Source organism: Thunnus maccoyii, chromosome 11, assembly GCF_910596095.1.
Source record: "Thunnus maccoyii chromosome 11, fThuMac1.1, whole genome shotgun sequence".
Classification (NCBI taxonomy): domain Eukaryota; kingdom Metazoa; phylum Chordata; class Actinopteri; order Scombriformes; family Scombridae; genus Thunnus; species Thunnus maccoyii.
This window is the reverse complement of record NC_056543.1, coordinates 21,788,708-21,915,933: the sequence shown is the minus strand read 5'-3', so window position 1 is coordinate 21,915,933 and position 127,226 is coordinate 21,788,708. Positions and strand designations below refer to the sequence as shown.

Genomic DNA, 127,226 nt, shown 5'->3' with positions numbered 1-127,226 from the left:
ACTTCTCCAGGAAGGATGCAGGAACAACCTACCTGCCAGGTAACTCGAAAAACTGTGTGCAAGTGTACCGAGGGGAACTGCTGCTGTTTTAAAGGCAAAGCGTGGTCACAGCAAATATTGATTTAATTTAGTTTTCTTCTGTTTACTGTTAACTTACTGTTAAATAAAAAAATATTCATGGCATTGTTTTTGAAAGCATCCTCACTTTACTTTAAGTGCCTAAAAGTTTTGCACAGGACAGTATATGAACCTGATGTATATTCTGAGGGGAAAAGTACAATAAAACTTACTTGTGTCACACAGTTGTGATAAGGCAGTCTTGTACACAGGGGAAATTGTGACCATGAGGGGAGAGATCCGCAGTAAAAATATGTTCCCAATTACAAATATGTAGACAAATCAACAGATCCTGTCAAATTCCTTTGAGAAACATAGCCTATAGGTCATTTTTGACCCATGTTGTGCATTAATGGGGAAGTGATACATACAAAATGTTTTTTATGTGAAAATATAACAACATTAAAATACGTGTTTGTGATATTAAAAATTACTTAGTTGAGGAATTCATTAAATATTGAGTAAAAAATGCATAGCATGCAAAAAAAAATATCATTTGCTTGGGTCACTTTTAACCCATGTTGTGCATCAGAGGGTTAAAGTGTTGCTGAGATTGTAAGTTGGTAAAGCATGCCTGCTGTTGACTTCGAATAGTTTCAGGTGTCTCCTCAGACGTGTAGCTACAAAACTGATCACACAGACAGCCACAACCTGCAGATCTCTGTTATGATACAACAGCCGTGTACTCCAGATGAGGCAATCTGTTCTCAAACACTGTCGATGAGAAGACGCTGTATCATAGGATGCACTACATAAGAGCTCCCCAGGGATTCCTTGGGCTAATATATGCAACTAAAACACTCAAGACCCGGATACTCTACTGTGTTTTACATCTGTGTTCTTTAACCTTGATAAAAACAGTAGAGGTCTATGGGGATTCAGAGACTATAGCTGCTGAGAGGAGTTCAGTCACATGAAAGAGCAGCTGGATGAAAAGAACGTTCCCTCAAGGCCTGGCTGCTGCTTCTGATACTCCTACAGACGCACCACAGGGAGAAGACTGAATAAGCATTATAGCATGGTGAAAAACATGAACCCAAGGTCAAGCTCATCTGCAGCAGTGACCCCACCCAACCACAAGCCTCATCACTGCCTCTGTGTGTGTGTGTGTGTGTGTGTGTATGTATGTTAACGCTGAACCATTTCCTTTTGGTCACTCTCCCCCCGGATGTGTTTTTCTCCCTTAGCATGTAAGCATGTACTTTTTTTACAGCCCATTTACAAGATAATCCATCTTGAGTATCCCCCTGTGGTATCTCTTGCTGTCAATCTGAGAGCATAAGAATGTTTTTCATAACAAAAGATATGAAACTTCCTGTTCAGATAGGACACTGATCAGCAGAAAGTTTGCATACCTCACCAAAAACTGCTGTGTGTGAGAGAGATATAATGTGAAAAAAGATACTGTGTGGACCTCAGCTTTCCTCAGCTTTTCAAATTGCAGCAAAGTAGTAGTAGTAGTAGTATTAGTGCCACCATGACAGAAAATGATTTGCTCAGTTTCCCAGAGATTCTAATTTAAACAAGATATTTTTTAATGTTATAATGATATGTTATATCATGATCATGTTATATTTTTCTCATCACTACATACCAAATTATTATGTTTTAACAAGAAACTTTTCTTGGTATAACAACATATCAGCTTTTATATACAGAAACTTTCTCTTTCTGACACAAAATCTCATTAAAACAGTAAACGTTTCCTGTTGTAACATGATACGTTAGGGTGTTGTTGTAACAAGAAACAATTTGTTGTTAAAACAAGTAAAAGATCCAGTCAGTGCCTAAAGAGACAGCCCAATCATATAACTTGATTAATCTAGACTTGTGCCGTGGTGTTTTTATGTATTATGGCTGAGGGCTGTATTGTATTGTTTTGTGCTCATATGTATAATTATTGTGTGTTGATTCAGTATAATTAGAAGTTTGTTATAACAAGAGAAAATCTTGTTAAGACAATTTACTTTAGTATGCAGTAATAAGCAAAATATTTCATTATAACATGAAGAATGTTATATAATGTAACATTAAAAACAATTATCATTGAATCAAGAATTTTTTTTGTCATAACTATAAACTGGGGACTTTTTTCTATTTATTTTTTTGTTATGGTGGATGGCACACGCTAGGATTATTGAGACATGAAACTGTTTATATAGGTTCGTATGTGGTATATCTGACAACCCAAACATTTCTTTCCTCTTCGCGTTTTCCTGTTTGAAGCATCTGTTAATATACTTCCTGTGTGACTTCCTGGCTCAATGGAAAGACACTGAGAAGGGTAACAAATCTGTTCCTAACTGAAAACCCTGAAAGTGTGGGGATGGGGGGTGGGCTGACAGCAGGGGAATAGAAAGTGGCAAACAGCCAGGGGTGGCCGAGTTGTGATGTATGGCCGAGTAAAACAACCGAGTGCCAGAGGTCTGAATGGGTAAGGGAGTGATGGGTCAGAGGAGCGGGGGTGGAGCAGAGTCAAAAGGAGATGAGGAGAAAGGGAGAGAGGGGGTGTCAGAGTCCTAAAGGAAAAGGCAACAAAAGAGTGGTGTGTGTGTGTATGTGTGTGTGTGAAGCGGAGGGGGGTATTGCTGTTGGCAGGGAGGTCATAACTCACACTCCTCTTTTGATATAACAAAACCAGCAACTTTGAGTTTTGTGCTTTTGGACAGACAAAACTAGTAATTCAAAGACACTATTTTGGACTCTGAGAAATTTGGCATTTTTAGCTAGCAATAGGAATTGTTCTATGAATGGTCATTTGGTCCACCACTGAATTATCTAAAATTGTTGGATGGATTTCCATGAAATTTGGTATGAATATTCATAGTTCCCAGAGGATGAAGCCTAACGATTTAAGTGATCCCTTGACTTTTCATCTAAAACCACCATGATGTTGAGATATTTCACTTAATATCTCAACATCTTCAAGATGGATTGACTAATTTTTGTTTTTTCGCAGACATTCATGGTTCCAAGATGAGGTATTGTAATTTGTGATCCCCTGACTTTTTCTCTAGCGCCACCATGAGGTTGGCATTTGTTGTTCTAAATTAAATTAAATTGCCATCTCACTTAAAACAGCAAATGGATGGAGTTGATGGATTGTCCTGAAGTGACAATTGTATAGAGTAAAGCACTGATTGATGAATCAAAAGAATAACTGACAGATGAATCAAATATGAAAATAACCGTTGCGGCTCAGCTTGCATCGTTTGAGCTCTGGGAGGAGGGGTGCATTTATTCATAAACATTCAGTGTCGAGCCATCAGTGTATTTCCAAAGAACAAGAAAATAACACTGAATACGCTGATAATAACAATACAGAGAGACTGTAGAAAGAGCTCACACTAAAGTGCGGAGGAAAAGTGTCTCAACAGATACATGTGGAGTCAGAGGCGGGCAGTGACAGTGAATGATAGATGCAGCGAGACGGATGTGACAGATGGAGAGAGGAGAAAAAGTAGAGTGTTTGATAACTTATACCCATCTGCAATGAAAGGATGATAAATGCCTTCCATTTACAGTAAAAGCAATACTTCCCTTTGAATGGCTTCCCTGTGGGTCTGACCCTCCGTGGCCGTCTCTTCTGTCTCCCCATGATCTCCAGCCGTCCCTCTGTCAATCCTTTTTATTCTGTCTTTGGCTTTTTTCCCAATGTTTTAAAGGACAATACCAGTGATTTTATTTAACCCAGTAACAATAAATCTTATTACTGCCAAGCATTTTCCAAAACAGATGTACCCTCTGGACAGCCATTGTTTTTTATTCATTTGAGTTTGCTATAAAAATAACCTTGCAGAGACGTGAAGCATGTGTGAGATATGTAAACCATCACAGTGAACATTTTGCTGTCTTTATTTTCTTGTCAGTAATGTTATACTTTCTTGTGATGCAACTGCGAGCAAAGACTGTTTTGAAAAATCTTTTCTTGAGGGCTACAACATTAGAGATATGAGAGCTGGTTGATGTAATCAAGCCTTTTAAAAGGGATGGTTTAACATTTTGGGAAATACGCTTATTCGCTTTGTTGCCCAGAGTTTACGAGGGATTATGTGCTGGACTGAAAAGCAGTAACTTCCTGTAGTTGTGTTATTGTGAGATTGCCAGGCAACCTGGAAAGACTCCAGGAAGTAAATGCACCCAGCCAAGAACTAGGTCCGCATATCACCCTCTGCAAAACCACAAATTGTGTTTTTTGTAAGGATTAAACAAATGAGATACAACATGTTGATTTGTGAGCTCTAGATGTGTTGGTAGGCAAATTTTGTCACCTACAGACAGAGCCAGGCTAGCTGCTTCCAGTCTTTATGCTAACCATCTGCTGGTTGTAGCTTCATACTGAATGGCCAAATATGAGAGCAGTATATCGATCTTCTCATCTACCTCTTGGCAAGAGATCAAAAAATGAAGCCTATTTCCCAAAATGTCAACTGAAACCTTAAAATATGGAGTCCCCCAATAAATCAGTATATAATAAATCTAGCAGTCCTACATTAATAAATCCTTGAAAAACTAGTCAATTGTCTTAAATTAGGGGGTCCACCCCCCATATAGCAAGTGGTTTGTTTAAGGGTCAACAGATCAATGTTTTTCTTTTCACTGCACTCACATTCCATTTTTAGCCATGGCTTAACATAGGGGAGGCAATCTTGGTCGCTTGGTCCATTGTTTTGGTAGAGACTGAAACATCTTAACAACTATTGGATGGATTGTCATTTATGTTCCCCAGAGGAGGAATCCTACCGACTCTGACGATCCCCTGACTTTACCTCTAGTGCCACCATTTATGGTTTTGAGTGAAATGTCTCAATAACTATTAAATGGATTGCCATTACCACTCCAGATGAATATATCCTCTGACTTTTCAACTAGCATCATCATCAGGTACTTTGGTTTGCTTTGTGACCAAAACCAATGACAGTCCCTTCAGCCTCAGCTGTATTTTGTGATATTTAGCAAATATTAGCATGCTAACACACTAAATTAAAATTGTGATCATGCTAAGCATTAACTTTGTCAGTATCTTAGCAGGCTAATGTTAGCATTTAGCTCAAAGCACCGCTATGCCTAGATACAGCCTCACAGAGCCACTAGCATGGCTGCAGTCTCTTAGTCTTGTTGAAATCCGAAACTCTTTGAAGAGTTTATGGTTTCTGAAAAGCTATATTGTTGAAAAAGATGGAAATCATATTTGATTTCCATCTTTTTCAGCCTGCTTTGCTCTAACCTGCAGAGTGCACCTGCACACTGAGCCACAATAGAAGCTTTATTTTCTGGAGGCACACTGTACAGCTTAGAAAACCCACACTGCCTCTTATTCTCTGTATCACGTCCTGCTATATTTCTGTAATATATTCACTCACACATTGTTATTGGTTGTGGTGGTTTTTGAATGAAATGTGCAGTCCGTCAGAAGCTTGCAGATTTTGCACCGTGCAACTGATAACATCAAACATGCAGTGATTCAGTGCCATATTCATTACTGTTTTTTCTTCTTGGATGAATTGCCGGTACAGTGAAGGAAAGGGGGAGAATGCAATTCCCCTGGGCAAACATTAATTTTCTCACTCACCTACCCCCCTGTAACACAGTCTGTAGACATAACACACAGTTCTGATATTGTCCTTGGTTCGATGGATTTCTTCATGCGCTGCAGAGGAATCATAAGCCTGGAAGTGCAATCAGCAGAAGAGGCAGGAGAGACGGGGAAAGAGAGGCACCAAATCTCACTGATATTCTTGAAGACGGTGCCAAATGCTCTGCTCAAGGGCTAGCTATCTATTCTCTAACCATATGCTCATATATTATGAAGGGGGTTTATGTTTATGTCAACCATTCACAACAAGCTGAAAAAAAATATCAAAAGCCTTAAATATCCCATGAAACCCATACTCTACTTACACAAAAAGTCTGTTGTCAGAATAAAGATTGATAGGTCTCATGTTTTTCTGTATAGTCAAGTAAAAATCACTGTTTGACTTATTGGAAATAAAAGTAATAATCATAATTACATACATTGTTTTTCCCATCAGTATTACATTTTGATGTTTCTGCTGTTTTCATGTGCAACCAGATATGACTTTATTGAATGTTTCACTATCACTGCCTCTGTTATTCTGCCAAGGTCACTCCGGCTGATGGAGAGGGAGAGCACCAGGAAGACAACACCACTCACAGAGACAAGAGGTTGTAATCAGACAGAGCGAAGCTATAATCAAACATAGACCTTTGGCTGGAAACAGACAAAGCGTGACAAAAGAAAGGAAAAACAACATAATCATAGCGAGAGATTGAGGAATTCGATAAAAATACATCTTTAAACATCCAAGGAGAAGGGGACAAAGGAAAGCTATGTGGATAAGAAACTAAAAGAAAAAAAAAAAGCAGTGTACAGACGGAGTGGTTAGGTGGACAGAAAGAGGAGACAGAAGGCAGGCTGGAGAAGATAATCAGGGCCAGTGCATCAAACATAGCCTGTTGCGAAAAACACCCTCTCAGCTAATCAGAGAAGAAATACAGAGAAAAGTTGGTTGATGCCAAAACAACACTGCGGAAATCCAGACTCGAATATGTGGTGTAAAGAAAAGGATTTGGTGTGTACAGCATACGGAAATGAGGACCGAATTGAGAAAATTCTCCTCCTTACGTAAATCTTCTCTGCATGAGAGAGTCTTCCTGTAGAGTCGGGGGTTTAATAAGATGGGGGGTGGGGGGTTGTTTTCCCCCCAATCCTGTCTTCAGCCAGCTCACTGGGCTGAGAAGGGCTGAGCAAGAAAAGAGGGAGGAGATGAGTTGTGTCTGAAGGCAGGGCGAGGATGGATTTGGGGAGGATGAAATCAGACTGACTCCCTCGTGTTTGCTTGTATTTTGGGAACATTCTGCTCTTCTTCACCTAATAATCTCGGTGGCTGGGACTGTTGTGACTCCACCTATCAGACCATTTTAATGAATCCTAGCAGATTAGCGGACACAATTATTGTAATCCTGGGGACACTCGACTAAACCAGCTCTTTTTCATTCACCAATTAGCTGCAGCATATGGTAAAAGTGTCCTACGAGGGAATGTACAAACAACTCCTGTTGTATAATGTGTATTGGCTGCTACAAGGCTCCTATTAGAGAGCACAAAGTCACCAGGTGGAGTGCAACTCCTTTACTTCATTGTAAAACAGAAACATAATTACAGGCAGTGCATATTGATAGTAGTTTCTGAGATAAAACACAAAGAAATGGTACATAAATATCACAGCTATTAAATATCTACAATCTCTTATCAAGGAGTAAACTTTTAATCACTAATTATCAATTACTGAAATAAAATATACAATTCCCATTCTGTGCAAATGAAAATAAGCATCCTTTGCTTATGCATGGACAGGTTAGGAAGTTAGCTAGCAAGCTAAATACCAATGAATTAGCAGCTTCACTCTTAAGTTGAGTAATAACGTCCATCTTAGCCAAAAGAACAACAACTCAAGAAGAGCTTAATCTGCTGCAACAATAGCTATATATAGTCAAAATTTATATCATCTCCGACTTCTGTACAGGCAACCATCATAATGAAAGGAAACACAAGACTCTTCGAGAATGTCTCAGAGATTTACAATATGTAATTTGTGTAATTGATGTACATAATTGGCGTAGCTGGTAAGTAAACACAATATAATCTGCACAGTCTCCGTAATGTGAGTTTTGGCCTTCACCTGTTTTCTATGACAAATAAATAGTTTCCTGTGCCTTTTTATGGCTTTGATAAGTATTCATCTTGCTGATGCCTGCGTCCTGCTGCAGTGCAGTGTGTTACAGAGCTAAGCTGTGAGGTATATTGATGAGCTGTGGGTCTGAGGATGCTCAAATCACAGAGCAATCAGGCCTCATCTTGGCTCTTGTAGCCAGATGATCAGTGCAGACGGGCACAATTTGCCTCCTTTCTTTGGCATGGCATGACTTAACCCTTCTAAATGGTTAGGTAGCGTCATGCTCAAAGTGTTGGCTTTTTTTTTTAGTGTTTCACATACCAATGGGACGCATTGTGATGTTTTCTAAGCTGTGCTCAAGGGACGGAAAGTAATCCGATACAGAGGCGTTTGGTAGCATCCAGCGAGTGGCAGGACAGTGCAGAGGCTTGAATGCAGTAACACATTTCCAGCCAGTCAAATCAGATGGGAGTGGGATTGTGCAAGCCTTTAAATGTGTCTTGGGGGCTGGATAGCGGAGGTTATTATCCAAAGAATCATGACAGGAATTCAATAATGGGCTTTTGTCCTGTGAAATTTCACTCTTCCCATAAGGATCCTTCTGTTTCTGGCTCCCTACTCTTTCTCTCTATCCCTCTGCTCCTCTGGGGGGAATGAGTTAAAAGCATAATACTGGGAGTACTTGAGTGCTGAGGATTCCTCTTGAATGCTAAACAGTTTTATCAAATAGCACACTGCAGCACAAGACTGTAGGTGCTGATGGGCAGTGAGAAGCTGAATAGATATCTGACAAGTGTGTATACTTTATGGTGTACACGATCAATGTAAACACAAGCTACAGAAGACTAACACATTCAGTAGAAAATTAAGTCTGTTCTCTGCGTTTGAGCCCACGCTGCAAATAATAGATATTTGTTTTTAAATTCTTATATCTTGTAAATGTAAACCTGCATTATGGAAATGTTTGAGATTAACACTGAATCAAGTGACGAGTAATGAGAAAATGTTGCCCGTGTAGCTTAAATCACTGAAAATCTGCAGCTCCACACTCTAAACAAGTTTATAGAAAAACTAAGTGTAAGTCACCTGCCTGTCATGAAATAGCAAAAGGTAAACAAGTGAAAACAGAGCATCTAGCAAGCAAAAGATCCAGATATTATTTCTCACAGTGCCTGATAATCAGGCCGAACTGCCATTTCATTTCACTTCATTCATTCATTCATTCATTCATAATATTTGAATCGCCGAACAGATCGTAGATGTGAGCAGAAACTCTGTCTGGAAACAGTCCAGTGCAGCAGAATCGTCCAGTATAAAGATAATTCCTTGCAGAATAAATTAAAGTAAAAATATATTAGGTCTCAGTTTTGTGTGTTTGCTTTAAAGTCTTTCTGTGAACTTTGGTTAACAATTGCCTTATACAGCTTTGAATAAATGATAAGTGACGTTTGTGTATTTGAGTGCTTAAAATGGAAAACATTCTTTGCACTTTTGATGAGAAAACAGCAACATAAATTGCAAAATAGCTCTATTCAATATATAAATGCTAAAGAGCAAATTATTGGAAATATGAGTGATCATATTTATACTCATTGTGAATGACTTAAAAGATAAACTGGTTTGATGTCTCTAATCTGGTGTTTTCTTTGCTCTATATTTTTGTTCAGGACTGTTCCTGTGTGCTGTAATGGGCTTTACACCACTAGTTTCTCTCTATTTAGCTTTTTTCTTTTATTAACAGATCTGCCCCCATACTGACTGCACCATGTACCAGTGCAGAGAGACTGTTTGATTGGTACAGAGCAAACCTAAAACAAGACGTCAAAAGCTAAAAAGGCTGGAAACCACTGGTATAACCACTTGAGTGAATTTGCTTAGTTACTTTCCTTCACTGGTAGGAACTAAGAAAAAGACCAGTGCATGGGCACAGATAACCTTACTCTGTACTGCTGAAATATCTACTCTAAACCTCCGAACTCCAAACTCTTCCTTTTGTCCTTGAAATATGCTCAAGCTGTTTTTTATTTGGATCTCTGATAAAAATCTGATTTGTTGATAAGATTCGTTAACTAATTTGTTAATTATACAATATATTATGAATACATCTTCTATTAACAAACCTACTTGGCATTCAGGACTCAGATATCGTGTAATGCTTTCAAATAACAGACTCACACTGATCGCACACGCACACACACAAACAAAACATTTCATCTGTACAACACTCTGCCTACACTGTTCCTATTTGAGCTCAAATAAGAAGCACAGTGCTGCTGTGGGAGTTAAGGTCCTGACTTATTGCTTGTGCAAGAGGACAGGATGCTATGTGTGTGTGTGTGTGTGTGTGTGTGTGTGTGTGTGTGTGTGTGTGTGTGTGTGTGTGTGTGTGTGTGTGTGCGTGCGTGGTGGCAAAAGCATTTCCATCCTTCAATTTTGTTGTAATTCCACATAACAGTCTTGTCTGTGAACAATGCTAATTAATAGCAGATAGCAGAAAGTACAACTAGCAAACTTTCTTCTCTGCTCCCCCTCACACACACACACACACACACACACACACACACACACACACTCACAGCAGGACTCTTGGCATTGTAAGAGAACCTCAGTATAAAGATTTAATGGGACTGTAGGGGGATGTCGTCTGGTAGGGTTTAAATGTTTAAATGTTGCTATTTCTTCCTGCTGCAGCGGGAAGAGAGAGTTTCCTGTGGTAATCCCTCCCTGCATCAGTGGTCTTCTTCCTGCTGCCTTTGCCACAACAATTTCCCTGAGGCATAAATGCATCGATGTCTGTATGATGTAAGCATTGCAAAACCCAAGAGCCACTAATGTGGAGAGCTGTAAATGCACTACAAACTGGGAGGCAGAGAGCGATGTAGGAACAAAGAACCAGAAACAAAGAAACAAAACTTGCAAATAAGCGCTGGAAGAAACTAATTTTTTTTAACGGAAAATTGTTGAAAATGAAAAAAGCAACTTAATCATTCATGCATTTGTGCCACCTGTTCATAGATGAGTAGTGCTCTAGGAGGGTTTCAGGGGAGCTCATCTCACAGGGAGCATTGTGGGTAAGACTCCAGTGCAGCCAATTTGGTACCAGGCAGCAGAGGAAGGAGATGTCTTGGAGGAAACCTGGGCTTGAGGCTTAATTTAACATCTAAGAAAACAGTGGTACTGACATAGATTTCGTTTGACAGCCGCCGCCCACTCGCACTCTCTCTCTCTTCCCTCTCTCACTTATTTTCACACTCTCTCTCCTCTGTCCCTATCTGACAGATACACGCGCATTTACAAAATGTGATGTAACAGCCCCCTTGAGCTGTAATCCAGGGCGAGCATCCATAAAGAAGACTTGTTAAGATGTTCAAAGGAAACCGCAAAAATAAATGAATGTAGCGGGCAGTGGAGCGCTGCCATTAACTAGCCACCAGATCTGGTTGTAACATGATGTGAGAGAGTGTTTGTGTGTGTGTGTGTGTGTGTGTGTGTGTGTTGTTGGGGTTATCAGCAACAGTAAGATCTGCTGACTAAAGCCTTCCATGGATCAATGTATGTCAGCAGTTGCAATGAAAAATCAGTTGAGTGATATGCATGTGTGATGAATTTGTGTCCTCCAATGTGTTATAGGGGCAGCTCCAGAACAAAATACACAAGGAGATAAAAGGTGTTTACAATACAAAACTATAAAACCCACAATATTTTCAGTTAACAGCAGGTACACAAGTGTTAAGAAGGGATGCACCAATCCAGTATGCACAGAAATCAGATTGAGCACAGATACTGACCTTATTCAATGGATCAGGTATCAGTCATGATAGGACTGATCCACATTAAATACAGTTTCTTTGGTATAATATCATTATAACATTCTGTCGTTCCATTATCAGTTGCATACAGTCAATCATGATGGACCACTGATTCATTTGTAGCACAACAGCAGACCCTGACTTCATGTTTCCTTATGTAAGAAGGATTCCACACTGTGAGGTAAACTGATTTAAAATTTGGGGAAAAGACATCTCTGGTTTTGGATCAGTCTGCTCTGTGTTGGCAAATAACCTGACTTTAGGTATTGGAATCTGTATCGAGAGAGAGAAAAAGTTGGATCAGTGCATCCAGGAAACAGGATGTTATCCAAATCCAAATACACAACACTAGATTGATAACTTCAGGTATAACAGGTTCACTGAGTACAAAGAAAACAGATTTTAGGAAGCATCACAACATCATAATCACAGTACACTGCCGTACTATCATATTATTGTATTAACGTCATTTTTTTATGTTTCTTTTTTTCATTCAACAGTATCTTATAGATCCTCTCCAGACAGGTATTAAGACATAAAAAATACTCAAACTCTGCATATACATCATTCTGCACAGTGAAGCTCAAACATCCAGCTGAAGGAACAAGAAGAAAAATACATTCTTGAGTGGAGGAGGGACTTTAAAATATACAATTAAATATATTTTTCATAGTCAATGGAAAGATGCTGTCCAAACGTCTAGTGGGAATTATTACGCTCTAAGGTGGACTCACATATCCCATAATGCATCATAAAATGTGGTGTTCAATTAATGGCTACTAACTGAGAACAAGCTGCAGTAATGGGCTGTGCACAAACAGGGAGAAAAACTGTCTGCACAGTGCATGCTGGGAGAAAGAAATGACCTGAGTAGAGTCTGAAACATTTTTTATTATTATTATGTCTACATAGACGTCTAAATATATAGTGAGTAGTGAATGAGTTAATGTTTTTAAATCCAGACTTCCTTTGCTTATGAATCCCTCCCAGGAAAAAAAACAACAACAACAAAAACATGCAAATTCAAAATGCATTGTCATTAAGCCCACAGCAAAGCAGCTCCCATTGAGGACACAGTTTCACACACACTTGACAGACTGAGGAACAACATTTGCATATTTTAGAGCTTGGCTGATGTCCTTCCTTTGCAGCCAGAGTGGCTGGTGAGGAGGATTTGAGCTACCAAACAGCCATATTAGCAGATCGATAGGATCCATTTAATGTGATCGTTAGAAAAGGTTATGAGAGTGTAAGAGAACACGTCTCTGTTACTGGGCCCTGACACGTTCTGCATTGTAGCAGCTAAATGCTACAGAGCATGCACAGGCCACATGTAAATAAACCAAAAATGTGCATTTGCATAAATGAACATGAATCAAATCTACAAAATGCAAATACATGCACAGATACATAAACACACAATGCACTTTGGAAGTGAAGTCGCAGGAAATGTGTGCATTTCAATACATTTAATTTATGGGCACCACAATAAGGAGAACAACGAGTACAAAAAGAGGAAAACAATAGCACTACTGTTCATAGGCAAATAATGGATAAAGGCTGACATCGTGTAGTTGTTGGCCTATAGTCTGTGCTGGTGTGGACAGATACAGTCAGTGCTGTGATGCCATCTAGTGGCTAAAGAAAAATGTTCATCACAGCCAACTGAAGGAGTCTGTGTGCAAATACAAAATAGTGAAACAATAAAAGAAGGACTTCAATTTAAACTCTGGGATTGTTTGTTGTTTTTACTGGTTTTAAGATCCATAGGAGCTGATCAGTGATGTCATCATCGTCTAATAAAGTATCTCTTCTCCAACATGGCTGGTTGTAACCACTGCAAACAGTCAAAAGAAAACATCCATCTGAAAAGCAGGATAATACTGTTCCACTGTGGCTTATTACTTTCTTTGGACAGTATATTTACTGTATATAAACACAGCAAACCAACAGTTAACCCTTTTCTAATATGAAGAATAAAACGGGCCTGTGTACATTCATATGGATTAAAACAACTGATATTACAACCCCAAATTATGAATATAATAAGAATACAATAAGTGATAATTAAGACTACAAGTACAGCCACACTTGCAGCAGTTTTGAGCTCAGCTTGCTAACATTTGATAATTAACACTAAACACAAAGTACAGCTGAGGTGTTGGGAATTATCTGATAATTGATCTTAAACCAAAGGGGAAAATACAAATTTTGAATGTCACAGTGGCACTAGAGGAAGAGTTAGAGATCACTAGACTAAAAAAACAAAATCACCCTCATGGAAGCATGAATGTTGGTACAGAATTTCATGGCAACCAATTTAATGTGTCAATATTTATTTATTTATTTATTTGAATATGTACACATACTGTTTATCCGAATGATGTATTCTTCATGTCAGGGATGGTCACATACGGATGCTTTTAACACGTCATTGATCAAATCTCTGTTATATCTTCCGTTACCTCCCCGGCTGTGTGCCAATAAGCCAATAAACCATGCAGCTTGAATTCCACAGTGCTGATTATTTTTCATCTTTCTTTATTGATCAGGAAGAGAAAAAACTCTTGAAAACACTTGAATTAAAAGTACTTGATTTCAACAGCTTCCAAAGCACCGTTCAGTGTGTGCAGACACCTGTTCATTTATCGCTGAGTTCACATTGTTTTACGTTATACAACCAAATAAACAATTATAACATGATATTAACACACAAACAGGTTTATAAAAATACATAAGAGAGAAAAATAAGCTTATATAAAACAACATCTATATCTAAATATAAATGAGAGGCAATAAGAGGGATAAAATCTATACAGTCTTCGCCTAAATCAGTGTGGATAGTAACAGTTACTGACCTATAGATGGCATAAGAAAGCTAAAGGTTAACTTTAGCGCTGAATACTGGCCCTAAAGTCTGAGAAGAGGTTTTAAAAAAAATAAGCCAGCAAGGTTTTAAACATGTCTTAACACACTCTAGAAAAAGAGGATAATGAAACACATCATACAGCATTTAAAGGAGATTAGTTGAACCCTGAATACTTACAGTACTGTAAGTCTCTAATAGAAGTAGGAAGATTTTTCCAAACTGGCAACACATACAGTTAATGTTTCATGTTGAGGAAGCAGCAAGAAGTTTGCAAAATCTTGTTTTAATCTCTTGTCTTTGCTTTCTTTTTTTAAGACATATCTGTCAGTGTGTCCGTCCAAGACATCGGTGAGCAGCTCCAAAAGGAAAGCGACAGTTGAGGAAGTGCGCTGAACAATGAATGTACATTTTTCATTTCAGATGATTTGACGGAGCATTTGATGGGAGCAGAGCGAGACTGGTTTGTACTCAGATCATGAACGACTGAGTTTGTTTGTACTTCTTGAGCTGCGGAGAGCAGAGAGACATACAATGAATCCTTTCCTTCAATTAGCTACAGACCTGTGTTATCAGCAACTTATCACCAACACTTAATTTCAACCTAGATTCATGGCAGCAAGCAAAACAAGCCCTGGCATGATAACAAACTGCTTTGATCACTCACATTGCGGGTGGGAGGAGGAGGAGGAGGGTTGTAGGACTTTGCGCTGAAAGACAAAGAGCGCCAGTTCAGTCTAAGGTCAGTACCAGTCGATAACACATGACTGCAGACAAAACAAGAGTGAGCACTCACTTTTTCGTTTTCTTTCCTTCTGGATGAAGACATAAAAAAGGGGCAAAAGATCAAGAGCAGCAGGTTAATATTTTTCATTATCACAACCATGCAAGGTAGTTGTGGATGAAACTTAAGTTCTCAATTTAAAGCAATTTTTGTGCCATTTGGAGGCAGTTCAATGATCTGTGAACACAATACTGACATATTATCACCTAAAAAGTTGCTGTGGTGAAAATGTTAGAAAGTATATGCACATCCAACACAAAGAATGCCTCTAACCAGCCGACAAATGTAAACCCTGTTTTTGTTCTGTGACCATGTCAGTAATAAAAACAGTTAATATAACATTTAATAAAAACATTCAGGGGCCATTCAAGATAACGAGTACTTTTACATTTAACACTTTAAGTACTGTTGCTACATTTTGCAGATGATACTTTCATTTTTACATTGTGGTATTCATACACATACTTAAAGTTACCCTGTGGAGTTTTCTTGTAAACAAACAAAAGTTATATTTCTGTGTTTCTGTGTTTATCAACAGAAACACATTGGGCCTCATGCAAGAAACACCCGAACAAACAGATTCATTCTCAAGAGGAACGTATGAGTGATTTAAGAACATTTGTGGCATTCATCATTTTTCTTGTACTTGAAGATTTCTCTTCGATACAAACAAAATTTACAAGTGATCCAGATCTGTCATACAAGTCCTGAACAGGTAGGGTCTGCCTCTCTTCACAAGGGGAGAAAAACTTGATTGATTTACAATTATAATGTCTTAATCTGAATGAATTTGGAGTTTAAATATGATACCAAAGTCAACTAAAATAAAATATATAACTAAAACAAAATGAATGCAAAATTAATATTCTGTTCACCATATCATTATCGTCATGGCTGACAATTTACCAAGAGGGTTTTTAGACTTTATGACTTTTATTGGAAAAATTCTACATTTCAGTAGTTGTTGGAAACTTCTCTCACTCCGACAGCTGTCTCTGTGTCTCTCTGCAGGTTTCTGTCCAGTGTTTTCTTATGATGCTGCAGGTGACAGTGTAACATCATCTACTGTCATATTCTCTCTCTGTGACTGTCACATGACTGCCTCTCATATTAGTCAGCGCTTTGCTTTAGAAAAATGTTTTTTAGCATCTAACCTACAACAAAGCATTCCCTCTGTGCCGTTGTATTCATATTTTCTAATTGTTTCAGATTCCCTATTACTGACACTCCTAACCTTACCTTGAAGCTCTGCAGTGTGAAATTCTTGTTTTACTCTTGTTTTACTCTTGTTTTAACACCTAGAGACGTTATTACATTATTAAAGAAATGTTCTTAATTCCCAACACCAATTCTATCTTATGTTTCACAAGATGCATCTTCAATCCTTGACAAACAAAAGATGGTAATCGTAAATCAAAACTGCTTACACATCTGGTTGTCATATTCATCATGGTCACATAATAGAAACGCACATTGAGAAACAGCTCAAAATTTCGATTCAGGCAATGTTTTTTGTATCAGCAGGGTAAGTTAGAGGCTGAGATTTACGGATACGACTTCACAAACTACTCACTCTTGCAGCAGCCTCGACGTCGGCAGACACACACACAGGTGCAGCAGAAGATGATGAGCGTCAGAAAACCTACAGCACCTGCTATCAGAATCGTCATATTCAAAGGATCTGGAAGAAGGGAGAGAGAGTTTTTGCTCAGTGTTCGGTGAGAAGAGCGCGACATGTAAGCACCAATGAGCTGTTTTACCAAAAACACTTACAATCAATGACTTTAAGTTGTTGTGCCACACAGCTCTTGGGTGCCCCGACACTGTTGGAGGACTCGCAGCGGTACATCCCTGTATCCGCTTTGGACACGCTTTTAAAATTCTGCTCCAGACAAAAACAAAGTGTGAGAGGAGGTGTGGAGAGCAACAGCTGTGTTTCTGCACATGTTTATTACTGTGTCCATATATGAGTTAGTGTGTCTTCTTGTGTGTGCACCTGTTGTACATGAGTATTTACATACGCTACATGCGAGTATTAGTGTGTACTCACCAGTGTGCCTTTGTGTGTGTCGATGCTGTATGGACTGTCTGCTGTTGCCGTCAGGGCCTTGTTGTCTTTGTACCACTGGTAGGTGGCAGGCGGCACGCTGAGCTTGTCTTTACAGAGGAGGTCCAGGCCCAAGCCAACAAACACTGAGCTCGGGACCTCACAGGACGGGACATGAGGCGGCACTAAGGCAGCAGAGAGGAAAGACAGAAATATGTAAGAATACTGCATTTGTAATTTTTTGGACAAATCTTCCTAAAACAATGAAAAAAGTACTTTTCTTGATGTATTTTACTGTTTGGTAGTTGTGAAGGACAGATTATCCATATGCCAAATCAATGAGTTGATCTGACAAAAGTAATAATCTTATTGAATCTCTCTGTCTTCAGCGATAATCAATACATCACAGTTGAATTGGATTGAAACTACTCCCACACCTCCCAGGATTAAAAAACTAAAACTGGTACTGTCACTGCTATTTGACTGTTTAATTGAAGTCTACACTTTTCATATCACATCATGCAGTGAAATAATGAAAACAAATAAGAAAGAATTGAGACGGAAAAATAATTGTCGCTCTTGAACAGAATCGCAATCTTGAAGTAGAAGTGGAAAATATGGATAAAATTCTCTATCTCTGTATACATAATTTAATATTGCAATATATATATTAACATTTTCTGAAAAAACAATTACTAGATCAGATGGGAATGCCTGCTTTGGCTAATCAAGCAAATTACATACCCACACTGCTTAATTACACTGATTCAGAAATCATTTGAAAAAAACAATATTGCTATAAAATAGTCCTGCTCATTGATTTGCAACATGGCCAAATACAAATTGATGGTTACCACAAATGGTACGTCAAAATCTCTGACAGTAGTGAAATTCACATTCACACCTACAAACAATCTCCAATCAAGTCTCCAGTCAACCTAATCTCCATATATTTGGACTGTGGGAAGAAACTGGAGCAGCCACAGGAAACCTTCACACTGGATTCACACACGGGAACATTTTGAGGAAACGATGCTGAACACTGAGCCGACATGTTGACAATATCAGATACCTTTCTAGCTAATAACCTTTATTGTTTATCTCTTCCCTCAGTCCCAAGCATGACAATTAAATGCAGAAAACTCAATTACTGGTTTTGAAAAGGCAACAGGGTAACATGCTTTTTTTTGTTGTCAGTTGCCTAGCAACGGGGATGTCACAAGTGAAACCACTTAAATAGATTCAGCGCATGTCTCACAAAGACACAAACTCATATGCATATTTACACATTCACACAATCACATACCGAGCACATTGAGGGTTACAGTCGCCTCTCCCAGGTTGACGTGGTCCTCGCTGGCCGTCACCTCACAGCGATACTCCCCCGAGTCTTTCTGTGTGACAGAGTGTATCGTCAGTGTCGCTCCCTCTATCTTGGCCCGTCCAGTGTAAGACCCTACAGTGGAGGGAACAAGGTCATGAAAAGACGATAAGGGATGGAGGGTTCTTAACCAAAGGCTAAAAGGGAGTGAATTGAAGGCAGTAAGGATGAAAGAATGATGGCAGGAGAGGCGGCAAAATAGCAGCTTTTTTAGTTTAGAGAAGCTGAAGGATTGAACGCCTGTGACTCACCGGTAAATTTGTGATCAAAGTACACAAATGTCACCCCCTTCCCTTTCTTCTTCCACTCGATTCGAGGGTTCTGATCTTTCTCTGTCTTGAACTCACAGGACAGCACAGCGTCTGGAGGACAGAAAACAAAGCAGCAGAGCAGCTTTTGTTAAAAAGGGAAGATATTACAACAAGATATCAATCAGTAGAATATATAGTGTAAACTTGTTTTCATTGCAGGTACTCTGTCCCATCATTTCTTGTTAAATGTGTTGTTGTTTTTTGTCACAAGTGTGTACTGTTAAAACTGATCAGCACTAAGTAATGTTGCTGATATACTAGTTTAATGTACCGTCTACTGTGGTGTGACTCCTGTTATTATGTATTATTTTTCACGTTTGTATCACATGATGAGATATCTGCTGTTCTTCCTTTGTCTATATACATATTTTTAAAGAATAGTTTTGCATTAATTTTTGTGTTGATTTAACTGATTTTACAGGTTTCATTTTGGGACAGAAAGACACAGAAACAGAAGAGCAGATATCAAGTATAAGATCCCACTTCCTGTCTCAACTTGGCTGTCAAGGTGTTCCTGATTGTGCATATTAATATAATTTTTGTAAGTAATAATGACTGGGAGTAAGTGAAGTACCGAATATGTCTGTCTGATGTTTTTCTTTTCTTTTTTTTTCTTTCAGTCATATTTTACCCAAATATATTTAATTCATTTCCTCTTTTCCTCTCATTTGTAACTGGATGACAAAATTAATTTGAAATATCTTTAATCAGAATGAGTCTTTGGATCACTGAAGGAAGATAAAAATGTTAAAAAAGAGCAAAAACTCACATCACATAAAAAGACCCCGTTCTCTAAAAAGTTGTTGTCATTTTAAAGAAAGGTAAATAATTAAAAGGTGAAAAATATGACAGGTATGTACAGAATATAACAGCTCACCTGTGTGCTCGTGGACCTCCACTTTGGGTTTACTGCTGCTCACTGTCACTGACAGACAGGCAGGACCTGCAGGGGTCAAATGATTCATCAACTATTATAAATTGTTGGAATGTTTTTACTGTCAGGTCATCAGGTAAAGCAACCTTAAAACCTTTTTCTGGTCATATATATCTGTAATTTTCAAAGAGGAGAAAGCTGTCGATGTTCAGATTAAGCATGCTGGGGTTTTTATTTTAATTATGATCAGAGAGACCAGAAACACAACAGACATAAAAACAGAATAGAAAAGTACACAAGATTGATCACAGCCTACACATACGATTCATGCATTCACAAGAAATTGCAAACACACCCTCACTGTGGAAAAGTCAGTTTTCCACAACATAATATGTAGGCTACCAGTGCATTTTAGCTTTCATTTTTTGTGGTTGCACACACACACACACACACACACACACACACACACACACACACACACAGCATACAGAGTGTGTAGCTACATCCTGGTGGTGCCAGGAGCGGTGGTGCGAAGGAATGCAGGTGATGGATGGCTTTCGGACAAGCTTTATCCCAACCTGATAACCTCCCTTGGTGATCTTTCTATTCAGGAGGCGCACACACACACACACACACACACACACACACACACACACACACACACACACACACACACACACACACACACACACTCTCAGAGCAGACACTGTCACAAAGACACAACATTTACATTACAGTATCCTCACATGGAAGTAGCATAGAAGTATTTAAAAATGCTGTATGTACAATGTAAAAAAAAAAACCATTAATAGTGATTAACCGTTCAAAATGTATCTTTTGAGTATAAAAACAAGGTTAAAGGGTGGTAGTAGGAAGTGAGTGGCTAGAAGTGTCCTACACAGAAAACAATAGCTGCAGTCAGCTTAAATTCATGTCAATTATAATGGAATCCAAAGGCAACAAGTTTTTCAAAGCAGTTTAAATCAAAAGTTTTACCAAAATATGGTGGAATACATTACTTTCAGCAGAGGGAGTTTCAAGGAGGGTGAAAAGGCTTTGATTGCACACAGATTGTTAGCAGAGATGTGGATTATGTTGCTGGAGTGAATTAGGAAGGTTTTTAGAGATGTTACTCAACTTTCTTCTGCTGTGAAAACATGAATCTGCCATAAATCCATTGTCACTGACTTTTATTCAAGCTGACCACAGTTGTCGGTGTGTGTCGTGTGTGTGTGCTGCACACATGCACGGAAAGCATGCGTTTCTTATGCAGACAAAGCTGCTCTTTATGACAGTAACCTTACTCCGCTCAGCTGGCACAACACACACACACACACACACGTACACACAGACTTATATATTACACACTTGTGAGGATCTACACTGATTGAACCTTTAACACCGAGCCCTCTGCACAGTGTGCTTGACGTTGACCCTCAACCTTAACCTAAACATGATTCTGACTTTAACACTTAACTTCAGTTCTTGCCATGAACTAATATTAACCTACATAAACATGAAATATTTCAGACTATATCCAATGTATTTCAACATAAATTTTATACAAAATGGCTAATTCATGTGTGATATCTGATATTATCCATAACATTTGTTATTTATATTTTAAATGCAAGTCCACAATGCATTTTTAGTGTTTTTAAGTATTTTTGGAATGCATTTTGCCCGAAGTACTCCAAACACATGTACTTTAGCTTTTTCTGTAGCTTAGTAGGGTGAGGATATCAATCTTTTCATCTCTGTGAGGACATTTGGTCCTCATGAGTAAATAAGAGAGAGATCAAAAGATACACACACACACACACACACACACACACACACACACACACACACACACACACACACACACACACACACACACACACACGATCATGAACATAGAGCATGTTGTTTAGAGACCAAGCCTCTGGTCCTTTAAAATTCCCACAACAACTTCAAATGCATTCTCCCAGATAGCAAGTGTGCGTTTTCATCTCAGTCCAATTAGCAGCAGGGTCAGTCGGAGGCTATCTTCAAACTGAAACGGTGCGATCTCAAACTTCTCCGTGATGTGTCCCATCAGTCAGTGGATCTCGGGTTCAAACGGCATCACAGCGGGTTAGAAATGTAAACATGAAGCCCAACCACTCCCTCCCTGCACAATATCAGCCCCCGCAGTCCCTGAACACATCACACCTCCTCTCCTTAGCGTGCACGAGCCAATGATCAATGAAACTTTATAACAAGGCCGGTAATCCTCTTCATATTGAAAGAATAAGGAGTTAGAAGTTAGTCGGGCTAAATCTCGCACTAGGCCTCTTAAAAACCACCAAGTCGTTTAAAACATAAACCTCTTTCATCGAAAAACAATTAACTGGGTAATTAGACTTATCCTGCGTTTCTATCCATCTCCTTTGATAGTTTGGTTATTTATCTGTTTCTTCTCACTCAAAAGTTCCTACTTTTCTGAAACGAAGATACTCAAATAAACAAAACAGAACCAAATTTGTTTCAAGTAAAATTAAAAAACAATAGGCTAGAATCCCTTGTGGGAAAGTAGGTTTATCTAGCCTATTAAAACATCACACCACACTGTGAAAATATAACATAAGCTCCGCATATGTAACAAAACTACAAATCTTAAATTGGCATATAGGCCTAAAAACTTGCACGCGCTATTGAATAACATGTAGCCTACTTCTTCCTCAGAAAAGTTCCAGCAATAGGTTTATTATGATGTGTAACACTACACTTTATATTCCGTCATTAAACCGTTAGAAAATTGCTTCATAAAGTCTCTAAAACCGGGAAAAACAAACTCACTGTGCAACAATGTGATGAGAAGAAGCAGCGCCAGCATCTTCATGGTCTTCATGTTCAGTTCAGATCCGTCCTGAGCTCTGTGGGTGTCCGTTGAGTGTGGATGAAATCAGTTTTACTCCAAAACTCTCTGCAGCCCCCTCAACTTTCATCTGCTGCATGCGCGCGGTCTCGTGAACAAATGACGGGGAGCGCGTGCAGGAGGCGTTCAGAGGCTGGAGACCCCCTGTCCTGTCAGCAGGCAGAGCAAACTGGGAAATATGCTCTCCTATTTTGACGTGGTTGTGTTCTTTGATCTGCCCTGTTTGTACTGATAGTAGGTCTGTCTCATATGATATAAGTATGGTCAAACCTTTTAATTTTTTTTCTCTGATATGATGAGGAAGAAGACACTGCAGCTAAAATATGCCAGGGATGACACAGAAAAGGCAAAATTTCAATTGTGGTCCTTGGTGCAAAGAAAGCAAAGATGGAAGAGTCCAGCTGTAAAGGAAGTATCACACTACCATCAAACCTGCGGTGAAACCAAACTAAACTTCATTTACTACAAATATTATTTAAAGATTTCCTCCAGACATGTACAATAAAAAAAAACTTTGCTTGGAATTATATTGTGTGTCTAAACAGGTTTTCCACAAAAAAGCACTAGCCCCTTAAAATCCTTTAAATTATATCTCCTCCTTCTCCCTCATTGAAAAACCCAGAATCTATGAATATGCAAATATATTTCAAGATGTCTTCTACTTCGCTGTCAAGTCCATTCTCAGTATTTATGCACTGGAGGCTTCAAGTTTCCACATCAGTCTTGTGTAAATTGTATACTGGACCATGATCAGCCTCCAAACTAGTTGTGATGTCACAAATCATGCTTGTAGGCTGACCCCTTGGCAGATTTTCAATGAGCACATACAAACTTTCTACTTTCAACAGATGAAAGTAAAAACAGCCTTCTAGTGTCAAACTTTGCACATACATCATTCTGCACAGTGAAGCTAAAACATCACAGTGAGATAATAAGAAAAACATTAGTGGAGGGGAACTGAAAGTTCAGCTTCGAGGTTCTTGTGCTTTACTTCAGTATTTGCATTAAATGCTACTTTATAATTAAACTCTGCTACACTTCAGAGGCAAAGTAATTTGTAGATTAAAATTTACCAACAGAAATATATGTTTTTAAAATATGACATCCTACTCTCAAATTACTAGTGGGAGAATATATAAATTAGGCAAAACAAGCTCTATCTGGACCAGCTGCAATGTTAAAATGCTAAAATATTAATGCATCAATAATAGTATGTAATATGTAATAATATATTACAGAAGCAGTCATTCTGTATATGAGTACTTTTACTTTTTATATTAAGTACATTTTGCTATTAAAACTAAAATTGTGAATGCAGGACTTTTATTTGTATTAGCGTATATTACAGTGTGGTATTGGCAGTATTGATACTTTCACTTAAATACTTACCACTGCATCAAACCAACACAAAAACCTATGACACCATCAATAAAATCATATTACAAACAATATACTCAAAATTAAATAAAAATGTACATACAAATTATAACTGGGTGGTAAGATTACACCTCCAAGTTTGACCTGTTTCTTAAAATTGCAATGGTTAGTTTTTTAATGTCAAGAACGGGCACCACAGAACATAAAGATGCAAGCAGTCATATAAGTATGAGTAGGAAAATTAAACAGCTGAATGTTGCAATATAAACTCTAAAACTGTCAAATGTGGAAGGTGTTACTGTACAACAGCAGCAGCTTTACACTATACAGGCTTCCTCCTCATGATAGTCAGCGAGACGTCTGTGGAGAAAACTAAGTCAACTTTTTAGAAACAAATAAATACATTTTCAGATTAATCTTAGCTGCCTCACACTTTTGCATGTTTTCAGGGATTTCTGAGATTATCTCATAAAAGCATGTAATCCTCCATCTGAATATAAAATATGAACCCGAGCTTAAAGTTGTTTGGATTCCACATGTCAATGGTGATGTGTTGTAATAGGAGGTGCAGAGATGAGACAGCTGCTGGCTGAGCTACTGTGCCCTTGGATATTAAGTTTCTCACCACCAGAGCCCACACAACAGCACATTGTCACTCACTCTGGTTAATGTGCACACATGCTTACATTTGCGACCATATGCACACACAAAGACACACACACAGAGGCCATACATGCAGACACGTGTGCATAAACACACACAGGGAGAGAATCTCACAAAGTCTTTGCTGCAGCACCTGTTGACAGTCAACAATCTGCAGCTGCTCTGCTGTGAGTAGGACCCACTGATGTCATGTAACACACACACACATCTAAAACAACACTACTTACACTCACCGGCCACTTTATTAGGAACACCTGTGGAATCTACTGCAATCCAATACAACAGCTCTGCCATAAATTCTGCATTTACATTTTCAGTTTTTGTTGTCACTGTCAAAAAGGTGATAATTCTACTTTATGTTTATCATAGAGGTCGCAGTGGGTGGTGGTGGTGTACTGGAGTGCATTATATTGAATGGTGTTCCTAATATTTTGCGGCTCTCATTTATGTTAATGGAGTGGACAAAATGAATGAAGTGGCCGGTGAGTCAAGAGCTCACTTTACACAAACGTTTTTTGCACTAACTTCCCCAGATAATGAGTCCTATATGAACAAAACATACAGGAAGAGCCAACTTTGAGTGCACTGAGTGATCTTCAGTGACAGGCGTGCCAGTATAAACAGCTGTCCTCCTGACTGTTTACCTCACAACGATAACCAAAAAGCTGTGGTTGGTTTGTGCAGCATAAAGCTGCACTGATAAATATCATATTAACAATGTATCAAATGATTACTTGAAATGTGTCGCTTGTGGTGATAAAGAGTGCTTAAGTGTCTCTTAGCTCATCCTCAGTCAGCTGCTTTGAGCAAAAGAGCTACAAAAACCTGTTGAACGCTTCCTGCCCAGCACTAAACCACAAACAGTCAAAGTTAGATGCATTTTAAAACCAAGTGCAAACAGGGTTGCTGTTTGGTGCAGCTAATGATTCACAGCTTTTGTCACTATCACTGATTAAGCAAACGAGCTGACTCACCATCACAAAACACTCAAAGAAGAAACACATCACAGCAGGCCTGAAGCCCTTCAACAAAACATAACGTTGTGAAACACAAACTCAATTGAAACCCATATTTCATTATCTGTGTAACATGACTGATAAATTAAAAGATTAACAGAAACATCGCACTGACGTTAGTAATTTAACACACAAAAACACTAGTAATGTTTGGAACCAGGGTCTCGTGAAAAGGGAGGGGAGCAACCTTTTCACACTGGTGAGTGTAGAGAGCCAGATATTTGGAGATCAAAACAGAGCTAAAAGGAGAGACTCCAAATGAATGGTAATAGTGCTCCATATCTTCTGGGTATGTATTTAGCCTTTTGCTAAATAACCACATGCACGTTGTCTTCCCAGTATGACCTGAGTTTTCCTGGCCCTCCACATTCTGACAGATTTCTAATCAGGATTCTGTCTCCAGGATGCAACTTGTGACCATGTACTTTTCGGTCATAGTGTACTTTCCCTCTGGCAGCCTCTTTGTTGGCACTTTTGGTGGCAATGGAATATGCCTCTCTCATCCTGCTCTGCCACTTGGCCACATAGTCCTCATGCTTCTCTTGTCCTCCACTGACATCCAGGTTAAAGAGGAGGTCAATGGGGAGTCTGGGGGACCTTCCAAAAAGAAGGAAGTAGGGTGAGTATTATGCAGTTATATGCATGGACCACCTTGGGCACAGAACAGAGGTTTTTCAGTCCAGTTTATCTTCCTCTGTCAGAGTTCTCAACATACTGAGAAGAGTTCCGTTGAACCTCTCAATCTGGCCATTACCCTCTGGATGGTAGGGACTTGTGTGAGATCCACACACTCCACTGAGCTCCTTTAACCTCCCCAAGAGTTGGTTGTTGAACTCCCTCCCCATGTCATGGTGTAGCTTGCTGGGGAAACCAAACTGGAGGATGAAGCCATTGAACAGTTTATCAGCTACAGTCTTTGCTACTTTGTTTTTGGTGGGGTAGGCCTGTGCACAGTGTGTATAGTGGTCCATCACCACTAGGATGTACTCAAAACCCTGTTTGCAGGTTTCCAGATGGAGGAAATCAATGGACACCAGCTCAAATGGGTAGGTTGTCTTGATGTTCTCGAATGGAGCTCTGGTTTGCTTTTGAGGTCTTTTCTTTTTCAGGCACTCACACTCTTTTGTGACAAACCGTTCCACATTGACATGCATTCTTGGCCAAAAGAACCTGTCTCTGATCAGGCCTAGCGTCCTTTCCACAGCCAAGTGTCCCATTTTTTATGCAGTTCTCTGAAGACAATTGGGTGGAATTCTTGAGGCAGGACGAGCTGATGTTTGTCTGCTGTTACCCTATACAACACTCCTTCACTGCTGATGTGGAGCTTAGGCCACTGCTTTAGAAGAACACACACATCTGTATCCTTGCTGCTCAGGTTTTTTCTGATAGGCCACTGGTTGCGAGAGATGTATATGAGATCTCGACTGATGACAGGGTCTCTCTCCTGAGCTTGTCTGAGCTGCTGGGGTGTGAGAGGAGGACCAAGGGCATGAGAGGGGGCATCCTGGACAAGACCGATTGCCTGAATACACACATTCTCCCAGGTAGGTGTTTCCCTTCCCACAGTAATTCCAGTCACTGCTGCACTGATGACTGCTGGGTGAACCTCATCGCTGCACTGGCTCATGTACCTGTCAATGTCTAGGGGCATACGTGACAGGCCATCTGCATCAGCGTTTGACTTTCCTGGTTGATATTTGATTTTAAAGTTAAAGTCTGCCAGCTCTGCAACCCAACGATGACCTGTGGCATTCAGTTTGGCTGTGGTGAGGACATAGGTGAGAGGATTGTTGTCTGTGTAGACTACAAAGGATGGGGCATAGTACAAGTAGTCTCTGAACTGCTCACAGATGGCCCACTTCATAGCCAGGAACTCCAGTTTGCCAGAGTGCATGTGGTAATTTTTCTCTGCTGGTGTGAGAGTTCTAGATCCAGATGAAATGACTGCCATCTTCCCGCCTTGCCTCTGGTGGAGTACAGCTCCTAGTCCATCCTGTGAGGTGTCACAGTGGAGAACGAAGGGTTGTGTCATATCTGGGTAGCCAAGTACGGGAGGTGAAGAGAGGCAGTCTACCAGGTGATTCAAGACAGCCTGGTGGTACTCTGTCCAGCTGATTGGAGTGCGGGAGGCCTTCTGTCCTCTGCTTTTGTTCTCTCTCTTCCTCTTCTCTTTTGCCAGTGCTGTTGATCGTGGTTCTGTGGCTGGCATGTTAGAGAGAAGGGCATATAGAGGCTTTGCTACCTTGGAGAGGTCCCTGATGTATGGACGCTAATACGAGATGAAACCCAACAACTTTCTCAGTTCTCCAACAGTGGCTGGTCTCTTCTCCTTCAAGGCCAGAACACGGGCTATTTCCTTGGGGTCCACGGTATAGCCATCACCACTGACCATCTTTCCCAGGAATCGGACCTGTCTCTTGAAGAGCTCACATTTCCGTGGGGTGAGCTTCACACCATGCTGCTGATACCTCTGCAACACTGTCCTGACATGCTCCAGGTGGTCCTCAAAACTGGAACTGTGCACCAAATTGTCATCAAGATAAGGCTGACAGATAGTATCTCATAGGCCTGCCAGACATTTCTCCATACTCCTCTGGAACTCGGCAGGTGCAGAGCTGAGTCCGAACGGGATCCTAACGCACTGGTAGAGGCCCCACGGTGTAATGAAGGCAGTCAGTGGGGGGCTGTCTGGATCCAAAAACCCTTGATGGTACGCCTTCCCCTGGTCAAGGACTGAAAACCGGGAACTGCCACTCAGTGAGTCCAACATGTCTTGAATGCGTGGAATGGGATGACGGTCAGGCAAACTTCCACTGCAGAGCAGGTTTCTTGGTGGCTGGTAGTAAAGGGGGTTGTGTGGGAACTATTGGCAGACAAGTTGGCAGGATACACAGTTTTGACTGCCTGTAGGTGGCCCACCACAGTATGTTGGTGGAGAGTGATGGAGTGGTTGGTGATGTTGGCTATGGGTATAGTGATGATGATTTTCCCTCCATCCTCTGCCTTCACCAGGCCCTCTGTCACTTCCAAGCCCTCTTGGAGTGGATGCAGGTCGCTGACTGTGAAAAGAACCTCCTGGCCTTTGTATTTAGCTCCTAGGTGGACGAGCACTCGTATAGCTGTCACCTCATTGGCTCCAAGGATGACTCTCTTCCTCCCAGTTCTCAATACACCCACATTCTCATCACGGTCAGGCGTCTGCATGAGCTTGATGACCATTTTCGCTATCCTAGCGGTGACAGAGAAGGCAATACTCACAGTATGGATGGTCTCGAGGTCAACTCTGGATCCAGGGTTTTGTGTCTTAACCATCTCCTCGATAACATTGAAGCCGATGATGGGTCTCTCTGCCACACCTGGATCACTAGACACAAGTATGGGGACAGTGAGAGCTTTCGTTTCCTTCTCCCTGTTGTAGAGCTTAAATTCTACCTCCACCCATCCATTGAAGGGGATTTCTGTCCGATTGGCAGCTAAGCCAGTCAATGGCTCAGGTCCCAGGAGTTCTTCAATGGACCTCAGTATGGTGTGAGGGAGATGTTCAGCTCTCCAGGCCTCATTAATGACAGTTGCTTGAGCTCCACTGTCCCACAAAGCTTCCACTGCCACACCATCCAGCTTGCAGTTCACCAAGCACTGCTTCCCTACTAGACTCACCAGCTTTTTCCTGCATGGTGACTTGATGTAGTTGATGTGGGGGTTAAGTGTAGCCATCGAGGGGTCTTTACTGGCAGACTGTTGTTGTTTGTGCTTGGCTTTGTTTACATGTATCTCCCTCCCAAGTGTCTCTCTCTCTGTCTCTGGTCAATAGTAGGACACGTGGACAGGAGCTACTGATTGTCCCCTCTCAGCAGCCCATTCCCGTTTCCCATCATTCTCAGTTTCCTGCAGCCTCTGGAGATATGGCCGGGCTCACCACAATGGAAGCAGTGGTTGCACTCCTCTCCTCTCCATGCCTCTTGACATATTTCACAGCCTCTGGGTCTCTGCCTATTCATGGGTCTGTCTTTCCTTGTAGGCTGGTAGGTGGAGGGCTGGTGGACAGGTGAATGGTAAACAGAGGACTGGTGGATGGAAGGATGGTAGGTATATGGACGGTAGGTGGACTCACCCCTTGCTGCATGGTTTGCTGTTGTTTCCATGGCTCTAAGGAACATCTGTCTCACCTCCTGGATACCAGCTTTGAGCTCCTCCATCAGCCCCTGGGTCTTTGGAGGCCTCTCACTGCTAGGTTGCTGAGGTTGAAGCTCCTTCACCTTTGCTGTCACAGGGATGGGGTCCTTCACAACAGGTGTAGGTAGGGTAGAGCTGATGAGTTCAGCCTGGACCTCACAGACTCGGGCTCCCTTCATAGCAGCATTCTTCCTCTGTTTCTGTTGCCTCTCTCCTTCCAGACTTGCAGCTTCACTGAGCTTTTCTATGAGGATTTCATCATTCACATGGATGTCATTTAGGTAGGGCCTCATTTGGAACTTGATTGCATCACCGAGGAACCCTGTATCAATGGCATGGAGGAACTTACGCTGTACCAGGTCTGGGCTGTAGTACTCCTCAGCCTCTCCCTCACTGGACTTCCACAGCATTCTCTCCTTTATCTCGATGGCCCTGAATAGGAACTGCTGTGGAGACTCTCTGGGTTCCTGGGTAATATTGGTAAGCCTGTGACATAAGTCAGTAGTGCTTTCCTCCTTGTAGTGCCCTTTTAAGATGGTTTTCAGCACTGACAGGGTTAAACCACTTTTTATTTCCAACATGTTTCATAGGTGGAGACCAGGGGTTACTGCTCTGATTACTGCCTCGACAATCTCAGCTTCAGAATATCCTTTCCAGAGACCTGAATCAATCTGATGGATGAGACTGGTGTAGGAAAGCTTATCCTTCTGACCTCCCTCTCCTATTTGTCCATTTATCTTAAACTCTCTCCAGAGAGTGACCTCTGGTATGGGTAGGTAGTGTGGTGTGCTGTGCCTGACCTCTGACTGTTGATGACTGAGAGAGGCTAACTTGTCACTCAGACTGTTGATTTTCTCCTCCAGGGTCCTGTGTGCCCGATCCTGGGGGTGCTCAAACTGGAATGGCTGTTCGGCAGAGTGGTCTAAGTGACTCTGTTCAGGGGAGATGTTAGTGTCCTTCCTGTTTCTTTCTCTCACCTCATGCACATATAAGAGAAGATGTCTAAGGTACTGACAAATCTTTTAATCGTCACTCTCCCTTTCCTCCATTTCTTCCAGTTTCCTCTCGACAATCTTAATGAGAGTTCTCTTTGTCTTACCCCCCTCAGCAGGAACAGAACACTTCACATAATCACATATGTTCATTAGCTGCGGTGGCTCCAACTGCCACATCTGAGCACAAATCTCGTCCATTAAATTATCCATGTTTGCTCTGTGTTCTTCTTACAGGTGTTACCCTTACAGCACTGATGGTAAGGATGATGGTGTGAAGATCTGGTTTGTCTCACTAAAAGTGGCTCTTGGTGATCTTGAACTGAAGAACTCACTCCGGGGCTGACTCGCCAAAATATGTTGCACCCACGAATCACACTGGACTCAGGATGAACATATTTGTTTTAAAAAAAAGATGGATGGTCTTATTCTGAAAGAATAAATGAAAACAAACAGTGACTTTGCTGGTCTTCAGTAGCTTCACTCTTTACTAAGTGTAACTGCCAACTGAAGAACACAGCGCCAACCAACCGTTTACACACCCAGATTTGTTCTCGTGCCTTTTCTCAAATCGGTTATGCTTTAAATTGTAAAGATACAAAATCAATATCATATGCATAAAATAACACACAATTGAGTGGGCAAATACACATAAATATCCTATATGTCACAAAGACAACTTTGACACAAGAGGCCCGAGATATACACTGAGAGGTATGGCACGTGTTTGCAAATCACAGCTCAAAACAACACGATTATCAGAGGGACATCTATAGAAAGCAACTGGTTAAATCTAAAGGCAGGTGGATGACAGTATCAAAGGATCAAGGTGAAACAAACCTGATTTAAACCTGTTAAATCCATGTTTCTTCTGAGACACGTTGCTGTGAGCAAATAACCTTGACACACACTAAAACCCTTGATATTGATACTCGTGGTTTGATTGTCACAGTGAACATATTACTTTTTGCTGAGCAGATGCATCCTCTCCTGGCCACAGACAGAAAATATAAAGTAATTTCAGGAGTTCACCAGTCTGGCCTATAGACTGAATACATCAATACACTTCAAAATGTTTAATGAGTGGGACATTTCACTGAAAATTACATGTCAGCTATTTCAGTGGTGATAATTTGACCTTTGTCCATTTCTATTCAAGAAACATCATCTCAGTATTTTGCACACGTGTCTAGCATCTGAAACTGCTAAACATTAAAATGGTATACTGATTAACTTTTATTTGTCTCTATAGTGTAAGTGTAAGATAGTTTATTGTTTTGGATATGAATAGTGAATAGTTCTTTATCTGACTTTTCTCTTTTAGTGTTTACCTCTTTGGAAATTTGTACTTTCTACCCACTAAATCATTGCAGGGTGCTTGCCAAGAGGAAGCATAAGAGAAAAAACTTTGACAAGATAAGGTAACGGTAAGGCCTCCTGCTTTATGACTTACTGAAAAAGAAAATGAATATAATGGGAGGGACTAATGCTGTTCATAAAGATTAAGAGAACCATAAGAAAAGACAGATAAACAGCAGTCACGGAGAGGAGGACGCACATGAACAGGCGATAATAACTTACAGGTATAAGAAACATTTGACAGTAAATCACTGTCTGCAGTCTCAGGTTGCTTTAAATGACCATTCTGATAATTCACCTCTTTTTCATGCAGACCAAAATGAAGACACTGGTGATTCTCTCACTGGGCCTAGCAGGTAAGGGAAATGTTTTTGAATAGTGTGTTCCATAAAAGACTTTTTTTCAGTTTTAAATGTGTCTTGCAAATTGGTTCCGTTATAATTGGACACTTCTCCATTGCTGTGGATTTTGATCTCAGCAAAATTTAAGACTGATGTCATCTCATTGCAATTTGGGCTATGAGCTTGTCACAACCATGAAGAGACCTTCTTTAGGAAAATGAAAAAACTAAAAATCTCAAGCAAATCAATAAAAAATATAAGGTAGTCATGTTTTTGTTCTTTCAAGTTCACAACATCTTCAAAGGTAAAGTTCAGCACGTAGAGATTCAGGTTAAATATGAGTTCACGGACCGAACACAATTTATAAATTAATCAAAATAGATACAATTAAAATGAGATACTTTCTTCCAACAGAAAGAAGTTAATGATTGATAAAACGTTGATTCTTGCAAAGATTCACAAAGGTCTTATCTCATATTCATGATCCTCTCCATATCAACATGATCCCAGTTGTTGCTGCATCATGAAATGATAGGTGCAGGTAAGATAATCTGCCCGATTTTGACAACAAATATTTTTATTTTCTCTTTGCAGTGGCTCTAGGACTGCCCGTGTTAGTTCCTGATGTAGTACAAAAACCTGTTTTGACTGAGGAAGAAAAGAGCCCTTTGCTGGGAGATTCGGTTCCCGTGCAGGGTCATGTCGTGGTGGAGGATCCTGCACCACAGGTCAGACTAGGCTCCATAGAGCAGCAGGAAAAAGTAGCACCAGACACAGACCAAAGTCCTCTGAATGTCCAGGTCAAAAAAGATAGCATTTTGGAACAAGAGGTTGAAGTAAAGCCAGAAGACAAGGTGGATTCAGAGCTCAAAACAGAGGAAGAAGTTAAGGTGGAGGGAGACGTTAAGGTAGATCCAAAAGCTAAAGCAGATACAGAAGTACACCTGAATCCAGAAGTTATGGCAGAGCTAGAGGTTAAAGTAAAGCCAGAAGACAAGGTGGATTCAGAGCTCAAAACAGAGGAAGAAGTTAAGATGGAGGGAGACGTTAAGGTAGATCCAAAGGCTAAAGCAGATACAGAAGTACACATGAATCCAGAGGACATGGCAGAGCTAGAGGTTAAACTAAAGCCAGAAGACAAGATGGATCCAGAGCTCAACGTAGACCAAGATTTAAAGGTGGAATCAGAGGTTAAGGTGGAACCAGATGTTCAGTGGGAGCCTGAAGTAAAGCCGCAAGAGGTTCAAGAGGAGATTCAGATGGAGATGAACCATGACGAGGAGACTGAAACCGGTCTGGAGATTGAAGAAAGGCACATTGACATGGAGGGAAGAAACGAAATGGATGACGACAACATGTTTGAAGAGCAGCTGAGCGATACAGAGCAAGGGCTTATGGGTAGGAGCAATAATGTTTTAGATGAAAAACCAATCATGGAACTCGAACCCGAGATGAGAGAAGAGCACTTTCTGGATCAACAGGTCATGCCAGGTTCTGCTATAATGGATGAAGGGCCAGCGTTGGACATAATGGGGCAGCAGATTCAACCTTTAGGGCACTATTTCCCAAATGAAGAGGCTGTGATGGGGATGGAGCTTGCAAAACAGCGTAACTCGGACTATCTGATGATGGAGGGAGCAGGGAATGAGTTTGTCAGGGAGGAGGAGTCTCCAATGGATGGCATGCCACTGTTTGAGGAGCCAGCAATGGAAGACAGTCCTCTGTTTGACGAAGGTGTTCAGAATGGTGTGGTGCCTGAAAGAGAAAATAGGACTTTGCTGCGGCAGGAAATTGGAAACCCTGTAGAGAGAAGATCAGCAAAAGGTAACGTAAATAAATTATTATGCATGCATACACACACTGGCTTCACTTATTACAACACTCACATACCCATATGTACAGTGAAATAGTGTTCCTCTTCTCCATACTGGCTGTGGAGAGATCCCTTCCTAATGCACTTCCAATGTAAAAATAAGGTATAAAGTTTGTTGAAGCTAATATGAGGCTTGAGCAGTCTGAGTTAGACAAACTAAGTGGATATCTTCCAAAGTTAAAAAATTCCCTCTTAATATTTCCCCAAAAAAGTGTTTCTGTGCTGAGTTGCAGCTGATGAAGAGTAATACAAAGATGGACTTTGGTACTAAAAAGACTGTGGAAGGTACCGACTTGGTTCAACTAACTCACACTGCTGAAGTCTCATATTAGCTTCAACTGAACTTAAGAAGTAAGTAAAAAAAAAAAAAAAAAAAAGCATTTTTACACCAAACAAGGATTGTGGATTTTGTCCCCCATTGATTGCATTGGAATCACTTTAGGAAGGGATCTCTGGACAACAGGAATGATTACAGGACCAAAAACGGTGTCAGTTTTCATATTGGCCTGTGAGTTTTGTTTTAAGATAGACTTGGAAAAAATGTGAGCCTGTCCTTTAAAGAGCAACAATAAGATGTTGTAATTTCCCTTTTTAGCCACAAGGCAGTGCTCTTGTCCTGGTGTGGTACTGGAGAGGAAGTGTTACCAGTTCTTCAGAGGACCAAAGAGGGCTTCAGATGCTGAGGTATTCACGCCTTCTCCACCATTCTGAGGATGCACCATGAAATCTTTATAAACTTAGACATCTTTAGGAATACACTAATCACTAATCCCACTATCACTGTGCTTTCTGTCCCCTTGCAGTACTTCTGCCAGACACTTTCCCCTGGTGGCCACCTGGCCTCCATCACAAGTCAATACATCCACAGAGAGGTGATGAACCTGATGTGGCGGCAAAACGGAGCATACACACGCTCCTGGATTGGAGGACTACGATATTTGGAGGTGTGTGTGGTATCAGGAAACGGTTGGGTCACACAGTAAATCTGTTGTTGAAAATTAATCATTATACACCCTAGCTTGACTGGTTTACATTAAATAACTGCAATAAAGGTAATAAATTACTCCTCCATCTGATTGCACCTCATTAATCTCCTGTTATCTGTCAGACTGGTCGCTTTATCTGGTTGGATGGATCCCCCTGGAGCTATGCTGATTGGCTGTCAGGGGAGCCCAATGACACAGCAAACGTGGAGGATTGTCTGGAAGTGCTGTCATTTGGTATGAGTCAGTTTGTTGTTTAAAGCTGAGCTGAAGGCACACACATATTTTTATTTATTTCTACGACATTGAATCAAATATGAATATTGAACACATATGGGGCCACTGGATTCCTAAATGGCTGTCTGTTTGTCTTTCAGGAAATGGGAAGTTCAATGACTTCACATGCTGGGAACCTCAAGCATTCATCTGCTCCTTCCCTTATTAGTGAATATACAGTGTGCTCCTTTCCAATCTGCTTCTTTGTCTGATTTGATGTTGGATGCAGAGTTTGTTGCTTTTTTCTTTTGTTGTACGGTAAATAATATCTTGAAAAGCAAATGGAACGACACCACACAATGTCTTAAAAATCAGAACTCCTAAGCATATTGTACATCATATTTAGTTATGGTGTTCTTTGTTTTATATAATAAGATAATATTTTGTAAATAAAAACAGTGCCATATTTTGTTCTTGAGGTTGTTGTGATTATTTTGTGGAAACAAGTATACTAAATTGTTCTTAATTTAAGTATTGTCAGTATACTTAGAGTTTGCCATTTTTTATTTACTAATATTGTATTAATTATATATAATTAGTGCAATTTTAAATAATTGAAATACACTTTAGTGCACTTGACTGTGCTATACCATTAAGATGCAATCAAGTGTGCATAATTACAACTTTTTGTCAAACTCTGTACATACATCATTCTGAACATTGAAGCTCAAACATCCAACTGAAGGAACAAGAAGAAAAACACATTTTTGAGTGATGGGATACTTTATAATAAGCAGTAATTGTAGGTGTGTTTTTGGACCTCACTTCCTAGAGATACAAACAGTGTCGCCTGTGTGACATCAACAGAGACAAAAAAACACAGTATGCCACTTCACACAAGACCTACCTCACCTGCTAGGCCTAGTGAGTTGAAGAGTGAGTCTGTTGCATTAGCTCCGCCTACCGTCTCAGGCGGATCAACCACGGCTGGATAAAGGAAAACGCATCACGTGTCACACATTGTGCGCCATTTGTGATTTTCCCTGGGAATGTTGCCACCAACACTCAGTTCGTAATACTCATACTACTGCAAATGCGAGGGCTTTCATCAGTGGGCCATAGGCTCAGTCACCATTGTGTTACCACATTTGGTCATAGATAGTGACTTAAAAGACATTTATTTAATTGAAATTATAGCAGACTTTTGAGTACAATTAAATAACTGAAAATGTGGTAAGATTTAAACTTTACATTCTCTCTCAGTTAGAGCTACACTGTTGGCCGGCAGCATGAGGCCCTGCTGGGCTTTAAACGATGAGTGTTTACTAGTCAACAGTGATACAACCATCAGTCTGTGACTGACCCCCTGCCCATCCAGGACCCATACATGGCAAGCTCACCTCACTCAACCCCCAGAGTCCAGGCATTCTGGCTTATTTTGCAGGATCAGGGAACAGTCTCTCTGTCCAAGAGAGTGATCTACTTGGGTGCCAAAAATCTTTCATGAGAGCCCAGATTTTAGATTTCATGTTCACCTTCTGCTGCATTGTTGGCTGAATGCTTGATAATGCTCTTCTGTCAGTGTGGCATCTAGACCCATTGAATTCCAATCATCACCTGCCCTTTGAATTACAGCAGATTAGCGCCCATTAAGTGATGTATTCACACTCGGCACACTGCACATGCGACTACTGTAAAGCCTCCTGGGTCTCACATGTTGCTGTGTGTGACTGTGACTCATTTTCCACTGGCCTACACAACCTTTGCTGACCTTTGGACATGTAGGTTAGGATTACCAACTCTAAGGTGATGACTGGCAGCTCTTTATCCTTCTATTATAATTGCTGACTGCTCCACACATACATACATCCACCACCATCATATACTCACTGCTATGAATATTCAACTTTTAGGAACACAATCTTTGATGTGTGAGCCTTGCAGACTCTACATTGTTCCCCTACCAGGAAATGTGACTTTTGCTGGATTTAGAAGATCACAGTTGCATGTGGATCTCCAGTCTATTCCTGGAGAGATCTCCAATAGCTTTGCTGCACATTGCAGGGGTACAAAACAAAATCATATTTTTAGACTCAGTACATAATCAGATCTTGTTAGTCATCATCTCTAAGAGCGTATAATTATGAAAAACCGATCGTCTGCCAAACCTTTCATACAAGAATTGAATAAAACCAAAGTGATTTTGGAAAAACAAGACAATCGGTGCACTATATCTTTATCATGTAGTGACTGAGAATTGAAATGGAGCAGGCAGGATTGCCAGAGTCCTGCTGCTCTGTTGTGATGAAAATCCTCTAATACTTTGACTGGCTATTAGAGTTGCTGTTTTGATGAGAGTGACTCAGTGGTTCTGCTTGTCATCTGTCAGTTCAAGTCATTTTCTTGCTTCATGCAGCATAACCAGCTGTTTACTGGCTTCTCTGTGTGTGTGTGTGTGTGTGTGTCCATGCACAGAGGCTTTGAATCCTCCCGACTGAGCCCCGCACAGCCAGGCTTACCAGCACTTAGTACAGTGGATACCTCTGTTTCCATGGTCAGCCATAACCTTTGCATTACAGGCCTGTGGGACAAAAACAGACTGTAAACAATGTTTACACCACAGCCTTTTATCGTGCAGATACATACCAGCACTAATCTGTGAGCATCATTCATACAGTATATGTTCTTCACACCGCTGTGATGACAAATAACAGAAAAAGAAGAATATATCGATATTTGGAAAGAGGGAAGAGAGCAACATTTGCAACATATTTCAAGAAGAAATACCTCCAGGTCATGACAAAGGTAGGATTGAACTTGGAACACAAGTTTTAGCTAGTTAACTAAAAGTTATTTATACTTTAAGTTGTAATCCTTAAGAGTCAGTTCTCGTTGATTTGACAACACTCACCACTACCAATAAAAACTTTATCATATATTATCAAAAGAATTATATTGAGAAGTAATTGCTGAATGTGTTGAATGGCTATAGCAGAAATAATGTTGATCATAAATAGTATCAAAATTTCATGACACTCTTAAGGATTATAAATTTAATATTTTTGCAAATCATTTTCCGTTACTGTTCTATTTGGTTCTGTATTTTATGAATATCATTAAACAAACTCCTGCTTGAGTTGTATTCTTCTGCCCCCACTCTGCGTGTCAATGCACAGCTATGCAGCGAGCTTAACACATTTCCGCTTAAGGTTGAAGACAACGGGTTGCCTTTGAGGTTTTCACTGGAAGCAATTATGAAACTGTGAAAACACTATCGGACAACAAATTAAATGATGACAGTTACACAAATCAGAAAAAGACTGTTACCGTAATCAACAGTCAGGCCAAAGTTATTATAAAATACAAATTAGTACAGTAAAAAGGAAACTGGATTCACAAAAGCATAGATTAAGTTAGCTGTCAAATTAAATACATCGCTCATGCCAGAAAGAAACAAAGTTAGCAGTATGTCTTGAAGTACAGGAGCTGTTTTTCACTTGCAACTCTTAAATAGTTTTGCAGTTCACATTTACAAGATATCATACCTCCTCTCAAGGTGACACAGCTACTAACTGGTTTTTAAACTAAACTAAACTACTGTCACTCACTGTGAAGCTGTGTTTTTTAAAGTATTATTCAGTTACCTGAAATAAAAGCTTTGGCTGGCTGAATACCAAACTTGAGTCCAGAGTGTTTATGTACAACCCAGTCAGTAAGAGGTAGAGCATGCAGGGTAAGAGATGAAAGATGGCACATGTCAGGGGGATGAAGAGGGGATGGATAAGTGCTTTGTAAAGGTATTAAAGTCGGAGGTGTCAGTTCCAGGTCAGACCTGGGTAAACAGTTTCCTCTCTCTCCCGCTGATTGCATCAGAAATTAACACTATTCTCCATGGAGCATGCCAAGTGGCACACATTTATAACAGACATCATACAGATATGCAAATATGTTGGCACACTGCACAGTGTGGATACATTTTGTCCTCAAATGTCTGCTACAGTCCTACATGGTGTCTGGTTCATTGAGGATGAGAAGGGGGATAATGTAAAGCTTACGGCAGATGTCTGACAGAGGAAACACATTTTATCATTCTTAAAGGAAAAACCGGTACAGGCCTGAATGCCGGACCCCTATAGTGAGAGGATCTGGTGGCTCTGTTATGCTGTGGGGGGCATTTTGCTGGCATGGTTTGGGTCCACTTGTCCCGCCAGAGGGAAGGGTCACTGGTCATAATACAAAGTTGTTCTGAGTCATCACCTTTATCCTATGATGAAACATTTATCCTGATGGGAGTGGTCTCTCCCAGGATGACAATGCCCCCATCCATAGGGCACGAGGGGTCACTGAATGGTTTGATGATGGTGGTGGAGAGCGATGTCTAACATGTCCCATAGGTGCTCAAGTGGGTTGAGATCTGGTGACTGTGAAGGTCATAGCATAAGATTCACATCATTCTCATACTCATCAAACCATTCAGTGACTCCTCGTGCACTATGGATGGGGGCATTGTCATTCTGGAGGAGACCACTCCCATGAGGATAGAAATGTTTCATCATAGGATAAAGGTGATCACTCAGAACAACTTTGTATTACTTGCAGTGACCCTACCCTCTAAGGGGACAAGTGGACCCAAACCATGCCAGCAAAATGCCCCCCACAGCATAACAGAGCCACTAGATCCCCTCACTGTAGGGGTCAAGCATTCAGACCTGTACCAGTTTTTCCTTTAATTTGTCACTCATCTGTATATATATATATATATATATATATATATGTGTGTGTGTGTGTGTGTGTGTATATATACATACATACATATATATATATATATATATATATATATATATATATATATATATATATATATATATATATACACATTGACAACAAGGCTGGGAGAGGTTAGGGTCACGTATCTCTCTGTCAGACATCATAAAGCTATTTCTCTACCTCTGTCGCTGAACTCTGACTGCCAGAGACCTAGAGACCCCTGCCTCACTCAGGGGTGTGTCACAGACGATGCTGCTTCTATAAACACAAGAACACAGCAGAGAGAGGGACAGTTACAAACAAGAAAGAGGGATAAGAGGCCACTTCTTCATCCAGGTATGTTGAACACATTCTGTGGGGCAACATGCTAAAAGCATATGGGATAAATACATTTGCTGTTATTTAAAAAAAAAATCAGTGAAATCAGTGTATCATTACTTTGATACTACACGTGATTTTTTTTTAAATAACTACTTTTAAATGACATCAAATAGTGTCATGCATGTTTGTATAGAAATCCATCAAAATATGATGTTCATGTTAGCTAAATAGTATGTAGAAACTGGATGTGTCCTCTGTATGTAGCTTGTTGACCTGGGGAGGTTTAACCAATTCAATTGGCTTTATTGGCATGAAAGTTTCGAGAACAATGTTGCCAAAGCATCAAAATATAATTTGTCCAAACATTTGTTCCTTCTTTCACTGAATGTTTTACATTGTAGGAGGAAGTGCATCTCTGTCTCAGTCTCACCTGTCAAACAGTGACCACATATTCTGTTTTCTTTTGGTTGCCATGATATTTTGTGTCATCCTTTTTCGCCAGTTTGTGGTCACTGAGCCTGTATTTGGTTAGGATTTGTCTCTGCTTTCTATCTCAGTAGAGACAGTACAGAGATATTCTGCTTATTCATAATCTCTTTTTAGGGCCAAATAACATTCTAATCTACTTTGGCTTTTAGTTTCTTCTTTCCAGTGTTCCAGATAGGTTTCTTTACATGGCATTATAATTTGGTTTACTCTGATTGGTGTTTGGAAAGCAGTGGTGTGTTGTGATGATGAGTGTTTCTGGGCTCCAAACTGGAGTCCAGTGTAAGCCAGAGGGACTGGTGAGACCAAATCTAGTTTATTCTGAATCCACTCCAACTTTTACTGATCTTAAAATAAGTCACAAATACACCAGTCATTTAACAAGCACACTAAAAATAAACACAACTTTAAGCCAGCGAATCAAGAACGATGCAAATGTTTGTGACAATCCAAATTCTGGAAAAAAATGTGTCATCAACACTAACTGAGCAAAAACTGTAGTGAATGCAATTTGTGGGACATTTTTTTTGACACAGACATTATCATACTTGTCAAAATATAGTAAGGGCAGAGTTTTTATATATTTAATATATTTGCAATTTGGTAGGTTTATTTGTTAATTTTTAGAGGTACAGTAGATAAACTAAGTTTTGTATATACATGTCTTAACTTTTTTTCATGTTGAACTGTTATTTTAAACGTCTTAAAACATGATCAGAAGCAAGAACTGCAGCTACACTGCAATGGTACTCATGTCACAACAAACATTTACTTTACTTTCAACAGTACTTAGTTCTCATGGAGCGACTGTCCTTAATCAGCAAACCTGTTCGACAGAATCATCCTGAAAAGGAGAGCAAGGAGAATGGTGAGATTCAGGATGGGAAACTACAGGTGGAGCAGAGAACCACAAAAGAGGGTAAATTTGGACTAAATAGTTGTGTCATTTCAAAGTCCAAACTGCATCTACTGCATTCTGTTCTTCCTTCAATAATCTAGTTTTTGAGTTGCAGAGGCTGAACATGATTCAGATTTTTTCTCAGTAGACTCTCAGTAGATTTGTTACATGAATCTGTGCTGTAAGTCTGCAGAATTCTAATGTGACTCCTCGTCTACGGTGTTAACAGACCACAAAGTGATGGCAGGCGAAGCTTTGGACAAGAGGAACATCTGGGAGCCAAGTCTTTACTACGCATTGGGAAAGGAGTCCTTTTTTTTCGCTGGTCATGACATCAGCATCCGGGAGTCTATGGATACTTATGGCGCTCTGATCTGGCCTGGGGTATGCCTTGCCATGATGGTGTGGAAACTAACTCAGTGAATGAACCGATTGTTACAGATATGATAATGACAATTTGTTTTGTAGGCCATAGCTTTGTGCCAGTTCTTGGAGAACAACCAGCAGCAAGTGAACCTGATGGATAAGGCCGTGCTGGAGATTGGAGCAGGGACTGGCTTGCTCTCAATAGTGGCAAGTCTACTTGGTAAGTTTATTATGATAATGAATTCATTTGTACTTCACATAATATGTTTTCTATGTCCTCTGTAATCACAGGTGTGTTGGACCAAGTCATTGTTTCATAAGTCACCAGTAAGTCTGGTTGGTGAACGTAAGTCATAATACACTCTTCACCAAATATAATGCCACTGGATGCAAAAACCAGCAACAAAAGATAGTTACATATCAAGAGAAATATCAAATTAGAATTGTAGAATTAGCTTTTTTACTTAGAGATACTTAATCTTGTGGACAACATTGACATTTTAGCCTGGTACTGAACTCAAGGAAATATCAGGAAGTCACTACAAAACACTGGGATGTATTGTTTAGGGACCATGACTATCCACACATACCAAATTTCTTGCATTGCAAACAGGTCACCAGACCTACATTATTCATACAGTAGAAATATATATGTTCATTTATTCCCCATGACATAAAACATCTTTTCATGCAAAAGAAATCAATGCAAGATCTCTTCCTACAGTAACTCATCCTTCTCTTTCCTCCTTATCCCTCTGTCTCTTTCAATAGATCACTTAAAGAAATCCATATTTATAGTCACTCATTCACTGACCTTCCAAATAGACCTAGAGTTTAAACACTGGCCTGAATGTTTCTCTGTCTGTAAATATACTGCCTACATTCTTCAGTTTTTTTGGCTTAGTGAGGTGACCATGGTCCAAGTGAAGTCACGAATCAGTGGTGATCAAGTGAAGTTGCAAGTTTTATCACCAAATTCCTGACTTGAGTCCACATCTCCTGATAGCATTTTATAAACTTTATAGTAAGTACGTTTTTTTCATTCTGTGGCCTGTAGGATTTGAGACTTCTGAAAAGACAAACTTAGGGTACACACTTGTAATCATCTAAAATACCACGTGTATTTAATTACACATTTAGAGAATAAGGCTGGTGCTATTATATTTTCTTCTCATTGTCAACAAATCCCATGAAAAGTCCAATACCAACAATGTCTCAATCCTTTAAAAACTCTCTGACTTCCCTTCTTCTGTGGCCATCAGCCCTGAAAACATTGGTTCCTACTGAAGATGTAAATCTTTAAAAACAAGTGTAAAAAACAAATGTATAGTTTCATTTTTAAAAAGGCTCTAACTTCCTGAAATAGCTAGGCATTGTAGTTTTTCACAAATGTCACTAAAACAGTTGTAAATTGAGTATTTGTTGGGGACTATTTTCAGTTGCAGATTAATACACATTAGGTGCATTCTTTGCGGCAGCAGGAGGGTTTATGTGGGATTGATTCAAAATAAACTACAGTGCCCACGTTCTTTGTAATGAAGCAACTAGCTAGCCAGTGCAACTGTGTGGCTCATTGATGTGTTTTTAATAGTTTTTGAGCTTTATGGCACAGTGATATACGCTAACCAGGCTTCTTCTACCCTGGCAATACTTGTTAGTGTGATATGTTGGTTTTAGCCTTCTTATGTCTCAACTACATGAGTTGTAGTGTTAGCATGTGCATCAGATGGAGCTATCTCAAGCTCACAGAGATGATTTTAGTGCCAGATCTCATTATATAACCCACAGCACTGAGTGAGATAACAGAGGGGCCAGTCACCAGAAAACGTTGGTGTTCTCCTTTCAAAGTTTCTGTCTATGGGTCTATCATTCACTCTCTGCTCTTTTCCAGGTGCCCAGGTGACAGCTACTGACCTGCCAGACATCTTGTCTAATCTGACCTTTAACCTTCTGCGAAACACCAAGGGCCGTGCCCGCCACACCCCTCAAGTGGCTGCCCTCACCTGGGGTCAGGACCTGGAACAAGACTTCCCCTACCCGTCCTACCAGTATGACTATGTGTTTGCAGCAGATGTGGTCTATCACCACAACTGCCTTGAGGAACTGCTGAAAACTATGTGCTACTTTTGCCGACCAGGAAGTCGAACAACGCTGCTGTGGGCCAACAAAGTTCGGTTCCAGTCCGACCTGAACTTCACAGAGTGCTTCAAGAGCAGCTTTAATGCCACACTGCTCTTTGAGCTCCCACAGCAGGAGGTGAGGATATACAGCGGCACAGCAAAGGAATGACACAGGAGTTTCAGGAGGGGGAGCTTCCTAAGAAGTTGATGGTTTTGTGATGATCTTTATCACTAAAAAAATCTATTTTTAAATCAATACAGAAAAAAGTCTGGTTTTGTTCTGTGTTTACATGACATTCCTGGACATTGCTATAACCCTTGTTGAGCAGAAAGCAGAAATGAAGTTCCTGACTCAAATTTCCATTTCAATAAGCTATTTTATTTGCCAGTACTTTTCCATACATTTGATATTTCTGACTTAACCTTTGATCAACAATTTGTTTTTAAAAATAAATCGATTTGCTGTTAACACTTCTCTTACATTCAAATTCGTCTCTAACATACATAAACCTCTATCAAAAGTGCTCTGCTCTTGGCTATTCGTGCAAAGAGTCAATTATTAACAATGAAATAAACACAAAATGTTTTCCAAAAGCATGAAACTGTATTTCTGGTCTCTCTGCTTTTGGTAATCCAACAGCAGCGTTTAATTTAGCTGAATATAGTAAAAACTAAGACAAAGGAAACTATAGAATTTTCCATCAAATGGAAGACATACACGCTATAGGACCACATATAGGATAGAGGAAAATAAACAGTTTAAATCAAAAAGCATTACAATAATTCAGCACATGCACATACAAAGAGAGAGGGGGACAAAGAAGGAGAAGATGAAGAGAGTGTGAGGGAGGGACAGTGGTTTTAGAGCATAAAATGTCAAGAAATTTCTTTAACACCTACAGTACATCTATGCTTAAGTCCATTCAAGGTTGAACATCCACCTCTGTTCTATCCTTGTTGTTTCCTGTGCCCACCAAGAAATGTTTAGCGTCTCAAACTGTTGTAATTCTGCGATCAGAAAGTTCAGAAGAGACTGTCTGTCTGTCCTGAGTATTTGAGTCTTCATGCCACATGTTCTTGAGAACCGAGAGTCTTTACACCGCATGGTTGATTTGTTTTCAAGGTGTCTCAATGACTCTACGATGTGCAGCAGGTTGATGACTTGTTTGGTGGCTGCTCTAGTATAGACTCCCTGCGGAGGTCGTTAGGGACGCTGCCTTCAGGACCCCAAATGTTGAGCTCTCCATAAATGCCCATATCAATCATCTCCTCTTGCCAGGGGATGGGGATATTGCCTGAGGAAAACTCATCAAAAAAGGTCTTGTCTGGATCCTCCAGGTTCACTCCTTTCACCGAGGAGAAAGCTCCGACATCATCCAGACTTTTAGCATACACCACTTTAGGGTCAGGTACAAAAGGAGGAGGTAGGATTCCTGGAGAGGTGAGATATGGAAACTAAAAATCACTTCAAAGTGTTGGAGGATTGAGGCAATTTTCAGGGTTTGATTGAATCAGAGACAAAGTGCTAAATTATGACAATATATATTTAAAGTTATAGATGTGATACACAGCTCTAAACAGGATAAGTATGGAAAAGAGATTGTACCTGCATTCAGTTTCCTCCAGTTGATGTCACTGAAAAAGGGGTGCGCTCTGATCTCATCACAGCTTCCATTCTTAAAGCCCATCCTCTTATCAACCTCTTTAGCGAGCAGCCCATCACAGAGGGACTTTGCATGCTCGCTGAAATTCTCTGAATAGGTCACCACTCGGTTCAGGATACGCTCTTTCATTTCCTCACGATCAACCTGACCAGAAGACAAAAAACCTTGTGTTTATTTCACAAAGTTAGCCTTTTGTGCACTGGGTAAATAAAAGGCATCAATAAAATACAACTAACCTTCTCCCCCCTCTCTCTGAACGGGTTCTTAGCAGCCATGAACTCAAACAATGTCACCCCCAGAGTGAAGTAGTCAACTGATGTGTCATACTTCTCCCCTTTCAGCATCTCTGGAGACATGTACCCTGCAAGAACCAAAGGGAAACAATAGTGAAAGAAAGTTCTGATTTAGTTTGAAAACAGTAGAGTAAATATGAAATCGCTTATTCACTACTAGGCAGAAACAGATGAGACGCACCCGGTGTTCCAGCGTAGCCTTTGGTCATCGTTTTGCCTTCTTTTAGCTCCACAGCAAGACCCAGGTCAGATATACGCACATTGCCTGATCAATGACATGAAGATATCTTAATCAGCTATTTTTGGCTGGACTGCAGGGACCTGTCCTATAAACATGAATATCTGTCCCTGTCTGACTGACTGAGTGATGAAGATACACCAGTGTAAGGGTCAGAGCCAATCAGAGGCAGAGTAGGGGCAGGTCTTCATGGAATGTGGGTGGGGGAGAAAATAACGCGGCTGAGTAGATCCATCTGCAGATGCACAGTATTACACAACACACCCACTTTACTACATGACACACCCACTTCGCAGAGCTGCCATCTTACGTTGGTTAGGTTGGTTAGATTTAGGCATGAGGAGTGCAATGGTTAGGGCTAGAACAGTGGTCACCAACCCTGCTCCTGCAGAGCTACTGGCCTGCATGTTTTGGGTATCTCCCTACTCTAACACACCTTATTCTAATAATTAACTCGTTATCAAACCCTTGAAAAGCTTCAGCGGTTCGATAACAAGTTAATAATTACAATCGTCTGATTCTAATTATTAACTCGTTATCAAACCCTTGAAAAGCTTCAGCGGTTCGATAACAAGTTAATAATTACAATCGTCTGATTCTAATTATTAACTCGTTATCAAACCCTTGAAAAGCTTCAGCTGTTTGATAACAAGTTAATAATTAGAATCAGGTGTGTTAGAGGAGAAACATGCAGGGCAGTAGCTCTCCAGGAGCAGGGTTGGTGACCATTGGGTTAAAATATCAGGGGGGTATGTCGAGAAGTAAAGTGGATGTGTCGTGTAGTCTGCAAGACTGCAGATAGACCCTTCTCAACACCGTATCTGTCATTTCAAATGGAAAGCCCTCTAGTATTTCATACATGGTCCAGCCATACACTAGGTTTTGACCTAGTGTTTTGACTTTACATGTACACAAAGACATTTTTTTGTAGCAGTGACTAATGATTATTACCGTCATTATCTAGTAGCACATTTTCTGGTTTGAGATCTCTGTAGATGATTCTTTTCTGGTGGAGATGCTCCAGGCCTTGGATGATCTGAGCGATGTAAAAACAGGCTCTGGGTTCATTAAACCCTGGGTTGTTCTCGTCCACCAGGTAGACATGGTACCTTCCAGGAAGAGAGAGCAGGTGTGTCATGTATTAAAAGGTTTGTGATCTGTGTACATGTACAATATTATACATGTCTTGCATGCTCATTTGCTTGCTAGAATAATGGTATTAACTGTGAATATGACCAAAATTATGTGCACACATTAAAATCAGATTATTAGGAAACAGGGTTTTTTGGGGGGACCAATATGACTTAAAGGATAAAGTATTTTTGTTAATCTGTAGTCTAATTGTGATTAATGCTTTTAATGAGTCATACAGAGCTTGAGCTTATTATCTAAATTCACTTCTAGCCCTCTGTATGCAAACAACTGTGTGACAATGGTTGTTGAGAATAACAATTTAAATGTTTGTGAAAGCCAAATTTGCCTATCAAACTACATATGATCCATCCCATTGCAATCCCACTGAAATTAGGAACTAACATTCTGGGATGAATCGTGGCACATTGGTGTGATTATCAAATATATCTCCCGCTGATATCACAACTGACTTTTGCTGAAATTACAACATTGCTATCACATCAATTTTTGGGTCAACAGCACTTTTTCTGTTGACAATGGAGATGTGGAAAAGGTATTTCAGAAAAGTAAGTTGTGTTTGCCAGTTATGTCTGTAAATAAAGTAACTATATAGTAAAAAGTGCATGGGGAGCATGTGAAACAATGAGTACATCTGTTCGTGTTTGTGCTTTGAAACAAGAATTTTTCAGAATGTGAAGTTACTTGAGATCTCCTCCATTCATGATGGTCATGACCAGACAAAGCTCGTCCTTTGTCTGGAAAGCGTACGCCAATGACACAATGAAGCGACTGTGAACCTTCTCAAGAATCCTCTTCTCCACCATTGCCCCCTACAGGAAAAATTAAGAAAGACAATTTTGAAAAATAATGCTTTGAAGGGGGGAAAAAGGACTTTCCCTGCATGTAGGTGAAGAAAAATGTGGTGTGTGTGTTAGAAAACAGGTTGAAGCATTTTAAAAGAATGACCTAAAGACAAGTCAAGGGCAAGATGTAACTGTGCCAAGGATATCCATTCAGAAGAGCTTTTCACTAAAGCTCCCAGTAATCACTCTATCCCTGTCTCAGTGTTTAATACTGCAGGCTAAAGCCAAACGAGACAGAGGCAGGGACAAATATGATTAGCACCACTGCAGTCTGCTCACTGCTGGCTTTTCTTTCCCTGGAACATAAAGCCGGCAAAAACACCTTTTTTAATCACATCACTGCATGAATCTTAGTTAAAAGATCATGGTGTTTCCCTGAAATCTTATTATAGGAAACACAATATTGCACTCCAAGTCAAAATCAAAGCTTTTTTATGAAAAGTGAGGACAAAGTTTTTCATTTCTGATCATCCAAACAATTCAACTGAAATAAAATACTTATCTACTTACTGCAATAATGCCAGACACTGAAAAAAGTAGTCTGTATTTCCTTTAGACAATTATTCTCTCACCTCATAGCCTTTCCTCTTCTTCAGCCTCTTCTTGTTGAGTTTCTTACAGGCATAAAGTTTTCCGGTGGCCTTCATCTGGCAGGCAGACACCTCCCCAAACCCACCTTTCCCGAGCACACGGAAGTCTAGGAACCAGTCGTCATCCATGGGCTGCATCTCGAGCCACTTCCATTGTAGGAACCTCTTCAAGTACATGCTCTCAAGGAAGAAAGTGTAGGGGGCCTCTCGCAGATAGTCCAGCGTTGTGGCCAAAGCTGCAGAGAACAAGTCATCCCCTGCAGCCTCCTGGTTTTCTTTCACTTTGGCTATGATGTCCTCAGACAGGAATGGGCAATAGTGTTTGGCAGAGGAGTCCATATAACGCTGGACAATCTTTGAGGCCTTGTTTACCCTTTCAGAATCCTCTGCCAGGTCATAGGCCTCGACGTCTTTCCACAAACGGCAAGCCGGGACATAATCTTTATTTGCATTCAGGAACTCCCTAAAGAGGCGTTTGCCAATCGGCTGGTCCACACAGACTGTGTCAAAGGTCAAATCCAGGGTATCCTTCAAGTCCTCGCACACGGTGATGTGGGGCAGTTTGAGGCGAGAATGGTACTTCTTATCCCGAGCTGCTGCATTAGAGCCATCAATGCTTCCACGAGCATTGATGTACGCAGAATTTGCAACCACAGTGGTCAATCCTCCGATATCCATGTTGAGGGCAGATGACTGTTAGGCAACGCAGAGGGGACACATTGCAAAGAGTGAAGAGAGTGAGAGGATAAAAGCTGCAAACTACTGTGCAGGAGTGAGGCGGATGAAGGGAGAAGCAAGGGTGAGAGAACAGGAGACAGAGAGGGTGATAGATCACAGAGTGGTGACAGAGGGAGCATGAGAGAGAAATGAGGACTTGAGGCTGGTGTCTGAGCACACTTTGAGGACTGTACCACCCTCATTCACATGGGTGCACATTACCCCCACCCCTCCTCACACACACACACACACCTGACTCAACACCTTTCGGTAATCCATTAACACCCTAATGCCCCAGACAAAGTGTGCGAGCACATACTAGAACAGAACAACACAGGCAATGTACGCAGCTGGAGTTTCACCAGTCAATAAACTGAAAAATCACAATTAGAAGTTACTGAAAATTAAAGATAAGTAAAGGTTTGTTAAAGCTGTGTCGTTTATGACTCATTGGGAGACTTTCAGGTAATCACAACACATCAGACTGATTCAATTACTATAAACCAGATGTCTTTATATTCATATAATACATATTCAAGCCTTGTTTTAGATACTCTGTCTAGTGGCTGTTGTTAAAATATGTTAGATATCCCTTTAGAAAAAAAAGAGGCTAATGGACATGTATTAACTTGTTACGTTGCCATATGGTTTACTTACTTAGTAAAGGCCACAATAATGTCAGACACTGGAAAAACTAATTAGTGCCCACTGCCTGCAGCGCATGTTTTCTTTTGGTCCTTATTGGCTCTCCATGTCAAAAACATTTGGGCACACCTGATAAACAATGCCAGTTTCAATGTCAGGAAGAGCCCTTGAAAATCCATGTCTATATTAAAATGAAATGCTAATAGGAATAAAACTACCACAGTATAATGTGAGGCCCAATGGCACTGAGCGTGAAAGAGCATATAAGTAGTGACAGTTATTGACATTTTGTTCCCTCACCTCATGGTTATCCTCGTCTAAAGTCTTCTTGAGTTTCTTACAAGCATCTAGTTTTTCTCCGGCTTTCCTCTGACACGCAGTCACCTCCCAAAACCCACCCTCACACCGAAGTTTAGGAACCAATCTGCATCCACAGACTCTCAAATCAGCGGGGCCTCTTAAAGGGGCACTCCACCCATTTTAAGCAGTTTGCTTGTCACAGTACTGCTCAGCCTGTGAAAACAGTTGTAAAATGTCTTCTCTGGAGGAGCTTTGTCAAGTCTGAGAAAATTAGTTTGAGCTTGGAGACTACAAATGTATAACAAACTGCATTGCAAACTGGGGTCATCAAGTTTAAAAGATGTGCACACATACATCAAGGGAGGTCTAATTATTTCTCCGCCCTCCCAGATGCATACTAATTATGCTTACTTATACCTGTGAATATGCTCATTATTACAGTTGGTCTAATATTTATTTTACATGTGTTTGTTCATGAAAAATCAATGTGGTCTAAAAAAAAGTGAGTTGCATTGTGGGAAATGTGGGATCAAGTGTTTTTAGAGTTTTAAGCCATACTAGAGACCAAAAATCAGGATATCTCCACCTCTGCTGCTCTAATATTAAATTGCTGTAATATCCCTTTAAAGACACTGATCCCTTCACCAGTGGATGGATTGAGGGATACAGCAAGAGCTGCAATAATTAGATTAGTTGATTAATCGATCGACAGAAAATGAATCAACTATTTTGATAACGTAATAATTGTTTCAGTAATTTTTTAGGCAAAAATACTAAAAGTTTGCCGGTTGCAGCTTCTTGAATAAGGATTTGAAGCTTTTCTGCGTCATATGATAGTAAACTCAGTAATTTTAGATTGTTCATTGGAAGACATTTGACAAACATCTTTCACTATTTTCTGACATTTTATAGACAAAATGATTAAGAAACTAATCAGCAGATTAATCAATAATAAAATTAAATTAGTTGCAGCTGTTGTGAAATTTTAGAAAAAGCCTGACATGGTGTTCTTGACATGAATCTGAGAGATGATCTGTACCTGCCAGCTCCTCAGATTTGAAATATGTGAACTATTGATTGTGTTTGATAGGTGACCCTCTTGTTTCAGCAACAAACTCACATAAACTATAGATCCAAACTTTTAAAACAATCTATATTTAATTTGAAAACTTATATTAGATTACAGAAAAGGTATTTGGAAGAGTCAGTACATGTGTTGCTCAGTTTTAAAAGGGAGATCTTTGAAGGGAATACACAAAGACCTATACAACCACACATTTGTTACATCAATTTTTGAAGGTCTAGTATCTTTACCACTGGCCTCTAAAGGATACTATAAGCTACAATCGTCAATAGGAGTCATATACGTAATTAACAAAGCTTATTTACCTATCAGGAGCCTGGGTTATGAAAGTCTTTACCTTGCTGGTGCCATTTTTTTTTTTTGTAAACACTACCAAGGCGTTACAGGGCGGTGATCAAGAATTCCTCAACTCCAGAATACAAAAAAAACAAAAAAAAAACCTAGCAAACAAGATCAGGAAAGCAGCTGCCTACAGAACAGAAGGAAGCCAGCCCAACATAATGAGGGATAAACTATTTAAAATTATTGCCCAGAACACAAAACAAAAAGTATCAACACATGTGATGGAGCCCCATCCTAGGATGCCATGGCAACTGTATTAAGCCATTCAGAATTCATGGTGGTGTACAAACACAGCATGTTCAAGCAGACACTTTGGCCACCTTGGAACATTTGATCATCATCATCATCATCATCATGTCTGCCATATGTAATTGCAAAATAATAGGAATAACTATTCAAACAAGTACATTATACATTCTCCAACAGCAGTAGGTTTTATAGAGTTTTTTTTAGTGGGATGGCTTATTGAAAAGTGAATTAGACATACAAAGACTTCAGCTTTGAGGTCAGGCCACAGACTACAGTTCCCTTGGACGACACCTCCCCCAGAGCTGCGGTGCAGGTGCACGTGATTCAGGAGCAGAAAAAAAAAAAAAAACTGGGGATAACACCCCAATTCTCTCAATATTCATCTACACCCCTGAGAAAAGCCAGACAGAAATACAGGCATGGGAAACAGGGGAAAAAGGTTGAAGTAGCACACACAGAAGGGGGACTAAATTCCCACGGTGAAAGGTGGTTTGAAGGACTGTGCTTGTTGGAGTGGCGAGGCGTAGACAGGCTAATCTTCATCGTCGTTCTCGTCGTACTCGTCCTCATCATCCTCATCCCCCATGTAAGACACTGGAGTCTCCACGCGAGACCCACTGTAGTGAGAGTCATTAGAGCTGGAGGCCATGGTGCCGTCGGTGCAACCATCACTGCAGGAGGAGAGGAAGGGTGAATTTTATCATTCAGAAAAGAAGTTGTGGACGACGACATGATGATGATGGTAGATAGATAGAAGGGAAGGCTTCTCACCTGCTTGCAGGGTAACGGGCTCCATTAGCAGAGGATCCTCCAGTGATGTAGACATTACTGATGGGACCCTTTGCCATCTCTAGAAAAAGAGAAATTCTGGCCTGTGATTTCTGCATTTGTCGCTCTCCTATGCAGTCACACTGCTGTTATGGTGAAAACTCACTGGTAGCCAACAAATTACGCAGCATCACCTGCAGCACTTCTAGCTCATCAGCGTGGGTGTGTGAAGCTAGTGAGTAACTTGCTCATTGGCAAACAATGTGTTAATAAACAACCTATGACATTCTTCAACTATTTGTGACTCCGTGCCAAAAAGCACTTTGTTTTTGTTTGTCTATAATCGTTGAGGCATGGCACATTCAAATGAGGAATCCAAAAAATGCAAAAAAACAACTTCCACAGACATCCACAGCAGGTAATGACTCAACTTCCTGACCCATCACTGCATCATTTCTTATATTTGAGCCAGTCTTCTGAGCTATTGTAAACAGCACCGGTCTAGAGTTTGGACACACTTTCTCATTCAAGTGAATGGGAAGTGAACTTTTTGTATAGTTTAACCATTAATTGTATTTGTATTGAAGTCACACCACTGATGACTTTATTGTCTTTATGATATCTGTGAAGTAGCTTCTGTAACACTGTAATATCCTTTTGGGATTAATAAAGTACTCTCGCTCTCTATCATTTTTTGGCAAATCACTGTACTGTAGAACAGCAGAAGGAGCCTACTTTGTTTGCATGAAGTTTAAGTTTTTGAATTTTCAATCCCCCTTTTTTCACGTCCCTGGTGAGTCCTGTATCGTCTGAGATCCCAAAATGCCAAGCAATTTGCTCGTGTCCCATAGAAAAAGACTCAGGGCTTTGTGTTGTGCCCAGTGGGTAATCACAAAGCAGTTGACCATCATGTTACAGACTGTGCGGAGCTACCAGTGTTATGCAAGTCAGCCAGAGACAGTTGAAATTAAATCTAAACAGCCAGCACTCTACTTAAAAGATTGTACATTCTTAAAAACGTGCTATATGTAAGAATAGGCCCGACCCATCCTGTCTCATAATACCACTTTGTACCTCGAAAAGCGATAGAGAGTCACTGTAGCATCCAGTCTGCCCTCAGTCTAACATGAGAGGGTGAAGACGTAGCTCTGCCCTGAGCAACCGGCAGCAATGGTAGAGATTTTGAAGGCTAACTGTTGTAATCTAGGACCATTATTATGTCACTTCATTAAGTTTTAATATTTTTTTCAGGTGAGAAAGCAACTGTTTAGATTCAGACTGACATATTTATGTAAATGTCTGAATATGAGCTCCAAGTAAACTAAGGGCTGCGACACTCACCTATAACGTAGGGCTCCAGGGCTTTGGGCACCAGGCTACGTGCAACCTTCAGATCCTCTGGAGAACACTTTCCCACCTCCAAACCACAAGCCATGCCCATACGTTTCAGGACCTCGATGTCATCGTGGATCTCAAACATGCTGTCAAAATTGAACAAATACTCGAACCTGCGAATGACAGAAAGAACAGGAAATATAAAAAGGGTGAATTATCAGTAATCTAACAGAAAACAATCTGAATTTCCCAATCTCACTTTTAAGTGGTTCAAGCTGTTCTGAATGAGTTTACGCTGCAAATACTAAAGAACCAAATGTTGGATTCTGTCGAATGCAGTGAATACATTCAACGTGTTTTAATGGAAAGCACTTAACAACAGAGTTATAATCTCACAGCCCTCCTGTAAGCATCATCAGTGCTTACAATGGAGGACTGCTGCCATCAATCTTGAGTACTAACACCGAGACATGTGAAGTACTGCAAAGTCTATTACAAACCACCGGAAGACACCAAGAAAGATTAGGAGAAGAATGAAAGAATAATTGTATTTGACCCCAAATGCTCCATTTTGAAATCAATAGACTTTGAGGGATGTGATCCCTCTTCAGTTGGCTGAGAAGGAAATGAACTACAAACTTTATGAGTTACTCTGAAACCACTCAAAATATCACAAGAACAGCATCTTTTTAAATAATCAAGTTTCAGAGGAAACAATGGATTCTTTAACTTCTCACTAATCATAGTGCATTAGAGCCTGACTGATACTAAATGTTTATGCTTTCATTTCTTGCTGCAATAATTAATGTTCAGCAAGGCTACTATGTTTTTGTTGTATATTACTCTATAACAGTTTAAATGTTCTCACTCATGCTAATGGGACTGCTCCTGGTTTTAATCCATGTCTGTGTATACAATCAAAGTCATGCAATAATAATAGCAAACTAAATGGTTGCACAGAATCTAATACAGCTGAGACTGCAACTTTGAGTACCAATATAGCAGATGACTAAGTGTCTGAAGTCTCAGACATCCCTTCCACATCCACAGTGTATCACTGTAGCAAAACTTTACTTCCTTCAGGACTGATTGCTTCCACAAGATGCATTCAAGTCATGCACCACAATCCCATGAGTAGCACACAATGCTTCTTAATACCCTTCTCTTAACATCTGTTTTCATAAATGGAACATGTGCTAGGAGAAGGAAATGGCATGTCAGTGGGCTGTTCATGTTTTTTTTAATTAAAAGTGCCAGGTGACCAGCTCAATTATGAGCATGTCATAATAAAAATCACCAAAGATGTATAAATTTCTTTTTTTTCTAGTGTTTTTTAATATGTATGATTTTAAACTTTCATTACCAACAGAGGTTAACTTTGTATGAGAACATGACATATTTTTAACCTGTTCACAAGGTCTGGGTCTTCAAAGTCAGCTGCTAAACAGCTACATACTGAACATCTTGTCAAAAAACTGCATCTCTATCTTTAACCCGTTCACCCTTACTAACTTAGTCTGCAAGATTTCCAAATTACTTTTTGATTACTTGCTAAAGGACTGGAAAATTTTACCAGCAAATAATGCAATATTCTAAACAAATTTAATTTAGTCCATACAACTTTGTCATATGCCTGTGGCTGCTAACCCAAATGGCTAATGTGCCTGTAATCCTTGAATTCACACCTAGCTGTGGAGGTGAATAGTCAGTGAGATTATTGTACCTACAACATAGAAAGATAACATTGTTCGGTCATTTCACAAGTGCTCACGGCAGCATTCTTTCTCTCTTAATTTTTTCTAATTATCTCTCTTAAGACCAACAAAATACTTGACGGTAGTTTTACAACTTTTTGCTTAAAGAGCTGAAACTGAAGGCTAGGCCAATCACATACTTGTCATTGGAGATACTGCAGTCGATGACAGTTTTCTTGCTGGTGTTGACAATAATGAAGGGAAGGTGGATGATGGAGTTGGGAGGTGGAGGTCTGTTTGCCTGCTGCTCTGTCTGTCTGTTCCGCTGAACAAGGTTCTTAAAAGCTATTTGCTGTAAGATAAAATCAAAAGAAAGATGAAAACTTTGATCAAAGTACATAAATGTTCATTTTGGATTGATAACACACTCAATATTGCAAAATTATTTCAGCTACTCTCTGCGACATTCATTAGTAACACTTAAGCTGGATTTATGCTTCTGTCAGGTGTTACTGCAGTACCACTATAGATAAGTCCAGTGTGGGAATTGGTTTATAGTTGAAGGTAGAATTTCATCTGTTGGATGATGTAGCACCAGCATGACAATAACCGGATGTGTTGTGCATTATCCAACTGTATTGTGCAATTATATAATATAACTAAGCAATGTTTGCATTACTCCATTTTCTTTGTGATATGGATTACAACAGGAGGGTCACCTTGTCTTGCTGAAGAATTGTCATGCAGTCATTAGTAGTAATGGTGTTTACATTCTTTGACTCACTATGATAAAAAGTGACAACTACTCTTGGCATGTATGCACTTTTTAGAGGCGGTGCACATCAAATCCAGCAGAACTTACAACATATTTAGGGAGGCTACATGCATAGACTCCACAGCTGCACTATAACCCCCCTAAAACACAAATATAAAATCACTCAACTCATTCCCACCTGTAGTATGAGTTCCTGAAGCTGTGACTGTTTCTGCTTAATCCTCTCCAGCCGCCTTTGTCTCTCCACCTACAAATGATATAAAGGAATAATGATTAACAGTGATAACAAAGGCAATGCAAACGAATGTTTCAACAATCTTCACTGTGTTTGTACCTCTAGGTTTTGGCACTCCTGTGCTGAGTTGGTGGGCAGGCCGATCCACTTGATTTCTTTCTTCTCTTTAGAGATAATGTTCATGGCCATGAGCACATTAAGTGCATCGTACACACGCCGCCGAATGTTCTTCTGGTCATACACGTGCTGAAATTGAAAATTGAAAATATTGTCAAAAACGTCTAGGTTGTTAAAAGATAATTGTAAAATCTAGCATTATATATGCAACTTTTTCAAACATTTCCGTTAGGTGTTGTTTAGGTTTGCATCATTCTGAGAAAATGTCATGTAGCTGCAGCACTCACTGAGTCATTGGGTGACATGTGGTTGTCTGTAGAGCTGAATTCTGCGACCAGTTCATCTGCCACTTCATTGTAGGTGGTTACGCCTTTCTTCTGCACTTTCTCACACACTTTCATGGAGAAATGCCTCAAGCCCTTCCCATTCTTTTCTCCTTTCTTACCACGCTTTCTACAAACAGAGCACACCTCCTTAACATCACTCAAGTTTTCATATCAACTACAATGGTATAACTACTCAATCATCAACATTCATCTATTACTTGTTTTACATGAAATTACATCAATTATGACATATGACAGAAACACTCCACAATAATATTCCAAGCATGTAAATTTTGGAGCTTTTTGCGGACTTACCCTGATGACCAAGGAGAGGCATCGGATGGTTGACTCTGAGTGAGGAACTGGGAACTGGGTGTATGTGGACTGTTTACCAATATGGTATTGGATACCGTAGGCCTCTGAGGTGTTCCAATCACCTTTAAAAGACAGAGCATGAGAGGAGAAAGAAAATAATATTCTGCACTGGCACTCATTTTGAGAGACTGTCGACATTACAAAATGATGAAGGTTTACTTTTTCTAAAAAATACATTAGGTTTTACTTTAAAAAATAAGGTGACATCTACATGGAAAGTAAGGACTGGGGCTAGCTCGCTTTAGTCTTCTCAGGAAGTGCATCCTCTGCTGAGCTCTGGTGGTGTTAAGAGACCAGGGAAGGTCATTGATGATGTGCACACCAAAGAATTTGTGTTTTTGACCCTCTCCGCTGCAAAACCTATTAATGTAAGGTTGTGTGCTGTTGCCTCTTGTCTTCCTGAAGCCCAGAACAGACAGACAAGTTGTTCCCTTTGACACCAAACTTTTTTGTTGTAAGCTAAAGCCTATTTTGTTGTTACACACAGGTAGAATTACTGTTTAGTCTTTTGAATTTGTTTGACCATTTGTTGAATAATGACAGGAGGAGCTGAGGAAGCAAAGTTTAGAGACACAATTATGTCATTTAATTTATGATTCAACTAATTTGCTTTTAATTCTAATGATTAATTTCTCAAATACTGGCCAACATATTTGGATTGTGCTGCAAAAATAGCCAATGACAATTGTTTAAAAAAAGTTTTCATGGAGGAAGAACCTGTATTGCATGTTAGAAATTTTTATTGAATAATCAGTTTTTGGTCATTGACGTAGACGATTATCAATGAAGGAAAAAGCTTGAAATTTGCATCTGTAGTGATAATGTGATGCATCTAGGAGATACATAATCAATTGCTTCACTAAGGTGATATCTAAGCTGATTCCCGTTATGTATACATTCCATGTATATAATGGGATGATGGGTGTAATCCTGCTGACTGTAGAGTTGATAAGCTTAGGATCAACTGCCTCCACCTACCCTCCGCCCGGTCACCTCACAATGATAATGGAGGGGCTTACACAACAGTAAGACACAGCAGAGAAACCCAGCAAGCACAAATGCATCTGCGGGTCACTGACAATTAAGGGAGCTGATTTTTTATATTTGAGAGGTTCTAAGCTCTCAGACAAGTGTGGTTGAAAAAGCACAAAAGTCAGACAATATAAGACGATACAATGTGGCAGTTGCGTGGACCATCACTCACCATGTGTGGCACATGCATGTGTGCAGCAACGTTCACATTGGATGGCCCAAGGGTTTTGGGTAGTAGCTGTTTGGCCACAGGGGCAGCTGTAGGCTGGACAGTAACCAAAGACAGGACACCTGATAGAAGACATGAGACCAGTAATGAGTAGAGCTCTTGATTGAATCTCCATTGCCCCCTATTGTCCACCTTCCAGCATATAGGCCTACACCTGAACAAACATTCCTCTGTGTGACTAGATATCAATTAAAGTAGCCTGTATGTAAAATAAACAAAATACTATGCAGTATAAAAGGTATTTACTAATAAGTTATACCTTTACTGGGGCTCAGATTCTGATCGATGAAAACCTTCAGCTCTCCATTTGTTTCAATCAGACCAGCCTGTGGAGGACAAGAACAAAATGACAGCATTAAAGACATTACCTGAGGCCATTTAAACTTAAACAATAAGAGTACAGAAGAAAAAAAATGAAGCTACAAAGAAGATTTAAAACACACTTTGACAATTTAAGAGACATGCCATCATCTAATGTCAGCTACGTGCCAGCAAGGTGGCACACAAACTACACTATCATTTTCCAGTAAAAGTCCTGTATATAGTTACTTACATCTTTAGCCATGATCCCAAAGGACCGGGGAAGTTGAGCTTCAGTTTAAAAAGAAAATTTTCTTCTATTTGTCACTATTCAGACCCTGAAACACAGAAAGGTGGCAAATGATTAAACAGTGACAGTAGCAAGTTCAGTTTGAACTAAAACCTTTTTTTCCACATTATTTCCTGAGCTTAAGTATCTTTGACACAGTTTCTGGTGTGAAATTGATCTAAACTTATGTCTTAAGTGAGGCCCATCTAAACTGATGACAAGCACACTGTACAAAGCTGCATCACAAACGTTAGCTTGACTTGCCGGGTACTCTTCTTACAGGTCAAAATTGACGCAAAATGTATCTAGAACGATCAATCTTCTACTTGTGAGCCTTTGAGGGGCATCTCTCAATACACTGTGGATGCAGAAAACCATATTAACGCATCCCTTGGTGCACACAACTTTTACTACGCTAAGTGTGCACAAGGCCTACTTCAGGTACCGAGCACGTCCGGAGGAGAGGCATTGTCGAACTTCTGCTACAGGTCACGCAAACATGCTAACTTTATCAAACCCACGCAAAACTATTAATGTGACAAAGTAATAGTACCGTATGGTTACCGATATACATGCTGCATTCGACAGTAACAGCATCCATTTCATACGACGATAGCAATGAACAATCTTTTGTTGAATGCAGCTAGCTAACTGTTAGCACCAACAGTTAGATTCAGGCTTACTGAGCGTTAGCAAGCTAGTTCGCTAATGCACGTTTTGAAAAGGATTCAAGAGAAAAATTAAGCGATTATTGGTTCCGTATTGTAGATTTCCAGCCAAAGTTGACTGAGAATTTACATTTGAGAGACTTGTGTGCATTTCGCACGGTAGGATAAGTTAATATAGAGATTATGTGCACTTACGAGTGCACTGTGCTGCTTCTTCGACGGCTGTTGTTGTTGGCATTTGAGAATGGAGGAAGAGGAGGTCTAAATCCATACCAAACAGGAAACAAACTAAGCAATGTCGAACTACTTTTCAACTATTTTGTAGTTAATTTCAGCGATAAATAATTTACTGATGTTGAGTATTGAACTATTGAGTTTGTTTTCCTTTCAGTTTCTGTCTGTTGGCGTTTTACAGTAAGATATGGGAGGATTGTGCCTGTTGGTCGAGTACGGAGGCTGTGTACAAAATGCTCATTTTCGATTCAAAAAACGAACACATAGTGACTGACTTATTTTAAAAAAATAAAGCAAATAAGTTAATCAATTAGTAACAAGAGAATGAATTCATTAAGACTGAAAGGGCAGCGATATATTTAAAATTCACAGCCCCAAATAATTCGCCACAACTTCTGAGTTTACTCGTTGTTGTTGATTCATTGTGGTTTATTGACTTCGTTGTCAAACACTTGTCACCTCCGCACCAACCAACAGCACACATAACAGTGTTTTTGTTTTGTTGCAAAAGTTACATTCAGGGACTCATAAAACCTTATTTATTATAACGTATTACAGTACTTAACTAGCTAACTAGCCTAACGCTAATCTCTTTTTGTATAAAATATATCGCGTAGGACTAATTTAGGCCATTTAACGTTGCGTTTCAGGTGTGGTTGTTCACCTTTGCACATAACGTACGTTGGTTTTTACGACGTTTCAGGACACGGACGTTGATGTAACGTTACGCTCTGAAAAACATACCGTTACATTCCAATCAAGCTGATAACCGTTAATGTCAGCCGCTAACCGCTGAGTTAGACTAACCAATATTTTGCAACACAAGGGTAAGTTAACGACTTGTCTGAAGCTAATGTAACCTTAACATAGTGCACAGTGAAGACTAGTACTAGTGTTAGCACTAATAGTTTAGCAATGCGTAACGTTACTGGTTATTTTAGCAACGAGCTAACTCGCGGTTACGGTTGAAAAGCCGGGACCACCGGCGCTTTGTTAGCCAAGTGGCGTCACGCTAGCTCGTAGCTAGCGGACAAGCTAAATCCACAGCTGTCACCGACAACACTGTCAGAGTTAACCTAGCTGCAGTTTTAACGTGGTTAGCGCTGTGTCTATTTACTAGTTAAATAATTTTCAAGCCCTCCTTTTAACACGGTAATGTGTAAAAACTCATATCCAACGTCAATAACTGTTTTGAGGCTGCAAATATAAGCGAATCACGACTTGATAAATGCAGCTTACCGGTGCACTTCACAAGTTAGCAAGTTGTGTGTTAGCCTTTTCTATCCACTCTCTGCTAGCCTCTCTGCAGCAGCGCGTCTCACAATCTGATCTTGGCGGTGTCTCGCTTTAGCGGCATCTGATTGGACAGCATCGTCTTCTTCTTCCTCTTCTTCTTGTGTTACAGCGATTAGCATCCATTTTATTGGCGCATTACCGCAACCCTCTGCTCCGGAGTGTGGATCAGATAATAGGCTTGCAACCTAAATCTAAATCTTAAAAAAAACGCTTCACACACACACAGTCGTGTTTCCATCACTTCAGAGGACATCACATTGACTTACATTAATTTCCTTGAGACTTATCCTAACCCTAACCATAACCACCACATGCCTAACCCTAACCCTTACCCTGACCTTAACATAACCCTAAACTAACCTTAACTTAAAACCAATTCTTCATCCTAAAATGATTTATTTTACTTTAAGGAGACTTGCTTTTCGTCCCCTTAAGGGAGGCAAGTCAAGTCAAGTAAACAGATTTACGTTCCCACAACGTGAGGAATACCTGGACCACACACACACACACACACACACACACACACCCTAAACTACATTTTATCCCTCATGTTTTACAACCTAGTCCTACTATAAAAATCTCTATCAATGTCAACCACCCTAGCACCCTATCCCTGCTTATCCATCATAAAAAACTGTATCCATTAAGAAAGCTAACAGTACCCTGACCTGTGTTCTTTTTTCCTGCACCCTATCCCTCAGATTATTCCTCATCATCTCTCTCTGTGTTCCATACCCCCTATAACTCAGAACTACATGCTCGCCGGACTCCTCTTGTTGATATCCCTCACACAAGCCTGTCTGGTGTTTCTCTACTATTTTCAGTGTTTTGTTTAATGCACAGTGCCCCAACCTTAACCTTGTCGACACAGTTTCCTCTCTCCTGTGTCCTCTACCTAACCCTAGTGATTGGACAGCATCGATGAGATAAAAGCAAAGCAGTCAAAGTAGTTTATGCCCACAACCCAATTCAACGCAATTCAAGACAGTTCTGACTGCAGGTAAGTGTTGGTTATATTAGAATCTAATCACTTCAGCACTCAGCTACATTTGGGAGGTGGTCAGGGATATATGTGAACGCTGCCTGACTGCATTAAAGCACTGCTTTGTTAGTTTTGGAATGTGAGTGTAACATGACAAAACCAGCTCTGCCAGATAATGAGGAGGATAAAAGTACTAAAAGGCCACCATTATTATACAGTATTGTTCTGGGAATAATAAGTGTAATGGCCTCAAGAGTTTACCTACTATAACTACACCCTTTTTTTTTTGGGTTTTGAAGGATGATTGTAGTTCTCCTTAAACCATCGAGTTGGATGATAACATTTACAGAAAACATAAATCAGTTGAATGAATAAATAATTAATAAAAAGAAAAAGAAGAGCATAAACTTGCACACTTCAATTGTTGCCTGTAGTCAAACATTTCTTAGGGGTGTTGGGGTTGCGCTGAAGAAAATTAGGACTCATAACCTTAAATTTTCTAAAATGTGCAGCCAAGTGTGAATGTGTAATTTTTCTCTGTCACAGTTTACTACAGATTAAATCTAATGGATTGCAAACTTCAAACACATGCAGATAGTTCAGATGCATTTGAGACACTTCTAATGTCGTGTGTGAACTGCAGTCCATCTCAGCTGGATCTAGATACAGAACAGATACATAGCAGTCGGTCTGAAGGGTCAGGGTCAAAGGTGAAGAGAGCACAAAGCAATACCCTCTTACCCCTGATATGTACAATAGCATGTGTGAAGCTTTCTACACCAAACACTCATCACCTAACAATGTCTCAGATCCCTAAATCAAGCTAAATGATGCATTTAAGCCTCCATGTTCAAATGCTGCTCCACACCACTTCTCTCCTAAATCTCCAATGTCCAACTCCAAGTCACACTGATGAGTCAAAGCAGAAGACCTGCATCTTCAGCTGAGCTTAAATCAGTAACCACCAAATTATCTGATATCGTTTATGTATTTTAATACAGAATCGTGTGACACAGGTGGGGGCATTTGTGACTATCCATGTAAACAAGTGTCACTTTTTATCACATCAAATTCACTGTCCCTATCAGTTCAGATGTTGACACCCACGTCTTCCACTGATCTTCTCTGGTCCTCAGTCATACCCAAAGCTTCAAGAAAAACTATGGAGGAACATTCCCACAAACATACCAATCAAAAATCAACCTCCTTCTATCATGATAATGTATTGAATACCCAGTTTTAGTAGTTGTATACACACTCAGTTGCCAGTTTACTGGGTACACTTAGCTAAACTAATGGAGTCTAACACAACTATCTGCAATAAATTCTACTATAATTATGGGTTTTCATGTAATCATGTAAAAAAAAAAGGGAAGCTGTAGTTTGTGGCGCTGATGAATGGTATTGTGTTATGGGGGGTGTTTCTAATATTCAGTCTACCATCATTGATATAAAGACTCAGTTCAACCCAATGCAATCCAACAACACAGCATATTGTTACATTCAAAGTAGAGCCCATGAATGTGTTTCACAACTGACATGAATGACAGTTTCTACTCTACAGCATTATAAAGATCACTTACCTGCTGCATCCTGTGAGTGAGCGAGCCTAAAGTGAGTCTATTCAACTCAGGCTGCCATTCAGACCTTTTTCACTGTAAAACAAAAAAAAAAGGAAGGCTGACATGCACAGATACTCTATCAGCAACAGTGCTGTGTGTGCTATTCACACTTGTTGAAGGGTGGATTCATTTTTACACAAGATAAAACTCAGCTGACCCTCACCCTCCTGTCAGTCCAGCTAACTCTGATACTTTATTTTTTACTGTAAGATGAGCTCCTATGTTGTTTCTCATGTTGCATAATATGAGGACTCAGATTCTTAATTATCAACCAAAGTTCACAAAATAGTAGAGACAGAATGTGATTAAAGACTTCTTTGATTTAATACATTTAAAGGCTAAAAAGCCATCTAGTACAACACAAAATACATAATACTATACTACACAATACATAACTATATCTCATAGCATATATTTATTAATATACTCTTTTATATAGTTTATAAGGAAAAGAATTGTCTTGAACAAATTGATAAAAAAAAATAAATAAATAAACAATAAATAAACACTGTAATGGCAAAGGTAAGAACCAGAATTTTGTTTTGGTCTGACAGTTTCAAATTCTTGGTATTTGAGATATATTTTAGTAAAGAACTTGGTGCTCATGTCTTTATACAGGCTGCAGTGTAGCAAAAAGTATTGCTCTTGTTGATAGAACTGAAAAAGTTCCTTTTCTCTGCAGATTTGTCTGTGTCGACCAATCTCAATGGCCGAGTTGTGATCACTCCGTTGCTGCTCATGGTGCCCAGATGATCTGCCACTCAAACAAATTTCAATGTGTAGAGTTTCAATCAGGATGTCAGATGCCCCCCACTTTGCTACCATTTAGTAAAATTGCTTCAATTATAGATGTATATATTTCTAGTCAGTTTTGAGTTATACAGTATAGTATGAATGTCATGTAAATTTTTATGGCATAGAAAGTCTTTCCTCTTTGTCTTATGTGAAAGGGAAAGCAGAGAGTATCTGTTTGTCTAGACTTTTTTATCTTCCACATGGCTATTCGGTCTGTGACGAGCCTGAGTGCGTGTATTGTGTATTTATTGACTGTCACTGTTTTTATATCCCCTTGCTTGGCTGTCTGGTATGTGTGGGAGGATGGGAGTGGGTTTCTCTGTGAGGGAAAAATTGCCCACATGGCTCACAGGCATAAGAGACTGCAGAGTGATAAGCTGGTGCACCCATAGTTATTGTGTAAGTGCTTAGTCTCTGTGCATGTCAGAGCTGAATGTGAATACAGTTTTTACAGTACATTCTGGCGTCACACCAGCTGAGTCACAGCCCATCAACCACTGCAGGCTGAAACCCCACATTTTCAGACTTCACCTTAACACCCCATGCTAGCATTTATTTGCCACTCATTTCTAAAAGAGAAAAAAGACCTCTAAGTACTTGCAATATATTGCTTAACATGCTTTTAGCATGGCCAGATTAACCTGCCTCGGGCCCCAAGCTGCTAGGCCCCTATTAACCCCCTGTTCTTGCCACTCTTTCTGCAATGTGTGCACTCTATGCTCGAATACTGCCTAGCCTGGGTTTCCTGTGTGGTAATTTGATTGAACGCATTATTCAATCATAACAGAAACAAGATTTGACACAGGGACTCACTTCAAGGCAGGATCTCAAGATTAGGTACTTAAAAGACAAGTTCACAGTTTTTCAAGTTTGTCTTAAAACAACAGTCAGGTGCCCAAATGAAATAAGTTTTTCATGCCATAATCATTCCTGATGTTCATACCAGCCATCGTAACACACTTACAATGCAAGTGATGGGGGACAAAATCCACAAGCCTCCTTCTGCAAAGATGTATTTAAAAGTTTATCTGAAGCTAATGTGAAGCTTCAGCTGTTCGAATGAGTCAAATCAAGTAGATATATTTCAACATTACAGTCTTTTTAGTGCCAAAGTCCTTCTTTTTGTTACTTTACTTCCACCGCAGCTCAACAGGGAAACACTGTCCGAGGAAACACAAAGAGGCAATTTTATGCTAAAAAGACTGTAAATGTGGCAGATATCTACTTGATAAGACTAACTCAGACTGCTGAGGTCTCATATAAGATTCAGATAAACTTTTAAATGCATTTTTACCTAAAGTGACTGTGTGGACACACTGTGGATTTTGGCCTCCTTCACTTACATTGAAAGCACATTTGAAGGGGATCTTTTAATAGCCAGTATGAACAGGAGGAATGATTCAGTGTTTATATGGACACCTGACTGTTGTTTGAAGACACACTTGAAAAACTGTGAACCTTTCCTTTAATTCTTCAAGTCTTTATTGTGTAATATTGTGCTGTTGTGGTTCACATTCCCAAACAAATTGCATTAGCGAAATGAATGAAATGTAATGTCAACCTTCATATTATTATTATTATTATTATTATTATTATTATTATTATTATTATTATTATTATTACTATTATTATTATGACAATGTGTGACGTGTAGTGGGGGAGTGACGAATTACAACAGATGCACTGTTTTATGGTTTGTGCGAGCGCGCGCGTGTGTGTGTGTGTGTGTGTGTGTCTGTGTATTGTGTTGGCAATAGTATGTGAGTGTTTATCAGACTGTGTGTTTAGAGGTGAAGGTTGCAGTTCTGTTCATTAACAGCTATTTTCTGTGGTTTACATGTCATAACAAAGTCATGTAAGACTTCGTTGCTGTCGCTTTCTCTCACACACATACACAATGACTAATTTTAGGACATAAAAGTGGGGGGAAAAGTAGTAGCGACTGCAAATTGCAAACCTTTATCTTTCTGGCCGACTACTTCCGCGCAGGCGCACAATGAGCGGCAGTCGGGCTACCAAACTGGTCAAACAGCGGGTGTGAAAATGGTAGGTAACCAAAATAAACACAAACCCAGGCACTGGTTTTGGTGCCGTGGCGGCTTACATTTATGCCTATTGTCGCATTATTAAAAGTTAGTGCTGTGTCGCGTTTTGGCAAGCTTGCAGCGATCAGTTACTGGTGTTCGCTGCTGTTTCAGGGAAGGTCAGTTGATATTTTGAGAGCAGCTAGCTAGCTAGTTACATGTCCCTTTTTGGCAGTATGGTAACTTCGGCTGTGAGTAGGTCAGCCGTTGAACCTCAAAGACAGACACTGAGTGAAATCCTGACACACTTATACCCATACTGACAGTCTGTTCCCGTGATATTATCCCCTTTGTTAATGTCAGTGAGACATTCTGGCTAATTTAGCTATCGTTAGCCAGCAGAAGTTACTAGCGTTAGCTGGTGGTATGTAGACAATGCTAACCTAACGTTACCCATCTGGACGCACAATAATCTGCTCTGTGTGGACCGTAGCCAGTGCACACGTTTGACTTCGTGTGGTTGTAATCGCACCGGTTTTTGAAGTCTCTTGCAGGTTGGTGAACTCACAGAGTTAATAGTCTCCTGTTTCAGGAAATGCTGCTGCTCAGTGAAGTGCAAGTGCTCAGATAGCTGGTGTGAGGAGATGGCATGGTGGTTTCTCTGCAGGGGCAGTCAGAGCAGAGGGTTATTTCAGAATAATAATAACTAACGGTTAGTTTAATTCTCATTAATCTACTGGTTATTCACTTGATTCATCTTTGATCAAAATATATCAGAAGTTTCCCAGAGCTAAAGACGACGTCTTCTAATTGTTTGTCTGTCCAACCAACAGTCAAAAAGTCAAAGATATTCAGTTTACCATCATAGAAGACCATGAAAATCACCATTTGAGCAGCTGGAGTCAGTCAGTGGAGACAGTTTGCATGTTTGCTTTAAAAATGACTTGGACAGTCAGTTGATTATCAGACTTCTCTGGCAAACGACCAACTGGGTTATCGAGTAATCATTTCAGCTCTAATATCAATAATAGTGTTAAGAGACCAGATACTATAGTAAAGCCAATTTAATGATACAGTATTCAGAGCATACTTGTTTGGTTCTAGCTGAGTGAAATGTACACTGCTTCTGCTTCAAACTGATTTTTTTTTTTTAAAAAAGGTTTGTGTTAACTAATCTTATGAAAGTATTAATTTCCATTCCCTATAATATAAAACATTACTACTGAGGTATTCAATATTGTATCAGTCAATTTTTTATTTTTTAAAAAAAATATTGCCAACTATTCCTGACAGGGTGCTTGTGTTACACTCCAGACTTGCTGCACCTCTAGGTCCTGGTGCTGGCATCCCATTTCCCTACTCATGTTACATCTATGACTGTAGTTATCTGAGGGGCCCTCCGGGGTACATCATGTGCTTTGAGAATCCACAACATCCCCCTTCAGAAAAGCCCATGTTGCCTTTGGACAGGACATAATCACCACGCCAGCTTCTTGGCTCACCTCCTATGATGTGTGTTTGTCGGTGTGACAGACTAACCTTTTGAAACATGTGTCTGAGTGTCTCTGGGTGTCTCCCAGTCTTTCTCGTCCTCTTCTCCGTTGCCTGAATGCCTGTAGATGTGTGTATCTCGCTGTGTGTGCTTCTCTGTGTCTCGCTTTGTGTTTGCGTGTTGTTGTCTGTACTCTCTGGTCTGGTCACACCCGTGCCTGACTCCCCCTGTCCTGTACTTGCGCAGCATAAGCTGAAGTCTTCGCAGAGGGATAAGGTACGGCAGTTCATGTCCTTCACACAGGCTGGGGAGAAGACAGCTGTGTACTGCCTCACACAGAATGACTGGAAACTAGAAGTGGCCACCGACAACTACTTTCAGAACCCAGAACTCTACTGTAAGGAATCCATGAAAACTTCAGTTGACCGGAAAAAGCTAGAGCAGCTCTACAATCGCTATAAAGGTAAGTGTTTTACTCTGTAACTTAAATATGTACTGGGGTAGATTTGTTCCAAAAAGGACTGTATTCCTAAAAACTTATAGACACCACTTGTTTGCAGAAAGTGTGTTTTTTTTCCCTTCTGATAGATCCTCAGGATGAGAATAAGATCGGTATTGATGGGATCCAGCAGTTTTGTGATGACCTCTCGCTGGATCCAGCCAGCATCACCGTGCTGGTCGTTGCGTGGAAGTTTCGTGCCGCCACTCAGTGCGAGTTCACCAAGAAGGAGTTTCTGGATGGAATGACAGAGCTGGGGTGAGTGTCGACATCAACAGACACACTCAGAAGTGGGACATAAACACTGTGCCTGAAGTATCTTCGCATGGTGGTTCTCTTAGTGCAGCCCCGGGGAGGGAAGGTTTTCTATTTATAGACCCTCTCAACCACAGCTTGAGTATTCTGTGTCTTCGTGGAATGTCTCAATGGAGGAGCCGCAGTGTGTTTTGAGGGTTATTTATCATCAGCATCAACACTATCATGTACTAACTGTCCGAGGTGTCTGTGTGTGATCATTTACAGTTTGTTTGTTTACATTTTTGCTGAAATTGTCTCTCTTTGTAGGTGCGACAGCCCAGAGAAACTGAAGGCCCTTTTGCCAAGACTAGAGCAGGAGCTCAAAGATAGCGGGAAGTTCAAGGACTTCTACCAGTTCACCTTTAACTTTGCCAAAAATCCTGGACAGAAGGGTTTAGGTAAGAAGAGTGACAGTCAGATGAATTTGCAGAATGATATCACTAAATTGCAAACAGTTGAACGCAAAGCACTTTTCAGACATGGAATACGTTACATTTCTGGCTTCATCAAGTTGGTAAAGTGATGTCTTTATGTCATTCAGACATTGGTGACTTTTAGTTAATGTTCATTAAGGCTTCACTGAGCCGTGACAGGATATTTACGGAGAGAGAAAATGCTCGTAAGATATTTGGCACCTGGTGCACGAGAGGGTGCAGAGAGAAAGAGAGCACAGTGAGTTAAAAATGTAGTTACAAAGCAAGGTATCACTGATAGATTTAAAACTTCTTTTGCTGTTGAAGCCTTAATTGACGACCATCGTGAGCGTGAGGAACTCGGCACTGCTCCTCACAGTGAATCCACTAACACCACTACTGTCAATGTCATCATTAAATGTTATTGGAGAGCAAATTCTGCTGCCTGTTTTATAAGTCCGTCATGCACAATCATTGGATGACAGGACGTTTCCACTCTCCTATTGATCAGATATGAGAAGATTGATCTCCTTAACACCTTAAAATTGCCTTTCACAGTGTTTCCTAGTTTATTAAACCAATTCATTTATTACAGTGATGTTAGGAGGCGAAAGGACGTGACGTGTGCACTCCTCTCACTGTGCACGTGTCACCTTGTGCTGCGGCACATGTCTGACCTAGTAAGATTGCTGTCCTGACTGTTTTGTAAAAGTGACCAGGGTGCTTATTCCGACATGAGACCAACATGTTAAAGTGCAGTGAGATTAAAGTAAAGGGGGACATTTCTGAAAGGGGTTTATGTGTTGTGTTTTTTTTGTCTTTGCAGACTTGGAGATGGCTGTAGCCTACTGGAACCTGGTTCTGTCAGGACGATTTAAGTTCCTTGATCTTTGGAATAGATTCCTTTTGGTGAGTCAAAAAAGTGAAATTAGGGAAGCGCCGATCAAATATGTCAGATTGGTATCACACCAACACTGTCTGGGAATCCACCATGACGCGACCGATCCACATTAAGCACAAAGTTTCTTTGTCAATGTCAGTATGAAAATTTCTGTGTTTTTGCTTTTATATTCACTGACTCGCTGGGTTTTTTGGGCAGATCCATAAAATGACACCAATGAGTTCCACACAGTAAGCTGTACAGGTTTTAAATTTGGGGGAAAAAAGAAAGCACTGATATCGGATCGGTACTCCATAATCCCAGATATCATGAGTTGAGGTATTAGAATCTATATCAGAAGACAAAACGTTGTAATGGTGCATCCCTCATTGAAATCCATGTGGCCCGGAGATGTGGAACTTGTGCCAAGGATGGAAAAAGGTGTGCTGGCTTTCATAACACCTCTCTGGGGGGGCAGTGAGTGAAACCAGGTGGCGTTTGTTTGGAATGAAAACCTGCACATTCTCAGACCTCCAGAACACATGCTGGCATCATCAGTGATTAACTGTCGTGTTATGGCAAAAACTGTCAACACATCTCGGTTATAGATATGAGTAAATTTGAAACCAAGATGTGTGAAATCATGTATATACTGTACTTTTATGTTCACCAGCACTTGTCTATTTCAGGAACACCATAAACGATCCATCCCAAAAGACACGTGGAACCTATTGTTGGACTTTGGTAACATGATTGCAGACGACATGTCAAACTACGATGAGGAAGGTGAGTTGTAAAATTCCTTCTGATTTAGCATTGATCCATTTGCTTTCAGGTTAATGCAGTGAATATGGAATTTAAATCACCGTGATACTAATGATTTCTTGGTGTTTATTTCTCAGGAGCATGGCCAGTCCTTATAGATGATTTTGTGGAATTCGCTCGACCGATTGTAACAGGATCAAAACGTAAAACTCTCTAAATCAAACCCCAACTCTGGAAAACCAGAACGTTGTTTCTTTTACAGTGACTTCATAGTTTTTTTTAAGACTTGTACAAAAAAAAAAGTGAAAATCGTAGACTTCAGAGAGAAAACAGAAGCACTCGAAACTGTCAGGAAACCACCTTTCAGGGAGCTGAGTACAAACTACGAGAAGAAGAACTGGCCACATTTCTGTCCTCATGAGACTGAGGCGTTATATGGACATTGCCAGATCCACCTCTGTCTCTCCTGTTGGATTCTCAGCATCCTGGACGCCCCTCTGGTCTGCCCCAGGAGCGCTGCCTGTGGAGACGGACACAGCACTGAGAGGAGGTTCACTGGCTGTGTGTACTCTAAAGAGACTGGAGAGGGAAAGCTGTGTGTTTTTAAGATTCTTCCTAGTTGGCTTTGTTTTGTTATATGAAGCTCTGAGTGACTGTGCAAAGTTCCCATGTCTTACTCTAACTTTGGGACAGAGTGCTCACTACACCAGCACCAACAGAACTGTTGCAGTTTTACTGTACATACTGTATCTATTGGGACAGTTTACAAAGAGAGCTATATGAAGAATAATATAAATATGTTCAATTTATAAATGCAAAAGATGATTCTTTTATGTACAGTCAATGCTAAGATCTCTAACGGGATGCCTCAATATCGTGGATGATATGCTGTTGGTATAATTGTTAGGTGGATCTGTCAAGTAATGGAGTTGTGAGCTTCTCATCGAAAGCATGTTTAACACATTTTATTTCACCTCGGGCTGGTTTCAAAAATTAATTTTCACTAAAGTAAAGGCGATGTTTTAATTTAGTTCTTGGTACCTGTCAGGATAAATCTCAGTCGACAGCGTGTCTTGAATCCTAAATGTCCACAGTACCACAATTTTGCTTTCAAAGGATAATTTCCTTTTAAGTGTCAAGGAAAGAGTTTTGTTTTTTATCAGTCGATCCCTCTGAGACATTAGTGAGGCTAAAGTGACTTTTCAGCAGCATTTAAGAGTTAAAGTTAAGAAATTACAGGCCCTTAGGATTGCATGGCACATATCTGTATGTTACATCAGCGCGAAGCCCCTTAGTTCAGAAGCCAGGACACTAAAGAGGGCAACGACAAGACGACAACGTAAGCCTTAAGAATAAATACCTGTCTGTTCAATATTTATGTTTCTGTTCAAGCCCATCTGTTCAGTGTTACTGAAGGTAGTGAAAATTAGAATATATTGTTGATACATCATGTAAGTAGCCTAAGTATATTGTTCATTTAAGAAAGATGAATAAAGCATGAGTTTTTCCATAATCATACATGTATTTAGCTCTTTTGTTATTGATAAGATAGACAATGGGCATATTTTATATCACATGCATACAGTACATACATGCAGCTGCTTAGACAAGAGTGTGTTTCTTTTAGCAGAATTATAATGATAGCCAGACAAGTTAATGTGACTCTGTGAAACAAAGCTTTAATGTTACGTTTTTCTGAATATGATCCAGTCCTCCATGTTGTTGGTTGTTAATAATAAATAAGATTTAACAAGGTTTTTTTTTTTTTTATAGGACTTGGGAATGGTAACTGGGCCCATTTGATAATGATGCTTTGTGGGGAAAAAACATTATGGGTTAGCTACACATTGTTCATTGTGTCTTCATTATTTCTCTGTTTGCAATTTTACGGTGTAACACATCAGCAGTATTAGATCAGGATTTCCGTAGCACTCAGAATGATGGTACAGTCATAAAGTTTGTCATTGCTGTTTTTTATTCCATGAGAAACTCAAAGCCAAATGACTTTGTTATATCGGTGCAACTTAACTGTCCGTTGTTGTTGTGCCATCTTTTGTGAAAGGCCCCTAATTTGTCTCCATCAAAAAAGTTTTCTTTTTTTATAAACAAATTTCTAACAGTTAATTTTGGTCTCTAGTATACCATAGAGAATGACAAGAAAAGTGGCAGAAGGTAGTGGGTTATTAAAGCCCTCCTCCACTCCAACAAATGTGTTTTGTTAATTATTCTGTCAGTTGGATGTTTGAGTTTCACTGTGCAGAATGATGAAGGCGACGTGCAGAGTATTTGCATCACAGCTGGTCTGGAGTCAGTCGAGGGCCAGCATACAACTTGGATAAGTGTGACGTGGAAACTTGAAACCGCCAGTGCACAAATACTGGAAATGACACATATTTGCGTATTCATAGGATCTGGATTTTTAATGAGGCAGAAAGAGAAGATGCCATTTTACAGATCTCCTCCAGATATGAATTAAAGACATAAAATACTCTGCTTGGAACAATAATGTGTTCCTAATATGTTTTTTCCAAAAAAAAGTAAAATTACCTCGTAAATATCCCTAAAATGACATCAACTCCAGAATCTGTGAATATGCAAATATATTTCATCTCAGAAGTTTAACTGTTGGACACAAGATGTGTCTTCTACTTCACTGTAAAGTCCATTTTCAGTGTTTGTGCACTGGAGGCTCCAAGTTTCCACATAACATATGTGAAACATATCAATAAGTTTAATATTAGACCACGATTAGCCTCCAAACTAGTTGTGATGTCACAAATCATGTTCATTGGCTCGCCCCTAAAAATCAGATTTTCAATGAGCACTGAGAGACTTTCCACTTCCAGCAGATGAATATGAAAACAGTCTTCTAGTGTCAAACTCTGCATATACATCATTCTGCACAGTGAAGCTCAAACATCCAACTATAGGAACAAGAGGAAAAACCCATTTTTGAGGGGGAACTTAAAGGACATGTCAGACAAAATGTATTACTCCAAACAGAAGATTTTTAATCTTCAACCACCAAGAAGACAAGCCAAGAACAGGGCCGTAGCCACAATTGAGGACACTGTGGTCATATTTTCTGTATTGTCTCTGGATTTTAGATTTTTGCAGTGGGAGAATTCGGATTCATGACCTCAGTATTTCTAAGATGGATTTAAAAATGTATGAAATTACCATTGCTAATACTATTATCACCATTACTACAACTATTGCTGCCACAGTCAGCCCCACCACAACTTCATCATCACATACAGTGTATACAAGTAAACATTACTGTCCCTCTTCCTCCAACTGTTTTTCAAGCAAATAAAGCTCATACCCGTGGATGCACCTGGGTGCTTCTTAACCTAGCCCCTCCCCTTAGTAAATGCTCTCATGTAAGGTGAGACGTTTGAAACTCTGACCGCTTTGTTATTTACCTTGACAGCAGCCAGCTCTTTTACAAGGAATAAAAATGAAATAACTTCAGCAGTACAGGGTTTTTATAGCGGTGGTGGACTACTGTACCTGCAGTACTTTGTGCGCAATGGAGGGGGAAATAAAAGGAAATGCTTCATGTAATAACAGCAGTGACAGGTAAGCCTCGTGTTGATATGTGTTCTCTCAGACTGCATTTTCATCAAGTTTGTATTAGATTTCACAGCATCAAGTTGTTTTTTTTAAGACTATAATGTTTACAAAACGAGAGCTGTTACATGGTTAGATGTATTGTCATTTTCCTACCTGCTAGTTGTTATTTACATCAGCTTCTTTCCTCATCAAGTCCTTAATCTCTTATTTACCGGGCTCAGTGAAATATCATAGCAAAGTGTTGTTTGTCGAAGGAGTTTGAATTTTGCTCCTTGCCTCTAGTCCCTCTTGAAAGTAATTTAAAATTTACTAGTCACCCAGCCAGGGCATTTGATCTCCCAGCTACAGAAACCCTACCCAGTGGAGGCTGTTGTAGTGTCTGTCATCAGGGAATAGGAAAGAGAAAGAAGGGTTTCCACCCTTTCACCCTGCTGTCAGTCCTTTCATCACAGTGTTCAGTGTCATTGAGTTGTACATGGCATTGGATTCACCCCCAGCAGGATTGACCCCTATGGCTTCACGAGACATGACGATTTTGAATCCTACAAGGAAATGATGAATGAGTACGTAGCTGTCCTCAACAGAAGATCCATGAGATGGTCCAAACTTCTTCAAGGGAAACCCCATGTTGAGAAGAACTTGACAGGTACAAGAAACAACAAACACACACTGTTTTGCTTTCATGTCTTCAAGTGCTCTGCAGTTGAATTGACGTAATTTTATAAAAATCTGTTTTGGAAGTGAAGAGGTATGTGCGTAAAGGTGTGCCCAATGAGCACCGCGCCAGAGTCTGGATGGCAGCAAGTGGTGCCCAGGAACACCTGGAGAGCAACCCGGGATACTACGAGTCCCTGCTGGCCATGGAGCATGACACCAAGCTGAAGGAAACCATCCACACAGGTTTCCTTTTCATTAAAGCACACAACTTGTATCAACACATAGGTCCATACCATACTACAATTCTTCTAATTCTTTTGACAGACATGCATAGGACCTTTCCTGACAACATCCTCTTCCAGAGCAAGGCAGAGCCGGGCCTGCAGAGAGCTCTGTTCAATGTGCTGCTGGCCTACGGACACCATAATAAGGCAGTGGGGTATTGTCAGGTGAAGAAAAAGACGTCAGACTCTCCTCACACTCAACAGAACATCTGTTTACCTAAAGAACAGGATCAGCTACTTCCTTCTTATTCAAATACATGTGTGGGGTTTTCCACAAAACACATTTTTTTACTTTCTGTACTGCATTTACTAATAAATGAAAGCTACCAGGTAACAGTGAATTTAATTAATTTAGTTATATTGTATAGTCACACAGTCTTTGGCTGGAGATGCAACCTGAGAAATCACACTTTATACCAAATAACAGCTGAGGAGACAGGTATATACAGGTATAATTGACAGGTACATAAGTAGCTGTATTCATCAGACATTCAAGTATATATTTATCACAATATATTAATGACAAAATCAATATTTACCACCTGGAAATATGTTCTTGTGTCGAGCAGAAATTCATAGTCATATATTTGGCTGCATGTGCTTTCGTCTGTAAAGTCAGTGACCCATGCCAGTGGACTCACACACAGTTAGATCATCGCTGTCTCTGTTTATTTCAGGGCATGAACTTTATCGCAGGCTACCTCATCATCATCACTAAAGATGAAGAGAAATCCTTCTGGCTCATGGATGCACTGTTGGACAGGATACTCCCAGGTAGACCTTTTTAATATTAAGACACAATGCACGTACACACAATTATTGTAGCACAGTTCATGCAATGTGCTTTACATTAAGTGAATGTTTACCAGTAAAAATACAAGAGAGGGAATATAAAGAATGAATCAAACACATGATATTAAAAAGCATAAACATACTAAAATAAGTAATATACTCAGTTGATGTAGCTAGAGCTGAAACGATTAACAGTTTTGTCGATCCACAGAACATTAGCCTCAAACTATTTTGATAATCGATTCATCACTTTTTAAAGAAAATTTTACAAAATTACCTGGTTCCAGTTTCTCAGATATGGATATTTTCTGGTTACTTTTAGTCCTCTATGATAATAAATTTAATATTTTTGGGTTGTGGACTGTTGGTTGGGACAAAACAAGACATTTGAGGATGTCATATTGGGCTTTAGAATAGAGAAAATAATCTGCAGATTAATCAATAATGAAAATAATTGTTAGTTGTGGCCCTATATGTAGCAGTCCTCATAGAGATGTTATAGACAAGAAGCAGAAAGTCTGTGGATGTGTTGGCTCTACCAGGGACATAATTTGGCAGCCTTATAATTTGAAAAATTAATTACATTGAATTAAATTAGTTGGAAGAAGTGTAGGTACCTTAAAACAGTGAGCTCTTTGCTTAGCTGCAGTTAAAGCAGCAGCAGCATCAGCATCTTACACAAGTACAGACTTTTAGACTAGTATAAATGTTTGGACAGAACTAAGAGCAATACAGTACCGAAATTATGCCTATCTGCAACAAAGACCTGCACATTTTCTTGTTTATATGTGAAAGAAAGACAAGATGATGCAACTATTTCCCATATATGTAGCTAAAAAGTCACATTCGTAATAATATTCAAATTAATTTGCATGTTGTGGAGTATCCTGTTTGTCTCTTTGCTTCCTTAATCTGCCTCTGTTTTATCATGGCTCACTAGGAGCATCCTAACCCTGATGTCATTGACTGATATGTAAAGTAATGAGCAAAGCTAAAATATTTCTGAAGTAATCACTATATAAAGTTGTGTGTCAACAGCATAGCAGTGCATCCCATTAGTGCCGTTGTAATATAAAAGGCTGAGTAGTAGTGGACCAAGGTTGGAGCCTTGTGGCACTCCACATGAACCAATAATTCACACAAGAAATTCAAGACTGATTAAAAAAGATAAAAAATCTGAGACTTTGATCTGATCTGAGACAAAAGAGTTTAGACTGACAAACATGAACTCCTCTACTATAAATGCACGTTATTGTAGACTATTACAGCCCGGCCATGATGGGGCTGAAGACCGACCAGGAGGTTCTTGGGGACTTGGTGAAGACTAAAGCACCTGCAGTAGGCCAGCTCATGAACCAGTATCCCGGCATATGGACCCTTTTGGTGTCACGCTGGTTTATCTGCCTCTTCATTGACATTCTCCCAATTGAGGTGAAAATTTGCATTATAGACAAATCAGGAATTCATGGAGATGTCGAAGTGCGTTATTTTACAGACCTCTGTCCTGCTTCCTGTACTTGCAGACGGTTCTGCGGGTCTGGGACTGTCTTTTCTATGAAGGCTCCAAGGTGCTTTTCCGTGTGGCGCTGACTCTCATCCTTCACCACCAGCCTGAGATCCTGAGAGCTCGTTCTTTGCCCGATGTGTGTGAGTGTTTCAAACAGATCACCTGTGGAGCTTTCACTCTGGACTGCCACACCTTCATGCAGGTACATAATTGTATTATTGGTTTACACTACTCTGTGTTTTTATACTAAAGCAACATTATTATCAGAACATTCTAGTACTAAGTACTAATTTATCTAACACTACCAAACATCACATTTTTCAAGATGAGGAAAGATTCACTACTATTAAAACTGGTAGAAAATGCAAACTAACAAGGGAGAGAGTGGTGCATCTTTCCTGAGAAACATCTTTGACTTAGCTCATCTGGGTAAGCTCACACAGAGAATAGATGTACTACTCAGAAAAGGTGGTGTCATGACTCATCTTCATCCTTTTCATGGATTATGACACATTTAACCACTCCCTGGAATGTCTTTCAAGGTGCGTTAATCGTTAATCATTAATCGATCAATTGATCATTAATTATGGTTTGTGGAGTATGAATGGAATAAATGGCTCCATGTAAACACAGCTTTTATGTGCATGCCTCTTTAAAAGAATAATCATAAACTTTGGTCAGTTCATGATGTTTACTTTAATTCTGTTTTTGCAGAAAATCTTTGCAGAACCTGGCAGTCTGTCTATGGCAACTATTGATAAACTGAGAGACAAATTCAGACAACGAATCCAGGAGGAGGAATCTAGACAGCCGTGAAGTTTTGGATCCACCGTTTCTCCACTGGACTGTAACGGCTTTCAGTCATTAACACTACTATCAGCAACCGTATATTCCTGTGTAGGGCTGGGCAATATATTGATATTATATCTATATCGTGGTATGAGACTAGATATCGTCTTAAATTTTGGATATCATTTTATTGTGATATGACATAAAGGTTGTCTTTTCCTGGTTTTAAAGGCTGCATTTTAGTAAAATGATGTAATTTTGTGCATTTTCCAGACTGTTCTAGTTGTTCTATTATTTGCCTTTACACACTTAGTCATTACGTCCACATTACTGATGATTATCAAAAATCTCATTGTGTAAATATTTTGTGAAAGCACCAATAGTCATCCCTACAATACTGTTGCACTATCTATATCGAGGTATTTGGTCAAAAATATTGGTATTTCATTTTTTTGTCCTTATTGCCCAGCCCTACTCCTATGATAAACAAGCTATTTTACACTGAATGTCTGAAATACATGCTGAAGCTTCTCAATTGATGCCAGTGTTTTTAAACCTTGTCTTTTTCTGAGGGTCTTTTTCGTTCCTCAGAATATTTTTGCTGCTATAGATACTTCAAGATCATCACACCTGTCGCCTTGTATTTTAAATCTGTCATGTTTATTATCCTCAGCATTTGCTTTGTCACAGTGGAAAACAATAGTTGTGAGAATCTTACTTCTGTGAAAACTGTCAAGTGTCCAGTGGAAAAGGGGAGTTAATCTCTCGTGCACTAACTGTCCATTTCTCTTGATGAATTAAAAATAAGATGTTTTAAATTTGGTGTGGCAACTGCTGTCTTAATTTACAGATCCTGGTGTTGAACTCTTTCTTGTTAACATTAAGCCAAAGAAAGGTAAGAAGAAGTCATTTCAGTGTTACATGATAGTCTTCAACAACAGTTAATTCAGTATGCTGAGGCCAGAAACTTCCTGTTGCTGTGGATTCAGAGACATGGACTGTATGTGTGTTAATAATGTTTCAGTCACAAGAAAATCAAACTCTTTCAGACAAAATGCTCATTCAGATCCCAGTTGCAAAAAAGCAATGAAGAATCAGGGGTGTGTTCCAGAGGCAGGTATTTGCTTTCCTTTGCTGAGTAAAACCTAGAATCGCCTCAAATTCAAAACCTAAACTAAAGTAAATACACTTGGTTTTATTCAGATAACTCAGTGCTCCACATGCTTCTTGTAAAAGGCCCCATGTGCCTCAGGACTGATGTAACAGTCGACCACCATGTTTGTCAAACACCTTCCCCCACCCTGCATGCACAGGCTGAACTGCTTGAAAAGAAAAAAATGAGAATGGACCGAGAACTGTACTTTTTTTGGTTCAGCTGTGTGTATGCCAAACATGATAAAACTATACATTACCAACACACCGTGGTTCTGAGTCCTGTTGGCAGAAAACCTGCATGACTAAAAACTACTGAAGTTAAATTAATTAAGTAATTAATCTAAATTATCTAAACCTCAGACTAAAACTGTGGGTTAACTAATAAAGAATCAGTAATCATTTATTCTGACTCTTTACACAATGCTGTTGTAATTTAGCCTTTGTTATATGGAAACAATGTGTATTTCACCCAGTCAGTCATAACAGTGGAATAGTGAGCCAGAAGGCACTATACCTGAAACTGAAGCAGCTAAATGATTTCAGCCATCATCATTATTATTATTTACACCTGTGCTTTTCCTACTGGGACATGTCAAAATGTCTATGAATTAATTTAATACATTTCCAATGTTCAGTACTACAGTTCCTCTCAAATACAGTACGTCCACTTCTAATGAGTCCAAACAAACAGGGCCGACCAGGAACAGGTTTGACTGATGGAACTGACTAAAGGCAAAACAAAAAGACAAACAGCCTCTTTCATTCACTTTTATTGACCTGTGACGCCTTTAGAAAACATTTCAAACGATCCATTAAAACCACATTAAATCACTACATGGGTATTTAGATGAGGGAGGGGAGGAAAAACATAAAAAACATAAATATCTGTACTTTCTCCTATTACATCAAACAATGCATATTTATGGTAATAATAGTTCTGTACATGAAGGCTATGTGAGACACAGAGAAAATGTCCCAAACATGGCAGCACACAGTGTCAGTGAGTGAGTGAGTGAGTGAGTACCTCTGTGGTTATTGGCTTTACTTTAATCCCATCTCTGTTACAGCTGGGAAGGCACTGATGAACACTGACCAGAGCGTTTTGGCCATTTTTAATCATTACCAGGGGCTGTTTCCAAGGACTCTAGTGCAACTTCTTTCACTACAGCAACCAAAATCCCAAGTAAGCCCATTTTCAGGGACACAAAAACAAACAAACATAACCACCCAGTGGAATATAACGAATCAACATTATTATGTTTCTACAGTGATGTCCTGAGCTTAAGCCAAATGTGCTATTTTTATAGACCGATTAAGCAATCCCTGGTGTATGTGTGTATATTGTAACAGCAGAATCCAAAAGGAGTGGCTACTATCCCCTGAAGGAATAGTTTTGGGAAATCCTCCTCCTCATAAAGAACAGGTTAGTGTTTGTTAACTGTGGTACAGTATGTTCTCTAGAATACGTTTACTTGAGCTAAATGTAGAGTTGCAGGATAAAATGTCAGACCTTTGCTGTGTGACGTTAAGCAGCCAGTAATTTTCCCTTTATAGTAACAAACCTCCTTAATGTTGATACCACTAAAATGGTTATCCGGAAACAGATAAACAATAAGAAAAGCTACAGTAGCAATTCCCTCAAATCCCACAATCCCTCAAAATTCATTTTTCACAAAAATCATAAATAGTACAATACAATTTGAGGACTCTCATGGACCCTTTGATCCATCCTCTTCTATACATGGTACCGGTTAAGAGTTTTTCTTCATTACAATCTTCTAACAAAGTCCCTTTTTTACGGAAAGAGCGAGTCAGTTCAGAAAGCGCATATCAACCTCCAACCAACTCCACAAAGTGATAATGACTAGTGTTACCGATGAGGGCAGAGTAGAAGCACACACATAGAGAGAGAGGCAGGGAGTTGAGGGATGGAGGAGGACAATGTAGAGTGTTAAGTCTTGTAAAACAGTGGTTAATTGCAAGGGTGGGATAGCGCACTCTGGCCTCTGGGGACGTGTGAGAGACACGCCACCTCAGATGGTCTGGTAGCCCGCATGGCTCCTCTTCCTGCCAATGAGGTAGGCCAGGAGCACGATGAGGACGAGACCAGCTAAAGCTGCTCCAACTATGATGGGGATCAACATGTCGTCTTCATCCAGCTGACACTCCTCAGCTGAGAGAGAAAAGAGAGGACAAATTAGATCAGAGAAGCAGCGGATTCATTTCATCATATTCTACTTGAGAATAAGAAAATCATCTCTTTTTAATGGCAGAATGTGTCTACCTGCTCCGAACTGATCTCCAGTGAGGCCGAAGGGCTGCACCTGCACCTGGAAGGTGTTGATGGACAAATCTGGAGCTACATCAAGAGTTTGTTCCTCGCGGCACATGTATGAGTAGCCCAGGGTGCCTCGCAGGTAGTCCAGACTGCCATTATGGGCTGAGAAGGGCTCTGTGACAGAGGACAGAATGAGGAATGAAAAGACAAGACAGAGGTTTCTGGTATTTAATGTGATAAAACCTACTCAGCAGAATAATTTTACATTATTTATACTGAAACTGTTGGTTTTAAATTATTTTTATTTCTGTACTCCGCTTTCTTTTGTATCTATTGATGTGTTTATGTTTACATGTTGTGTTCATGTGCTTCTATCTAATCTTTTATCCTGTTGCACTGCTGAAAAATCAATTGTCCCTTGAGGACAAATAAAGTAAATGATTGATTGATAAAGACAGTGAAGTGAAAATACATCGTCCAAATTCTGATTCTGTGCCCCTGTTAACTGTTTAGTTGTCTCTTGGTGTTTGTCAAAATGTCATTTTTTTAGTGTTTTATCTCAAAATCCATCTTTTCTCTTCATCTCATCCCGCCCTCAGGGGCTATACATAAATGTATTCAATCAAATGTGATTTAGGGTCAACTTGTTAACCCCGCTCGTCACACAAAACAGCACTTAACCACTGAGGTCTAATTTAAATTCACTTATGAGATCCAATCAGATGTTAAGGATTTCATTTAAATATATAATACATATTCTATATTATCAGCAGTTTTCCACAGCTGCTGTGTTTGATTACGTCATATTAGACGGGTGTTATATATTCATTTATTTTTATTATATATATTTTTTCAGGCATTTCAGTGTAGATTTTATGCATCAAGGTGTGAAAATGTGTGTTTAAGATAAATATATGAGGGTCTGTAAAAATAACATTCACTGTTTGATAACCTTCGGTGTATGAATAAAAAATATTTTAACACCAAATTACTGTCAATTATAGTATGATATATGTTGTCTAACATATTGGTTTAGGATCTGGTGCATGTTTAGCTGTTTTTTGTTTATGTTACAGTTGTGATGCCACCTTTCCCTCATTTTGAGCCAGAAAAACTGAGCAGTGGATTAAGATCACAGCACAGATTGAACACTAGCATGCAATACTGGGAGGAAGAATTTTCTTACCTTTCACGTCTGGCAAAACTGCTGACAGAGACACTTCATTCAAGTGGTACTTGTTGGATGTAGTATTCTGGAGGAAAAGTCAGTAACACTGCAGTCAAGCAAATGAACCAGTTTACTTTAAAACTCCAGCTGCCATCTAGTGGTTGTTTCAGAAAGTACTAGATGAAAATAAAACCGCCTGCAAGTTGGCAAGTGGATGAAAACTATGATCCTTTTTTTTATGCACAAGGTTTGGAAATACGTAACAGTGACGGCAGAGCTCTTACCAGAGTGAAGAAAAAGGTGAGGTTGGTTTTCTCTGCATCTGTGATGAGGCGCAGAGAGGCAGCGTCTGGGGCACATGAACCAGAGCTCTTTGTCACATTGGGCTGAAGGTTCACAACATCCTGCACAGTCTGTACATGAATGATGTCACATTTAGTATTTCAGACATGTCAAAGTATTCAGACGACCGCTGAGTGTTTGTATTTATAGGCACCTTATTCAGGGAAGCAGAGCTGTAGGTGATGTTGAGCTGGAGGCCCATGGATGCCAGTAAACAGACCGTGCCGTTGCTGCTGGTGACCTTGTAGTTTCCCCTATCAGGTCTGCCGGGGTCCTTGTGTGGTGGAGCAGTCGCTGGTGGGGCAACAGTCGCAAAACTCTGGTGCAGGGCAGCAGCTGCAAGAGGTATTCAGTTAGGAGTCAAGCACTACAAAGACCCAAAGTGTTATTAAATAATGTCTAATTATAGTAATGTCTTTTCACAAGCTATTTTTGCATATACTTCCCCATTTCTGTCCAGCAGTGTTTATCTGATAATCAGAGTCTGTATCTGTTAATCAAAACAAACTGGGCCTTCTTCTGTACTAAATTCAGGTGAGTAAAATTTGCTGTGTTTTTCTGAGCGTTGTTTTTTCGGTTCCAAAACTTAGACTTTCATATTTCCCACTTGGTTAGTGCCTACGTGGTGCGCTTGGTTTATATGTACACGTGTTAAGACGGCACCACTTCATCAGTGGTGAAAGAAAAATAATTACACCTTCTAATTGACGACCACATAATGTCAAAATACTCTCTTACAAGAGGTGATGAAGTGATACGAGAGCTCAGAGGCCTGTAGTGACTTTTAAACCACAGTATCGGTGCTTGAGTCAGATCTGTGAAAATGATGTCACTGATGTTGATAGACACAGCTTACAGCTTTCCTGTCAGTGTACCAGCGAGTGGCTTGAACTGGTCTAAACCACTATTCGTTCAGGGCGTTTCTACCCTGAAGTCACTGAATCTCACACGCACTTAGTGGGTTGTACAGTGGTGTAGTTTAGGAGCCTCAGTCATTTGTGACTGCACAAGAAAAGTTATTGTAATAGGAGTAGATTTGGTTGCTGAAACAGTATATAAAACACACATGGACAATTATATGTACCCTACACTTACACTCTATATTCTCTCTACACTATATTCTGTAAAAATCGATTTGGACAAAGCTACTGACTTAAGGTCAAAGACAAAATCCAGCCTGTTATCTTCATAGCAAGTCTTTTGGATGACTTTTGTTTAGTTTTAAGTCCAATATTTCCTATCAAGACAAGCAATATTATCCGTAAGCAGTGGAAAATGAGAGCCACCTGAGTCACAGTGGGATGACTGAACAAATGATCCTGTGTGTGATATGTACCACACTATTATAGGTGTGGCTTCATGTCTAACATAGAATACAACAGTGCAATTTATTTTACCAGCAGATGGCAATATACATACACTGTTTGATATGAAGCTTCCAGCAATTAACCTGTTTCCAACAGAGTGCATCAGGAACCCTCAATTCTTCAGAAACTTTACATCTAAAAGTCATGCAATACAAATGTTACTTGCAGATTTACAGATGTATCGTCTGCCTTTGATTCTCCAACTCAAAGTATTCATTAGGTAGAAAAATGGCACTTTTCACACCGTTATATTATTATTATATAAAGTAATTTATATTATTGGATCATCATTATTGATGCACTTAAGATATAAAATGTAAAAATCTGTCAATATTACCTCATTACAAGCACATAATATTGGAATATACAATACAGTGGTTGAGTTAAAGTTACATTTTGCAGTACAGAACTGTCAAATACACAATATTTGTGTTTGAGGTCCATCAGAAACAGCGTCTCCATTACAAAGTTTGTCCACCAGAGAGCACTCACAAGTTCATTTTTCAACTATAAAATGTCTCTTTCACTCCATGTATTGGTCACAATTATTTGATACATTTAGGGGATGCTTATCAAAAATGTTTGTTTATGTTCTAGTTCCTGTAAAAGAAAAAAAAAGAAAAAGAATACCAGCTGACCTGTTATCAAAACAGGATCAGGATATCATAGTAAGTACAGATGTCAGATAGCCTAAATATAGTGGGGCAGAAGTAGCATAAATTGAGAATACTGCAGTACAGTTCACAAGAGGATTTTACACAGGAGGTACAGTTTTCTCGCCCTGAGGAGAACTACTCAGCCTGTTATCTTTCCAGTGATTAAACTCTGATAATGTCATCATGAGTTATCTTAGTTTGGGTTTCATACACATTTCGAACAGTAAGCATGCGTTGAAAACTGGAGGTGTGAGCTTAGAAAGAAGTGGGCATTTAGGAGGTGAATTATGGGAATTGTAGGATCCAAAATTTTTGGAGCTTAACCCATACTGGAGATGAACAGACAGGAAATAGTCGGCCCCTGCTGATCGATTGTGACCACTCTCTTTCTCATCAGTTTTTACACATTGTTAAAGATGAAACCAGTGTAACCAGTGTAACCAGTTACATGCTGCACTAATGCTTCAGTGTAAATGCTCTAATGAGGCCATATATAATAATATATCAACCAGAGAGACCAAACCACTAGTTTTACAGCAATACTTTAAGTACATTTTGCTGTCAATACTTATATACGTTTACTTAAGTAACGTTAGGATTTTTCATGCAGGACTTCTGCTTGTAATGGAGTATTTTTACATTGCTGTATATCTCCCACCACTGCTTAGGTAACAGTGTTGTTTTTCTACTGTCAGGTTATCTGTGACCTTCGGAGTTGGTAACGTTACGTTAACTGTTTACGTCGCGAGGTAGCCGTTAACTTATTGTCCGATTAGCCAAACTAATACTTACCTAAAATCAAGTGTAACGTTACTGTCAGGCATCGTGACTGGACACCGCCGATCTGCGTCATGTTTCTCTGGTTTTCTCTCCGGTGGTTTCAGTGTTTGTCAGGTCGAAAATCACAGCAACACAACCGCAGACAGGACGGAGCGAAGCTAGGCTGTGCTATGCTAACGTTAGCGTCACAACAACAACAGTCTGGAGAACAATAAGAGTCGAGCGCACTGATGCAGCGACGCGACAAAACGCTGTTCTTCGTAACGAAATCTAGCTACTAACGTCTGTGGCTAACTTCTTCTGTCTATGTATGCCAACTGTGAGGTGAATGTTTCTTGGCTGAAACGCTTTATCATCGCCACCACTGCAAACGCTGACATCTGGATCACGTGACAGACGCTTTAAGAAACACCCAGAGAGTCACGTGACGGAGAGCTGCTTAAAGTTTACATTTTACCGAGCAATGCTGCAGTGGTGGAAGAAGTATTCACATCCTTTATATAAGTAAAAGTACCAATACAGTAATGTAAAAATACTCCATTACAAGTAAAGGTCCTGCATGAAAAATCCCACTTAATCAAAAGTACATAAGTATTAGCAACAAAATGTACCTAAAGTATTGCAGTAAAAGTAGTGATTTGGTCCCTCTGACATATTTATTATTGTATATGACATCATTAGATTATTAATACTGAAGCATCAATGTGTAAACAGCATGTTACTGTTGTAGCTGCTGGAGGTGGAGCTAGTTTCAACTACTTTATATACAGTTAGCTAGTTTAGTTCAGTGGTTCCCAATCTAGGGGTTGGGCCCCTCCAAAAGGTCACCAGATAAATTTGAGGGGTTGTGAGATGATTAATGGGAGAGGAAGGAAGAAAAAACAAAGTTCTGATACACAAATCTGTTTTCAGTTTTTGGACTGTTTCTCTAATCTTTGATTTTTGGTGAAATGTTGGATCATTTGCACATTTATTGAAATGAAAACATGTGAGAAGTTCAGAGGGATAAATCACTATTTGATGGAGCTGTCAACAACTCATAGACATCTGAAATGTGACCCCAACGACACACTGCTTTTAGTAAGACGTCAAAAGCCAAAAAGGTTGGAAACCACTGGTCTCATTTTTAACAATTTGTTGTGTTTTAAAAGCTTGTCATTGTGTCAAATCATCATCTGAAAAATAACTAAAGCTGTCAAAAATTGTAGTGGAGTAGAAAGTACAGTATTTCCCTCTGAAATGTAGTACAGTGGAAGTATAAAGTAGCTTCAAATGGAAATACTCAAGTAAAGTACAAGTACCTCAAAATTGTACTTGAGCACAGTACTTGAGTAAATGTACTTAGTTACTTTCCACCACTGCAGTACTGATATGCACATATGTATGTTTAGTTATTGGTCAATGTCATTATTCCTCCTGTCCTTACTGGCCTTTACCTGACCTAACTTCAATGTGAGAAAGAGGGAACAAAGTCCAGTCCACCATCTGTGCAAAAATGCATTCAGAAGTTCAAACAAAGATAATATGAGACTTAGTCAAATTAAGTGGGTATCTTTTATTTCATATACTTAATTAACAGAACCATAATGTACATACAACATACGTGCAAACAAAAGTGATTATACCAGGGATATAGACAGCTGATATAGTACTGTGCAAACATTTAGATTCTTATCCATTATGCAATACTATCAGGGAGGCATCTGATTGGTCCCATATTAATTCAGCAGCATGACAATGACCCAAATCATTCAGCCAGAGTAATAAAGAACTAGTGACACAAAGAACAAGGAGTCCTGCAACAGATGGTTTGGCCACCACAGAGTCCTGATCTCAACAACATGGAATCTGTGTGGGATTTCATGAAGAGACAGAAGCAACTGAGTTGCCTAAATCCACAGAAGAATTGTGTCAACTTCTCTAAGATGCAGGAACAACCGACCTGCCAAGTAACTCAAAAAACTGTGTGCATGTGCACCGAGGAGACCTGCTGCTGTTTTAAAGGCAAAGTGTGGTCACAACAAATATTGATTTCATTTCGGTTTCTTCTGTTTACTGAACTTTGTATGAAGTTAATTGATAAATAAAAGCTATTTGTGGCATTATTTTTCACTTTACTTTTAGTGCCTAAAACTTGCACAGTACTGTACATTTTTCCATATAAAAATAAAAAAGTTAAAGAAATACACTATGTGCAAAAACATGGCTATAAGCTTTGATTGCCTTCTTGTTTTTACCGTATTTAATTGCGGTGCCATGTTCAGATGGTTCTTGACAAAAGTGTCTGAAGTTTGGTTTGGAGTCTGTCAAGTCAAATCAAGTCAATTTCTATTTGTATAGCCCAATATCACAAATCATAAATTTGCCTCAAGGGGATTTACAATCCATACAGCAATATAACATCCTCTGTCCTTGAGCCCTTAATCCATTTCTTTTTATTTATGTGAAATTTCCCCATTTATAAAACCAACTGCATGAAAAAAATAAAATCTTTGTCCATCTAAACAAAGATAAACGTCGTCATCCTGTGATCATTCACTCGTGTCCTCCTCATAAAATGTTCAATGTCCATCCAGAATAGTTTTGTGTAAATAAAATGACAAAACAAATGGCAAATATTTTCTCTTTCTAATCCACAGAGTTCACAAGAATATTCAATCTCCAGTCTAAACTTCTCCAAAATCCTAAAACAAACTATAATTACCTTATTATTAACACAATATCACCAGTTAACCATATATATTTATGCCAGTTCAGTTCTCCATAAAGGGATGCCCAAAAACATCTCGCTGGGGGAAGAATGTCAGACAGACCCTCATGGCTATAGGGATGTTGAAAGTACATATAATCTGCACTTTATTCTTATCTTTTCTCTACTCAGCTTCTGTATTTGTGTGCATACATACAGACTTATTTATACTTTAACTTCAGTAAATAAATATTATGTCACTTCACACACCTACCCCACTTCACTTCAGAGAGAAATACTGTTCTTTTTAATATACTAAGATCAGTTGTATGTTATTTCAGGGTATTTTAGATAAAATACAAGTGTAAATTCAAATGTATTAGATCTCAATATCATTGTTTATCTATTAGTTGCCCTCCAAAGTTACAGTCTTTTTAGTATTAAATTCCTTCTTTGTGTTTCTCCAAACAGTTTCTCCAAACAGCAACAAAACTACATGCAGCTCACAGCACAAGCTATTAACTAACTAACAGGGTCCAGAGAACGTGAGCATGTAATTAAAGGTCCTGTAAGGTCACGCCTCAGTCAGAAGTCCCTGAACATTTCACACACAGTTGTTAAAATTGAGTCTCCTCTCTGTGCTACTTCAACCGACCACTTCTCTGCCTGCAAGTTTCCTTTAGTGTCACAGATCAGTGTGATTATGCAACACTTTGGAAAGATGCAGAGGTCTCGTGTGTGTAACCCCTTCCTCTACACAGACAAACACGAACATTTAAGTATCATAAGGGCAACTTATCTTTTGACCTTTTTAACATGCAGTCACTTAAACAGGCATTTCTCCCTTTGATTGTTAAACTGAAAGACACAGTTTGCACGCCATAATCTGTACAATCAGATTTTTACTCTCTGCTTGATAACTTTAATCTGTTTGGCATATTTTTAGATACATGTAAGTGACATAAACTGCTGCATTTTAAAGTTTGTTTGGTCCCTTAAGTACCTCAGAAAAGAATGTTGACTGGTTTATGCTTAAAGAAACAAAATTCACCTTAATTAGGATTACTTGTATTTTCCTTTGCAAGACGTTGTTGTCTTTCTTAAAAGATAATACACTTATAAAAGCATAATTTGCACTACAATACAAATCGTGAGCTTCATCGAAATGTTATGATTTTCAAGAAAATCCAGCACAATAAACCATTTCAGTAACACTTCATTTTACTTTATATAGTATTTGTACGCAGTATAGCACTTAATAGTTTAAAACACACTGTAATGTATTTGTAAGCCAATACAAGGACATATTATGTATGTTTATTATTGCATTTGTCAACAGCTCCAACTTCTCCTGTGAAACCTCCAAGCTGGTGAATAACCAGTTAATGAATGGTTTATAATGAAGTATGACGTAGCTGTAATCGTGTATAATCATATATTTAATATATTAATAGTTGATACACATGAAAAAATCTTTCACGTGCAGGTTTAAAATGTGTTAAGAACTCAAATAGAAACACTTTAAATGTCCTTAAAAATGCTTACAACCACATTATAGTGTGATATAAACAATTGATTGAATACCGCTTATGATATTATATTCGGTCAATTTTGATTGTTCACTTAAAGGATCAGTGTGTAGGATTTAGTGGCATCTAGTGGTGAGGTTGCAACCAACTGAATCCCCCTCCTCTTCCAAGTGTGTCGGAGAACCCACGGTGGCCACGAAACTCACGAAAAACGTGAAAGGCCCTCTCTAGGGCCAGTGTTTGGTTTGTCTGTTCTGGGCTACTCTAGAAACATGGTGGTGCAACATGGCGGGCCTCGTGGAAGAGGACCTGCTCCCTATGTAGATATAAAGGGCTCATTCTAAGGTAACGAAAACACAACTTTTCTTATTTTCAGGTGATTATACACTAATTAAAACCTACTCATGAATATTATATTCCTTTTCCACCACATGCATTCAGCTCGATGCCCATAAATTCTACACACTGCACCTTTAAAATTTTAATAGTTTACTAGAAGAAGTTTACTCGTCTTTTATTTCACTGTCGGATAACGGTGAAGGTCTGTTTTAAAAAGGTGTCCTGCTTGTACATATAAAGCATTCTTCTCGCTACACAATCAAACAGAATATCCGAAGCAGCTGAACATGACACAGTCACTGAGCGTTACTGTGGGTGTTGAAGCTTGTACGATGCTTTGAAGTACACACAACCAAGTCTCAGTCCATTGGCAGCTACTCAGTTCAGCCACTTCCTCTGATCAGAGTGGGGTGGAAAAAAAAGATAAAAGTGAGGCAACCGAAAGCAACCAGGAGGTAAAGAAAGAAAGAACGTTTCTACAGACGGAGAGAGAAAGAAACAAGGAGGGAGAGCCATGAACACACTGAGGACAGGTGTGTTTGTGCTGTTTGGGCTCGTGGTGCCTGTATCCTGTTCAGGTAAGCGATGCAGATCTAAAGCAGCCATTTGATTCTAATCTTATTCACTTTACTGAGTTTGATAAAAGGCCTGAAATGTTTCCACACATGGAAAAAGAAATGTATATCAGCTGGTTGGTATTGGAAGGGAGTCTGCAGGTGTTATAAGAATGATGCTGAATTTATTTAGTAAAACTAAACTCTAACATCCCTACGGAAATCTTTGTTGTCCTTCGTAACACAGGCCCTCGCTGCTCAGATAATCGGCAGTCGAGAGAGCAGTCAACCCTTAAAATGAAGTTTTACTTTTTTCTTTATTCACTTTTTGGATATTTAAATAAAGGAAAGAGTGAATCACCTTACTGATTTATGCAAAACAAAATAGCAGAGAGGAAAGAGATTTTGTAATAGTCATCCGCTCAGTCATCCACTTTGTAAAGTTTCCATTCTAATATCATGAAGATGATTGTCTATATTTGGAACATAGGAACCAGTGATGGAAAATTATAGTCAATTATTAATCAATTCAATGCACAAAACCTTTTAGCTCTGAAACTTCCCACACAGCAGCGGCACGTTGGTTATTATAATAACCGTAGAATATAAGAATGTACATTTTCTTCTTACTCTGTATCAATGAAGAATGAAATGTAAAATAATTTTCTTTCCTTTGGGTTTAACTTGAGACGTTTGAGTTTTCATCGGCAGAAGTTTGTGTGCATTTGATGTTTCCCAGGTTTTCTGCTTCATGTCGTAGTTAGTGGGGTTTGTGAAAAAAAAAATATTCATAATGATCAAAAACACTTTCAAGTCCTGTCATGTATTTCAGTCAGATTCATCATGATGAAGGGAAGCATGTGCATAAATAAATAATCTCCCTCCAGACACTATACTGCGTATGAAAACACTGATGGTGAATTTTCACTGTTAGTTTTCCAGAGTAAGAAGATAAAACGTCAGATCTTCTGCAGCAGAAAAACACACTACGAAGGATGGTTGCTGCGAAGAACATATTCAAATATTTACTTACTCTGCTGCATGCTCATAACCTCCTGACCTTTTGAACGGCAGGATTGCTTCATTTATTTACAGATGATATTCTATCCTGCGATATACTGAGACATGTCAAAACACCAGGCCAAGTAAGCAATAATCACTCAGTATTGATCAGGCAATGTGCTACATGTTAGCTTGAAGAAAACAACATCCCTAACCCCTCAGCATACAGTTTCCCCGTTAAGTGGCTTTAAAGTTTGACGACTGACAATATATTGATTGTGTATTATCTTGTTCCAGCTCTTTAGTGAAGTAATTATGTTTACACTGAGTGAAATATACAAACCCAGGTTTTTATGGCTGCAGCATGTGAAAATATTCTAGATTTCTTGTGCATTATTATACACACGTTTCCCCAAAATTCAACCTGACATTTTGGTGTATTTAAAACTTTAGGATGAAAAAATAAAAATTTGTGAACAGAGTTTGGCTGCGCACATTTAAAAATGCATACATTTAAATCAACACACCCACTGGCAGACTGCTACTTAGTACCATGTGTAAAGGAACATTTGACATTTTGGAAAATACACTTAATCACTTTGTTGCTGCAAGTTAGATGAGAAGATTGATACCACTCTCAGCTCAACTCACTCTTAATATGAAAGCGAATAGATAAAAGATATTATAGATTTTATAAAAGGGTTACCAACCCGAACAATTTCTACAAATTAACAATTTATGTATAAAAAAATGAAAACAAGATAAAGCACAAATGAAAGGTGAGCTGAAGAGTTTCTGTGGCAGCATTTTGGGAAACATCAGCACAGTGGACCTTCAGTTTTCTCCCCTTCTCAGTAATACTAATTGCAGAATTTTGAAGTATAAAAATAACTTAGGAGAAATGTTGCAACTTTAGATCATCAAGATTAGATGAAGGAAGTTATAGCCCCAATGAATCACCACCACCGGCTACGTTCTCACAACATGGCTTCTTTTCCAACCGCACATTGAGATAAATGAGTCTCATCAAAACCACAGAGCAACCTATCGTGCTGACAGGAAGACGCTTAAAGTCCTCAACTGCAGATAGTTTCTTATTTCCTGTTTGAGGAGGACTTGCTCAATTCTCTCATGTGCCTCAGTATGTTGTTATTTTCCATCCCATGTTGCTGAGTGGATATCCTGTATGTCGTGCAACAGAGTCACACACACACATTCACACACATATGCTGAGGCCCTACTTTTTACAGCTGCAGAGAGAAGTGAAACACTTAACTCCTCTTACATCCAGTATTGTAACAAATCATAAATATTCCACCATGAAACATTACATTATAACATATAACATTATTATATTCTTTATGTACTATATTTTATAGTATATAACACAGCTTATCACAATATTCTTTCTATTTCTATTACTATAAAAATATCAGACATTATTTAACATGCATTATATTATATATAGTGCACACCTATTACGTATTATATATAACATCTCTGTATATATTTCCATATATTTCAATCTTTATAGTATTTATTATTCATACTTATACATATAGCCATATTTATATCATGTATAGTACACACAATATAGCTACTTGTTTCTTCATCATCAGACTCATTCTTTCTGGATATATATACTGTATTTGCACAACTCATTGGTACAGTCTGAGGTATCGTAATGTATTAAATATAATTATCATAATTTGTTATTTAGTTTAGTTTTACTGTATTTGTATAATTCAAATAGTACATTATCTGTATAGCGTGTCTCTTGTGCTGCTGTAACATGTGAGTCTTATATTGAACTATCTTACAAGTAAAAGTGTTTACATTCACAGTTTTACTGAAGCAAAAAGAAACAAGTATTGACAAGAAAATTAACAAAGTGAACAAAAGAGTTGAAGCATCAGTAATGAAATCCTCCAAAGTTTGAGATAGCGGTACATCATTTTTCACTACAGGATGAAAGATACACAAACAAAAACTAGATTTGTACCCAACATCAGTGATATTTTCCTTATGTTGAATATTTTTTATGGATATTATATTCCTTATTTATATGTATACCTAAGTTTATTTTATTTGTTTACTTTATACAGTTGTTTATCTGTTTCCACTCAGCCTGTTTCTTGCTGCTGTAACATGTGAAGAGTTAAACATCAATTAAGAAAACCCCTAAAAGTTATTTTTCGTTCAACCAGATTTTTTTCAAAAAACAGTATTTCTGATTATGCTTTTTTTGTGCCAAAAAATACAACCCTCGCCCCTCTGCTGCCACACACACACACACTCTTACCTCCCCAAACCAGCTCTGGCGAAAAGGGAAAAACAAGCAAATAAATAAAACTGGTGGGAAAAAACCAATAAGACTTCTTTCAGGTGGTCATTGAAGATTAATGTTGAGATTTGGATCATCAGTAAGAGGCTGTCAGATCTTATTAAACTGTGATAGTCTGTCCTTGAGCAAAAACCTGGATATTGATCAACTCATTAAGCCACTAAGTGGACTGTGGGGACCTCCTTCTTCTTGTAGTACATAAGAATGAGTTTTTGGTTGTAATTAAGCTTTAGGAGACAAGCTGTTGTTGTGTCTTTTTGCATTTGATTGTTAATTCTTACATACCAAAAAAAAATTTGTATGATTATCAAGCAAACATAGAGTAACATAAACATCTCAGGTCAGCAGTTTTAAAGCACCAAACTGTGAAGTAAATTAGCTTCTTGCAGACTACATTCGTCACATGATGAGATCTCAGAAAATATCTTGTATGGTTTAGCGTCTGAGTATTGAAGTCTGTGGATGATTTTAAACAGATCTCAGTTCACTCTGCCAGCCCGTCTTAACGTGTATAATCATAGATGGAGGGTTAACAGACTGTAGAACATCATATAAATATAATACTATATTTGTGATTTATAAAAAAATATCAATAACAGAGGGTGAGGCCTTTCCAAAATTGGCTGCACATATTGGGTCCACAAAATTCTTCTTCAGATATCACCAATTTTATTATTAATTCTATGACTCTTATGGTTCCAGAGAAACAAGAGGATGACTGAGTCCATCTGATTAAATGATGATTTGTGTAGAAATATATGGGGGCAGACTCTAAAAGAGGTGCAATAGCTGAAGAAATAATATAATAATATAATTTTCACAGCACTGACTTTGCCCAATAAAAGAAGAGAAATTAGTAAAGGATTCAAAAGAATCTTCAAAGGGAAATTGTTATTTTGTTAAATTGTTTTAACGAAAACAAATCTTGTAATCGTGCAGTCATCAATTTGCTTTTGGTCCAGCTGATCCAGAGAACGCCTGAATTGATTAATTTACAATTTAAGGATAACTGGAATGCTAATTCCAGGCTGGGTGACATACAACAAGGTGTCATCTGTGTAAAGTGATATATTGTTACATGAATCTGTTGAAGTGAAGTCAATAGATTCTGAAAAGGGCTCTATGACCAATGAGAACAGGTTTGGATGTAAGGGACAATCCTGTCTCGTACTCCTCAATAAACTGAAACAAGGGGAGAGCAATTTATTTGTAATAGTTGTGCAGAGGGATTTTTTTTTATATAAGAACTTAATCAAATGAATAAAGTTATCTCCAAAATTAAAAATATTTCAACACTGAAAACAAGTAAGGCTATTCTACCTTATCTACCTGTACCTCAATAATGATTTCAGTTCAGCGTTGCAATACTAAACTCAATTTCGCACAAACATATTCACACTAATATTTGCACAATTCATTTATGTAGCGTAATTCATTGCTGTCTTTGCCTGTCTCTTGTGCGGCTGTAACATGGACATAAAGTCTTACCTTATCAAATCGTAATCTGCAAACCACTATTTACATCTGTCAGATCTGTGGTTTCTCTCCAAAATGTATGTAGTGGAGGAAAAGTCTCACAAAACAGAAATACTGAAGAACTTCAAAAATGTATTGAAGTACAGAGGTTAGTTACCCCCCACGTCTGCCTGCAGCAGAATAATTCTCTCCCCTGTTTGTCCTGCAGAGCCTTTTTTTAATGACCTGGTCATCTGCTATTTCCTGGATGCGATCCTGATGGTTTACTGCATCACTGCCACTGTTTTCTTCTTTAGAGAAAAGGTGAGTTGTAGCACAAGCACATCCGGCCTCAGGGAACGCAAAGATATCTGTACTGGAATGATTAGTTGATTAATTATTTAGTTTTACTCTTCATTCAACAACTAAAAGGACATTTTTTTGGTTACAACTTCTCAGATGTGAATATGTGAAAATTTCTTCTTCTTTTTTACATTATTGAAAATGTACAAGCTTTACGTCTTTTGTCTGTTGATCAGACAGAGTAAAAAAAAATGTTGTATAGCTCCTAATTAAAATGATTAATGATTATTTTCTTCTTTTTTCTCTCTCTTTTTTTTTTTTACAAAACTTTGCTTTTTTGGTTATTTGCTTAGTCTATACAATACTTTTTGTCAGACAAACTGTCCAAAGACCAAATTCATTTAATTTACAATAATATAAAACTGAAAAAAAGCAGCAAATGTTTCACATTTTTGCTCAATAAATGACTTTTTTATCAATTGAACAATTATAAAACTAATTGGTTATTAATTTTATGTTGACTAATCAATTAATTGGCTTAATAGACTAAACAATTAGTCAACAATTGATGGATTAAACAGACCTGAAATAACATACCTGTTCATTTATAAAGTGTTTGTTCTGTTTAGTTTTCCTACCCCCCATCTGAAGCTGTTAAAGTGCCGGTAAGTGTTTATGTTTTTCAACCTCACTTAATTTTCTCATTATGACTTTGTTGACTGTTATTGGCTGATATAAAATGTGTGTGCATACTTGGATATGTGCATTTCAAGTTTATTTCAGTTCACTTTCTGTATTTTTCACTGAATCAAACAGGATGCTAATGGTGGAATTTACCAGGTAAGGAGGACTCTTACACAATTTCATGACCAAATTATGTTTAACTGTGGCTCTACTGTGGGGTATTTATTTATTGTATTTATTATTGTCTTTTTTTCCCCTGTAGGAACTTGAGAGACCGAATGATGCCGATGCTTACCAGGTGCTTGAAACATCAAAAAGAAAGGTACGACACTACTTCTGTTGATAAAGATTTTTCACCTTCTCATCTGTTCTGGCGCTAAACTGTCAATCAACATCTTGTATTTTATCTCTAGAAAAAAGCTGCCAAGAAAAAGAGAACTGAGGTAAGGTTATTAACTCACTCACATGGGAATTACTGTCAAACAAAAATAAACTTTTTTAAACTGTGGGATATGGTGAAAATAAAAGGAAACAGCAAGATATACTAGACAGTATGTGTAGTGTAGCAAGAATCACATATGAGATATAATACCTGGGGATATGGGGATATAAATACCACATGAATCCAGGGTCCATCACTAATTTGGTGTTGATGGACGAACCAAAAAAATCTTTTGATCTCAGATTGTATAAAAGACTGAAAACATTAGCATCATTGTGCTGTGAAGGATGCATTTAGAATCCAGAATGACGCGTATCTTGTTAGGAGGAAGCTAGAAAAGAGGATTATTTGCATGATTAAGTATTCATACTTTGTGGTGAAGAACCACTTGAGTATTGCAGGACTTAGACAAGTGTCTTTTTATTTTAACTATATCTAACACAATAGCCAAACACGTGACATCAAGGGCCAAAAGTCTACAGGTTTTCATTACAAAAAAACAGCTGATTAAATTGTTTAAGACTTTCATGACATAAAACATTAAGCTTTAGAGAAAAAAAAAAAAGAGATTCCTCAAAGCAAATGCAATAGACGATGGGTCTCCCCTCGCTGATGTCACAGGGTAGAAAACTACTTATCAATGCAGAACTGTAATGTTGTCTCTCTTCTCCACAGTCTACCCCAGCCGAGCAGAGGGATATGGATCCCTTTGAAACTTTGGTGCCCAGTACCTCTGCTCCACGGCCAAATCCTTAGTGATTTTCTGCATGGTCACTCGTATCCCAAGAGAGTGCTCTTAACTCTGCTGTAAACTCCTGAGTTCTCATCTACAATCAGGAATAGTTTAATATTTCTTGCTGTTATGTGAGACAGTCAACTCCTCTCGTGTGTTGTTTGTGTCTGTGATAAGCCGTATGGATTTTGAGCTGGTGGGAGGCAATAAAATAGCTTAGCTTAGCATAGAGACTATAATCAGGAGGAAACGCTTGGAAAAGCTTGGCTCTAAGACTAACTTTTTTTAAATCAATCAAGTTCAAGTTTATTGTCATTCAAACCATACATATAGCAGAATGAAAAGACATTTCTCTGGGGCCAAAGTGGACAGTAAATAATAGTGCAAGACAGATAAATAAAAATAAATAACAAGACCAAATTTCTGAGAGAAAAAGAGTTTTTAAAACAGTATATTAAAGCACTACTATTGAGTGACCTTTGGGAAACAGGTTAAAACGTATTTAAAATATGAATATTTTCTTATTTAAGCCTCTGGAAATATCTTCAAAACAGAAATAAGTACATAAAGAAGTAAGATATCACATTTCTGTAGCTGGAATATAACTAGGTGAATATAACCAGCTTCTTTTTTGTGACACTCACCTGATTTGACTCACTCAGACTGATAAAGCCTCATATTAGCGTCAGATAAACATTTAAATTCTATTTGAATGAAACGTGGATTGCGGATTTTGTGCCCCATCACTTACATTGAAAGTGCATTAGGAAATAATCTTTTAATGGTCAGTATGAGCAGGAGGAATGATTACCGTGAGCAAAACATGTTTCAACATGTTCATACGGACACCTGACTGTTGTTTTAGGGCAGACTTGAAATATTGTGAACCTGTCCTGTAATAGCAACTGCCCTAAAACTAAAAAATAATACAATTAATAATACATTTTCCCAGTTCTAAGCATGTGTCTCTGGATTAATTATCTCCATAAGCCAAATGTTTGTTAAAATAAATAAATAAATTTACATTTTTACATTAAAATCCCTGTTTTTACTCTTTCTTCATGTATAAAAATGCGTCCAATCAAGGTAAAGGTTAAGGTACTTTATTTGCCACACATAAAGTTGTGAACAGTGAAATTCGAAAGTACTAGGAGCAGTGGGTTGCCACTGTGCAGTGCCTCAAACTCAAATGTGACTTTGGGCGACTATAGCTAATGGCACCCATCATATAAACCTGCACTTTCTCTCTGTAGCTCCTTATCGTATTCAATATGAAGGAATTAATTTGGGCCAAAAAAAGATAACTCTAAATTCAATTCACAGCTATATATTACAAATCTTTTAGTTTTATTGGCTAATTTTCTTATTTATAAAAGCAAATTAACATTAAGAATCTAATTTGTTGGTTTTCACAAAGGAGGTCAAACTACATTGATTCAATTTTCCTGTAATACAAAGGCTGTGAAAACTATTAATACCTGGGTTTTTTTGTTTAAAATCTTTGTATGAACAATAACTCCCTCTAACTCAGGCTTTTTTTACTGTTCTTCTGCAGACTGATGAGTATTTTGTATATAATCATTTTGTTAAAAGAACCTGGAATTGATTATAAGTCAATAAAGAAAGAAAAAGAAATGCTAAGCTAAGATCCATACTTAACGAACAGATATGAGAGCAAGAAAGCAAAAAAAAAATCTTGTTTTCCAAAGTTTAAAACTAATATTTTAAACTAATACATTTTCTGGCTACTGTGCCTGCTGTAAATAATCACACCGGTGTGCTTCATCGTGTAAACTGACTCCCAATAAAAGTCAAAGCACATGTCAAAACACTTGAAAATGGTTTAATGATGTTTACAACAAAAGAGAACTGTACATTTACAGTAAAAGATTATCTTTATATGTGTATAAAAACAAAACAAAACAAAAATACAGCAGACAAATGCATCAAAATCTACTATGTATCCTGATTCACATACTTAAAACTCCTACACAATCTTTCAGTTCTATGCCGCCATGACTGGAGGCGGGAGGGAGGAGGAGGGGGGGAGTTTGTAGTCAGATCAGAGCAGTGTCCCTCTGTTTTATTATAGTCCATGATGGAAAGCAGAACTCTTTACATTAGAGCTCCGGGAAGTTAATTCTTATTAGACTGCAGAATAAGAAAAGGGAGAAAAAACAGGGACACATTCCTTTAGATGAGCCCAAGCTTCCAATGTGAGTAGTTAAATGTTTTACAGAATGCATTTCTTGAGATACACAGACGTAATATGTACATGGTTGGCGTCCTTTTTTTTTTTTTTTTTCCTCATTTTTATCTCTTGATAAAAGCCATGGTCACTTGGGCTGTGAACTGATATCACACACATGACACACCCAAAAACATACAAAAATACTATATCTTTAACCTACCAAGAGTAAGACAGTTCTGCAATTAGTTCCATGCTGTGACAGGAAAAAGAGATTACAACAAACAAACGAGAAACAGACATTTTTTTCACGTAAGTTTTTCTCAGAAATATACCAAAATATACATCTAAGCTTTGGAATTACTGAGGCTAGGACTAAAGCCAGTGCTGGGTTTGTCTCTTAATACACATGCTGCAGGGTGGAAGGAAGAGAAAAACAGAGAGAGAGAAAGACAAGAGACACAGGACAGAGAGAGATCTTTGGTATCTGCATTTGTCAAAAGTTAAATATTTGGATTTTTGCTTTGGGATAGCGCTTGTGAGGTCCTACAACCTCACTTGGAGTAAAGCATTAAACAAAGTGTCACTGAAGCCCGTCGGCCAGAGGTCTGAGCCGGAGGGACACAGTCCATGCAGAGTGAAGGACCATGATGCATAGTGTCACAGCTGATAAAGAGTCTGTAGTGAAGAGATGATGTCAAAGGAGAGAGTAGAAGAGGAAGAGGAAGGAGGAGGGGAGGGAGGGAGACACAGCAGTGAAATCTAACAACCGCAGGATGTGTATTCCTGGAGACAACAGGGTTATGTCCGGGGACTACAGTGTACAGATGAGGAGGAGACAGACGCACTGTGAGAGGCGGGAACAGCATTTTCACCACAGTCCTTGAGAGAGAGAGAGACAGCGGATGGGAGAAAAGTGGATCCTAGCAACAGTGCTCAAGACAGACAGACAGACATTGAGTCCTGAGCATTTACAGTGTGCACAGGATTTACCCTCAGTGTGTATTAACAAACATCACCCAGCTACCACCAGATTGGTTCGTTTACATGTCTGTCGGAGAAGCCCGCTCAGCCCTGTTCAACCCCCCCCTCCCCTCCTCCAATCCCCGCCCACAGGCACTGAAACCGCTGCACAGACCGGACTGAGTGTTTCCGAGAGGGGAGGAGAGGGAGGAGTGTGGGGGTTTGGGGGGGTGGAAGGGAGGTGAGAGGACTCGGATGAGAGCGTGCAGCCGGGATTAGATGCTGAGCAGTGAGGCAGGGATGGGTGAGAGACGGTGCCGTTCATATACAATCAGTTAGAAGTCTTTGGTTAATGTTGTTACCATAGGAAAGCGAGAGCGGGCTGTGCCAGCGCACCGTCGTTTGGGAAGACACGTAACACACCAGTACTTGGTGGAGTGTAAATTAACAAAAAAAAAAAAAAACTAAAGCAGGATTGTCAAACTTAGAAAAAAAAAAAATCAATGTTCAAACATGGGTCCATTTATGAAACAGAAAGCATCTTTTCAGAAGGGGAAATCTTTTAAACTGGATGTACAGAAAGCATTAAAACACACACTAAATAAAAATATTCATCTCAAGTTTCAACTAATAATTTCTATACAATGCTGAAATACATCAGTGTGCAGCATAAGAACACCAAATTGTGATAGAAAGAAAGCAGACATTCATGAGTACTGGTATGTATTGTGTCTCCCCCTGGTGGTGGCTTTTATCCACAACCTTTCACTAAGTACAGGTGTGAACGGGCTTCTCCAATGACACAAGTTTGTGTATTTTTGTCTTTTTTTTGTGATTTTTTTTAAAATATTTTTTTTTTCTTATTTCTTAAGTAGATTAAAGCAGGTTTCACTCAGTCTTGAGTTAGAAATGAGGTATACAACAGCTCCTTTTGCCTTACTGGTGCTCCACACTTCCTCTTATCAACGTTAAAAACTAGCAAACCAGTGTGGTGGGTCAACATTACTACAACTTGACGTGTGACTGATCCACAAGAGCATCTTGAAATCTCTGGATCACAAAATGAAACTAAAGCGTTACAGCCAAGCCAGTGCCAAGTAGATCAACAGTTAGACAGCGAGTAAGATAAGTAGAGATGAAACAGTCAAGACTATGACCACAAACTGTTGTTTTACCATTATTAACCACAAACTGGCTCAGCAGTGGCCAGAGGCTTTTGTTAACCAGTAGAGAACTTTAAACAAATATAAGTACTCATGTCTCAACTTTTTTTTTTCTTTTTTTTTTTTAAAGAAATCACTCAAACACCTGCTTGAAGATGGGAAAAATGCACCATAATGCTTTGCAGACTGCCCTCTCTATTCTCTCTTTTTAAGACACTCACTCACACACACACATACATACACACACACCCACCTGCTGGAATTATTAGTAAAGCTTTTTTTCACAGGTATCGTCAACCTGTCTGAGTCACACCTAAAAAACATAGGTAGCAACGTAATCATCCCACACTCCAAAATGCCCCGAGTACACTGTATTTGTTTCAGTGAAAACAATGCACCGGGTGAGCTCACACACACACACACACACACACACGCACACACACACACAACAATAATGCTACAATGCTCATGTCTTCTACGTAACAATAAGGCATAAATGATAATGTTAATCTTCTTTGTCAAACTAAGAAAGCCAGTGATCGTGCCCTCTCACACTATACAAAACAATTAAAGGCATAAAGTAATATTACAGAAAAAAAAATCAAATGATTGTTAAAGACAGCACAGCAAATCAAGTCCACAATGACTCAACCAAAATAAAAACAACAACAAAAAAAAACTCTAGTAAAAGATTAAGATCAGATGCTTCAGAGTCTCTGTTCTCCTGCCAACCACAGGACCTGTCCGTCAGGAGCGCCCTCACCGATACACGACAGACTCAGGTGTCAGCGACTCACGTGCCACTGAGGCGTGGTCTCAGGTTTCTTTTCTTACTTTTTGGTCTTGACAGTTTTCAAAAAAAAAAAATTTTTTTTTTTGCTATTTTGCAATAATAAAAAGGAAGATTTCGGGGAGATTTTTGAGTAAGCATGATAAACACTACATTCAGTCTTGATAACATACTGGTTCAAATATAAAATATGAATATCTTACAAGTGTTTATATATATATTTATATGTATAGAATTAAGAAAAGATCGTTTCTCTAATTCTTAAGTCTTTCCTCAGATAAATATTTCAGTAACATCCTACGGTGCCGATGGCAACTGGTTCATCTTACTAGCACGCGTTCACCTCTTAAGTAACTACAAACAGCACTGGAACAGGACTGAGTCCTATAGGCCCGTCGTGGCCTCAATAACAGGGAAACCAGCAACATGAGCAGCCAGACACCTGCCGAGCTGCAAAGAGAAAGGCTTTTACTTTGGCAAGAAGGATCTCTAAACAATATTTAAACCTGGAAATACCCCATAAATAGTAGTACTAGAAAATAGCAGTAGTAGGTTGTCCTTTTATGTATGGATCCTATGTATGGTTCATCAGTATAAACTTTGAATGGCGAGCCAGACAGTACTTATACATTCCACACTGTTCTATACACAGAAATGTCTACGGGTGAACCTTATGTTTAAGTGCTGCTGAGGTATATTCAGTCAAAATTATTCAACAACAGAAAAGAAGTACACATGAGGAGAACATGGACAGATTTCACTGCTTAAAGTTTCAGTGATTGAATAATCACTGCACTAATTCATTTTGTTATTTGGAAGTAGCAGAACAATGATGCTGTTGTGTGGGGTTTAGTTGAATGTGTAGCACATGAACAGTGCTCAGACATAATCTGGCAGGTTTTAAATCTAGTCCACAGACAGATTTGGGGAGCAGCATATTTGTTTGGTAATATGCTAATTCAAAATGTTGGTGATGAGAGGAGGTGTAGTATGATGATCAGAGCTATGGATTTACATAGTTGAGCCCTCCGTACGGGAGAGTCTACACCACAAAACCTGATTTTCACAGAACATGTCATAAAGCTATAGGAAAGCATGCAGGCCTCTCAACAGCTCAACTCCACCAGCAGCTTCAGCAGCAAGTTGTTAAAGCTAAGTTTCTGTGATCCTTATCCAGCAGCACCAAATTAGGAATATCAGTTATTGACAGAGGTGGGAGGAGAGGAAAATAATTTATCAGCAGTGTACAGAGTAGAGATCATATAAACGGCAACTTATGTGCTCAGACAGGCACAGCAACTACTGAGGAAAACCACTTTGGTTCAAGCTGTTGTTTTATGGCTGAATATTAGTACAAAACCAAAAAACAGACCTTTTCCGTTATGCTTCAGAAATGTCCAAAACTGCTACCAAAATGTCCAAAACAGTTTTAAAAAAAAAAAAAAAGGAAAACAAGCCATCAAACGGCTCACAAAAAACCAGGATCAGGCGTTAGGGCGAGGCCCCAGTGATAAAAACCAATTCATTAAGAGTGAAAGGAAACTAATTTCTCAAGCTCCAACCAAGCCAATCCCTCTGTTTTTGGTCAGTTGTGCCGCCAATTAAACGTTCAGCTATGAGACACTTGGTCAAATTAAAAAAAAAAAGGTCATCTTTGGAAAATGATCATCAAAATATTGCATTTCTATATTCTGTTGACAATGAAGAGATTCTGTACTCATAAATATATTGACTAGACTAAGCTACACTGACTACACACAGCAATTATTTTAACAAATATTTTTGGTATATCTTAAAGTACGTAAGCCAGTCAAACGACTGTAGACCAAAAAAAAAAAAAAAAAAAAAAAAAGACAGAATTTCATTCCTCCCAAAACAGGCAGACTGCAGCTCATCAATCCAGTTTTTTGGTACAGATACTGTGCACAAGTAGATACGACGGTACTACTATTAAAAATAAAAACACAATACAATAAACCCCATTTAGCCAAAGCCACCACATATTTGGTACGATGACCATGCCCCCCTGACAAGTCCTCCTCAAAACAGACCAGTCAGCCACAGAGCCTTGTGGGTCATGCAGTTACTGAACTCTCAGCATCTGCCTGAGCTGTAGACAACACATGCAGACTTCTACTTTCTACCTTTGAACCCAAAACATAAATGTACATTTTTCCAATGGATCACCATCCAAAACAAATCCTCAATCCAACACGGGACTGCATGTCTGCAGCTCTTATTAAAGCTCTCAGTTATGTTTTCAGTCATTTTCTATCAGTGTCTATAATCCGCACCAACACCTTCATATTACAAAAGCTCGGCGGCTACTTCGCCACCAAGGCAAAATGTAAAACTCAGTGTTTCCAGAAAGAGAGACTCGGAGAGACACATCTGGTCCCTCCGACCCTTAAAGCAATGATAACCTTTGTATCGGCCACTTATTACTTGTTTTTAAAGCCTTATAACCACGATTAAAAATTGATAGTTAAATCTTAACTTATTAGACTTACAAAGTTCTGAAAATGTAAAAAAAAATTACAGACAGTAAAGATAAATGAAAAAAAAAAGTCTCTAAAATATAACTTTGATATGATTTACGTCAAGGCCTGTCAAAAAAACCCAAAAGAAGATAATTGAAGATGGGGTGACACACAAATCCCCATTAGTGATGATGAATATTGTGAAATTAGTAGTAAAATCAGTAAAGTTTGAATGTTTAAAAGAGAAAAATCCTAAAGTTTTTGGTTAGAAGTATTTCAGAGAAAATTCTGAGCTGGAAATAGACATATATACAAAACGTGAACAGCTTGATGGTACCGAGGATATTTTCTTCCTGGACACTTGTCAAGGTTCATGAGGAGCGGCAGGCCGACAACAGTGTCCATCTGGCTACTGTTTGTGGAAAAAACATCCAAGAATCATAAAGAGAAAGACGGGAAACAAACTATAAAACGGAAAGTCAACCCCAACCTCATCTGAGGTCATATTCTTTTTGGTGGCAGCAAAAGGATTAAATAATGATAGATACAATGGAAAGAACGTGGGGTGGTTAGTGAAGCGCAGAGCCTATATCAAACGACCTCCCCTATTCCCTACATGGTGTGATGAGAGTAGTGCACGACATGAGGAATAGGGCGTTAATTCGGGATGCAGCCTGACTGGCTTCATTGAGCCTTGGAGGCAGTGGTAATGGTCGAGGCTTGCACAGGCACAGCCGTGGTGGCTTGATGATGAGCATCAGCAGTGAGCTGCAGCCCCCCCGCCCCGGACACCAGGCTGACGGGGTTGCTGGCGAGCAGCGACAGGTTCTGGGGGCTCAGGAAGAGCGGCGTGGTCACCAGGTTGGGTGTGTTACCAGCAGATGTGTTGGCAAACAGCAGGTTACCACCGTCCAGAGAAGTGATGGGGATCGTCCCACCCGATGCCAGAGCTGTGGAGAATCATCAGATGATCAAATGATCAAATATCAGTTATCAAATGAATAACACAGAGTTTATTTCACTTTTTACTGTCATTGCAGGACTTTTCTTTCTGCAGGATTTGTTTTTCTATCATTAAAAACGAATCACCACTCAGCAGGATTTTTTATATTCATAGATGAAATTTTTTCTCGGTGGCGTTAACCTCATGGTTGTGGTCCACAATATGCAAATTAATGGTGGCCTCATTAAATTTTTGTTGTCATTATACTAATAATTAGGGTAATTATTTCTCCTGATAACCCTATAATGGATTTTAATTTTCTTTGTATGTGTTAGAAATATTTCATCTACTTTTTGTTCATTGATATACTCTTGAATTTATTTCACCGTTTTATTTATTGATTCATTAATTTGTGTTTTTCCTAATGAGTCAGGTTTGGTCCTCATAACAGAGGTTCCCAACCCTCAGGTTGCAGGCTTGCAGAGGGACTTGAGGAAGTTCTTTGATTTTTCACAGGCACAGAAACTAACAGGCCATTCAGAAGTACACAAAATGTGTGTGAGGACACATCCTGGATGTTGCTGAGAGGTCTATCCGTACTCTTCAAATTTAGTAAATAAATATTTACACAGAGCAAACTAAGTTAATATCAGCTTCTGGTTTGGTTTTTAAGCTTGCCCTCTCTTTCTCTTGCTCTGTCTTTTCTCAGCCCATCTGCAACCAATTTGTCAATATAAAAACAGTCTGCAGTACAAACAGGTTGGGAAGCTCTGCTCCATCCCATGTGACTACCTATGAAACTGTATTTCTGTAGCAGACTACAAGATATTTGTACAGTAAGTTGTTAATGTATTGTCATGACATTGCTACACACCTTGGATGGTGGCAAGGGTGCTGTTGCTCATGAGGGCAGGACTCAGCGCACTGCCAAGGCCACCAGGAGTCAGACTGAGCAGGGCCCCCCTGAACACACAGACAAAAGGATATTGATCAATAAAGAGGACGTGAACAATTGAGTGAAATCCACAGAAGTGATAACTGGAGGACCTGTTTGAACATGCCCAATACTAACCCTGGGGTGAACTGGGAGGGGGCCATCAGTCCTGGGTTGAGCCCTGCAGCAGCAGCCATAGCAGCAAGGCTGGCGCTGGTGGGTAACTGGGCACCCTGCAGCGCCGCAGACAGCCCTGAAGTCGCCACCATCACCTGACCCGTCCCTAAAGTGGTGGCTATAGACGACGGGGCCTGGGTGACGACGGTATGCGCATGAACACCAGCTTTACTCTCTGCAGTCGTGGACTGAATACTCATTGGTGACGGGCTTAATGATGGAGAGCTGGTTGCTGTGGTAACCATAGGTGCAGTGGAGATGACAGATGCAGTGTTTGTGGCTCCAACTGTCGTGCCTTTGGAGAAACGTGGGTCATTGGGGTTTATTTGACAAAACACGACAAAGTTAACCTTAAATTCTAAAAATTCTAACACTTTCCTAAAAGCAAATACGGTTGAGCACACACACCTGTGAAAGACAAACTGGAGACGCTGGTGCTGGTGAGAGGCATCACTGGATTTACAGTCAGAGTGGTGGGTGTGTTAATAGTTGGACTGCTCACAAGGCTTGCTGTGCTGGCCACCTGGGCAACAGAATAGGAGGGAGGATTGAATGAGATAATGTGTGTTAGAGAGTCATTTAGCTACAGCTACACACGCAAATATAATAAACCTTTTGTCATGGCAGCTTTGCCCAAAGAACCAATTATAAGAGCTTAATGAACAAATATCCACATGTCGTGACAAGCCTCCAAATACAAGTGACAAATATGCGTGACCCTGTGACAATCTTTCCTTTACTTCTTAAAGAATAATCCCTCAAGAAACACTTATGAGCAAGTTGTGTCTATCCTTACCAAAGGGCTACTGGGTGTGAAGATGGTTTTGATGGGGGTGTTGCCTCCTCCGCTGTTGCCACTGCTCGGGGGGTTAATCCTCTTCTCTTTCTGCCGGCGATTGCAGAACCAGACCCGAATCACCTCCTTCTCCATGTTGAGCTGGTCAGCGATCATGGTGATCTCCTCAGAGGTAGGTTTTTGGTTCTGCTTGAAGAGGGCAAAGAAGCCAGAGATGCCCTGTCAGCACTAAGGAGACTACTTCTGTCACTATAAGCACAGCTTATGTCATTTTTATTTCAGATAACATCTATTAAAAGGTTAGACATTATGACCAAAGATTTATACCATGATAACATTACATACTTACAAACTACAACTGGGGTTTCCTGACAATAGTGACAAGTTTTCAAGGCAGAATAGAAACCTCCAAAACCGTTCCTGCTGCATAATCCACTGCTCCACTTTCCATTCATATGCTCATTATGTTTCAAACTTCCTTTTTTATTTCAAATCCTACTCTCTCGAAAATATACCAATATATTGCAAAAAAAAACTGCTTCATTTTTTAGCTGGCACGGTACACAACAACAGGTAACATCTAACCTCTAATGTTTGCTTGATGGGAAGTTCATTTTCTCTGATCAGGTCAATACTGTTAACTGTTCTCACCTCAAGAAAGCTTTTTTCTAAGGCCACTCGGATGTTGGTCTCAATACTGGTCCTCTTCTTCCGTCTGCGGTTGATCCCCTCTATGCCCATGCCTGGGGAGCCCAGGGCACTGGGGCTGGACAGGCCCTGGTCAGATGTCAGGTTCTCTGCACAAACAGCACCGACACAAAGAAAGGGGAGGGAGGTAAAGACAAGGTAATGTAAAGATACACAGCCCGTGCCCACACTACTACTCCCGTGGCAATTGCCTCGATAGCAGTCAATTGGGTGGGTTCAGGGACAAACCTGCATCATTGAGCCACTTCTCCAGCAATGGCTTGAGTTTGCACATGTTCTTAAAGCTCAGATTCAAGGCCTCAAAGCGAGAGATGGTAGTTTGGCTGAAGTCGTTTCCGTACAGCTTCCCCATGGCCAGGCCAACATCCCCCTGGTGAGAAGGAGAGAAACGGAGAGACGGACCAAGAATGAAGGGACAGAGAAATATGAATAATGTAAGCACCAGCATCATGAGCAATTTCACTCTGGTTCTCTACAGGGAGGTATTGCAGGAAAAGACTCACCAATATGTTGTTAATGATTGCTATATGCATTAAGGCCCTGTTCACACCCAGCATTAAAATGCATCTTGGGTGATCCAATCACAAGTGCACAAGTACAGGTGTGAACGCACACCTGTACTAGGCGCATTGAGGACGCAATGCGATCCAATCACTCAGAGGTGGTCTGGGCTGTATATGGCCACATTCTTTTAGCAGAGTATACTGAATGTGTCCTGGGCCACATTGAAGGACCACCTACTCAACTGACATCCTCTGCGGAAGCGGAAGTACATACTCATTCACGCCAGGCAACCTGAGCAGAGTATGAAGTTAGCAGTACAGCTGTGAACGTCGCAGTGCAGTGTGTGCACAGTTTAGGCTGTTTGTCAGTGAATAAATGCTACAACAAGACCTAAGCCAAGTTCCCGTGTCTTGCCTGCCACCTGCTGATTAAAGTGAAGAAGGCTTAGTCCCAAAGTTAGCGACAATGGGTTAGGCTCACTAAAGGTGGACTGACCTTTAAGGCGGATCAGCTATTTTCATTTTAGTGACAATCTCAGCTGCTCCTAACTGAGTTTTGCTCTCCTCTGCACCACATTTGGTCTTTGCAAACGGAAATGATGTACATGTTTATTTGCATATTGAGCGGGGAAGTGAGATCTGATCACAAGTGGTCACTTTAGACACATGTGGAGACACATGTTAATGCAAAGTGTGAACTGGGCCTAAGAATCTGAACATGACATGAGATTATCCACTGATGTTCATTTGCCAAAAGCAAAACACATGGAATTACAAATCACTGGACCCTTAATGATCAATCAAATGTATTTAGTCTTACACACACACACACACACACACACACACCTGCGTGAAGCCCAGTTTGATACGCCTCTGTTTGAAGGTCTTGGCAAACTGCTCCAGTTCCTCCAGATCACTAGGCTCCTCCAGAGTGGGGGTGTCCAACCGTTTGGGTGGTGTCTGACTGTGGGGCAGGGTCTGAATAGGTGTGGCTGCTGTTGTGCGGGTTGGAGTTGCAGGCTGCAAAACACAAAATGTGATTACAATTAAGATTAAGAGTCTGAGAAGGAAAATAAAAACGCAGTAATGTAGGAGATTAACATGCGGTCAAACAAAATGCACAGTCAGTCTATAAAAGTTGTTTTTTATTCAAACACCTGGTACAGCTGAAAGAAATGCCATCATTTTTCAGAGTTTAAAAGAGATGCTTGCATCATTACCAACCTGAGTTGTGAGGGTGATGCTTTGTTGAGTCGGCAGGGGGTTAGCTTGGCTTTGAGGTAGTTGAGTTAGAAAACCCGGGGCTTGCAATATGCCTGCAGAGTGAAAGACAGTCAGGGGAGGGAAGATAAAAAGAAAGTTTCAATTATAAATCCCATACTTGGTAACTAAATCTTTTCTTAATTCTGCATGTAAATCAAACAGTGCAACCCCCTGTAGCGCTTACCTTGTTGGGCAGGCGGTGTCTGTGAGATGATGAACTGAGGCTGCAGTGATGTGGCGATCGGGTGACCTGGCTGCACGAGAACAAACTGAGGCAGACCAAGATTCTGCTGCTGTAGCTGCTGCAAGACAAATCAAATGGCCTCTAGAATGATGTTGTAAAAATAGATGTTTACACCATATACCAGACTAAATTACATCACCGCAGCATTGTGGCTATGAGCTCTCATCACCCAAAGTTTAATTGTGGCACCATCACAACCGACTTTGTCATAATTGGAAAATATATGCAAATGCTGCATTGGCAGCGGCAGGGGTGGTTGAGCGAGCTATAGATTGACTGAAGAGAGCGAGCAGTGCTGGCAAGAACAAAGCCGTGAAACAGATAAAATGTTATTTTCTGATTGTTTCACGGCAGTTACGTTCTAAAGCACAAATAAACACGCCCAGACCCGCGCAGGTGCCGCATTGTGGGATTTTGTGTGAATGCAGAGCTTCATCTTGTCCACTGTGGCCTCTCTGCTCTGCGTGTGTGTAGATCGGCCCTGCCTTCGGTAAAGCAGATACACAGACCCGCAGCTCTTTATACATCCACGAGATAGAGAGCAGGGCGGAGCAGAGGAGAGACACAGAGACAGCGATGTAACCTGGTCGCTAAATTTTTAGTCCCGACTTCACACCCTGCGTGCTGTTATTGGCTGGGGGCTACACACCCACTGTCCAAAAGTTGACACCCAGAAGCGTCCCACACACAGCAAAATAATAAGAAAATACAGGCAGGGTCAGGGTCTCTGTGGAGAAATACACCACCACACACTTCTAATTGTTTTTTTTGTATGAATCTATCCTTTTTTTTTTTTTTTTAAGGAAAATCTCACATAGTATACCTTTAAAATAAGATGCAGTACATTTATGAATGTAGTTTTTAAACCTGATTTTTGTTTACTCAACACAGAAACTCTGGATGTCTCCTACAGTGCAAATAATTTTCACAATAATGAAAATTTTGATTTAAAATCCTTACCCAACTAATTTAAAGCCAGATAACAACTATCTTACATCTTCATCCACATTAGTTTAGTTTTAAAAAAAAAACATTAATCAAAAACTAAGTCCTGTTTCAAAAGTGAAATACAATTAAAATAATTCAACGAAAATAGAATTCAGGTATCCACATTATTCAGTCAGCTTCATTAAAAAAAAAAAAAAAAAAGAATTCAGGGCTACAAGTTTACATACAGGAAGTTTTGTTAAAATATTGTTTCTATGAGTTGCAGAAAAAAAAAAAACAACTGGTTGATGGCTGATTGTGTGATCTTACAGAAGCAATCTGGATTGGCTGTGACAGGGGTAGCTGGGTAATGGGTGCGGCTGCGGAGGCTGAGATACTGGCCCCAGTGGTGCTGTTCTGCTGGCTAGCTGAATGCTGCACGGCTGCAGCCAGGATCTGAGCTTGTGCCTGCTGGATCAACAGCTGCTGATGTGCTGGGGTCAGGGTCAACTGAATACAGGAGGTTACAGAGAGGAAAAGGGGAAAGAGAAAGACATAAGTAAGTAGGATTCATACAATTCAAGTGTCATTGGATGAGTTAGTGTTGTCATGATACCTCAGTTTTGGGTTTGATACATGTGCAAAGTTTAAAATCCAACATATTGGTAACCATTATAATACCACAGCAACATTTTACAAAAAAAACATAATGTAGTTGTGTAATATTATATTAATAGTCTTGGCATGTTGGCATGAGATCTGTCTTTAAGTACTTAAAGAAAAACACTTGAGTTTTATTAACAACAACAGGTGGACTGCAGTGTTTGATGCTGTTGCCAACAACTATTTAACAGCTTTTTATTACGCCAACTTGACAGTACACACCCGTACAGATGATGGTGAAGTGGATTTACCATCTTACGTTACATATGAATACATTAGGTCACAATGCCATTGAATTAAACTTTTCACATAGGTATCAAATTAGTACTGAAACTTTGACTATCGTGACAACACTAATATGAGCCCAGACAGGCAAATGGGGATAAGACTCATGCAGCTGAGCCAGGCACAAGTGCAAATGAGCATGTTGATGTAATGTTTCAAACTCAAACCCACATGCACATCTACTCCCGCACAGCACAAAAGCGGCCGCATTCAACCCGACTGATCACTGCAACTACAACATGGCCTGAGCTGTAAATGGGAGAAACATGGAAATGAAATGTAGCCAATGTGACGTGATTGGCCTGATCACGAGTGTACAGACACACCGAGGTTATGTCCAAACATTTCTGTTATGGAGGAATTTGAACATAAGCCTAACAACCACAAGGATGAACAGGCAAACAGGCAGAGGAGACACCAGCCTTAGCCACAGAATCAGGGCAAGCGATCATTTCATCACCCACTTTTTCAGCCAGGGTTAAATGTTTTAAGGTGTCACCTCAGATACGTGGCTACAACCTGGTTTTAACTCAAAGCAGAGAGGCAACGGGCCACTTACTCCTGCAATCTGTCCCCCGGCCAACATTAGCTGGGTTTGAGGCAATACGCTCTGCTGGACGGAGGTCGGAAGAGCACTCGAGTCTTCCGACTTAGACTAGTGGAGGTGAAGCAAAGACGGGGCTTAGAGGAAACCTTCCTAGAGGCATAACTGAGCATTGTTGACCATGTAAGCTAATCAATTAAATATTATTATTGTTATCATAAAAAAATGAGAAGCTCTTACCTGGAAGCAATTTGAAAGAATATTTAATTCAGACAAAAACTACCAGTTTAATTTTTTAAAAAGCATAAAACTGAAAACACAATGAAACATTATATCTCTGTGCTACCTGAGCGGCTTTCCTGAGAATGAGCCTTCAGTCTTTGGGCAGGGAGAGGATTTGAATTAAAAAGGGAGTGAGAAAGTGGGTATTTAAAATGTGCCGCAGCCTTCAGAGACATGGAAAGTGAAGGGAAGGGAGGGGAGAGTTGAGATGCTAATTAAAATAACTGTTATGCAGTGCATGTAAATTCTGCATAGATTTGCATATTCTCGGCCATCTGTTTCCGAGCAACCGCAGAGCAGCTAATTAGCATACAGGGTTGATTAATCTGCCTTGTTGCCAGGCGACACCAGGAGAGCCTGGCTCATTTAAATTAACTCTTTCTGCTTGTGCATATATGAGTGGAGATGAACATTCCTCTGTTCAAACTTCATATTTCATTGTAAAACTAATCTGTGTCATATTATGTAGTCATGTTATTTTCTGTATGTTGATTTTGTGTTCTCTATAACACTGTGAAATTTTTAACATTATTTAGGTGTGGATTCAAATAAGCCGACTGGGTTTTCAGCCTCTCCCTGCACTGTAAATTACTTAAATTACACTGTAAATGTCATTTTTGTGTATTTGTTCAATTGTGCCAAAAAAAAAAAACTATCTAAAAAATAACTGTCACTAAATCTAAAAATGATCTGCTCCTCCCACAAAAACAGGAGCACAAAGTTGCTGAAGATAAAGTGTGTGCTCGTGTGGTGGTGGTGGTGGTGGTGTGCCTCACGCGTTACCTGTTGGAGGAGGGCTTGTGCATGTGCGCTAGTGATTGCACTTGTGGTTGGCACCGTCTGCCTCTGAAAGTCCAATCCATTGATTTGGATTCCTACGGACAGAAATATAATACATGAAACATGTTGTCAGAGCAGTTCAAAGATGTTTTGAGCGTGGTTTAGCAGGCAACATAATCTACACTGTTGTTGGTTTAACAGAAGAATGAGGAACACAATACTAGAAGCCCACAGTGACCCTGCAGAAGAATAGTGAAGGAAAACAAACAGCACAGTTTTCAGGTGAAATGAAGACTGGGTTTGAGTAAAAACATACTTTTAAAATGACAGCATATATAATATAAATATATATATATAAGTGATCCAACACAGCTGCGTGAATCTGTTCAAATGTAGGCTGGCGAATCATCACAGAATTAAATATTAACACTACAGGCTTACATGGAAATGGGAAGCATACAGTGTCATTAATATTTACTTAATTCATCATTGCACAATACACATATAACACTGTGCAGTGAATCTACAACGTTAACTTTCAGTTTGATCATTTTCATCACAAAATCACTGAAGCACTGAGACGCAGCAAATTAGTGTGATATTCATTAGGCACAAATAAGGGAAACTGCCCTGTGAGGTAAACAATTAATTTGAAAAAGAGAACTGCTCACAAGGATTTTGGAAAGCTGCCATCTCTTTTTTTTTTCAAAAATGAGTCAGTAACACAAAAATTGAAATTTTTGGCTAAGAATTTGAAACCTGTTGAATGAGTAGGTAAAACTCGACACCCTGATTCCAGTCCAGTAAAGAAAAAAAAAAAGCAGGAGAAAAAAAAAAAAAGCTGTAGGTCACTCACCGGTGTTCCCGTCACCACTTTCCATTGCACATTTAGTAGTTTCTGACTGATTATTCACTTTAGCATCTGGAAGAGCCAGACAGAGACACATAATGAGACTGCCAGTTAAAACATAACAGCTCTTTCTCAATTATTTAAGGAGTGCTCTCACTTTCGTCACCCCAATATATCCCATAACCGCATGATCACATTCACGGTTCAAAGCAGCAAACTACATGATCCAGCAAACTTAACCACCAATACAATGGTTTTTACAGTCAAGGGCAACACTACAAAAAATTGTTTGTTAACACAAAAATGCAAAGTGTGCCAGCTTGGCTTCTCCTATTTCGCACAAGGACGGCAAGCAACAATAAAACCCAGCTGAGCTCCATCACGACCTCATCAAAAACTCACCCGCTTTTGCTCCACCCGTGTTTTCCAGCATGGTTGCAGAGCCTATCAAGGAAAACGGCCTGTGCTGGGCAAACCCACCGACAGGGTGTCGGGCACTCAGTTCCTCCTCCCACTCCCCCCTCTCTTCACTCTCCACTGGTCAACGAGCAGAGTTCAATACAACCAGAGCTACACACAGACACAGTGGCACTGTCCACCACACGGTTCACTGAACAACACCAGGATACGCACACAGGGAAAGCCAGCAGGGTTTAGGCAAACAGCTCTCCTTCCCTCAGTCTGCACTCTTTCTCTTTTCTTTTCTTATAGCTCAGCCCCTTTCTCTTTTACAGTGCACTCACTCTCCCTCTTTCCTTGCCTCTCTCTCTCTTTCTCCTGTGCCAAGATTGTCAGTACTTCTGAAAAAGTTCACCCTCTCCCTCTCTTGCTGGAATGAAACAAACGACAAGTGCAGCTGGCAGCCTCCTCCAACCCGGCTCCCCCCCTCCAACTCTATAATGAAGCATAATCAGTATTCAGCTGATTAAAGCCGTATGCAAATCTGCCCCCTTCCTCGTTAGCAATGCAAGGCTTTGAAGTCCTGCGAGCGACGCATTTCACACAAGGCTCTGAAAGCTTTCTGCATAATTTAAACCCCTATAAATATTTATCAGCTCATTAGCATATTAATTGGATGGCTTTTGGAGGACGATAAAAAAAAAAACAGGGGAATAAGGACGACACAGAGAGGGGAAAAAAAGTGCACAAATCAGCACTCGGTGCAGCAGAGGGAGGGGAAGCAGCAGCACAAGACCAATTATTGTGCGAGTGCACGGCTAAAAAGTAATTAGCTAAGAGCAGGTAAAGGGCTGAAGATATCCCAGAATGCAGTGTGAGGCCTGTCGGCGGTGGTCTGGGCATGTTAGCAAGGCGGATCGCATTAATAAAAAAAAAAGTCTAAGACTGCTCGTTCGGAGCATCTCCAGGAGTCATGGAGACTGGGCCAAACTGCTAAAAAGGGAGGAGGGGGGGGTCTGGGTTATTAGTGGGAGGGGGATTCGCTCAATCGGAAATAAATAACTCCACATTAATCCACCACAAGCCTGTCATTACTGCTAGACCCCCTGTGGCTAAAGCATTCCACAGCGAGCAACTACAGAGAGTGGGTGGTGGGCTGTTGCTGTCTATGTTTATGAAGTGTTAGGGGATTAGCATATTTAGATTAGCTTTACATTCCATTAGTATTTCATTTTGGAGCCCTTTTAAATTCATTTTCACCAGGCTCTGAGAGTTAATACAGTGGGGAAACAGCCTTGCCATGGAGCAGCACAGGTGTCCAGTGAATCAGAATGACTGGACTGGAATGTAGAGCGGTATTGTCGTCTACAGGGGAAAGGGGCTTACCATCTAACTCCACAACAACTTCTCCTGGCTAAAGCTGTAATCAACTTCTTCACTTATCCCCACCGCCTAAAGAAAGGCATTTACATACTTGTTGACCAAATCAAACAATGCCAAGAGGGCACTGGTGGCGTTAACACAGTGAATACTGAAAAACAAACAGACCTTTCTCAGAAACGGCAGTATGAGGAAATAAGAGACAAGTCTTCAGTCACGAGCAAAGTTGGCAGCTGTTTGTAAACAGCAGTGTGTTTTTATGACGGACAACCAGACACTAAAACAGCGGTTCCCATCCTTTTTTTGTCAGATGTACCATGAAAAGAGTTCAAGTGACCCTTCATGTTAAAACTGCATTTATTTGAACTGATTATAAATCGGATATCATTTAACACTATTAATTACATAAAAATGGATATTGTTATAATACTTTTATTATAAGACATAATGATCCTGAAGTTGCCAGTTAGGCTCTGTCTAGTTTAGTTAGATATTCATACTACAGTGACTTGGAGTGGCAGAAGCTAGACCAGTTTACTTTCAGCAATATGTTTCAGTGTCTCTGCTCAAGAGCTCAACCAGAATCGTATTTTTACCTCTTTTGTGGCCAATCATACCCGGTAGTTTATTGATTATAATGGCAATAAATATACTAAAGATCAGGCTGACACCAATCTTATTTGTGTGTTTAATTTCCTCCTAAACACATATGTGAGTATACTTTTTTTTTTTTACATAAATCATAATTTCTTTAAGCACCTGCATAAGTACCCCTGTTAAGGAAATCACTGCCCTGTGTTGCTTTTACATTCTAACTTGATGCCTTTCATGTTTTATGTAAAGCATTTTGAATTGCCTTGTTGTTGAAATGTGCTATACAAATAAACTTGCCTTCCGTGACAATAAATGAACACCACACTAAACTCCACACCACTCTCCGCTGTTGATCCCTCCGAACAACACAGTGTTTACTTTAACTGCAGGCCTTTTGTTTACCAAGGTGGCTACTGCAGGGAACATACAGATGCCACACTGGTGTAAGAAATCTGAAAGAGGTCATTCCAACAAAGTGTGGTTGAGGGGGGTCAAGAAATGAGTCTGTCCTTCTGACCTCTTTCACAATCACATCATACAACCAAATGAGAAAACAAAGTGAATGCAAAGGCAGTTATCAGCAGTGTACTTCAACACATGTACAGTTACTTGGTTGAATGGTTGGCAAAACCCTGCTATGGAACAATGCGTTATATTATTACCCTGCATGGAGAATTTTAAATAGTTATCTAATTAGCACCGTTATATGGGGAGTCTGGCTGAATACTGGGGAGCTGTTAATGTGAGGGGAGAGATTCGATGTGAGACAGAGCAAAACTTAATTAGGAAATCCACATTCTCCTCCACTACTTATATTCTACATCTTACACACAGAATACATCGAGACAACTTTTTCCAAATCTGGACAAGTCTGAGCAGGTCTGAGCGCTGAGCAGATGTTGGAACCGTCAGGATGTATAGTCACAACAGATCATCTTTCAGTTTGAGGGAATTAATAACCAAAACAGCATGAAGCTTGCTAGTTCAACGCAGAATCATTATAAATATCCAATTTAAAAATAGCATTTAATACTTGTCACCAGCAAAATCCGACAACAGAGTGAAGAAACAGCAACATTATACTGAGCCCACAAATGAACACACAGGGTAATTTGATAAACAGTGATGGGGCTAATTCAACTGTACGCTACCGTAGATTCTCCTGGGCAGTCATTAGCCGGCTGTCTACAGAGTAGGTGGAAAATTTAATCTAAAGAAATGAAAGTGAAGTTTCTAGGGAGTGACGAGTAGGAATATGCATCTCTCTTCCAATCAGCACATGCAGAGGTCAGCCACCTCACCAACAGTTTCTTGGTGCAAACTCTCAAATAAATTCAATGCCTGGCAAGATGATATTTGCATTAACTGCTGGTTATTCATGTAGTGTGCACTTCACTTTCTTGTAATAGCAAAAAAAACAACTTTTTTTCAGGTTTTACCAAGGATCATGACTGTTTACCTCATCTTTTTAAAAAGCTGGCACATGATTGCAACTGCAGAGCAATATTCTTTAATAGACTGTATATTCCCTCTGTTTCCACAACATGCACTGGCTTTTAAAATAGTTCTGTCTGGTTTGTAGCTTAAAAACCTTTCATTAAAATGATGCTATTAATAATGGCAGACACATGAGAGTCATCAGGGACAACATAGCAATTGTTGCTTAGTAATGTAACAACCTGTAGGTCACCCACACAGCTGTGGCGGTGTCCAAAAATCACTCCCTCATCCACCACTCCCTTAATAATAGACACTGAATAGTTTAGTCAATAGTGAGGAGTAAATTGAGATTTTGGACACTCACTAATTATCATCATCATCTTTTTGCATCTGCACTGACTGCTGTGGAGACACAAAACAGTCATTTTCACATCTATAAAATGCAGCGCATTAAATTACGGGATTGTCAGCAGAAAGTAGCGTACATACCATGAATGCTGCTGTTTTTGTTATTTTTGAAAGCACTTTATACTGGATAAGTTTACACACTGAATAAAATGGCACACAGAAAATATGTATGCATCACAATATGGTAAACACAGAGTGATTTTGGCCTTTGTCTCCATTTCCTGAAGGCCTCCATTTTGTAGATTAATTCCCGACCCTACATGGCACACAATCTTAGATCCTGACTTGTACTCATGGGTATTTCCTGAAGACATACTTGTACCTCTTCTGAATACTTAAGACTAGGGGTTCATTAGGAGTATGAATCTTAATGTGATAAAATTGATCATATCACAATAATTAGGGTATTGAGATATGTTGACGCATTTCTGTACTGACAACAGTGTAAAACTATGTTGCAATAGTGTGAGGACATACTGACCTAAATACAAATCCTCATAATGTCACAGGTAAGTATGTTAGAAAGAAAGAAATCCTTTGCATACAAACAATCTTTTAGCCTAACATCTGCTTTACCTTGCTATATTCAGAATAAGGAAGTCTCGCTTTGCATTGTTTAGTCATGAATGACTCACTTTACTGCAGATCACCAGAAACAAGCACTTATCTGTTTTGAGCACACCACACTGCTCTTATTAGTTATGATTTTCTTCCTCCACTGTGAAAAAGCTTGTTTGACTGGAGCCTTCATGGAGGCCTCCTCAGTACTTTTGAGATGGCATGTCTTGAATTTATTACTGCGAATGATGCATTATTCATAACAGCTGTGTTTACATCAATGAATATTCATGATGGAACTACAAGGCTGGAATGAGGGTGGAACTGTAAAACTGATTAAATGAGAAAAGTAGCCTAAGTGTGAGGATGCAAGATTTATTTCTCATCTGTTCGTTATGTAGAACAGCTTAATAAGTCAATTATATTTTTTCTTAAGTAAGTGAGGTTATATTCAGACAGTGGGTATAATTTCACACAATGCTAACAAACAGAAAACTTAAACATAAACTTAATTTAGACAACATCCTTTAAATATTGATAAAATAAAATACTTAAACCTCTTTTTTGGTTTGGCTTAAAATAAAGGACAGCTTTTAGTACCATTTTGCCATATCACAAAATAACCTGTAATGTGATACTATTATTGCTGTGGGCAATAGTTACCCTGTAATTCTCACCCCTACTAACAAAATAGGAGGGGTGTAAGTTTAGTATATTTACATCACAAATAATACTATCCAAATCACCCCAATACATAAAGCTGAATCTCATTATCAAAACAAGTCAAGCACAGAAAGACAAGAAACTGCAGTTGCATTCAATATCCTGTTTTGACTTGCAAAGATAGGCATGTCTTCCTCAGCGTTTACCCCTGCAACTGCATAAAACCCCAAACTGAATACATCATGGCCAGAGTGCATCATATTTATACATTTATGAAAATAGTTACATGTTTCCTGTTCTCCATGCCATATTTCAGTAATTTGTGTTTCTTGGTCTATTTTATTCCCCCGTTAAAGGTTTTTTTTAACAGTTTTCCTTCCACGAATCGAGGGTCTGAGGACCAAGAACGCTGTATTGCTGTACAGACTGTGAAATCCCCCTGAGGCAAATTTGTGATTTATATTGGGCTATACAAATACAATTGGCTTTAACTTTAAAGCCAAAAAGAAGAGATTCCTGTATGACATGAAACAAAGCCCATCCTCTGCAGTGTTACTACAACAGTCTTCAAACTGGTTCCTAAATGGCAAACTCAATCACATGGAGTTAAAAAAAAGTGCCATCAAGCTGTGTCTTGCCTGGTCATGAAACCGGCAGAGTGAATAGTATGACTGCCCTGCCTGTTATTATTGTGGCCTTCCGGAAGTGGGCCTCACCACCCCTCCCTGTGCCGGGGGGGGATACACAGGTACAATCTTTGTATTCAGCACAAGCTCGGTCGGTCAGAAACTGCCGCAACAACGAAGGGCATGATGATGAAAAGTTGTACAAATAAATGAAATATTCTAATGAGATGGATGAACAGAGCAGCACAGAACAGAAGACTCCTACTTCAAATAATAAAAGTGCCCAACTTCAATCAAACTGCGTTTAACTGCATAAACATAAGCTTGAGTTGCAGAAAACAAAGTTAGCCTCTAAACGACTGGACCAAGTTAGAGGAGGCAGCCAGCTCGCCACTCTGAGGACAACAGTTTTAATTTGAGTAAACCACGTCTTATTTTATGAAAAGCTTTTCGCTCATTATCGCCACAAACTGTTGACGTGCGTTGATTGTGCGGCGCCAGGGGAGCTCCGGCTCCTGGTCGGCTGGAGGAACATGCTGAACCCCGCACTCTGGTTGAGGCAGGCCCGCATGAATAACACAACAGGCTGCCGTGGTGGCTTCGCTGTGGCCGAGCACAAAAGGCTGAAGAGGGGGAAAAACGCTCTTGTATAAAAAATACCACGCCGAGCCGAGCTGACACTGTATTTAACAAAACACACGTTTGCAGCATTTCGGGTTATTTGTCCCCCGCAAGTAGCGCTTGAAAAGGAAAACAAGCCACTGCCCGGCTCGCTCAAATGAATATGCAAACCTCTTTCAAAAGCCGCTGTGTGCATCAACACAAAGCCAAGGCGGTGCTAGCAGGCGAGCTAACGCTGCTAGCATCCTCATTTCAATCAAACTGCGTTACTGAAATATCTAAATATGTCACATATGAACCAGAGTCACGTCGGCGATTACTAATAAAATATGCTAAACCGTATTTGTCGACAGAGGTATGAATATGTAGCGGCGTACGGCCGTGTAATCACACAAAGGGGGGAGGCATGTTTCCATGTAATTCACCGTCGCACTGCTCGTTTCCTCCTCTGTCAAATTACAGTTGGCTCGCTGTGTGAGCTGAAACAGGACTAAATATCATCCTAATCTGTCCGTCCATCTGCGTGTTGTCTGTACTCCGCTTATCATAAATTGTAACACCGTTTGAATATGAGTATGAATATGTAAAATGCTGTAATCATTACCTGGTCCTGAACTCTCATCTTGACTCGCTGCTCCTCCGTCCGCCATTTTGAATATTTAACCCGAAATCCCAGCCCTGAGCCTACCACACTGCTGCTACACACACACACACACACACACACACACACACACACACACACACACACACACACACACACACACACACACACACACACACTGGTTTTGTCTTTCTATCGTTGTGAGGACCCTAGTTGACATGCCTTCCTTGGCCCCTTATCTTAACCTTAAAGGGAAACTTCGGTATTTTTCAACCTGGACCCCATTTTCCCATCATTTTGTTTCTAAGTGACTAATGAGGACAACAATTTTTAAAATTGGACCAGTATTGAGCAAGAGCGTTGCATCCAGCTGCCCCAAGACGAGCTGCAATGTAATCCTTTAGGGCAATTGCACATGTCAAAGTATGTCCACTAAAAGTGTTTGTTTTTGCCACTGACTGGCTCAAATTGTTATTATAATATGTGTCTGACATAGAAAGTAACATTTAACACAGGAACTAGCTGCCTGTAGCAGCATTATGGCCAACTGCATAGGGATCTGTATCCGGGGCAGCTTACAGGCTAACCGAACCACCCATATATTAATCCATGCAGTTTGTTTACATGTATGAGGATGACTTTCACAGCCATTAGACTGTAATGAAACTAATAAAACTAAGTGTAATGACATATTATCCCATGGACTATTATGAGGACGATCATGAGTCATTACACTTTGAATGGCCAAGCATATTTACTTGAGCTGGAGTACACAGAAAGGAGGTAAAATGACTGAAAGACATACAGTAACGGTTAGCTCAGAGAAATTGCTGGTGTTGCTGCAGTTACTGCTCCTGATGAGTGAAGAGGAAAACTTTTTCTGCATAGTTGGACCTGTTGCTGCCAGACTCGGAAAATCTAGAAGTGTCCATGGAGTAATCCCAGCTGTGAAACTACTACAAATTGATTTACAGCGTTTATCAACATCGTCATCCTGGAGACTGTTTCAGATCCGCAAAAGCAACTGGATGAAAAGAGCATGAAAAGAGCAAGGCTGGTTGGACCAAATGTTCAGCTCCACATGGTAAAAAATGCAATTACAACATGTAACTGTGTGAGGAATTACAGTATGTAAGTCTCTATCATCCAGCGGTAATCCATCAATACTGCTCAGTGTGGATCTGGTCATTTTATCTTCGCAATTCGGAAACTTTCAGACATGAAGAACTATAACATAACATCTATTAAGTTACTACACTACTTCTCTAGCATGAACAGATGCTGAGTTATGCACAACCTCAGATGTAAACAAACCGGCATGCGCAGATGAATATGTGGTTGGTTAGCCTGCAAGCTGCCCCAGATACAGATCCCTATGCAGTTAGCCATAATGCTGCTACAGGCAGCTAGTTCCTGTGTTTAACATTACTTTTGATGTCAGACACATATTATAATAGAAATCTGAGCCTGTCAGTGGCAAAAACAAGCACGTTTAGTGGACGTACTTTGACATGCACAATTGCCCTAAAGGATTACTTTGAGCCTATTTCGCAGCTGCCAGCTGAAGCACTCTCGCTCAATACTGGTCCAATTTTAAAAACGTCGTCTCCATTAATCACTTCAATAGGAAAATAGGGTCCAGGTTGAAAAAAGTTCCCCTTTAACCATCATAACTAAATGTCTAAAGCCAATTCCTCTCAACTGAACCTAAACCCAATTCTAACCTTAACCTTGAAACCAAGTCTTGAACTCTCAAACTGCCCTTAGAAGTAGCGAGGGCTGGCCAAAATGTCCTCACAACACAGAAATGTCCTCACAACACAGAAGTGTCCTTACAATGCAGCAGTGTCCTCACAACTCAGGAATGTCCTCACAACGCAGAAATGTCCTCACAATGCAGAAATGTCCTCACAACTCAGAAATGTCCTTACAATGCAGCAGTGTCCTCACAACTCAGAAATGTCCTCACAATGCTGGTTTTCAACTGAAATTAGTTCTCACAAAGATGGACAGACAAGTACACACACACACACACACACACACACACACACACACACTCACACAGGCGGGCATGAGTACAGTCACGCGCAAACTTACCAGAACCTGTGCAGAGTGAGGTGTGTGCAGGGTGTTGTTAGCTGTGGCCTATTTACATACGTAAATAATTATCTAGATTTTTCTAAGAAAAATCTGGATAATTAGATAATTGTGAATTTGGACTTAAAAGAGCAGAGATTGATCCAAGAACTCTAGAGAATTTGACTTTTTATTTCGTTTTGTTTATTACTCCTAGTACTTATCTGGTAACTTGTTTTCTGCACTACTGTAACATGCGAATTACCCCTCTGGGGATCAGTAAAGTCTTATTTACAATTTATTTAGTCATATTCTATTCTATTCTATTATAATACATTTTATTTTATTATATATTCTTATATTATATATTTTAACATCCATCCTACAAACACCAATTTCAGACAAATTGTAAGATGTATTGGTGACTTTTCCTTGACCTTAGAGAAGGAATTTCACTTCTCTAATATATAGGGATGTGAAGTGGGGACGCATTTCCTGTCATCCCAGCCACTTCCTGCATTTTGCCCACTAATCTGTACTTTAGATACCAAGATAACCCACTGGATTACATAACCTTCCTTGACTCACCCAGTGTTCAGATTAACAGATTAAATGTGTGCATTTTTAAATCTTAAAGGACCATAGTAATGTTTTG

The 127,226-nt window shown here is 39.6% G+C and overlaps 9 protein-coding genes across 23 annotated transcripts; 4 read left to right on the top strand and 5 right to left on the bottom strand.

Moving 5' to 3' along the window:
- Positions 1-14,004: 14,004 nt before the first annotated feature.
- jam2b (junctional adhesion molecule 2b) lies at positions 14,005-22,885 on the bottom strand. 2 transcript variants are annotated; one of them, XM_042426677.1, is made up of 10 exons: positions 22,707-22,885; positions 19,890-19,955; positions 18,953-19,063; positions 18,627-18,776; positions 17,324-17,505; positions 17,047-17,155; positions 16,847-16,954; positions 15,286-15,301; positions 15,157-15,199; positions 14,005-14,999 (listed from the first exon to the last, which is right to left on the bottom strand). In XM_042426677.1, exons 1-10 carry the CDS (start codon positions 22,756-22,758, stop codon positions 14,961-14,963), a joined length of 876 nt encoding a protein of 291 aa, XP_042282611.1. In that variant the 5' UTR covers positions 22,759-22,885; the 3' UTR covers positions 14,005-14,960. The 2 variants fall into 2 exon arrangements, with proteins under 2 accessions (XP_042282611.1, XP_042282610.1); XM_042426676.1 differs by having other exon boundaries at positions 15,286-15,304; positions 22,707-22,884.
- Positions 22,886-32,559: 9,674 nt separating this feature from the next.
- Positions 32,560-36,233, top strand: LOC121907396. The gene is made up of 7 exons (XM_042426921.1): positions 32,560-32,589; positions 32,679-32,721; positions 33,301-34,530; positions 35,175-35,263; positions 35,383-35,523; positions 35,688-35,799; positions 35,940-36,233. The coding sequence occupies exons 2-7, from the start codon at positions 32,685-32,687 to the stop codon at positions 36,005-36,007; spliced, it is 1,677 nt and encodes a 558-aa protein (XP_042282855.1). The 5' UTR covers positions 32,560-32,589; positions 32,679-32,684; the 3' UTR covers positions 36,008-36,233.
- Positions 36,234-41,634: 5,401 nt separating this feature from the next.
- mettl21cb (methyltransferase 21C, AARS1 lysine b) lies at positions 41,635-44,992 on the top strand. The gene is made up of 5 exons (XM_042425666.1): positions 41,635-41,651; positions 42,139-42,271; positions 42,480-42,634; positions 42,719-42,836; positions 44,508-44,992. Exons 2-5 carry the CDS (start codon positions 42,151-42,153, stop codon positions 44,903-44,905), a joined length of 792 nt encoding a protein of 263 aa, XP_042281600.1. The 5' UTR covers positions 41,635-41,651; positions 42,139-42,150; the 3' UTR covers positions 44,906-44,992.
- On the bottom strand, positions 44,953-51,818 carry LOC121906674 (rhodopsin kinase GRK1-like). 2 transcript variants are annotated; one of them, XM_042425657.1, is made up of 8 exons: positions 51,181-51,818; positions 49,501-50,211; positions 48,768-48,895; positions 47,883-48,040; positions 46,875-46,958; positions 46,637-46,761; positions 46,343-46,544; positions 44,953-46,169 (listed from the first exon to the last, which is right to left on the bottom strand). In XM_042425657.1, the coding sequence occupies exons 2-8, from the start codon at positions 50,194-50,196 to the stop codon at positions 45,874-45,876; spliced, it is 1,689 nt and encodes a 562-aa protein (XP_042281591.1). In that variant the 5' UTR covers positions 50,197-50,211; positions 51,181-51,818; the 3' UTR covers positions 44,953-45,873. The 2 variants fall into 2 exon arrangements, with proteins under 2 accessions (XP_042281591.1, XP_042281590.1); XM_042425656.1 differs by having other exon boundaries at positions 49,501-51,818.
- Positions 51,819-52,314: 496 nt separating this feature from the next.
- Positions 52,315-62,632, bottom strand: tfdp1a (transcription factor Dp-1, a). 2 transcript variants are annotated; one of them, XM_042425658.1, is made up of 12 exons: positions 62,472-62,632; positions 60,295-60,379; positions 60,001-60,067; positions 59,685-59,803; positions 58,421-58,542; positions 58,067-58,232; positions 57,762-57,908; positions 57,606-57,674; positions 56,853-57,004; positions 54,965-55,131; positions 53,627-53,705; positions 52,315-53,526 (listed from the first exon to the last, which is right to left on the bottom strand). In XM_042425658.1, the coding sequence occupies exons 2-12, from the start codon at positions 60,304-60,306 to the stop codon at positions 53,388-53,390; spliced, it is 1,239 nt and encodes a 412-aa protein (XP_042281592.1). In that variant the 5' UTR covers positions 60,307-60,379; positions 62,472-62,632; the 3' UTR covers positions 52,315-53,387. The 2 variants fall into 2 exon arrangements, with proteins under 2 accessions (XP_042281592.1, XP_042281593.1); XM_042425659.1 differs by lacking the exon at positions 62,472-62,632 and adding an exon at positions 61,194-61,310.
- dcun1d2a (DCN1, defective in cullin neddylation 1, domain containing 2a) lies at positions 61,909-73,813 on the top strand. Of its 6 annotated transcripts, XM_042425663.1 has the most exons (8): positions 61,909-62,059; positions 63,434-63,528; positions 69,690-69,906; positions 70,032-70,200; positions 70,507-70,637; positions 71,479-71,561; positions 72,222-72,318; positions 72,435-73,813. In XM_042425663.1, the coding sequence occupies exons 3-8, from the start codon at positions 69,732-69,734 to the stop codon at positions 72,512-72,514; spliced, it is 735 nt and encodes a 244-aa protein (XP_042281597.1). In that variant the 5' UTR covers positions 61,909-62,059; positions 63,434-63,528; positions 69,690-69,731; the 3' UTR covers positions 72,515-73,813. The 6 variants fall into 6 exon arrangements, with proteins under 6 accessions (XP_042281597.1, XP_042281596.1, XP_042281595.1 ...); XM_042425662.1 differs by lacking the exon at positions 63,434-63,528; XM_042425661.1 differs by lacking the exons at positions 61,909-62,059; positions 63,434-63,528 and adding an exon at positions 67,728-67,973.
- A 2,016-nt stretch (positions 73,814-75,829) lies between these two features.
- On the top strand, positions 75,830-80,215 carry LOC121906536 (growth hormone-regulated TBC protein 1-A-like). Its single transcript, XM_042425425.1, has 8 exons — positions 75,830-75,879; positions 76,374-76,519; positions 76,615-76,773; positions 76,855-76,979; positions 77,492-77,588; positions 78,865-79,037; positions 79,130-79,315; positions 79,828-80,215. The coding sequence occupies exons 1-8, from the start codon at positions 75,830-75,832 to the stop codon at positions 79,927-79,929; spliced, it is 1,038 nt and encodes a 345-aa protein (XP_042281359.1). The 3' UTR covers positions 79,930-80,215.
- Positions 80,216-81,811: 1,596 nt separating this feature from the next.
- lamp1b (lysosomal associated membrane protein 1b) lies at positions 81,812-88,051 on the bottom strand. Its single transcript, XM_042427344.1, has 6 exons — positions 87,661-88,051; positions 85,000-85,181; positions 84,788-84,916; positions 84,522-84,588; positions 83,342-83,509; positions 81,812-83,230 (listed from the first exon to the last, which is right to left on the bottom strand). Exons 1-6 carry the CDS (start codon positions 87,719-87,721, stop codon positions 83,091-83,093), a joined length of 747 nt encoding a protein of 248 aa, XP_042283278.1. The 5' UTR covers positions 87,722-88,051; the 3' UTR covers positions 81,812-83,090.
- Positions 88,052-101,545: 13,494 nt separating this feature from the next.
- On the bottom strand, positions 101,546-124,544 carry pou2f1b (POU class 2 homeobox 1b). Of its 7 annotated transcripts, none has more exons than XM_042426382.1 (14): positions 124,499-124,544; positions 117,212-117,277; positions 116,359-116,450; positions 114,132-114,311; positions 112,815-112,932; positions 112,592-112,683; positions 112,214-112,387; positions 111,093-111,234; positions 110,808-110,962; positions 110,157-110,345; positions 109,769-109,883; positions 109,322-109,655; positions 109,124-109,212; positions 101,546-108,256 (listed from the first exon to the last, which is right to left on the bottom strand). In XM_042426382.1, the coding sequence occupies exons 1-14, from the start codon at positions 124,542-124,544 to the stop codon at positions 107,991-107,993; spliced, it is 2,058 nt and encodes a 685-aa protein (XP_042282316.1). In that variant the 3' UTR covers positions 101,546-107,990. The 7 variants fall into 7 exon arrangements, with proteins under 7 accessions (XP_042282316.1, XP_042282319.1, XP_042282320.1 ...); XM_042426385.1 differs by having other exon boundaries at positions 110,157-110,342; XM_042426386.1 differs by having other exon boundaries at positions 110,808-110,953.
- Positions 124,545-127,226: the final 2,682 nt, after the last annotated feature.

Bases quoted from the DNA above. Each gene is read 5' to 3' on its own strand.
- jam2b (XM_042426676.1), bottom strand. From the start codon at position 22,758: ATGAAGACCATGAAGATGCTGGCGCTGCTTCTTCTCATCACATTGTTG. The intron at 17,506-18,626 runs GTATGTGATTGT...CTGCTGCCTTAG, and splicing joins TGTAACCCTCAATGTGCTCG to TGCCGCCTCATGTCCCGTCC. The intron at 15,000-15,156 runs GTGAGTGATCAA...TGCTCTCCGCAG, and splicing joins CTCCTCCTCCCACCCGCAAT to CTCAAGAAGTACAAACAAAC.
- LOC121907396 (XM_042426921.1), top strand. From the start codon at position 32,685: ATGAAGACACTGGTGATTCTCTCACTGGGCCTAGCAG. The intron at 32,722-33,300 runs GTAAGGGAAATG...TTCTCTTTGCAG, and splicing joins TCTCTCACTGGGCCTAGCAG to TGGCTCTAGGACTGCCCGTG. The intron at 34,531-35,174 runs GTAACGTAAATA...TTCCCTTTTTAG, and splicing joins AGAGAGAAGATCAGCAAAAG to CCACAAGGCAGTGCTCTTGT.
- mettl21cb (XM_042425666.1), top strand. From the start codon at position 42,151: ATGGAGCGACTGTCCTTAATCAGCAAACCTGTTCGACAGAATCATCCT. The intron at 42,272-42,479 runs GTAAATTTGGAC...CGGTGTTAACAG, and splicing joins GCAGAGAACCACAAAAGAGG to ACCACAAAGTGATGGCAGGC. The intron at 42,837-44,507 runs GTAAGTTTATTA...GCTCTTTTCCAG, and splicing joins AATAGTGGCAAGTCTACTTG to GTGCCCAGGTGACAGCTACT.
- LOC121906674 (XM_042425656.1), bottom strand. From the start codon at position 50,196: ATGGATATCGGAGGATTGACCACTGTGGTTGCAAATTCTGCGTACATC. The intron at 48,041-48,767 runs GTAACTTCACAT...TCTTCCTGGAAG, and splicing joins ATGAATGGAGGAGATCTCAA to GTACCATGTCTACCTGGTGG. The intron at 46,170-46,342 runs GTACAATCTCTT...TCACCTCTCCAG, and splicing joins CTGGAGGAAACTGAATGCAG to GAATCCTACCTCCTCCTTTT.
- tfdp1a (XM_042425658.1), bottom strand. The intron at 58,233-58,420 runs GTAAGTCCGCAA...CTCTGTTTGTAG, and splicing joins GCCTCTCCTTGGTCATCAGG to AAAGCGTGGTAAGAAAGGAG. The intron at 57,675-57,761 runs GTACAAACACAG...TATCATTTGTAG, and splicing joins AGGAGTGCCAAAACCTAGAG to GTGGAGAGACAAAGGCGGCT.
- dcun1d2a (XM_042425660.1), top strand. From the start codon at position 69,561: ATGCCTGTAGATGTGTGTATCTCGCTGTGTGTGCTTCTCTGTGTCTCG. The intron at 69,907-70,031 runs GTAAGTGTTTTA...CCCTTCTGATAG, and splicing joins GCTCTACAATCGCTATAAAG to ATCCTCAGGATGAGAATAAG. The intron at 71,562-72,221 runs GTGAGTCAAAAA...TGTCTATTTCAG, and splicing joins TTTGGAATAGATTCCTTTTG to GAACACCATAAACGATCCAT.
- LOC121906536 (XM_042425425.1), top strand. From the start codon at position 75,830: ATGGAGGGGGAAATAAAAGGAAATGCTTCATGTAATAACAGCAGTGAC. The intron at 79,038-79,129 runs GTGAAAATTTGC...CTGTACTTGCAG, and splicing joins TTGACATTCTCCCAATTGAG to ACGGTTCTGCGGGTCTGGGA. The intron at 79,316-79,827 runs GTACATAATTGT...CTGTTTTTGCAG, and splicing joins ACTGCCACACCTTCATGCAG to AAAATCTTTGCAGAACCTGG.
- lamp1b (XM_042427344.1), bottom strand. From the start codon at position 87,721: ATGACGCAGATCGGCGGTGTCCAGTCACGATGCCTGACAGTAACGTTA. The intron at 85,182-87,660 runs GTAAGTATTAGT...TACCTCTTGCAG, and splicing joins AACGTTACACTTGATTTTAG to CTGCTGCCCTGCACCAGAGT. The intron at 84,917-84,999 runs GTGCCTATAAAT...ATTCATGTACAG, and splicing joins GCTCTGCTTCCCTGAATAAG to ACTGTGCAGGATGTTGTGAA.
- pou2f1b (XM_042426382.1), bottom strand. From the start codon at position 124,544: ATGGCGGACGGAGGAGCAGCGAGTCAAGATGAGAGTTCAGGACCAG. The intron at 110,346-110,807 runs GTGAGAACAGTT...GCCCTCTTCAAG, and splicing joins TAGAAAAAAGCTTTCTTGAG to CAGAACCAAAAACCTACCTC. The intron at 108,257-109,123 runs GTGTGTAGCAAT...GATTCTCCACAG, and splicing joins CACCCTTGCCACCATCCAAG to CTCTGGCATCGGGTGGGACG.